General features: G+C 32.3%; 8 protein-coding genes, 1 long non-coding RNA gene, 1 other non-coding gene and 1 pseudogene across 10 annotated transcripts in view; 2 read left to right on the top strand and 9 right to left on the bottom strand.

Moving 5' to 3' along the window:
- Window positions 1-25330: 25330 nt before the first annotated feature.
- LOC18595569 (F-box protein At5g07610-like) lies at window positions 25331-26839 on the bottom strand. The gene is made up of 2 exons (XM_088807101.1): window positions 26697-26839; window positions 25331-26565 (listed from the first exon to the last, which is right to left on the bottom strand). The coding sequence occupies exon 2, from the start codon at window positions 26538-26540 to the stop codon at window positions 25395-25397; it is 1146 nt and encodes a 381-aa protein (XP_088663227.1). The 5' UTR covers window positions 26541-26565; window positions 26697-26839; the 3' UTR covers window positions 25331-25394.
- A 4477-nt stretch (window positions 26840-31316) lies between these two features.
- LOC18595568 (ribosomal protein-like protein) lies at window positions 31317-32092 on the bottom strand. Its single transcript, XM_007023579.3, has one exon. The coding sequence runs from the start codon at window positions 31884-31886 to the stop codon at window positions 31449-31451; it is 438 nt and encodes a 145-aa protein (XP_007023641.3). The 5' UTR covers window positions 31887-32092; the 3' UTR covers window positions 31317-31448.
- Window positions 32093-32793: 701 nt separating this feature from the next.
- Window positions 32794-44484, bottom strand: LOC18595567 (pyrophosphate-energized membrane proton pump 2). Its single transcript, XM_007023577.3, has 16 exons — window positions 44252-44484; window positions 42610-42645; window positions 42270-42500; window positions 41093-41296; window positions 39649-39800; window positions 39415-39562; window positions 39208-39340; window positions 37941-38113; window positions 37081-37201; window positions 36264-36451; window positions 35673-36110; window positions 35400-35564; window positions 34904-35059; window positions 34383-34494; window positions 33558-33777; window positions 32794-33082 (listed from the first exon to the last, which is right to left on the bottom strand). The coding sequence occupies exons 3-16, from the start codon at window positions 42366-42368 to the stop codon at window positions 32983-32985; spliced, it is 2409 nt and encodes an 802-aa protein (XP_007023639.1). The 5' UTR covers window positions 42369-42500; window positions 42610-42645; window positions 44252-44484; the 3' UTR covers window positions 32794-32982.
- Window positions 44485-56968: 12484 nt separating this feature from the next.
- Window positions 56969-58219, top strand: LOC148762033 (uncharacterized; annotated as a pseudogene).
- A 6742-nt stretch (window positions 58220-64961) lies between these two features.
- On the bottom strand, window positions 64962-65068 carry LOC148762032 (small nucleolar RNA R71). The gene has a single exon (XR_016027277.1). It is a non-coding gene; the product is annotated as a small nucleolar RNA R71 (small nucleolar RNA).
- A 1396-nt stretch (window positions 65069-66464) lies between these two features.
- On the top strand, window positions 66465-71475 carry LOC108662417 (uncharacterized). The gene is made up of 6 exons (XM_088807630.1): window positions 66465-66546; window positions 66823-67077; window positions 67230-67247; window positions 69462-69719; window positions 71090-71154; window positions 71245-71475. The coding sequence occupies exons 1-6, from the start codon at window positions 66465-66467 to the stop codon at window positions 71473-71475; spliced, it is 909 nt and encodes a 302-aa protein (XP_088663756.1).
- Window positions 71476-86895: 15420 nt separating this feature from the next.
- LOC18595566 (thionin-like protein 2) lies at window positions 86896-87507 on the bottom strand. The gene is made up of 2 exons (XM_007023576.3): window positions 87153-87507; window positions 86896-86957 (listed from the first exon to the last, which is right to left on the bottom strand). The coding sequence occupies exons 1-2, from the start codon at window positions 87415-87417 to the stop codon at window positions 86896-86898; spliced, it is 327 nt and encodes a 108-aa protein (XP_007023638.1). The 5' UTR covers window positions 87418-87507.
- A 2409-nt stretch (window positions 87508-89916) lies between these two features.
- Window positions 89917-92282, bottom strand: LOC18595565 (vacuolar-processing enzyme delta-isozyme-like). The gene is made up of 9 exons (XM_018123108.2): window positions 92067-92282; window positions 91770-91934; window positions 91517-91673; window positions 91270-91355; window positions 90980-91179; window positions 90781-90829; window positions 90490-90708; window positions 90187-90393; window positions 89917-90069 (listed from the first exon to the last, which is right to left on the bottom strand). Exons 1-9 carry the CDS (start codon window positions 92280-92282, stop codon window positions 89917-89919), a joined length of 1452 nt encoding a protein of 483 aa, XP_017978597.2.
- Window positions 92283-94433: 2151 nt separating this feature from the next.
- On the bottom strand, window positions 94434-96883 carry LOC18595564 (uncharacterized). Its single transcript, XM_007023574.3, has 3 exons — window positions 96786-96883; window positions 95131-95231; window positions 94434-94909 (listed from the first exon to the last, which is right to left on the bottom strand). The coding sequence occupies exons 1-3, from the start codon at window positions 96881-96883 to the stop codon at window positions 94434-94436; spliced, it is 675 nt and encodes a 224-aa protein (XP_007023636.3).
- A 14024-nt stretch (window positions 96884-110907) lies between these two features.
- Window positions 110908-112726, bottom strand: LOC148762031 (uncharacterized). The gene is made up of 3 exons (XR_016026931.1): window positions 112625-112726; window positions 111893-111972; window positions 110908-111022 (listed from the first exon to the last, which is right to left on the bottom strand). It is a non-coding gene; the product is annotated as an uncharacterized LOC148762031 (long non-coding RNA).
- A 30099-nt stretch (window positions 112727-142825) lies between these two features.
- Window positions 142826-144179, bottom strand: part of LOC18595562 (Mitochondrial transcription termination factor family protein) — a 5994-nt gene continuing 4640 nt past the window's right edge. The window contains exons 7-8 of the mRNA XM_007023572.3: window positions 143816-144033; window positions 142826-143242 (exon numbers count right to left, since the gene is read on the bottom strand). Of these exons, the coding sequence (XP_007023634.3) occupies window positions 142906-143242; window positions 143816-144033 (555 nt within the window). The 3' untranslated portion in view covers window positions 142826-142905. The remainder of the gene's footprint in view (window positions 143243-143815; window positions 144034-144179) is intronic.

Raw genomic sequence — 144179 nt, 5'->3', positions numbered from 1 at the left:
ATTCCCTTCAACTACGCACGCCCTTAATGAATCTCCTCACATTCCTAACCTTGCTTCTACTTTTGTAAAATCTAATTCTATAGTGGATATTGTATATATTCTCAACCTTCATCATTTTATTCATGTAAGGAAAACTATTCATCATCACCATGATTATCATTGTTTTTCTACTATTATAACTTTGCATGAGTTTTTATCATTATGAGGCTAGGATCGACTCTTATCAGCAATAAACTATCGGTGACGAGCTCCAAACTTATGAGAAAACTCATACTTGGGATTTAGCCGACTATTATGAGGTTGTTATGAGGTAAAAAAGGTCATGTAAAGCTCGTTATGAGGTTGGTTGCAAGGACAAGGCATGCAAGTTCAGTGTTCGTGCAATGAAGTTACCTGATAGAGGAGAATATTGGAAAGTTCGGACATTCCACAAAGTACACACCTGTACCGTTAATGGTTTGCAAGGGCGGTTTCCAACTACGAGTGCAAAGATGATTAGTGAACTTATGTCACACAAGATTCAGGTTAATGGAGTAGCATTGAGACCTAAGGACATAATTTGTGAGATGAGGGTTCAGTGGGGATTGAAATGCTTGTATGGTAAGGCTTGGCAAGCGAAGGAGTATGTGGACAAGCTTGTTTTCGGTCCACCAGATGAGTCATTTCAACTACTACCATTGTATTTTTATATGTTGGAACAAGAAAATCCTAGCACAATGACTGCAGTGGCTACTGATGAGGAAGAGAGATTTAAATATTGTTTCTCGTCATACGGGGCTTGTATTTGGGGGTTTATGGATGTAATGCGTCTTACGGTTGCAATTGATGCGACACATCTGAAAGACAGGTTCAAGGGTGTTCTGTTTGTCGCTGTATGCAAAGATGCGAACGAGTGCGTATATCCAGTTGCGTTTGGCATCAGCCATGTTGAGGACGAAGACTCGTGGATGTGGTTTCTTAACAAGCTGCGTGATGCGGTTGGTTATCCTGAAAACACTATGTTCATTTCTGATCAGCATCTCGGCATTAAGAAAGCAATCCAAAATGCATACCCAGAAGCGCACCATGGTTTATGCGGTTACCACTTGAAAAAAAACTTTAAAAATAAGTTCAAGCGCAACGATGTTTGTATGCTTTTCACCCTTGCTCGAGATTACTATAAGGTGGCCGATTTCAACAGACATATGAACCAGATACAGCAGATTCACCTGGGAGCCCACGCAGACCTTATGAGAATAGGGCCTGAGAAATGGGCACGTGCATGTTCACCGGCAAGGCGATACCAAATGATGACATCCAATATTGCGGAATGTGTTAACTCATGCTTGAAGCATGCAAGACAAATGTCGATCACTGTTTTGATCGAGTTCATCAAAGACATGTTCTAGCGTTGGTTCCATGAACGGTACGAGGAGGCCATCAAGGTGACCATGCCACTCAGCCCTTGGGTTGCCAGGTAGTTGAGTAAAAGGTTCAATGATGCACATTGCTTTTTAGTTAAGCTTATCAATCGAGTGGAGTTCGAAGTTAAAGACGGGAAGATGGATGGACTTGTAAACCTGTCCAGGAAGACGTGTTCATGTTGTGAGTTCCAAACAGATTTACTGCCATGCAGCCATGCCATTGCAGCAATAAGGTTAGAATATCTTTATTTCTTATTTGAACCGTAATTGACATAGCATTTACATTATGCTTGAAGATTGAGTTTTTAGTGTTTTTCAGTAAATGCAATCATGAAGCCATTGAATTCTGTGCTGACTACTACAAGACAACCGTTTTCGTGGAGGGTTATTCAGGATTCATTAGGTCGATAAGGCATCCTAGTGAGTGGGACATCCCCCCTCATGTGAAACAAATTGTCATCTTGCCCCCACCTTGGCGAGGCCAAGCAAGAAGACCTAGGAGGAGAAGGATTCCATCAACTGGTGAAGGTAGTCGAGCACAAACATGTTCGCAATACAAGAGGTACAGGCATAACAGACAGAACTGCCCATCCCCATTTACAGTTCCATCCACAAATCCGACACCATCTCCAAGTCAATCGGTGACTCCATGACTGCGCAGACCCAAAGCATGTTCAAGTTGCAGACAAACCGGTCACATATGCAACAACTGTCCAATACGAAGGACAATGTCTAAAAATGTAGGGTGTGTTGTGAATGAAGACAGCCTGACCGCCTAACTAAATGTGTCTGAAAATTGTAGTTGAATTCGTTTTGCTTTACGGATTTTTCTGCTCGGTCATTCGATGAGGCACTTTTAGTTATGGACTTTGTTGCCAAACATTTCAAGCATATAAGCATGTCAAGCCTCTGTTTGATCAAGATCGTGTTAAAGTACATTCTTACATTGTTTGTAAAAATGTTTTGATTACAATCTCCATCAGACAAGAGCCATGTATTTGCTTATTTGCCTGAAATGTTTGGCAACAAAGTTCGTAACTAAAAGGGCCTCATAGAATGACCGAGCAGACAAAATGTCAAGATCCTCATACTGTACACGTTGGATCTGCAAAACATGGCACAGTGCACCAGTGAGTTAAACCATAATGTGCAACAAGGTATACAGAAGAAATAAATAAGGAATAAATGTGAGACACGTCATGCATAACAAGTAAAATGTTGTGACACGCCGTGCATATCAAATAAAATATTATAACACGCCATTCATAACAAGAAAAATGAAATGACACGCCATGCATAACAAGTAAATTATGCTGACACGCCATGCATAACAAGTTAAATGTTGTGACACGTCATGTATAACAAGTAAAAGGTTGTGACACGCCATGCATAACAAGTTAAACGTTGTGACATGCCATGCATAACAATTAAATTGTTCTGACCCGCCATGCATAACAAGTTCTGGTGTGTAAATTTAGACGTATTATTTTATAATGGCAGATTGATGGCGTCACACGCTGAGTATTTGGAGATTTATGGCGTGACATGCCACGGCCCAATTGTTCTGACATGTTGAGTGGAAGCAGATTTATCGACTGACACGCCGAGTGCTAGTGGATTTACGGTGTCACACGCTGACTTATTGCAGATTTTTGGGGTGACACGCTGAGTGTAAGTAGATGTATGTTGGAACAAGCTGAATGGTATCATGTTTAAGGCGTCAGACGCTGACTTCTTCCGACTGTGTATCAAATTAAATATATTGTATATAGAAAAGAAAAAAAATTCTTGGTATCAAATTAATTGTGTATCAAATAATTGTACAAAGTATATTATGTATATAGAAAGAATTATATCTGTTTACAATGAATTGTGTACAATAAATTGTGTATACAAAAAATGTGTATAAAATGAATTGTATAAAAAAATTTATGTGTACCAAAAAAATTGTACAAACAAGGGCCTATATGTTCAGGGTTTGCTCTCACAACTGTTGGAAAAAATTACCAGAGCATATTGCCGACGCATTTTTGCAATCATATTCTGCTTAATTTCGATCTTTTTTTATTGCAAAATATGCTCGATGTACCCTATCATGAACATACTGCAGCTGACACTATCATTCTGTCGATGCACTTTAGCTTTTGGTAAATGAATATCCAATGGCATCGGTGTCAAATCCCATCTCTTCCGACGTATGTTGTTGAAATAATTGGCTTGGTGGCAGATGAATGGCATCATTGTCGTCAAGGGTGTCATTTGACCAGCACAAACTCCGTTATCCTTAGCATTCAAAGTTCTTGCTGAGTCCACCACCTTTATCGTCCACCTCACCAAATCAATCTTCGCAACCACCCAATGCCCACCAACGTTGCAAGGCGCGAGGATGAAATCAACATCTTCCCATTTTTTGGCGTATGTTGGCCTTTCACCCTCCACATAGCCTCGCAACTCATTTGAGATTTGCATTTTGGCTCGGGCATCTTCTGTTGGAAATTCGGTGTGTAGCATATGGATGGTGTCTTGTGAAACATGTAAACATTAGCTTACACTTCATGCAATCAAAAACTTAGTATTTATAAAATTGAACAATTTTCAAATAAACTTACGAAGAATATCGTGTCAACCACGCATGCACGAGTAGTGTACAGCTTCGACTTCGACCCTGTCATTCGCTTGCAAAGTAGGCTGAGGCATGCATCAATATGTTCACTTATCATTTCCTCATTGGGATCCTCTAAGGTTATGAAAAAGTCAACCCCTTGATCCCCTAAGATGCCGACGTTACGCCTGCATATGTAACATAATTAATTTCATAAGTCTTGGTGGATAATTGTTTCATTGAAAAACAATATTTGCAATTTTATTTAAGAGCTTACCTCGCAGACTCCTCTTTCTTGAAAGCTTCGTAGTCTTCTATGATTTTATCCCTCACATCTCGACGGGTCACTAAGGGGTCGATGAATGGGCTTGCCATGTATTTGCTTGCCATTTTCAACCGTGCTCGCTCAGTTGGGTCTGAAATTTTTGCTGCACCATGATGGATAGCAGATGACTCTAGTGATGATGACCGTATCTCAACTGCATCAGGAGTGCTTTCACGACAAAGAACAATAGCTCCTGCTGCTGCGTCGACGAATGCATCGACCGGAGGAAGATGCTCTCCTTCAACATCATCTGACTGAAGTGTGACATCCACTGCCACAGCTTCTTCGACGACGTCATCTACATGAGTTACGTGAGTATCCTAACAATTATTTACAAAAACACGTTATTTATAAGGGCTAAAAAAAAAATCCCCTAATAAAAAACTAAGAATAAGGAGAAATGGGAAATGAAATTTTGATAAAGAGGAAAACAATGTGTTCTCCAAAAGTGACATATCTAGAGATACGTAATCTATTTGAAATAAGATCCCAACAATGATAATCCTTGTGTCCAAGGAAACATCAAAGTTGGCCACAAGGTTCCAATTTGGTATAGATGTGTGGTTGTAGTAGAATAAAACAAACACACCCAAAAGGCTTAATAATAGAATAATCTAGAGGCTTACCAAACAAATGTTCAAAAGGAGAAAAATTAATATGGATCAGAGTCAGAGTATGAGTTATTGTATACACGATAGTTAAAGTGGCCACATCGCAAAATTTTTCAAGACATGAGGCAAAAAGGAGAAGAGCTTGAAACGAATAACAAATGTGACGATGTTTACGTCCTGCTCCATCATTTTTTTGAGATGTAAAAGGACAAGAATGTTGAATATTAGTGCCTTAATAACTAAGGAACTAAAAAAGTGAAGAATCTTGCTACTCCATTCTGTTCTTAGTTCGACGGATTTTAATGGTATGATAAAACCAAGTTTTGATCATGGTAGCATACTTAATATAAATTTGAGTAACTAAAATCTTATTTTCAAAAATAAATCTAATTAAAACAAGAATAATCATCAATAAAAATAACAAAATAGTGATAATCATTTACAAATGAAATAAGAGAAGGGCCCCAAAATGTCAAAGTGACAATCTCAAAAAGTGAATAAAAATGGAAGTACTATTACTAAACGTCAAAGCTAGTTGTTTGCAAGTTGTTAATTCAAATAGTGAAAAGACCTCAAGTTTTATAGATCTTATTAATCATGAGAAACTAATAGCATGCTTGGTTCACTAGAAGGAATAGAATAGGAATAGAATAGCCATTTCAAGAGAATAGAATAGGGGGAGAATAACTATTATGTAAATTGATTTATAGGAATGGAATATGGTAGAAATTGCTATTATTACTTATTCCATTGTTTGGTTGGTAGGAATAATTTTAAAAGTAGTTAAGGAATAATGCTAAATGATAAAAATGCCCTTTATTAAAATTTAAAGATTTTTTAATTAAAAAATGATAAGAAAAAAATAATCTTTATTAAAATTAAAGAATTTATTTTGTTAATAGATAAAAATATTCTAAGTAATAAAATCAAAATAACTTTTACTATAATTAAATAATATTTTCACCAAAATACAAACATATTTTTATTATAATTTAATAATATTTTGTATTAGAAGATAATTAAACATTTTATTATAATTAAATAATATTTAATATTAAAAGACAAAAATATATTCTTCATTAAATTTAAATAATACTAAATAATATTCTTTATTACATTTATTATATTAAAATAATAATATTAAATAATATTCTTTATAATATTTATTATAGTTAAATAATATTAATATATTAAATAATATTTAAATATTTTAATTTCTTTTTTGTTTAAATGCAGTAAAAAATTTTATGTGTTCTGTGCTTTAGAGAGAGAAGGTGTGAGGAAGAGAGAGAAAAAAAATAGGTTTAGTATTTTTTATAAGATAATTTTTTAAATTATAAAAAGATATATTTGTCTAATCCACTTTTTTTCTTATTCTCAACAATTGGGAAAAGCCATTACCAAATGGGGCTTTGGTAATGGCTATTTAAGCTTATCTTAGAATGGTTATTCCGAATAATAGTCATTCCATTAAACCAAATGCAACTTTATCTCTGAAATGAGAATAAGAGAGGAATGACTATTCCATTCCCTCCAACTAGCACGCCCTTGATGAATCTCCTCACATTCCTAACCTTGCTTCTACTCTTGTAAAATCTAATTCTATAGTGGATATTGTATCTATTCTCAACCTTTATCATTCTACTCATGTAAGGAAAACTATTTATCATCTCCATGATTATCATTGTTTTTCTACTGTTATAACTTTGCACGAGTCTTTATCATTATGAGGCTAGTATCGACTCTCATCGGTAATAAACTATCGATGACAAGCTCCAAACTTATGAGAAAACTCATACTTGGGATTTAGCCGACCTATCTCTTGATAAGACTCTTATTTGTTGCAAATGGATTTATAAAATTAAAACTTACTTAGATGGATCTATTTAACGTTATAAAACTCGCTTACTCGTTAAGGGTTACACTCAAGAGCATGGAATAGATTAAGAAGGCACATTTGCTCTTGTGACTTGTGAAACCTCTATTTCTAGCCTTTTAGCTATTGTTGTTGACAAATGTTAGAAACTTTTTCAAACAGATGTCAAAAATGCATATGTCAATAGTGTTGTATAGGAAAAAGTGAACATGTTACCTCCACCCAAACTATATCCATCCCCTTCATAAAATTTGCAAGCTTTAACAAGTCTTGTTTGATTTGAAACAAACACCAGCAGCTTGGTTTGAAAATTTTAATTCCATTATGTTCAGTTTGATTTTACTTCTAGGTCTCATGATTTTGCATTATTTATTCGACATATTAATCATGACATTGTTTTTTTTTTCTTTATGTGGATGATATGATTATAATTGGTGATATTAAGACTTGTATTGCAAAATTATACAACAGCATCTTAGTTTTTTTTTTTGAAAGGTAACAACAGCATCTTAGTTAGCAGTTTGAAATGAATAATCTTAACTCATTTAGTTATTTTTTGGGGCTTGAAGTCTCCTAAAAACTCTAATGGTTACTACCTCTCTCGAGCTAAGTATGGATCTCATTTGCTTTCTTAGGCTGGTATTAATAACAATAAAATTGTCTCCACTCCCTTTTAGCCTAATGCTAAACCTATTGCAATGGACAGTACTTCTCTTGTTGATCTTACTTCATCTAGCAAACTATTTCAAAGTCTAGTCTATCTCACAATGGCTTAGCCTAATATTGCTTATGTTGTAGCCAATTTATAGTTCCTCCCCATTCATTTCATTTTTCAACTATTCTGCATATTCTCTGCTATATCAAAAACGTACACTTTCATAGATTTTAATTATCTACACACTCTTCTTTAGTTTTGTTTGGGTATTCTAATGCTTACTAGGTAAGTAATCCTACTATTACATTTAGATGTGATGCATCCACATGGCATGCAATTATGTTAATTATTTGTGAATAATTAACAAATATTTACTTAATTAATGTTGGATTTTGTTTTGATATTTTTTAATTAAATAATTAGACAAAAACCATTTATCAGATACTTGGGATAGGATATAAATTTGAATTTAATTTGTTTAATTTTAAATAAGGATTATCTATGTAATAATCCATAAGGGATAAAGTTCCCAAGTCAGTTAAAATATAAAGATATTGTATCTTTCTATTCTAATAGAATAAAGATATTATCTCTATAATAAATTAACGTATTAAAATTTTCTCAACAAGAAAGAATGTCAATTTTTTAGTATGTCAGAAAAATAAAAACACACTCTTATTCTCTACATTCTTGAGGCACCATCAATAAGGTCAAGAGTTTTAGAATGTGAAATTAAACATGGATGACTCTAGTATCCTTTCCATAACGACGAGAACAAAAAGATCGTTGTGTAAATGTTGTATGCACACTTGGAACACGAATGAGGTTTTGTAAAACAAGCTTTTCAATCAGAAAGGGAGAAGAAAATTAATCCAAAAAGGTAAGTCCACCTCTCAACAATGGTATCAGAGCAAGTTTTGTCATACTTTCCTCCTTTTAATGTTAAGCTGATTATTGTAGGAAAATCTTAACTATATAATAACTCATTAATCTATGATTAGAACATGTTTAATTAGTAGTTTAAGTTGGATTAAGATGAAATATTTAAAACCAAGAAAACTATAGTTAAATAAATGAGGTCAAGCATGAAAATCTTGATTGTCTGCAAAAAAGATGATTACTCATAATACTTAAATTAAATCTTAAGAACTTAAATAAAATATATTGAAAATTAAGATCAAACAACTCTATAAAATAGAGTTATCACATATCCCTATGAAGACTCAGGGAGTGACTTGATGATAGCTAAGACCTGTTGCTCATATATGAGATCATAGCTAATTGCTTTCATGTCTCTTATCATGGTTGATATGGTTCATAAGTGCTCAGTCATGGTGTATTTGGAATCCATCACATATTGATTGAACTTAAGTGTCAAGGCACAAAGCCTCATAGTTGTGGTTCGACCATACTTGAATTTCAGTTGTTCTCACAACTACTTGGTAATTGAGAAGTTCTTAAACTTTCGAATGAGATCATCATGCATGTAGCTTAACATAGCAAAGTGGATATTATGATCTCCCTTGTACCAAGACCAAAAGCTTGCCTTTTATTAATTTTCTTGAAATGATTAATTTTTGGACCAAAAGGAAAAGAAGAAAGGATTCATGATTACTCTAGTTTAAGTAGTTTGGGGCAATTTTCCAATGATAAGGCCCTTTTGCTGTAATCTTAATTAACCCTGATTTAATCTTAATTTTATAATGTGATTAGAGCAGTTATCTTATCCACGAGGTTTTCTACTATAATATGGGGAAAGCAAAAGAAGAAAAGATTTATGATGACTCTGGTTTAAGTAGTTTACGACATTTTTTCAAAGATAAAGCCCTTTTGCTGCAAAGACATAAAATGGAAGACATATAGCTCAAAGATTAGGTGCCCAAATAGTTGTAGGTTCAATGTTTCCTCAATCATCAAATGATCTATTCAATGCATTGTAGTATAAAACCCAAAAAACTTTAAAAGGGTTTATGTGATTAGATTTAAAACTATGTCTAATCTCTATTGCACCAACTTAGCAATCACTTTTAATATCTTCATAAGTTAATTCATAATCTCAACTCTAAGAAATACAAAATTATTATTTAAGTTCATGTTTCAATTCAAATGTTAGCTCATTGTCAAATGGATTTCCGTGTATGTGTGCAATCTTTTTCCTTAAAACATTATACAATCCGAATAAGTTTGTACACATGAAAAATTCAAATTAGTATTGAAATTTCATAAGTTTGCTTTTCATCTTTCTCTCTCCACCAATGTAGACAAATACTAAGTCAAGGATCATTAGGTCTTTATCAAGCTTGTAATGTATGGCTAGGGTTAAGGTAGGATAAAGGATATTTTTTATAGCTCAAATCACCCTAAATACAAAATCATTCTAAGAATGATATCTTGATGAAGTTTTTATGTGTTTGATTGACTACATTCACTCATCATTACATACGCACACATTCTCTTAATTAAAAAAAATAGTGTATTGAGCAAATTTCTTCTTTTAAGAAATTTCTTAAACTTATTTTGAAGTCAAAACTCACAATCTTTTGAACCTTTGATTTTCTAGAATCAACACCCTTCTTTTTAAAAAACTATTCTTCGTGAGTTGTTTTTACCCTCTTGAAACTTGAGAACTAACATCTACTATTTAAAGAATAAACTCTTTTTTTTAATCAAAAAATCTTTGAACTTCAAATTTCAAAAGATAATTTTGAAATTTCAAAAGTCACTTCTGAAGGTCAAAACTCTTCATCTTCTAAAAGAGTATTCGTTGGAAAATGCAAATGCCAAAACTTTTCAACATCTCCTCTCTCTCTCTCTCTCTTCATAACTATATATATATTGAATCTTCATTCAAGGTGCACATATTTTCAAAGAAGAAATCCATTAAGTACACAAGAAAGTAACAAATCATTTCTTAACTCATATCAACCTCCATTTCAACGGCCTCACAAAGATTACTAGAAAGAAAGAAAAAGTTTATGCAAAGTTTTCAAAAAAGCAAAAGAGTGAGAAAAATAATTTTCTCTACATGCTTTTTTCATCTGAAGAGAAAAGGAATGAGTTTGATAAAAATTATGCCTTAAAAAGGGTACTTCATAATGGAATTATTGATTTAAATGGCTTGAAAAGGATATTAGATGGCCATATGGTGCAAATATAAGAGACATGGGATGGCACTACTATCTAAACTTGAAAATAGGAGTTTATGAATATCTTGTTAGATTTTCTACTCAAATGGAACCATTGTCTACATAGGAGAAAATGACAAAGGGCTAGTCGATCATGATGACTCTTTCTTTACATCTTTCTCCAAGAATAATTATATCATCACTCTTGCACTGCTCCAAAGAATCTTTAAGTTAAAACCTATGAGTGAAGATGCAATTTCATATATTGGAGAAGAAAATGCTATTTCTGAATATGAATTAGCTGCAGAGTTCCTAGTTGGACCAATTACTAATCTAGAGTTTCGAAACCATGTCTTAAGACTAAGTCTTCATGACAGAGTCTTGCACTTTATAGTTGCTCATAACATCAAACCTCTAGGAATCAAGCCTAAGACTGTAATGAATGAAGAAATGTGGTTCATGCACCACATAAAGAAGAAAACATCTATTGATCTTGCCCAATTCATTTTTAAAGATATGACAACTCTGGTTAAAAGAAGACAAAGCAATCTAGCATATGGAATGGTGATATCAAAACTCATTCACAAGTTGAAGATTGATACTTGGAATAAGGAACCCAAAAGATAAAAGGTTAAACAAATATGCTCTTGAAAATATGGGATACAAGTACAAAGTTGAATTCAATAGTTGGATGAAGAAGGATGGGTGGCAAAACACAAAAGAAGAAGACCCTGACTTTAAGTCTGACTTTAGCACTAATTTTAAATCTAAATCCTAGAAAGTTGCATTGCATAACATTTGCATACATTTTGTTTTGTACTAACATGATTGCATTGGAAATTATCTTTGTGTATATGATTTAACTTAATGAAATATCTCCTTTACTTATATCTCATTTGTTATTGTTCTCTACGACTATTGATGATTGATTGAACTTACTTACTATGAATGCCTCTGTGATCTTATTCTCAAATGTTGATTGATAATTATTTATAACCTATTCTACTAATGCTCTATCTTTTTATGAGTTTTTCCTCCTTTGTTTTTATACTCCATTTTCTTTTGCTTTTTGATATAACAAAAAAAGGGAGAAATATATTGAGTAAATTTACGCTTAAATTTTCATTCATGTTGGTTGGATTTTTCAAAATGGTTTTTCCAGAGTGCTTTCAAACTTAACTATAAATGTTTTTGGAAAGCACAAATTTAGGGGAAGCTTGTATTTTGAAAATTTGAGCATATTTTCAGGGAGAGTTTTTCTTCAATGAGCAAATTTAACTCTTAACTTTGTCATATAAAAAAAGGCTAGATTGTTAACTTTATTCTTGTTTTGACATGACAAAATTGATTAAACTTAATGGGCTTTGAAAGTAAAAGATATTTTTGACTATAAAGAAAAATCACAAAGGACTGTTAAAGCTGAACTTAATAGAAAAATATACTGAAATGTTTTAATTTTTTGAACATAGATGATCATGTTCTTAATTTTCTCAAAAGTCTCTTGTTTTCAAAATTAAATGTGCCAGCCCAAGGATTAAGCTTTCGAAAGAAATGACCTGATTCTTGAATGAAAGGAAGCAAAATATATTTCTTTAATTATAGGAAGAATTGATTCTAAAACAAAGAGAACTCATTTCTTAGAAGACAAAAGCTTCAAGAATTGTGAAGAACCGATATCTCTGGGACAAAGAATCAATTCTGGAGAGACAAAATGCAAAACAAGAAAAGTAAAGAAGAAAGAATCGATTCTACAAGGAAAAGAAGCCAATTCTTAAAACACCAAAAGTACAACTCAGAAACTTGGTGACTAAGAAAGGCATGGCACAACTGGTCAAAAATGGATTGGCAAAATTCAATCTTAAATTCAAATTTTGGCGCTAGTCCACAGTGAAAGGTCGACACCTTGAGGCAAAAGAATTGATTTTCCAAGATTGCAAAGGTGTCATTTTTACGCCCAATTTTATAAGAACTTAAACCTTGAAATGAAAGAATTGATTCTTCAGAGACAAAAAGCTAAAGACTTTGTGAAGAACGACAATTCAACTACAAAGAATGGATTCTATAGAAGCGACAAAATTGTGCAAGCTAGCTTGAATGTACAAGAAATGATTTAAAACTTACTCTAACAGGCAAAAAATCTCTAAGGCTATAGATATACATCTTGAGGACGTTAAAGAAAAAAAAAGAGAGGATTTTGAAAGACTTTGAATCATTTTTGAAGAAAAAAATGAGTAGAAAAACAAGAGCAACAGCTGTAAGTAGAAAAGTTCCTACCTTTAAGCAACCAAAGAGCCTAAAATTCATATTTTTACCCTTCAGTTGATCTTTCCTAAGGTTAGACCTTCATTGATCATTCTTATTTTTGTGAAAGCTCACACTTTTTTAAACCTAAACTTCGTTATCTACCTTTTTAGAGGTTTTCAGTTTGTGGCTAACTTGAATCCACTGTTGTATTGGTTATATCTCCAAGCAAAAGGTAGAGAGGTTTTGCTTAATCCTTAATCCTTTAAAAGGCTTATTTTTATGTAAACGTTATGCTTTAATTTGAAAATGTAGTGTCTTGATAGAGGTTATGCCTAATCCTACAAAAGGCATGCTATGAAGGTTACACCTAACTTTGTTGAACAGGCAAGCTGATAATGGATTCAAACTCCTTGTACTATCAAAGGAGAAGATGTAGGCATTAGAAGGCCGAACCTCTATAAAAATCCTGTTGAGTCCCTTTTACTTAGCCACTCTTTACTTATTCAATTCATACTCTATTTTAATGTTTTATTCTTTCATAGTTGAACTGATTTTTTATAAAAAAAGGAATTTTTACTTAACAACCAATTCAACCATTCTCTTGGTAGTTTTACTTTAATTGTCAAGCCCGACTCTACAATATGTTTATTATGCCATTCTTACATAAGAATGCATGTTTGCTTACTTAGGTACCTTGGAAATCGTTAAAGGACGGTATTGTACAAAATGGTACAATTAAGTTGAATTAAGCCTCAAACTAGTCCAAATAGAGATTTTAAGATGAAATTGAGAATTTTAAAACCCCATAATGACTTAAAAAGGTGATTCGGAGTTTGAAGACCGATTTAGGGTCAAATTGGAATTTTCATGATTGGGGGGCAAAATGGTCATTTTGCCATCCGAGGTTAAAATTGGAATGTTGGAAGAAGTTTTTGATTAAGATTGAGTATTTAGAATATAATTTGAGTTTGAGTAGTGAAAAATTTTAATTCCGACATTTTTCTGAGCATATGGGTAAAATAGTCATTTTGCCACCCTAGGGGCAAAATTGTAATTTTACACCACCCAACACTTGTCCAGCACATGAATTTTATCCAATATTATCATGGATAATTAAGAAATTTTAAGTGGTGGAGAGAGATTGCTTAATGGCTAAGTATGACACATGGACCAATAGAATGGTGACATGTGTCAAAATCTCATCCATTCATTATTTTAGCTTAAAAATCAGCATAAATCAGCCCATTTCTCATTCATATGGCCGGCCAAAGAAGAACAAAGGAGGAAAGGAAAGAACACAAACCCTAGGTGGGAAAATTGAAGAAAAAGTGTGGGATTTCAAGGGATTAAGCTAATAAAGGTAAAATTTTGTGATTTTATCTAGTGATTTACACTACCCATCTTTCTTTTTCATTTTCCATGCTTAGAACTCAAGTTTGCATGATGAACCCATGCTGGCCAAATTTGAGAGGAGAGGTTTTGAGCATTGATTTTGCTAGATTTTAAGCTAATTAAGTGTTTTTGGTTGTTTGGTAATGGAAAGTATGAAAATCTAGCAATGAATCACTTTGTTCTTCACAAACCCACAAGAGGCCGAATTTTCTAGGGAGGATATTGAGGCTGAAATTGATGATATTTCATGATATTTTGGTGGTATTTAATGATTGGTGAGGCTAGAAATTTAATGGGAAATTTTGGCATGAAAATATGAATTTTTACCTAATGTATAGACATGTGCGATTTATAGTTCGGACTGATAAATTGAATCATATTCACAATCAATGAGGTATTTTAAGTATAATTGGAGTGTAGAAAGTGAAAGAAATCGATTTGAAGTTAAATTGGAGGTTTTAGCTAATTACACCGGGAATAGTGCGAATTAGGTTGAATACTGTATTTAAACGGCTATTCGAACATTTTGCATCACATTTCGTGCATTCATATAGATTTATAGAGCCTGAAATAGTTTATGATAAATTGACACAATTTATTGAAATTCGTGTCACGTATGATGTATAGATGGTGAGCCCTTTAACAAGGGTACAGAGATTATGCCCGAAGACCGAGAATAGGAGTATACCGAACTTTAGTACTATGAGTAACCTTACTATCATCTTAATTATCTAAAGTGGTTTTTATCCGATTTTGTGAATTTCATGGAAAATGAATTAAATGATTAATTTTTCGATTTTATAAACCAAATGTGATTTAATGAAATGATTTCATAAAATTGTTTAAAAAATTGAATAATGGCTTTGAAAGTAGAGTAATTAGAGACCATTTGATGTATTGTGAATTTATGGTTCTAATTGATTAGCTTATGACAATATTGGCATAAATGGCTAAATTGATAGTTGTGTTGAAATGTATAAACTGTTGTTTGCCTTGATAGGCTGGATAATGATAAAATTGCCATGTCATGCTTGCAAATTTTTATTATATGGTGGGTTTAGCTTGCTGCAGTGGGTTGGTTCTGTGGACTAGCCTATTAGAGGGGCACGAAACCTGGTCATATTCTTACCTCGGTTGGAGAGGCGAGTAGGGTAACTCCCGAGGTATAACTTTAGAGTTCACTTCACGTCAAACCATCTCGTGATGATAAACTCCGCTAACGCCAAGGAACGATTGTGTTTTAAAAATAAAAACATGATTTATGCGTACATAGCTTTTTAACAACCTTAGCAGACTCGGTTGGGATAGCTCTCGATCAAGGCATCCCTAATAATTGGGTATAAAAATGATTTTTGGTACGAGCCAAAGCTTTTAAGAAATTCATAAGCCATGTTGATTACTCGATTTATATGAATTGATTTTATTTGATTGAAATGAGTTGAAAGGTGATGAATTAAGTATATTAAACTGTTTTATCTGTCTCAATTTACTCGGCTTTAGATATTTTAGATGGTATTTGTTTACTCACTGGGATTTTATAATCTCACCACCCTCCTTTCCACCCCTTTCAGGTTCAGAATAGTCTATAGATAGCACATTTCGTCGAGGACTAGCATTGGATTTGCATCTTCCAAATTGTAGGTTCACAGTTTTTCATACTTTTAGTTATTCGAGGGCCCACTTGTTACTGTAAATTAAATTAAATACTCTGACTTACTGTATTATGATATATATGAATTTATTTTGCTTTTACACTGTAAAAATTATTTATGCAGTGTTATAAAAATTTTATTTTATGAAAAAATTGAATATTTTATTTAATATTTTTATCTTATTCTAATAGTCATAATTTCATTTTAAATGAAGGTTTTAGATGTTTAAACTTATTTTTGATTATGAATTATGTGTTTTGTACTCGCATACTACATTTTTAACAAATTTCGAGATTTCTGAGGAAAAATGACCAAAATGCCCCTATGAGAAAAAAATTGTTTTTCTATTGTTTTGATTTGAAAAATGTTTATAATCTCTCAAAACATAATTTTAGTGACTAATACTCACAGGGGAAGCGAGAAAAATTGATATTAAGCCTTACGAGGTTTCGACTGACATTCCGGGTAATGAATGTCTATCGGGACGTCGCGGCGGTTGTCACGAGCTCGATGGGAGTTTTGGGTCGTGACATTAATGATATCTTCTTTAACAACCACCAATTAGATTGATTTGCAAAATTGAACCTTAACGAAAAAAGTTTAGAGTAGATAGTGAATGGAATAGCGTTTGTTCGAATGCACTTAGTTGATTAAGTGATTTGATTTGCATATAGAATACAAATATACCTATGTGTCATATGTAGCCAAGATTAGTGTGTGAACTTAATGAATCTTTCTTCAATTTAATTTACATAGAGATATACTAAGTTAATTGGAAGAGATATTTTTATGAGAAATTCGAGAGAGACTTGTAAATAATTTAAGACTCTAGGTTAGCAAGTTAATCCATTGATATAAGTTAAGAGAGAGAAAAAATATTCAGATGAAATATTGAGGGATATCATAATTCCAGGTTTGGTAGTTGATTAAATTCTTAGACAAATTTTTTGCTTAGTTGTTAGTTTTAGTTTGGATTTTTCTTTTTAATAACTAAATTCGATTGTTTGAATAAAGTTAAGATGTGTTAATTTTAGTAGTTAGCAAATAAGAATTAATTCAATTCTCTGTGGGATCGACACTCTACTTTTTACTATATTGCTTGTTTAACAATATGTGCACTGATGTGGATAACCCGACAACAAGTTTTTGGTGCCGTTGTCACGAAATTGATTTTTAATTCTTTCTTGTTAATATTAATACTAGGCATTCTTAATCTTACTTTAGACTTTTCTTTTCTTTTCTTTTTTTTTTGTATGTCTTTAGGTATTTTTGGTCGTAACAATGGATCAACAAGAAGAAAACAAGTTCTTGCAAGAATATGTTGTACCTCTCGTTCAAGGCCTTCATTCGAGAATTCGTAGACCTCCTATCAATACTAATACCTTTGAAATCAAACCAACAATCATTCAAATGATCCAGACTTTTGTTTAGTTTAGGGGAATACTGAATGATGATCCTAATGCCCATATTGTTAAGTTTCTTGAGATTTTACAATACTTTGAAATCCAATGGTGTTACTGATGATGCCATAAGATTGAGGCTTTTCCTGTTTTCGTTGAGAGATAAGGCAAAGAGTTGGTTGAATTCACTTCCAGTTAGTTCCATCACTACTTAGGATGATTTAGCTAAAAAATTCTTGGCGAAATTTTTTCCACCAGCTAAGATAGCAAAGATGAGCAATGACATCACCTCTTTTGTACGACATGACTTTGAATCACTATATAAGGCTTAGGAACGGTACAAAGATTTTCTTATGAGGTATCCTCACCATGGACTACTTAAATGGCTGTAAGTTTAGACTTTCTATAATGGTTTGCTGGGACCAATTAGAACCATCGTTGATGCTACAGCTGGAGAAGCACTTATGAGTAAATCCATTGATGAGGCCTATGATTTGCTTGAGGAGATGGCTTCAAATAACTATCAGTGGCCATCCAAAAGATTGGGTGCATGAAAAGTTGTTGGAATTCATAAGCTTGATGTAATAAATACCATTAATGCATAATTGGCTACTCTCACAAAGAAAACTGATAATTTGAGTGTTAATGTTGTTCAGAGCATTAACTTGAATGATGTCTATCTTTTATTTTGAGCTAGATATCTTTTATTTTGAATTGAGATAAAATTCATAAGCTTGCATTTGAATGAAACATGAACTTGAATGATATTTACCTTTTATTTTGAGTTTGATATTTATAAATATACTTTTGAGAAAATTATGGAGATCATTGATTTGGTGCTACTTCTCTCTAGTTAGTTTGTTTACTTATGTTGCTTTCATCATTTAATTTGCTTTCTCTTTTATTTAGTTTTCTTTTATGTTTTGCTCGAGAACTAGCAAAATCTTAAGTTTGAGGGTGTGATAACTCTATGATATAGAGTTATTTGGACTTAATTTTTATAGTAATTTAGCTCAGTTCCAATAATATTGCATAGAAATTAATTAGGTGTCATTTAATTTTGATTAAATTAGTTAATTAGGTGAGTCAATCTAATCTTAGTTAATGTTCCTAAGATAAGTTATTATTGATTAATTTGCTAAATTTGTAGGTGTGTGACATGAAGGGAGATAACTCATCAAGCTAGGCACTTATGAAGTGCAGACTTTCATTACACATATCTTGGTATTTCGATCATAACTCTCTCTACAGAACTCAGAATGAGGTAAATCTTGGACCATTGAAAACTAAGAGAAAAAGATACAATGTTTATGTTTACTATTTCACCCAGTTTAGCCTGGAAGATGGCCAAAAACCTTGTCGAAATTGAAGTACTGCAATAGTCTTGGAAATTAAAATAGAGCAAGCTTGGCTATGGCCTTGGGAGCATGTAGGCCATTGTGCCTCAATTGAAGACTCATTGTTTTCCAACACAGAATGGTTGAGACCATGACACCTATATAGCTATTAAGAAATCATTGTGCATTTAGACTTCTTTCTTAACTCAACCTTGGGCCCTATTTATACACCCTTTTAGAGAATTTTTAGAGGCTCGAAATATAAGATTTAAAGCTAAAATTCAGTCACAAATCATTGAAGAAAAAGTCCTATTGAATTTGAGAAGAAGTTGAAGAAATCAAGAAGATTTGAAAATCAAGAATTGACAACTCTTGAAAGTTCTTTATCTTTTGGCTGTTCTTTTATTTTCTTGGTTTGGCTTCAATGTCTAAACTTTTTTGGATGATAATTTCTGGAAACATGAGGAATTAAATTAGTTATCTAAGATTATAATTGAACTCAATATGTAGTTTGAATTATTTATCTCTCTTTTGCTTATGCTTGATGGATTTAAGTTGTTTATTCCCATTCTGTTCTTAATGATCCTCATTGATTGGCCACCAATTATATTGATCTGAAAACCTAAATTCAACCATGAAGAAGGAAGTTTAGAGTAGACCATAAATGGAATAGCGTATGTTCAAATGCACTTAGTTGGTTAGATGATTTAATTTACATGTAAGATAGAAATATATCTATGTGTCATATGTAGCCTAGATTAGAGCATGAACTTAATGACTTTTTCTTTAATTTAATTTACATAGAGATATAGTAAGTTAATTGGGAGAGATACTTTTATGAGAAACTTGAAAAAGACTTGTAAATAATTTAAGACTCTAAGTTAACAACTTAATCCATTAAAATAAGTCAAGAGAAAGAAACTATAAAGCCTGACCTTATAAAATACTTGTCATGACATACATGTGATGATAGCATGATTGCATGCTAAGAGAGTCCCAAAAAATTTACAAAAGTAGGTATTATACTCAGAGATATAACAAAGTTGATTTAAACCTCGAACTAGATCAAATAGAGATTTTAGGGTAAAATTGAAAATTTTATAGTTCAGGAATGATTTAAAATGGTGATTTGGAGTTCGAGGATCAATTTGGAGTCAAATTGAAAATTTCACTATCCAAGGATAAAATGGTAATTTTGCCACTCGAGGACAAAATGGAAATTTTTTTTGAAATATTTTGATCATATTTGACTTATTGGAGTATGATTTGAGGTTGAGAAGTGAAAAATTATAATCCCGATATTTTTCAAAGCATAGGGGTAAAATGGTAATTTTGCCATCCTATGGGCAAAATTGTAATTTTATACCACCCGACACTTATCCAACACATGAATTTTATCCAATATTATCATGGATAATTGAAGGAATTTAAGTGGTGGAGAGAGAAAGCTTAATAGTTAAGAAATTACAAATTGACCAATAATGTGGTGACATGTGTCAAGTTTATATCCATTATTTATTTAGCTTTAAAATAAGCATAAAATCAGCCTATTTTCCTTCATATGGCCGGCCAAACAAAGAACAAAGAAGAACAAAGGGAGAAAAGAAAAACAAAAACCCTAAATGAAGAATTTCAAGAGAAAAGTGTGGGAAATTCAAGGAAACAAATGACAAAAGGTAAAATTTCTTGATTTTGACTTGTGATCTACCTTTCCCATGCATTTTTCCTCATTTTTCATGGTTAAATTACATGTTTTCATGATGAATTCATGGCTGGTCGGAATGGGTATGGAGAGAGAATCATGTTGGATCAGTTTGATTCTAAGTTGTGTTAGTGTTTTTAGTTAGTTTACCATGTTTAGAAACAAAACAATAAGAAAAGAATTTATTTTCCCCACCACCCATCAATGGCCGAACCTACCTTGTGTTGAGTGAGGATGAATTTGATTTTTATTTTAAGAGAATTGGTTAGAAAATGATGAATTATGGTGTGGAAAAGTAGTAAGAAAAATCACGGTGTTAATGCACCATTATTGACCGAAAATTCTAAGAAGAAAAGTGAAGATAGTTTTGCCAAATTTTAGGTTATTTGACTTGAGTTTGGTGAATTAAGATATTGGAAAAGAAATGGAGCAATTTGGAGCTAAATTGGACGCGTTGGCCAATTAATCGGGTGATAAGTCGAATTAGGCCAATACTAGGGATTAAATGGTTACCAGTGCATTTTGCATTCCATATCATGCATTAGTAGTCTAAATTAATTTAAATTCAATTTAGTACCAATGAAGTAAGTTTCTCGATTTTGTACTGTGTTAAGGTGGTGAGTCCTTCTATAAAGGCAAGGGAATTGCACCCGAGGACCAGAAATCTGAGTACTTCAAAAATCCCCATTCTAGACATTCTGAGTAACCTTATCATCATTTTAATTATCTAAAGTATGTTTTAACTCGGTTTTGGTGAAATTTTATGAAAATGAGTTAAATGGTAAATTTTAGGTTTTATAAACAAAAATGTGTTTAAATGAAAAGATTTTATAAATTGTCTTGAAACGAAATAACGATTTTAAAAATAGAGTAATTGGATACCACCGGTATGTTGTAAATTTATGATTGAAAATTGATGGCTTATGTTATATTATTATTGTGTTAGCATGACTGGCTAGGGTATGTTTTATGAATTGTATGAATTGTTTTATTTTACCCTTGCAGGCTGGGCAGTAAAATATTAGCCCTGTCATGCTGTCAAAATTTTATTGTATGGTGGGTTTAGCTTACTGCAGTAGGCGGATTCTGTGGACCAGCCTATTAGAGGGGCACGGAATTCGAATTTATATATATGTACCTCGGTGGGAGAGGTGCATAGGGTATCTCCTAAGGTATGGTTAGAGTTCACATCACTCCGAACCACCTCGTGATGATGAACTCCGCTAACACCAAGGAACGACTGTGTTTTTCAAACTAATAATTTGTTTACGTGTATACGAAATTTTTAACAGCCTTGGCGGATTCGGTTAGATGCCTCGACCAAGGTATCCCCGAGAATGATTTTGGCAGGAGCCAAGCTTTTAAAATACTCATAAGCCATGTTGATTATTTAAATGAAATGAGTATTTATGTTATGAAAAACATATTTAGATGAAATGTTTTAATAGTCTCCTTTTACTCAACTTTAGATCTTTTGAATGGTGTTTGTTTATTCATTGGGATTATGAAATCTCACCACTCTCCTTTCCACCCATTTCAGGTTCAGAATAGACTGTAGATAGCTGATCTCATCGAGGACTACAGTTGGAATTGCATTTTTCAAACTGTAGGTTCATAGTCCTCTTTACTTTTGTTTATTCGGGAGGGGGCCCACTTGTTATTGTAAATTAAATTAAATACTCTGATTTACTGTATTACAGTATGTATGAATTTATTTAGCTTTTACGCCACAAAAATTATTTACGTATAACTCTATAAATATTGTTTTATAAGAACATAGAATATTTTGCTTAATATTTCTTTTATTTTCTTATTATATCCAAATAATCACAATTTTGTTTTAAATGAAGATTTTAGACTTTAAAACTCATTTTTGATTATGAAATATGTGTTTTGTACTCGCTTACTACATTTTTAGCAGATTTCGAGATTTTTGAAGAAAAATGACCAAAATGCCCCTGTGAGGAAAAAATTATTTTTCTATTGTTTTGAATTGAAAATAGTTTATAATCTCTCAAAATATGATTTTAGTAACTAATACTCATGGGGCAAGCGAGAAAAACTGATGTTAAGTCTTGCGAGGTTTCGATTGACATTTCGGGTAATGAATATCTATCGGGACGTCGCAACGGTTGTCACGAGCTCAATGGGAGTTCGAGTCATGACAGAAACAATATTTAGATAAAGTATTGAAGGATATCATAATCTTAGGTCTGGTAGTTGATTGAATTCTTAGACAAATTTTTTACTTAATTATTAGTTTTAGTTTGGATTTCACTTTTTAATAATTAAATTCAATTTTTTGAATAGCGTTAAGGTGTGTTAATTTTAGTAGTTAGTAGCAATGGGAATTAATTCAATTCTCTATGTGATCGACACTTTACTTTCCACTGTATTGCTTGTTTAACGATATGTGAACTTCCATAGATAATCCGACAACAGCAAGATGGTTTGAAAAAAGTTGATAGTGATGTTCAAAAAGTGAGAGAAAGTATTAAGTATGTGAAAGGTTTTCAAGTGAGAAAACAAAAGTTTATAATGTGTGAACCTAGTGAGTTTGAATGTAAGAATAAGATTAAAACAAGATGTTCCAACTAGGTGAAACTCCACATTTCTCATCCTTGGAAGTGCACTTTATTTTCGTATGGCTTTTTCTCATATTTAATTGGTGATTCAAATTTTAAGAATTGTCTATCTAGAGATGAGTGGGATAGAGTTGAGAAACTTAGCAAGTTCTTGAGTGTTTTTATGAGGTTACTTGTTTGTTTTCTATAACAAAGGATCCCACAGAGGACTCGCACTTTCCTTCGATATTCATGGCACGCATGACCTTGCAAGAACATATGAGTGGGGTTGATGTGTATATGAAAAATATGGCTACTCAAATGTTTGTTAAGTTTGATAAGTATTGGTTTGAATTTTGTGTGATTTTAGTTATAGTGGTGATATTTGATCCTCGGTTCAAATTCAATTTGTGGATTGGAGTTTCATAAAGCTTTATAGGAGTAATTTAGCTGAATTTAAAAAAGTTAAAGATCATTTATTTGTTCTTTATAATGAATATACTATCAAGGTTTTTGATACTCCATCATCCTCTTTAAATCACACACCTTTTGATGGGAGAAAGGTGCAAAATGGAAAAAAAGAGTTATTGAAAGTATTTTTTTTATTTTTGAAGTATTATTTGTTATTGGAATTTTTTTTATTTTAATATTTTTTAATTGTTTTATTTTTATTAATTAGGAGTTGGACAATTTTCAATGTGAGTTTGAGGCCGCCAAGAACAAATCTCAACTAGAGCAATATTTGGATGAATAAAGGATTGAAACGATAATAGAATTAGATATTTTACAATTGTGAAAAACAAATCAGTTTTGTTATCTTGAGCTTTCTACCATGGCTCAAGATATCTTGGTCATTCCTGTATCAACATCTGCTTCCAAATTTGCTTTTAGTGTTGGTGGTAAAGTTCTTGATCAATATCGAAGCTTACTTAAATCAGATGTTGTAGAGGCAATTTTCTGTTGTAAGGATTGGCTATTTGGGGAAATTGGTAATACATTCTATCATTTTTTTTGTTATGTTTCTTGTGTTTAAATACATGATTAGAGTAAGTTTGATTTCTTTATATGTTTTTAATAAACCTTTTTTTATATTGTAGCATATGTAGAAACAAAAGTGAACAATCTTACTGCAGATGTCATGAATTTAGAAATTAGTAAGGAAGAAATGGCATCAGTCGAATGCTTTAATACTATTGATGTCAATTAATTGTCAATGAAAGGTAATGCTTTAAACTAAATTTTAAATTTTATTTAACTTTTTTATTTTGATCCAATTTTATTAATATATTGTCTTCAATTTATTATTAAGTTTTGTGACATCAGAATGACGTGACATTGGCGAGCGAGTTTTTGATTTTTGTTTGTATGTTTGGAATTGTTCATGGTTGATAATGTGGATAATAATATGTATTTAATTATAGTTGAAAATTATGAGTGATTTTAGATGTTATTAGTATTTTAAGTTTAAATGTCAATGATGGATTTTATTAGCATGATAATGAATTTTATGTATGTTATTTATGTTAAATTTTATTATATTCAATGTTATTATTATTTTGTTATAATTATTAATTTTAAATTTGAATAACAAAATTATATTTAATTGTAAATATTTTAATTTAATCGTGTTAACAATGTTAAATGTGCTAATCGTATTAGGAAAAAATTATTTTTAATCGTGTTTATTAATCGTGTCATGTTGTACAAAAAATTGATATATTTAATAAACATGTTAGTCATGTCATATTGTGTTGTGTTACACGATTATTAAACATATCCATTTACATGTTTTAGATGTTGACACGAATAATTATTTGTGTCGTGTTTTTGTTTACCCATATAATCGTTAATGCCCTAAATTGACACAAACAGAATTAAAATATGAAAACACGAATTGCGAGGTCTACTTTTGACACTCTAGTCACTTATTTTTTAAGTTTCAACTTCCAAAGAAAAAAGAGTATCCAGCATATGTTTTTGGTATTCTTTTTCAAATGGAGGATTTTTTCCAGCTTTTCATAAAAAAGGCAAACGCATTGCAGGATTTTTGTTTTGTCTCCCATTCCTCATTTTGATTGACTCCTTTTTAGTTATGCTGCTTTCTGTACGACACATTTGGAAATAGAATTCACAATTTTTACTATTGATTCATGATTTTTACCATTCATTCACAAATTTCAACATCAACTACTTGTAAAATTTTATAAACCCAATACATTTCGCAAAAGTACCGCTTCCATATAAAAGTCTTTATAAAATTCTATAAACCCACTGCGTAGCGTAGCGCTTCCAATAGTTACCCATTATTATTTAATTACTTATTGGTCATTAATTTGGAACTAAATGTTTGTTGTTATGTTAAGTTTGTTTTAGCTGCGTCAAAATATCGAAGCATGTCTTAAGGAAAGCCACCGGCAAACGCAGATATGAATCCTTGTAATATGAAATGTAAAAAGGAGAGTTTTTATTTGAAAATGGAACATGAACTAGAAACAAAATTAGAGGCTCAAAGATAACAGTAAGTGTTCGAATAAGGATACACTCCTTCCCATGAATACCACAACCCCAGAGCCTTGTTCACTTGATTGCTTGTCTGGAGCTCCATCAAAGTGTTATCTTTAAGTTTAAAACTGACCAAGTCACCTGGAACATGTATCACCATGAATGACTCATCTTCATCCCCTACACGCTGGTGAGCAATATGTAATATAGCTAACGTGTAATTTATTCTTATTCCTGGACTATGGAATGCTACCGTATCAAGATTGAGATGGTACTTGACAAACCAACCAGAATAGTCGGATTTCATCTCCTTCACATCAATTCCAGCAGTAAGAGGACCATAGGTCTCAATTAGAAATAAAAGGCCTCCTGATTCACCAAAATACCTCACCCTCCGTTCTGTCCATCCCTCTTGAATAGGAGGCATCGGCATTGTCAGCATAACTTCTCTTTCCACGTCGAATCGAAGCGCCAGATTTCCCCTGCCGACCCAATGTAACATACCATTGAAGAAGATTCCTCTGTTAAACAACATTACTTCATCTAAAACAGAGAATGGATTCCCTGAGACTTTCCATGAGCCTGTGAATGGACTGAATATCTTTATCTGGCGATGATTTTCTGACAAATAGGAATCACAAATGCAGACAATCTTGTAATGAGGTGACTTGCTAGGATCATATGCAATGTTACTGCCGAATACAATTCTGCATACCGGATAAGGCAGGCGAAGATACTGCTTTGTAGTAGGTTTACAGATGTAGAATTGGCGATCTTTTTCTAGGCAACGGAAGCTGCTGCATAGGAGAAGCCCATTGCAGGAATGCTGTATACGAACACCTTTATCGTCCTCAATGAAAGAGAGAGATGGCTCCGGAGCAGCATCAATATGTCCTTCACATGGAAAGAATAACAATTTTGAGTGCAGCTCAAGAAACAAGAATTTCTGCAGGAAGAATCCTGAGACATAGTACTGGGGGTTTCTTCGTGAATAACTGGACTTGAAAGTAGGGTCTGAGATGAGGTTATTCCACCATTTGCAGACACACTTGCATCTCATCAAAGTCTTCAACGGTAGCCTTTGTAATATGTCAATCATGACATCATTATCGCTGATTAGATTCAATTCTGATGCATTCCTAGAACCCATGGCTGTAACTACTAATCAATTCCTTCTGTAGTAAGAAAATTCATATGGTAACCACAATCTGATGAGTGAAAAGAGAAACCAACTGCTTAAAAGGGAACAACTTAGCTATGATTGAACAAATTTCAACAAGAAAAACGATGATCAATGAGATAGTACCATAAATATCAGATACAGGAAAGTCATTTTGGAACCAATAGAAGGTTATCGAAAAATTTTGATACGGCTCTTGTTCTATCCAAAAGCAGATTAGAGACTGAATATGTAAGAAAGTTCAGCTTCATCCCTTAATATGTAAGTTTTGAAAGTAGTGTCTTTTATGTTATGGAGTAGTTGAGGGGTCATGACTTTTTCCCTGCAGCTTCCTAGTTGCTGCCTTTCTCATACAGGTAACGGTCCTAGTCCTCACCAAAGAAGTTTCAAAAGTGTGTTGAGCAAATATAAAAAAGACAAACAAGAAAAAATTGCCAATGAGCCCGTCTTAGTCTTCACCAAAGAAGTTTCAAAAGCGTGTTGAGCAAATATTCAAGACAAAAGAAGAAAAAATTGCTAATGGCCAAGTGACATGTTGATATGTTGCTAAAGACTGAAGTGTAAACACAAAGAAGGTTTAGCTCAAATAGGCTTGGTTTTGCTTGGTTTTCATTTCAAGATCATGATTTTCAAGAGTTTGGCCCTTTTCCATTATTCTTCTTGGAATGCTTCCAAATGGTCTTTTTCATAGTTGAAAAGTCTTAGGGCCATTTAAGGTGATTAAAGCAAGAATCTAGCCATTTTCCTTTTGAATTTTGTGTCTAATGATCATCTATAGTCGATAATAGAAGTTCTCTAGTTGATCCACTTCCATAAAGCTTGTATTTTTTACATCAACACTTAGAGGGTCCACTATAACTTTGTCAGGGTCGATTACGACTTCATTTCTTCACGATTTTTCATCAATCTTGCCATAGGGTTGACCACAGAATTTATTTGGTCGACTATGGTTGTGTATTTTTCAAGTTTCCTTGTCTATTCTTGCCCGTTTTGACATAAGATCGACTTGCCTTGCTCTAGGATCTATTGGAGCTTTATTTTTTAAAGATTCCTTAACATTTTGGCACTTAGCTTCAACTATTTCGTCTTTGCTTCTTTCTTGTGATCAAGTGTTGAGTTGAGAACAAACTTCTTGACTTCAGGCAACCCTAGTGTTGTTTAGATTGATGACCTTTGAGAGTTTTGAGATAATCTCCATCACTTGTGAACCTATATTGCAACTTCAACATCTCAAAGATAAATGTTAGAGGGATTACAAACTCATACAACTAAGTCATACAAGCTTATATATACATCATTTAATAACTTCAAAAATCAAGCTTGTAATTATGTAAAAACAAATGTATGAGAGCTAAATCATTTCAAGAACATGTCAAGAATCATTCAAATAATATTGAAGCAAATTAGGATCATTTTGTCATAATCAAAATTATAATCATTTTAAAGCTAACAAGTTAAGATATAAAGATATTGTATCTCTTTATCCCCAAAAAAATTTAGATATTGTCTATATAATAAATAGACATAATAAAATTTTACTAACTAGAAAGAACATCAGTTTTTCAGTAAGTCAGAAAAACAAAAACGCCCTCTCTCATTCTTTGCATTTTTAAGGCACCATCAACAAGGCCTATCCTCAACAAGGCCAAAGGGTTTTGGAATGTGAAATTAAATATGGACTTTGGTAACCAGTCCATAATGACAAAAATAAAGAGATCGATGTGCAACTGTTGTATTCATGTTTGGAACATGAAGGAGGATTCGTAAAGTAAGCTTTTCAGTTAGAAAAGGAAAAAAATATTCATCCAAAAAGGTAGTTCGAGCTCCCAGCAACTACAGATCGTTGCTTATCCACTAGTTATTATTTCCTTTTAGGTGATTCTCTCATATCTTGAAGAAGTAAGAAACAAATTTTAATTGTCTGTTCTAGTATTAAGTGTAAATATCATGTAGATGCTACTTCAGCGCTACTTTAGCTTCATCAAGTATTGGACAACACACTATAAAAAATTTCCTTTTTTTCAATGAAAAAATTTTCGTTGGAAATTTCCAATAAAATTCCAACGAAAATTTAAAAAATTTTTGATCAATTTTTTCCAACAGATTTCCAACAGAAAAATTCCGTTAGAAATATATTTGACGATAAAAAAAAAAACAGAAATTTTTCCAACAAATTTCCAACGAAATTTTCGTTGGAAAAATTTTTTACAAGGAAAAAAAAAGAAGAGAAGCATTTTTGACTGAATTTCCAATGGAATTTCCATTGGAAAAATTTTTGGGGAGCCAAAAAAAAAAAAGAAAGCACCATGTCCGACGGAGTTTCCAACTAAAAATTTTTCGTTGGAAATCCGTCAAAAAGTTCTAGGATTAAAAAAATTGAAAACCCAGTTGAAGTTTCCAACGGAAATTCCGTTGGAAAATTCAGTTGGTAATAATAATTTTTTATTTTCTTTAAAATATTTCTAAATTTTTATAACTTTTATTAATCTTTATTAAAAAATTGATATTATTAAACTCAAATATATTCATATGTGAAGTTTATAATATTTAAAAGTTTAATTATGTTTTATTTTGCTAATTTTTTTACTTGTTTTAAACTTTATTGAATCATAAATTATAAATTAATAATTTTAAATTAATTGATTCTGTAACATTAAAAAATTGATAAAAAGAAAATAATAAATATTTAAATTTTAAAAAAACACATGATAAGATCTAATAAGAAATTTTAAAAAAATACTAATACTCTATGTATGTTTTAGGATTAATTAGTTAATATATATAAATTAAGAAGATAGATATAAAATGAACTTATTAATTTAATATATTTAAAATATATTAATTTATTATATCTATGTATACAAATTAGAATGATAGCTATATTAGAGTATAGATATAAACCTGCATTATTAAAAGGAAAAAACTTATTGTATTAATATTAAATTACAAGTTATATTATTTAACTTATATAACTTTATAAGTTAATATATATATATATATATGTATGTATATGAGATATACTACATAAATATATATTAATATGTTTTATATGTAAGCTTATAGTAATTTTAGTTATATGAGTATAGTTATTATCATATTTTTCATAAAATTATATTGATTAGCAATTATACAATTTTTTTAATATATTTCAAATTATATTACAATATATATAATAAATGTAGTAATATACCATTATGTTTTATGTTGAGTAATTTTTAAACATTAATTTATTGATAAAATTCTAAATATTTAAAATTTAAATTTGTATTGATAGGGTGACTTGAACCTTTGCCCTAATGAAAAATAAATTAAACTTTAACCAAGTCTACCACCCATCCATTCTGATTTTAAAAGGCAGTGTTTGGTGCTTATGTACATAAGCATCACCCAATCTTGTGCCATTGTCATTCACTGTAATAATCATAGCTCTATCCAAATTGCACACAATGATGTGTTTCATGAGTGCACCTAGTATATTGAGATTGTCATTTTTTATGTCATCATGTGACTCAAGAGACTCTTCATCTAACTTATGTATCATCTTCAAATAAAATTGTTGAGAATCTCTGCCAAGAGTATCTTCCTAGTCGATTTCAAGAGTTTCCAAACTCAAGTTGACATCTAACGTATCACCTTGAATTTGAGAAAGGGTGTTAACATAATTATAACAATTATACAAATTATAAATTAAATTAGTATAATTCTGTTAGATTATGATTATTAGATTACAATCAGGACAGTACTGATTTGATTCTCTCCTAAATCATTGAGACTCCCTTTTATATATATACATACCTCGTTAGTCTCTTCATAAATTACATAATTTTGAATACAAGATTTCTTCTTTTGCTACCTAGTCCTATTTTGGCTGGTTTTTAATAATTTTAAGAATGATTTTTTTCTCAGAACTTAAGGTTGAAATGTCACTTCACATTTTGAGTGATATGATTTGCATTTTCCAGTATCAAGGCATGAGTAGTAAATATAGACTAAAATGGTAAATTAAAACTTCACTTGAATCGAAATTGGTTCAACTTTTTGGATTCAAGATTGTTTTAATGATTAGTACTGCCAATTTGTCTATCCTTAAGAAGCATTGTTGCCTTCGGATTCAAGGTTTGAAGAGTACATGTTGAGATTCCAAAGAATCCGCTTATAGACTAAAACATCTCTATATTGGCAGACCTCACCATACATCCACTTATAACATTCCTTGTCAATATAGATAAGCCTCCAACCTAAAAGCTTACAGCATTCCCGAATTACCCAAAAGCAATCTAATCCGATCTTCTATCAGCCATTCCACTCACCAAGGAATCGAATTCTTTCCTCCATAAACCATTTTCTTCACCAACAATCCCATCTCTTCCTCCCTACGCAGCTAAAAAAGGGAAAAAGTCTTGATGAAAACAATAAAGAAGGAACACATAGCCTTTCGAGGATTCTTGTATTTGACATTAGCTTTGAACTCCAATTCCTTTCTTCACATTCAAGTTCCCAAACACTACGAGAATCAGATAAATTCAACTTTTGTGCAATCCCAGAAACAGCCGACATAATCCAAAAAGAAAAAAGAAAACAAAACCAAAGACCCTAAAATAACCATTAAAACAGGATAATTTGGGTGGTGTCATACTTGGTCTCAATTGCCATGACTAGCATACTGTATACCCAAAATTCAGCAATTTACAAGTAATTGCTTCTTTGATGTTTCAAATACTTGCATTTCATTTCTACAAACGAGGATATGAAAATACCACAAAAGAAATTAACATTTGTTCAGTAACATTGAAGTCCCCAAGTTCGCAAACCAACATTAGCCAAAACAATTTTTTTTTTTAAAAAAAAAAGGCTAACCGGGAAATTGACACTATAGATTTAAGGAGAAGATGGCTTAGTAGCAGTCCTAACAGAGGACCAAATCTGAGCAAAACCCTCAAAAACATGAGGCAAAACACTGCCGATGCCATTTAAAGCAGCCCCAGAAGCAATTCCAATGGCAAGAGTCTCCAGGTATCCAGGCTTCGAGTCAAGCTTCATATCAACAACTGCAAGCCTGCTGTTGACACTGTCAATCTTTCTCGAAGTGTCAATCAAGAACTTATTATCTTTCTTGGATTTGGAGTTGGAAGAGACGACCCTCATCACCACATTCTGAAGATCTTCTATGACCTTGATGGAAGCTTGTTGGGAATCGAGGCCTTGGGTTTGGTAATGGGATATCAGCTCTTGGGGTGTTGGGATTTTTTTCTTTGCTTTGTTGTTGTTTTCTTTGTCCTTTCCAGGAACAACAGTTGGTGTTGCTGGTTGTTCCATTCTTGTGATGTCTTTCAACGAGAAAACAGAAGAGAAAAGCAGCCTGCCTGGGAAGAATTGGAGAAAAACCCTAGAAATTCTGGGGTTTTGGGTGCTTTTGGAAGATAAGATGAGTTAGAAACAGACCGAAAGCTAGAGGAGGGGACAAATTTGGTTGCTTTTGGGGTTTAGGCTTGCTGTTGTTTCACTTTAAAGCCCAAAAATCCTCTCTTGGCTCAATATGCCAAAGGCTTTGTTCCAACTCCCCCAAAAGCTCCAAAATTAACTTTTCTCTTCAAGAAAATAAATAAAAAGAAAAAGAAAGGAAAGAGAAGGTGGTTCCAATTATACAATTTCTCTTGGCAAACTGGCAATGGTTCCTATTATTTTTAACATACAATATTAGTATATTACAAAAAAGATAATTATCTTATATCTTAATATTATTTTTGATGAAATGGTGGACTATGATCTTGGTATGAGAGCCATGTATTTAAATTAGAGCTATGTCCCGGACATACACTCTGGGCCTTGTTCAAGTTAGCTTTTCTGGGAGCCAACCTTGTGTCCATGAGGTTGCTAGTTCCATCCCTCACAAAATCTTTAATCCTCGAAGGAAGTTGCCTTGGCCAACTTAGGGCAAAGTGCAGAGATTGGAGGCACACCTTGTGATCAGGACAATTCTGAACCTCATCCAATCCTTTAAAGTGGGTTTAATGTTTTCCCTCAAACCTTAATTAAAATGGATTCTGCTCTTACCATTTATGTATAATCCATCCAACATTCTTCACTCATTCATTTATTACGTATAAACATGTGCCATAAAACATTATAATACAAATACCAATACAAACAAATAAAAAAGAAGCACAGGCTGAGTCTTCCATCGCATTAAAGGTGAAAGTACACTGACTAACAATTCTAAACCTGCAGTGTATTAACATCTCTTATTTTATTAGATTAATAAAAGAAAAAGATTTAGTGAGGCTATCCATCAGGCACTCATGATATACATCAAAATACCTATCTGTATATGTGCAAAAATATCTAAGCACTCAAAAGGGCAACGGGTGCTGTATGCTAGTGAACACAGGCGATTAGATATAAACACAACTCTTCACAGAAACACTGGCGCCATAACAAGCGTTATCGTAGCAAGCATTTTTATGAGCACATGAAGCGAAGGTCCAGCTGTGTCTTTGAATGGGTCTCCCACTCTGCAATCCAAGTTCAAATATATCACATTTCAATTCTGATATATGCTTTTCTTTTTTTCTATTAATTGGTTCATGGTTTTAAGAATACATCAAAAAAGTAGGTCAAGAAGCTTTCTTTCTGTCGAGACAAGGATAGAAATCTGCAAACAAAGGATTAAAGCCCCCTTAACACAAATATCCCAAAGTTGGTGCTGAATGAGAAAACTTATATCAAGGCTCCTGGGATCTACACACCACAGCTTTGCCTAATATTCATACTAGTGTCTTTTTCATTATTTTTTTCTTGCTTAGGTGGACATCAAACCTAAGATTTGCCCCATCTTGACCGCTTCGGCCAAGGCCCAGGGGCAACAGTCTAGACTTATCGATCAAAACTAGGCTACTAGAATTACTGCTTCTCTCTCCTAGCAACCCCCACGGGTATGAAAAGGTAAAAGAATATAAGAAAGAAAAGGAAAAGGAAAAAATAACTTACGTATCTCCAGTAACTGCTGCTTTATGAGAATCACTACCTTTGCCACCAAGAGCTCCTGTCTCAATAAACTTCTTCGCATTATCCCACGCACCACCAGCTGTGTTAAGAAAGAGAGCCATTAAAATACCAGAAACTGTTGCAAACATCAGCAGAGCAGCTACGACTTTTGCTCCAAGTAGAGGATGTCCAGTATAGTGTCCCAAAACACGGAATAGAAAACCTGCAAATGGTTACATAGAAATTACACAAGTTGAGAGAGCAATATTGTTTTTAAAAAAGTATTAAAGGAGCACCATAATGAATGCATAGGTAACCTAAAAACAAAATTAAGTCAACCAAAAAGCAAGATCAGACAATTAGGGCTCAAGAAATCATCTAATCTCCTTGATATTTTTTTTTTTTGGTATAATAATCTCCTACATTCCTGACATGGTTCTAGAAACAACAGTGGCTAATAGAATGTTTGATTCCAGCAAGAATGCTTGCTCAATTGGATTACAGAATAGTAAAAAGAAATATGTCAATGCTTGATGGTTTTAAGATAAAAATTCAGCTTCCATTAGATCAAACAAGCAATACTACCACAAACAAATCAAGGAAATAGGATTTTAACGCACTGCTGCTACCCCTATCACTACTGCATACTGACCAGACTGCTAAATCTAAATAATGAAACAAACAGAACAAAGAAGAAACACTAGGAAAGGAAAAAGAAAACCTACTAAGAAAACCGCAGGGAAATGGAAGATGGACTAATAAGAGAAATAACAAACCAACCAATAATTGAAAATGTAATTGATAATTAGCACAGAGCAATTGACCCACCAACTACAATTGGTGATACTATAGCCAAAGCACCAGGTTTTATCATCTCCCTCAAAGATGCAGATGCCACAATAGCAACACAGCGACCATAATCTGGTTTCTCCTTGTAGTCCTGTGGCCAGCATGTCAGGAAAAATGAAAATAGCACAACCAACAGTTTATCTGGATTCATATAAGACAAAAAGATAGAAATGATAGAAGAGAAGCAAAATGACTTAAGGCAAAATTCAATTACTCTTATGTTTGTGTTGGAGCTTAATGATAAGAAAAATGATAATAGAAAATTGTATCTCACTCAATATCTTTTTCCTTTAGAAAAGACTTGACAAGGACAAAAATTTCAAAAGTGGATTATGGAAGAAAGAGATCGAGTGCATCTTTTCTCTCTTCCTTTCACTTCTCTCATGATTACTTTATCTAGACAAGAAATATTTTACAATTTCTCTCCACTGTTCTTACTTCAAATACCATATTTGACGGTTAAAGCACACCATTAAAGGCAGTCAGAAACTTAAACCCACCATGATACCAGGCCTCTCAATAAATTGTCTTCTTACTTCCTTAACAACCTCCTGAGCAGTTCGGCCAACTGCAGCACAGGCCCATGCACTAAATAAGAATATGAGCATGGAGCCCAACAATCCACCAATGAAAACCTCAGGAATGGCAATATCAACCTGAAAGTTGATTAAAATTATGAATGTCAGAAAAAGAATGAAAGCGTTTGCAGAATAACTAACCTTAGGCTACATTGGTCGCCACTTTTGCTACAAGTTTTTCACATTCTTTTGCCTTTCTCAGAAATACCAATTCAAACATAACTATTGCGCCTATAAGTAAAAGTATGCATTTTGTCATCCATGAAAGTCAAATTTTTAATGTTTAATTTTACAAAATATCTTTTAATAATTTATTCAAACATTGCTCCTCCCTTTTTGCTTTCAGAAGTTAAACACAAGTAGCAGAAGTGGTAACCAAACAGAGCCCTCACTAAAGCATTAGTACAGTAACACACACCTGTTTAAAAGATTCATGAGCAAAAGATGCAACCTCATCCATATATGCACTAAACAGAAGAAAAGAAGCAAGTGCTGCAGATCCAATGGCAAAACCTTTGGTGGTAGCCTTTGTGGTGTTCCCAACAGCATCAAGAACATCAGTGATCTCTCGCACACTCTCTGGCTGTACAAGACAACAATACCTAACTTAAATAATCCAAAACGAAGTAAAAAATAAAGTGCATTATACAGATTGATAACAAGGAAATTTAGAGAATCAACTACATAGTACCTGCTGACTCATCTCTACGATGCCACCAGCATTATCAGCTATTGGGCCAAACATATCCATGGTCAGAATATAGGCAGCAGTGCTGAGCATTCCCATTGTTGCTACAGCTGTGCCAAACAACCCACCAGTCGGACTTCCTGTTTCATCCACCAGTCCCGAGGTGTGACCCAGCCAAAAAGCAGAAATAATAGATATACTTATCACAAGAACAGGAAGAGCTGTTGATTCCAGGCCCAAACTGACTCCAGCAATAATGTTAGTACCATGTCCTGTTGAGCTAGAAAGAGCTAACGTGCGCACAGGCTCATGCTTGTAGTCAGTGTAATATTTGGTTATCCAGACAAAAACATACGCTGTGATGATACCAACCAACCCACACAATGCAAAGTTCAACCACGCAGAAGGTGCTTGATCAGTATAAAGCAGCCACCGTGTAGACTGCAATAATTTCAAAAAGAACAAGTCATAATGAGTTTTCAACCAAATCAAAAGGAGAAAAAATTGCTAGATTTCAATACTTGATCAGAGATAAAAGAACAGCAAAAACAGAAAAATTACAGTGTTATGTTGCAGTTATAGATGATATATTACCCCAGCAAACGTCAGAACAGCCAAAACTATTGTAACAGAGTATCCTTTCTGAAGAATTGTCATTGGATCCTCTATAGGAGTTTTCACACTGGAGTCACGTGTACCCCGAATTGAAAGTATTCCAATTGATGACACCACCAGGTCAAATGAGTGCACAACAAGGGGAAACAGGATAAAGCCAGATGGGTCTGCATAAATATCAAAGATGAGGCCATACTGTAAAAATTGAGAACCAATTCAACATAAAGAATATGCCACAGCCAAAGCCAAAGCAAATATAAACTGAAACAAAGAACCAAACTTCTAACTGAATAAGAAATGTTTGCCATGCTGTCTATAGTTTAGATTGCTGCAGGAATGAAACCCTTATATAACTAGCACCATAGCAATGCATACTTCTGCAGACCTGCTTTGTGATAAGGTTGGTTTGAAAACTGCAGCTGTCAAGAAACTGTTAGCAACAAAGACAGGAGATGCCTGATTGCTTCTAGTTACAGGCATATTTTAATTTATTTCTCTTATCCATTAAGTAACCGCCAAATAACACTGGCTATGCACCTTTACAGCCCTAACCTCACATCACCACGCTAACAAAACAAAAGATAGGATGCAACAAAATCTCTCTTTATCTCACCGAAGGGCAGATTCCAATTTCCTTGTACCGGTCTGATGAGGTCTAAACATTCATCTTGGTTAGGTTTAAACAGCCAAATTCTACCGTTTGCAGTTGTCATAGTTAAAAAATAGGAAATTTCACAACATAAGCAGTATAAAAATAATACAATGACATCAATAAGCAGTGGGAACTTGCACTTGCCTTCAATTTTACAGCGCTTAGCCATTGTTCCACCAAGTATCATGGCACTAATTATCTCCGCTGCAATGCTTTCGAAAAGATCTGCACCTCGAGCAGCACAATCACCAACATTATCTCCAACCTTCAATGCAAGAAGAAAGTACTCAAGTACCAAATATGATTGCCAAGATAAAGTGTAAGAAACTAGAATACTAAAAGTAAAGATAAAGCAGAAGCATTATTGTAGTAAATTTAACCACATTACTACCAATATTCTTTTGCAGTACATATTTTCAACCCACCTTCTTCATTGAACTTCAATTTACCAATAATTTTCTTAACACAATTTTCATATGAATTACTTCACTTTCTTTAAAACTAGGGGATTCAAGTTCTCTATGGTCAAGCATTATAAACTTCAAAACAAAATTAAAATAAAAAACTTTCCACTTTCTGTCAAATACATGTTTATTTTGTATCTTAGAAAGGCTTTAATACTCACAAGCAAGGTCCAGTATAAATGTACTCCTCTCTAACTTGCAAACAATTGTGCTATTATAATTAAATCTTTAGCAAAATCACAATTCCTTTCAAAATACAGCTTCAAAATATTCCATTCAATGCACACCACTAAAGTCAACTACTACAACAACCATAAACCTTCAATCCAGTGCATAACTGAAGAAAACTTTTTATCATATAAAACAGGAAATTTACATGAAATATGCACAAGCTTTACATACTCATTTTTTCAACTCAAAACTAAACCAATCAAATAATATGAGGGAGAAAAAAAAATCTAACTTTGGACTCCAAATGATTAGCTATTTCTAAAGCATTGGCTCAAAGAAAAAACTCAATGAAATTGAAAATTGAAGTACCAAATCTGCAATTACAGCCGGGTTTCTAGGATCATCTTCAGGTATGCCTTGTTCTACTTTTCCAACAAGATCTGCCCCAACATCAGCTGCTTTTGTATATATTCCACCACCCAACTGAGCAAACAGGGCAACAAATGAAGCTCCAAAACCATATCCCACGAGAAGAAGAGGCACTGAAAGAAAATAAACGAAATCAACCAAGGCATCACCAGTACCAATGATTCGGAAACACATGATAATACTAGCTAGCGGTGAACATAGAGGCAAACAGCCAATGTTCAAATCTCAGCCATGCATGCATACAACCCGAAGTACATACACGGATGCACACAAACACACAGATTACTTCAGCATTGCAAGCCAAGATGGCACTAGAATTGTCTAAATCAAAATAGTAGTTCACCATTTCAGACAACCTTAGCCAATATAAACCATCTTAAGAAACAAATACAGCAATCCAGAAGCAGAAAGCAAAGATCAAAATAAATGTTTGGAACAATATGTCAAGAATCAATAATACCATGTTACCAACACACAATAATATCATACATAAGATAAATAGAATTCAAAACAAACATCTGAGACGGATTTTTCCAAAATATACATATTTAGTATAATTAAATCAAGAGAAACATTGAATCACTAGGTTCCACAGACGCTCAATCCCAAAATCAACCACAAAAAAGCTATTCAAGTCATTAACTTTGGCAAGAATACAGTACTCTTCTGCATCACAGCAATGAATTAGTACTGTTATATCATCAAAAGCATTAACTACTTATAGAAAAAAAAATAAAAACTTATTCTAAGTCTAAGGAATGTCCTGCCACCATTCATCATAGATTTGTTAGTAAATCATACAATGTTCATCTTTACTATTCTCTTCATTCATTAGGAAAATGGAAGGAAGTAAACAACTACTAGAAAGAAGTCCATACACAAAGTCATCAACTAATACAACTAGAACAACTCTTAGCTGTCTAAACCCAACTCTTTATGAATTATAAGACAATGACTTCTCTTAGATGCCCCAGAGAACTAACCACTATCTACTTTCATCAATATGGAAAAAACAGAGCCAACAGAATCATGCTTATGCACTCTATCAACATTCCACCTCAAGAAGACAAACATTCAAGAAATCTCAAAATGTTTGCAATATACCAATGTATGTAGGACAAAGTAAGAACCATGTACTAGGAAGATCCATCGGCACAAAATGCATTGTAACAAATAAATTAAAGGAATGAGGAAATAAGTTACATACAATCTGTAACCTTCATTGAACCAGGTGAATCCACCCCCAACCACACATAAAATGTTGCATAAAGGATGGCTATACCAATCACAGCCATACCAACCACCACCAAGGCAGAAAAACCACCAGCACGGACAGCTATCTGCGTGTTATGTTCGCAACTTAATATTCAATCTAAAAGCATTCAGAATAAGATGAAATTTAAGAGGATACAACCTGCAATGCCTCTCTTGCAGACCGTCTTGCTGCACTGGAGACTCGGACATTTGCACGAACTGATACCCACATCCCAACATAACCAGCAACACCTGAACATAGAGCACCCAGAAGAAATGCAGCAACAGTGATATATGCAGATGTTGCCCTGTAGAAGCAAGTAAAAGAATAAACAAATTTATCACTAGGGTAAAGAAGTGGAATGTGGCTTTATGTAATGCTCATATATATCACCTTCCTAGGCCTGAAGATTCTTGTTGAGGAGTTGTACTACGAAACAAATAAATGCTAAGAATCACTAGCGCTAGCAACAATGCCATCTTGGAGATAGTACCATACTGAGTCCTGAAGAATCCTTCCGCTCCATCACGTATAGCATCTGATATCTAGGAAGCAAAAATGATAAGCTCAGTACAAGTTTATGAGGAGGTTGCTAACAAATAATAGTTCCAGTTCTTAGTTGCATTTTAAGGGTTAACAAGAAGATGATAAACAATAAGGGGAGCCTACTCTCCTTTGAACAAAATATGTAATATCTGACAAAGCAGTGTGAAAACATGGTATTCTTAGCCTATGAAATGTCCTTCTATTCCAAATTCAGACAGTGAATAAAGCCAAGATATTCTCATTCTATGGATGCTAAGTACAACAACATTGTAAAAAATTATTTGTATAATTCAGGTTATGCAGGCTATAGTTTAATGTTTCTGATCAAGCCTTATATCAAACTCTAGCATTCATTACATATTATTGATTTAAATAAAACCTGTAACAAATTTAACAGGCATTGACAATAAAAATTTCTAATTAAACAGTTGCAAATACATTCTTAGGCATAAAATTCATTCAAATTTGGAGAAACATTGAAAATTAATTCATTTATGATGGTATAAATATCAAAAAATAATATAACAAATAACAAAACATGCAGTTAAATTAAGCACTTGTTACTAAAATCTCCAATATAATATTTTTATAACTGATTTGAGCAGAAAGCTTTGGTTTTGCATAACCATCTTCCCTCTTCACATTCAGTTATTTAACTCCCAAACAGCTATGTTATGCAAAAATAGTGCACTTCAAATGCTAGCTAGATTTAAACCACATACCAAGCATAACACATCATATTCATAATTACTGGGCCAGTAAATGTAAGCCACATAACTATCATAAATAAATTAACTAAAATCTTAACATATGATACTTGCTCCATCCAGCACATCAGTCCTCTAACTTTATTCAAACTTAGATCCATCTTAAAAGCTACTCCAGCCAGGAAAACAAAGCCGTGCTTTATTTGATATCAACAAACCAAACATTTTGTACATTGGCAAATATCACGATGCCCAAATACACAAGCATGTTGTCCATTTCTTTCTTTCTGAAACCAAACTAAGTATGTTAATGATGCAGTACATTCAATGATATCATATGCTCACTGTCATCATATTTGGTTGAAAATTTGAAGAGTAATTTGAAAAGAGAGAGTCAATATTAAAATATGTCTCCATTAAAATATAAATTTAAATACCCACAAGTTGAAGACAGGGATAAAAAGGTGTAAATTAATAAAAAAAATTAGCAAATTTTACTAGAGAAGCATTTATTAGAATTATTCCAGGAGCATGAAAGAGAGTTTAATATTATGACAGAAAGTTTTTTTTCTAGAGAAATTTACCTGAGACATCTCTGGAGGCCCTTCATCCTTTGAAAGCACCCACTTTGTAAGATATATTGACAAAAGGAAGCTGACGATGCAAACTGAGAAGACAAAAACAATGATTGGAGAAGTACTTGCTCCAACGTAAAAGACAAATCCAAAGCCCAAAAGGAGAAGTATAACAAGAACACGAACATTTATTCCCATGAGAACTCGAAAAATCTGCATAGAGAAATAGTCAATTAAAGTAAGCACAATGAGGGGAAAAAGTGCATCCCAAAAGCCAGGGGAGAGAGAGAGAAACTAAAATTATGCATAGACAGCCAAAAAAATAGCAATGAAAAGATAAAACATGATTCGCCATAAAATCCCAGCTATTGGGCCTGCATCATTGGTTATTTTTCTGAATAAACTATTCAGCTACACATTTTTAGTAACTTGTCTGTTTAACTCTGCCAATGCTAGCCAAACTGCCATTCACATCAATTCAGCAGTCTCTGTGAAGCTCATGCTAAACTTCTTTTCCATTTTCAGATGCTAAGCCCAAAAAACTGTAAGCATGGATGTTTTCCTATCATGTCAAATTCCAGAACACCACAACTTGGTAATGACACCTTATATCAAATGCCATAACACCAGAAATAGCAAAAGGTTGATGCACAGATAAGCACAAAATAATGATCAAGGATCTTAGTTGCAATTGAAAGCAAGCAATATGACCATAAGAACCAGGATGTAATTTTACGGAGATCATAACATGTATTTGAAATACCAATTGAGCTTAAAAAGAAATACTAGAATGAGCGTTTTCACCAAGGAAGCCTTCAAACAAGTGCTGATAGGTGTATAGTTTTATAATCAAATCTCTCAGTTCACTGACAATATATAACGAAAACACACTTCATACATGGCAATATTCAATAATTCCAATGCCACTGCATGTTGGCAATGAGCAAAATGATGACTAACATTGGCTAATAAGACACTTGACATCATAAATTCATGCTAAGCTAATTCCCTATTTTCCTAAAATAGTTAAACCAAGTATAGGTCACAACAAATGCAGGATCAAAATGAATTACTACAACAAAAAGGGGAAATGAGAAGAAAAAAAAAACATCATAGCCAAAAGCTCGAAATGCATACTCCTCCACAAATAACAAACTACAAACTGAGAAAAACATAAGGTCCTTACCAAGGGAGTATAAGGTTTACTACGCATGTTAGGAAAAGTCCTTGGCCTATCTTGATAAAGCCCCAAATTACCATTCTCAACGTCATCTCCCATCATCATGGTGCCGGCAGAATTCACCCTCCGAGCAACAGGAAAAGAGTTGTACTCCCCAGTTTGGGGCAAATCACCCCCTGAACTTGGTCGCTGAATTTTGAGTGATTTAATTTGTCCAATGAAAATCTATAATTTCACCTGAGATGTTACAGAATAATCAAGTTTTTCAATAACAACTGCTCTATTCTACATTCAATAACTTTTAATCTTGCTTTTCCTTCAGAATTCTAGATCCAGTAAAACATACTCCAGTCCAAGGATTTTTCCACGTTAATTGATTTTCCTGCATAAAGGTCAAAGAAAACATTTATCAGTGAAATTTTAATAAAATAAGAAAGCAAACACAAATACCAACATTTGGAGATAGGTAAACTCAACACCAAAGACAAACTCCAACATTTTGATGAAGTAAATTCAACATCTCCCTAGTGAATAATCCACTTTTAGGCAAATAGATTAAAAAAAAAAAAAGGTCTTAATTCACAACATTGCCAACTACTTAACAGTCAAGTCCTTGCAGATGGTGATAGCAAATAAATACAAAAATTAACAAGAAAAAATCCTTATTAATTTTATATTTTTATTCCTAGAAAAGTCAAGATGTAAAACACGAGCAAAAACATTAGGTGCCTCATGCACGTGGGGGAGAGAGGGTATACCTTCTACTTCTTCTCTTTCTTTCTTTTTTTTTTTCTTTTTGGACATGCAGGGGGTGTAGCTCAATACAGTTCCTTGTTTTGGAAAGAAATATAAAGGAATGGGTCCCTAGACCTACACAATGTGACATTGCAAGTACTCTACACTGCTCAGAAGAAAATCAAACATTGTTGTTATGCTCTCTTTGCTCATACTCAATATTAAGCAGCAAAAGACCCTACTTATGACTATCTATAAATAAAAATAAAATTCCAAACCCAGAAATAAGGAAAGAAAATAATTACATAGTCTAAAAGACCTGGAAAGAAGAAAGAAAAGACTCACCTGTTCTACTGAAATTAATATTTAATTAGAAAATATTTCAAAAAAATCAAATTATTACATCAACAAATCACCTAAAATATGAATCAAGATTTTCTTGGTTGGAAGGATGGAAAGAAAAAAAAAGTATCAATCCAGTGGTTAAGCTACAAAGTTGGAAGGTGGTAATAAAACCGATCCATTAGATTAAAAATTTTTTAGCCCTTACCCCATTCCTTCATTCCTACAAGCAAAGCCTCATCCTAAAATATTGTAACATCTTCCTACAAGATTAGAATCACCAAAACGTTATTTGATCTCCAACTAACCACTGTCTCACTGTCCTTGATTGCATTAACTAAAGATCTCCAATAAAAGTGTAAGACGTTGCAGAAAGGCCATTTGAAGCTAATGGTTGGCCAAAAGTAAATTAGAATTTGCATTTTTTCAACCCAACCGTTTGCAAAAATAGAACAATATTTGTTTCATTTTAGCATACCACAAGACTAAAGAACAATAACAACAATAACAATACTAATTCAACTCAGGATACAATAATTTCAGTTCAGCATTCATGAATCATGATACTTTTCTCTCTTACTTTTTCAGTTTTCTTCCCATTTTCGCACCTCAGTGCATTACAATGACTATTACAATTTAAAATATGATAGCAAAAATGGCAATCAATAAAAGCAAAAAGATAAGCCGATTAAACTTAAACCCCAGATTTTCAAATTTCTCAGGTCTCCAAACAATTCTGATACCCGACATTTCATCACAAAACGACGGAAAACGAATGAACATCCGATAACAAAAAATAAGAACATAAGATCTAAAGCCAAAACCCTAGATTCAGAGTGTTGCATGATTTGATCCTCATTAAAATCAATTAGATCTAAAAAAAAAACAGTTAGAACGAAAATTACACATACCGTTTTCAATGGCCGCAGCGAAACTGAGTAACCGCCATTAACGGGAAAAAGAAAAGCTTTTACACTCTCTCTCTCTCTCTCTCTTCGTCTCTGCGAAATTTTGCAGACTTTTAGAGAGAGAGAAACGGATGGATTTTCACGGGGAGAGTAATTTGAGTATTTTGTTTCAATTTTGTCTTTTTTTTTTATTATTTTGTCTGTAAAGAAAAACTTTTTATTGGTATTTTAGATCTCTCGACTATCATAATACTTGTTTATAAATCCGTTGTCTCAGTCTGTCGTAATAGACTTGCGTTCTTTTGCGATGTCAGCGCTGCCAATAGCTTTCTTACATGTCAGCTGTTTTTGGCACCTTGGCAATGAGGACCTCCTTTCTCTGTATCTTCTTCGACTTTATTAGTTTTCTTATTTATATTCTTTATCTATATAAAAAATACGAATGTTGAAAATTATTTAATTAAAAAAATTTATTCATCATATTTCTAAATTATTATTATAAAGTATTTTTATTAAAAATAAAAGTATAGAAATGGAATATTATTCAATTTTTTACATTTTTAAAATATATTAATCTACATTTATAAATATTTTTTTAAGACATTAACATTTGTGATCACTTACATTGCATGCAAGTAAATTAAAAGAAAAACCAAATACTCTAACTTTCTGTTTTAGAAAATGAGAAGGCCCTAATTATAAGATTTCTTATTTTTGACATTTTTCAAGAATTTCTTTATCATTATTTTATGTGAACAAAGCCTACATATGCAGGCTAATAAGTTTTCATTAATGATTTTAATTTTCACATATTTCATCTATGTATACAATAGATAAATAGTTAATGTGTGTATGTTTCATTTTAATTTTTAATACATTTTTTTTCCAATGATTATAATATGACGTTGTCTCTTGTAAAATGGTATTGTAGGATTTATTTACCTTATATTAACTATGATATGATATGTTGCCTATGACGGTGGACTATAGTTTACTTTTTACCTTATCTAGGGTCTCACTTAAGAATGTCGTACTTATTATATTTTAAGTACATTAACTAAAACTCGATTATTTCATAGGATATCTAAATTTTATTAATACCTAATTAAAATTTTGAATTGTGAATCAAATCTGCATACCAATATCTTAGGCATCACACACTAATATCACATTATATTTTTAATAAAAAATTAAGTTAATAAATTAAATTTAGTCCATAAAAATATATTAAAGTTTAAAATAATTTTTATAATAATATTTGATAAATTTTAGTAAGTGTTACATTAATTATAAAAAAATTATAAATAAAATATATATGTATAACTAAAGTTTAATATTAAAAATAATTATTTATAATTAGGCTCAGGTATTGGATACTCTAAAACCATTACTCGAATCCTAACCAAACTTATGACAAGGAGTAATTTTACCAATTGAATTTATTATAATGTATCATAGTCTTTCTTAATCGGGTCCGTTAATACAGAATATCTAATTATAAAATTCCCATTGACATCCCTAATTGTGGATTTGTCATTCAGCAAATACTCAAATAATGTGATTAGGACATACTTGCTGCATTGTTGTAGGTGCAGTTGGGTGCCTAATTGCACCAACAACAACGGGTTCAGTGACTCCCATTTTTCCCCTTTTCTCCTACTTTTTCTAGTTTTTTTATATCATGTACAAAAGTTTTTTTTTTATTACCCTTATTTCACTTTTTATATAAGTGTCCGCTCTCATTTTATTATATTTGATATTTATTATTTAATATAATAAATAAATACATAAATAATAAATAATTATAATATTATAAATTAGATCTGATAATTGAAAACACGATCCCATTAACAAAATATAAAATTAAATCGATTTGAGTTTCGTAGTAAAAATATAAAATTTTCATATCTAAATAAATTAATGGTGTCATGTCAATTAGATTAATCATATTTAAATAAGTTAATTATATTGTGTAGTATTACAAGACTTATTAATTAGACATATCAATTATGTCATATTGTGTAACCTATATAATAAACGTGTCATATTCATGTCAAAGATCTTGAAATGATTAATTAATCATGTCATTTACTATATCCATTAAAAATGTAAAACAAATTTTATTATAATTGTTTTTGTAAAAAAGGAACAAAAATGCAAAAGTCTACCTTTTATTTATATTTTTTTATGTTTCTATCTCTAAATTTTATTATAACAAAAAAAATTATCTTATTCCATTTGTTGTTGTTTAAAGCATTAACCAAGTTCAAGATATTGCTTATGGTAAGATGAATGAATAAAATGACCCAATAAGATATCACCAAATAAATATTACTTCTTCTGTTTCAAATTGAATATTCATTTTTTATTTAAATAGAGATTAAAAAATACTTTAATTTTAGTGTTTTTAATATTTTTTAAAATATTTAAAGTATACAATTTTTAATATCACAAAGTAAAAAAAATTTACAATATAATATGAAATGGAAGACAAAGAAAAGAGAGTTATTCTATGTTAGCTCTACAAAAAATTTATTCTCAATCTTCTATGTTAGATCCGAATGCTCAGTATTGAGAGGGATTAAAGAGCTTCTTCAACAGAGTTGGGATGTTACAATTTCTCACGTATATCGTGAAGTCAATCAGTGTGCCGATTAGATGGCAACACATACTGAAAATCTAGAATTGGGTTTACATATTTTCGAATATCCACCACATAGTATTGTTTCTTATTTATTTGCAGACAGTCTAAGCATATCATGACCTAGGATGATGTAATATTTTTTATCTTTTCTCTTATATATATAAAAAAAAGAAAAATAGATATAATTTAGATATGGATTAAAATGAAATGATAAGTATTCAATTTAGAACAAAAGAAATATAGTATATCTGTTTTTTTTAACATGCCACATCTTCTTATCAAGTAGGAATAGTATAATACTATTGATATCGATAAAATTCTAAAAGAAAAAAAAGTAAAATATGAACTAAATTACAAGTTCAAACTAGTGTTAGTCCATTGACTTTTTTAATGTGTAGCCAATAAAAATGATACACATGTTCACGAGATCAATGGTTCAAGTTGACTTTTGTCCTAACAACCCAACAAGACTGCGCCGCATACGCCGGTTCCAGAGCTCCACTAACATTTATTTAAATATTATTTTTGTATGAGAATATCGTCATGAAGCATTAAAATATTATTTTAATAGCCGAAAGTCTAGCAACTCTAACATCTTAGGTTTAACAACTTCTCCACAGTAAGAAGTCTTTGACATCGAATATAACAGTCGTTTTGCATTGTCACGGAATTCTCTATTTGATCCAAAGGTAACATTAAATATATAGGAATAATACTTAAAAAATATATAAATTATTTAAAAGATTTTAAATAAACTTTTATTTTTTATTATATTTAATTAAATTTTTATATTTTTATTTTGAATCAAATAAATCTTTATAATTAATAGTTGACTAATTATTATTAATCAAAATACTATTTGTCATTTTATGTCATGTGATGCTAACATGATATACTAATATATTATAATAAATGACGACGTGACATGTTGATATGCTATGATGACATGATTATATGATATTTTTTATATTTCATGTCAGCATTACGTCACCACCATATGAGCACAAAAATTATAAGTGATATTTTGATTAATAATAATTAGTCAACTATTAATTATAAGAGTTTATTTGATTTAAAATAAAAATATAAGGGCTGGATTGAATGTAATAAAAAATAAAAACTTATTTAAAATTTTTTAAAAAATTTAAAATTTTTTTAAGTATAATATTTTAAATAAAATACAAAATTTTGAATAAAAAATTCAATTGCTATAAATTTGTTTTCAATCACAAAAATAAATAATGTGATTACAATTACTTTCAATCATAATTTTTTAAACCAATAATGATGCTAAACGAAACTTAATATAAAACTTGTTTTGCATGGGAAATTTTTTTTCTTGCTATAGGGAGGATTGGATAGGAGGATTACAAATTGTATGGGAGAAAGTATCTATTTTGAAGTATTATATGGTGATTTAAGAGAGGCTCATCCTTATTCAAGCTAGAAGGAGTTTTCGCAACCTTTATTTGTATAATAATTGCAAATGCTTATGCACCATTTTTGGGTGGTTGACAATGGAAACTTGAGAAGCATGTGAAGCAAAAGTGGTGATTAGCAGGAGACTTCAACACAACCAATAATTCAGAAGAAAGAAAAGGTTGTAATTTAGAGTGTGAGGTAATTGATTTTGGCATAATGTGATTTTGACTTCTAAGTTTGGTTGGATCTTGGACTTGGATACATATGTATACACAAATTTTGCATTCTAAATTTAGACTTGAAAATTTGTAGACAAATTACAAAGATTTGGTGTGAGTCTACAATCTCTGGAGTTTCTATAATTAATTTCTGCATGCTTCATCTTCAAGGGTCTAAATTTGGACTTGATCTTGAACATGATTTGGACTTGAGATTTTTTTTGTAAGGGTCTAGGCTTAGACTTGATCTTGAACATGATCTGGACTTGAGCTTTTAAGTCTTCAAAAATCTTCTTCTTCTCAATTTCTAAATCCCCAAATAGCTTTGAGTAGCACTGTACTTATAATGTTAGATAAGAGACTATCATGAGGATTTAGTCTTTTTGAATTATCTATAAATTATTTAAATTTAATTAGAGATAAATCATGATAACTCACAATTGGATTTTGATTGACCAAACTTTGAGCCTTTGCATTTTGATTGGTTGAATTTAAGTTTTATCTCTAGATTATCTTAATTTATTTAGAGATAAATTAAATGACTAAATTTTTTATTTTATCTTCAAATTATCATAATTTTTATAGATAAATTAGTTGACCAATTGTTAAATTTTAATCTACTAAAAATTTAATATTATCTCTAAATTATCTTGATTTATTTAAAGATATAAAGGATGACCAATAATTAAATTTTATATTCCAATTTAAATATTATCTTTAAATTATCTTCGGAGATATGTATGTGATAAATGAGTGAATTTTAATCTTTCCAACTGTGTCTTTAAGATAATTCAGCTAATAAATTAATTATTTTATAATTAATTATATGTTATATTAATGATGTCCTTAGTACATATGGCAGCACGTGATTCATATTTGAAAATTTTCTTGCATTTACTAATTTTAGACACGTGACACCTTGTAATAGGATAATATTTTTTTTCTCTTTTTACAAATGTCCCCTCAAGACTTGTTCACACAAGATTTTGAATGTGACAAGTGGACAAGTCTTGAAATTTGAATTATTTTAATGCCAATATTTGCTTACACTCTATCTGGTAAAATAATAATAATAAAATATTTTTTTCTTAAGATATCTTAAAATACTAATATGCCTTGTTGGGTTTGTAATTCAAGTTCAATAGGACATCTTACAATTCTAGTATACCTTGGCGGATTTGCAATTCAAGTTCAATAAGACATCTTATAATCCTAGTATGCCTTGACGGATTTGCAATTCAAGTTCAATTTGAATTATGCTTATTCAACCAATTAGGAAAAGATTTATAATCTCAGAAGAAGTATCTTGCAATGGAATTATAATCTTGGACTTTTTTTTTTTTTTTTTTTTGCAATTGGTAGGGTACTTCTTAATCAACCAAGATTGGGATTTTTACTCTATAAAAATAGAGCTCCCTTGCAAACATCAAGATATTAGAATTGCTACAATCAATAATTTTTTTTGTGGTTGCCATTGTTTCTATTCATTCATCGGTTTATACCTGCAGATTCAAGATCTCTCAAATCATCGTCAAGTAAAAGTCCTTGCTTCTTGGTGGTAAAAGCTTCTTAACTTCTTCAAAATCCTTTCTTTCTTCTTGTTTTATTAGTGTGGTTAACCGATTGCAATCTTTTGACTCTTTAAATCTACAGACTTGTCATGTTAAAAATTATGTAAGCTACCATCATCTTGCCACGTTATAAGTTCATGATCCTTTTGTTGCAATTGCCTTTTGTTGCTTTTATGTTATGCCATTTTGCCGACAACTGATTTTGCGTTCCACTTGTCTCACCATGATCCAATTCTTGCCATATTATGGATTCAAGAATTAAATTAAGACATCATGTTACAGATCATTCATGTTGACCCATGTTTGATAGCATATGCACAACTACTTGCATCAAGCTTCAACAAGTAAGATGCCACGTCTTGGATTTAATTTAGCTTATGTCACAGCCCAAATTCCAGGGCCATGACCGACGCATGGGCCCAATGGGCATAACCCACCAAGCCCAAGTAAGCTTATTATGTAATCTTGCTTAACATCCCATCAATTATTCTCAAGTCACCTTTCATAATTCCAACTTATAATCACTTTAATATTGGGCTATACCAATCAAGAATTTCATTAATATAAATCCAAAATGATGTTAACATTTCAACTTATGGTGGCATTAACAGTTAAAATATACATATTTCGTCTAAGACACGTATTTTAGTATTTTACATCACATGAACGTACTCATAAAACAAAATGACTCTTGACTTCCAGCGGAGTAACCACAGTGAAGATGCGGCTACTGAGATGCCATAGTACTTACTAAGAAAGCGAGTATATGTGTGCGACTCAATCTAGGTCCCAATTGCCTCCAAATCTGAAAACATGAATTTAAAAAAAAACGTGAGTATAAAACTCAGTGAGTGAACATAAGAAGGAAACAAACAATCAATAGGAAGAATTTGGAAATCATTATGCACTTGTTTGAAAAACAACACAATTGATTTAATTTCTTACTAAAAACCCCTCTTTCAAACTTTTATTGATAACCTCATAGTGTTGCAACAACCCATGATCAATCCATGAAGTTAAATGGGTGAAAAATATGTCAAAAACTAAATAGGGTAGCATGTAGGACAAAATGTTTCTCATTGCAGCGAAGTTCATTCTCGCTACAGTGAGAAATAGTACCAGTTTGCATATGTTTCAGTTTTTATGTCATATCTCTCGTTAAAGAAGTCTAATTGACCTGATTTTTGAACCATTGGAAAGATAGGAGGTAGGGCTACAACTTTGATGTTTATCACTTTTCCCAGTTCAGACGGAAAGGTGGTCAAAATCTTCATCAAAGTGAAGGCACTGCATTAGAACCTGAGAGTTTCTCGTTGCAGCAAGATTTATTTTCGCTGCAGCGAGTTTTCTGCTACCAAAACAGAATGTTTCTCGCTGCAGCGAGAAGTAGGGCACTTAAGTGTAAAAAAGACCTCATTTACACTAAAAACCCAATTGGTGTTGCAATGAACTCAATTTGCAAGAAAATGGGACATTCTCAAGATTCATCATGCCAATTTCAACATGAAATGCTCAAAAATTTCCAAAGTTCAACATGCCAAAATTTCACATGCATTACAACCATATACCATATATGTATATATATCAATCATCATGCACACCCTTCCATCATCATCAGCTCATATGCAACGGCTTATGCGCACTCTTACTCGCATATAGCCGAGTCAGCAACAGCTTATGCGCACTCCCACTCGCACATAACTGGGTCAATATCATTACACAATATTATTCGTATATATATATAAACATAATGTAGTAGTACAACAATCCATAATAGCCACATATCACATATAGAAACAATTTATCAAAGGCTTGTTCCCAAGGCACCAATTTTGAAGATAAAAGGGATTCAATCAAACATACTTGTATACACATCCCAAAACCTTTTTAATGCAAGTTCACTCACCGGGATTGTTGAACCTCTAATCGACTCTAACTTCGATTATTACTTCAAACGGACATGTGAGGCCTTGTTGGAACCTATCACCCACAATATAACTATAAAAAATATAACAGTCCATAAATCAAATTTCTAGCCATCTCTAACACCTTAAAATCAAATTCTAACTCATTTCTCACCTTGGTGGTTTTTTTTTTTGGTAGTTGAATTCCTTTTCAAAAGCTTCCAAGCTACTATGGCAAGTCTCTCTTTCTCTCTCTAAAACTTTCAACTAGTGAGAGAAAGTGCTGAATAAAGACTTTTTGAGGGTTTTAAGGTGTAAAAGTGGAAGAGCATGAAAAATCGTATGAAAGAGTGGGCAAAAGCATGAAATTTGGAGCTAGAGAAAGAAAGTTATAAAGTTTTCATACCATGCTTCCATGGAGGGGAAAACAAATGTGAGATGGAATGAGGAAGAAGAAGAAGCTACTGGAAGGAGAAGATATTTATAGCTCAAGCTTATCCATTCCACTTGAAATTACGAAAATACCTTTAGCACATTAACTTGTTCTCCTTCAATCCTTGGTGTAATTTTTTTACTCTTTTGATAGTAAAACAAGTCCATAATGGTCTAGATATACTCGGGTTTACGAAACTTAAAAATTTTGACCCGAGGTAAAAAATGACCATTTTGCCCCTGTGGTCAAAATTATTGAAACTTCTAGTTTTCTTTGTGTTTTCATCATTACACATTATTTATTCGGTCTTATGCCTATTTAGACCTTAAAATATCATAAAACCTTTTTTTGGGAGCTTTTTAGAGGAAATGACGAAATTACCCCTAGCTCGTGTTATTGCGTCTATGTGTAGTTATGAGCCTATAAGGGTTGAGGTCTCACTACTTCTTTGCTACCATTGCTTCCATCTCGGATTATTTTCTGTAATTTTTTTGTTAATATTGTCCCAAATTTCTAGGCTTTTTATTGCTACAATTTTACTGATTTCTTTTCTTAATGCCTTTGTTGTTTTCTTTTTTATAGATTTCTTATCTTAATAAATTGCTTGCTTCACTTAGACTAATGATTTAATTTCCTTTTGATTGTTAAATCTCAAATCTATTCGTCTATAATCAAGACAAGCCAAAATTGGAGTGGAAGAAATTGGTAGATTCTTGATCATAGAAATAGCCTTGGTGAGTGCATACTTGTTGATCTTTGGAAGGTGCTCTTGTCATAGTACAATTGTTGATCATTGAAGGGTGCTTTTTCTCATAGTATAATTGTTGATCCTTGGAAGGTGCTCTTTATCATAGCACAATTCAAAATGACCATGATACACTTTAAGGATTGTAAAGATCACTTTGTCATTTTTTTCAAGAAGGATAAAGATATGAAGAAGTTGTTATTTCTTCTCACAAAGAGACCTATATTTGGTCAATTTGCTATCTCAACAATTAACATTTATTACTCCTACAAATTTGCAGGAATTGACTTTTAAGCTAATCAAAATTTCATAATCTTCTTCGAAAGTGCAATGCTTCAATTTTGTCTTCATGATAAAACTTCAAGTCAAGAGGAATTTGTCACCTTGGGAAGTCACGTAGTTTTTGGTGAGGCTTATTGGGGAAGTTCTTTCAAGATTAATGGAGAATTTAATTATATTCCTACGTAGTATGAGTGGAATAAAGATGTGTTATTTCGGTATGAGAAGCTTTATATGCTTTATGTACTTATGATCGCGACAAGGATTTCATTCGAGCATTTTGTGAGGGTTAGTGCCCTACCACGAACACTCTTCACACTACCTTAAGAGAAGCTTTCCTATTATTATGGGATTTGCACAAATTGAGTGGTCTTACTATTCATGATTGGTTTTATGATGAAGTCATTTCATCTGCCAAATAATTGACTAGTGTTGGTGCTAAAGTGAGATTGCATCTCAAAAATTATGAATACTTATTTGTTGCCTTTTATCATTTACATGAAAGAAAATATGGTCAAGACAAAGTCTATATTGACAATTGGATCAACTTTTGGTTTTGAGGTAAATTACATTATTAAAACCCCTAACTCGTAAAGCAAAGAAGTCAACTTGCCCAAAGGCCACGCACAACTGCACCACAATTATCAAGAAGTATGAAACTTGGACATTGACTAGAGCCAAGGTATATGATGAACTTGGCATTATAGAAAATTACAAGAATGACACTTATTTGGCTGCTTTCCTTTCTTGTTGGCTTTGTTTACTTGTTTTTTCTAAGTGCAAACTCTAGCATTTGACTAGAGACATTTAGGATCACTAGCTTTATGGCTACTAGCGCTATAGGTGTTAACCTTACCATTCTAGTGCTTGCTAAAATCCATTAAGGGCTTAACAAAATTGCTCTTTTTATTCAAATTGATTTTTTGGACGCATGTTTTCCTGTTCACTATGTTTATGGATGGTTGGGTCATTATTTTGAAACTCATTTCTTAACTTCGTAAAAGTTAATTAGACCCATGATGATGAAGTTCTTTAGAGAAAGTGGGGTCAAATATTTTAGTGAATAAGACGCGCATAAATTGATTCACAGAAAATTGGTGTAGGATGCTAATATATTTTCCAAAAAACAAGATGAGATTATCATCGATAGTAGACCACTGATCCTTCGCATCATGACTACTTAGTGTTCGTTCTAGCTACTTGCATGTTCAATGTTTCAACACCATCATTGTAGAGCCTTACAATCCTCATCGATTTGGAAAAGAATTTGGCTTTTACCAAAGTGTCCTTAGGATTCTTGAGATTGATATTTGGCAAATTTGCATGTTTTCCAATACTCAATCAAAGTTAATTTCTCCGATTTGTTGAATAAATATTAATGATCATGCCACTGCAAGCTATATGGATTAGTGGTTCCAAGTTCATGATTCTTACCTTGAACATTGAATTGAAGCTTTGATTTCTAGTACCTATCAAACACCATCTAAATGATTAAGACAATAACAGGAAAGGCCTTCCAAAATTGAACAAGACAAGAATAAAATGCTTGCTGCAACAAATTTCTATAGTAGAGAAGAACATAAGGAACCTTAAAAAACACACAATCTTCGATTGTTTTATCTTGCTAGTGCGAAATAAGGAACTCTTGAAAAAATTTTTGTGCACAAGGGTGTAATAGCTATTGAAGGCTATAGTAGTGAAACTGATTGTGAGAGACATTGGAAGCGAGCCACCAAAGAAACAAAAAGTATGGTACCCTTCTTGTCTTACATTTCTTGAGGACATTCACATACTTAATTGTTCTCTACTTCTAGAAACTTTTGATGATCTGGTAACTATATCATGAATTTTTTATAATTTTTTTATTTTCTATTTTATGGAAATAATTTTCATTTTTTTAGCTTCAAAGTCAAAACCTAGCCAAAGAGGTTATTAATGAGGGAGTTCTTACTACTAATAAAGCTTCAGTTTCTAATCCCCATGGATTTAACAAGTTTGCATCTAAGATAGGAAACCGTGTTACTTGAAAGATTTTGGACACAACCTCAAATCAAGAAAATACTTTTCATCATGTAATTGCTATAAAAATTGGTGATGCTTTTAAAAGTGCAACCAATAGGGGCGAACGTACATTTAATATAGTGGTGTCACATGACACCACTTATTCATTGAAAATGTCAAAAATTTGTACTTGTTATACTACTTATGCTAGACTTTTATGTAGTTAATGACGCTAATGAACTTATTAATTTTTTTTTTTTGCAATTTTGTAAGGAGTGGGGTCAAAAACTCCAAGTCAAAGTAGATTTATCAAAAAATAATTTATATACTAATATTTAAATACTACATGGGAAGACAAAAAAACTTCCTTCTATATTTTAAGATTTTATTAAAAACATCTAAACCTAAACTATTCTCCCTTTCAAAAAATTCAAGTTCTACTCTTGAGACTCGTAGTGATGCTTCCTCTTCTAGGTCATTGGTTATATTTTTCACTATTTCAAAACAACTCATTTAGGTTTTAATTGTAAGTAATTTTCAAAATTAAGTTTTTAAATACTTCATGTCAAAATATTTTTGATTAATTTGATAGTTTGTGTTTATAATTATAATCTAGCTAATAGAAAATAGTATTGCATATCAAATAATATCTTGAAATTATCAGTCTTATTTTATTTATTTTGTAGATATATTGTTTGATTTTTTATTTTTGTATTTAACTTTATCTGGTTTGTAGATGCTTGTATTTAGTTTTGATCAATGAATAGAAAATTGTTATATTGTTAGTTGTTGAACTTGATAATTTGTTATGTAAGGTCATATTTTATTTAATAATAATATTTTAGTTTGTGCTAATGAGTAGTAATTTTTAATAATTTTTTTATAATTTTGGTAAATAAGCCATGAAAAGATACTTTAAAAGAAAAGAAATTGTCTCACAAGACTCATATCTCCGACAACAACGACAAAATTCTACTAATGATGGTACTCAACAATATTCTAAGCAAAATAGTGTTGAATTTGATTTAAATACTCTCCCGACAGATCTTAGAATGAGGAAAAATAATTTTTTAGTATCATCTTAATGATCAAGATGAAATTAGAAGAACAAATTTGCAGAAAGGGCCATGTAAACCTCGTGACTGTAAAGTTTCCTCTAAGAATTATTTTGTGGGATTCCTTGTCGATTTAATTCTTCTTGGTTGAATGACTATGGTAGTTGGTCAGAGTATAGTATACAAAAAGATGCTGCATTTTCCTTGTGTTGTTATTTATTTAAAAATGAAATCAAAAAGAAAGGGGAAGGTGATTCTTTTGTAACTGAACGTTTCATAGGTTGGAATAAGAAAGAAAAATTGGATACTCATGTTAGCAATTGCAATAGTGCATATAATAAAGCTTTATAGAAATGCCAAGACTTGATGAAGTAGGAACATTGATGTAGCACTTTGTAGGCAAATGAAACAAGTTAAAAGAGATTATAGAACTCACTTGATTACATTTATGGATTGCATTAGGTTTCTCTTATACCAAGGGCTAGCTTTTCAAAGACATGATGAATATGAAAACTCAAAGAATAGAAGGAATTTTCTTGAGCTTTTGCAATTTTTAGCTAATCATAATGATAAAGTAAGCAAGGTTGTCTTGGAACGTTCTCAAAAAAATCTCAAATTGGTGTCCCTTAAAATTAAGAAAGATATTTTGAATGTAGCTTCAAGTGAGATCAAATTATCAATCATTAAAGATCTTGGAAATGAATTGTTTAGGGTATTAGTTGATGAGGCTTGAGATGTATCGAGTAAAGAACAAATGGCTGTTGTCTTAAATTATGTTGATAAAAAAGGCTTGGTAATGGAATGATTTCTTAGTATTGCTCATGTTACGGATACAAGTGCTACATCATTTAAAGCAACAATTGAAGCAATGTATTCTAAGTGTTGGCTTAGCTTGTCAAGACTTTGTGGACAAGGCTTTGATGGAGTTAGTAATATGCAAGGTGAATTCAATGGCTTGAAAACTTTAATTATGAGAGAAAATGAATCAGTTTAGTATATTCATTGCTTTGTTCATGAACTTCAATTAGCATTTGTAGCTGATGTAGAAAAAAAAATGTTGGCATTGCTTCAAGCAGAGAGATATTTTTAATATGGTTGGTAATTTGACCAATGTTGTTGGAACTTCTTGCAAGCGGAGAGATATTTTGAGAGAGCAACAAGCGTCACAGATTAAAGAGGCATTAGATAAAGATGAGCTTCAAAATGGGCAAGGTCTAAATCAAGAAACAAGTCTTAAAAGGAAAGTGATACACGTTGGGCTTCCCACTATGGGACACTATTAAACTTGATTGTTATGTTTTCTTTTGCAGTTGAAGTACTTGAGTTCATTGAATAAGATGGAAAAAAGACAAAGCAAAAAATCGAGGCACATGTTCTTCTTGTTTTTCTACAGTTATTTGAATTTGCCTTTACACTGCACTTGATGAAAAATGTTTTGGAGATCATTAATGAGCTATCTTTGACTTTGTAAAGAAAAGATCAAGACATTATAAATGCTATGACACTTGTTAAAGTGTTTAAGCAATGCTTACAAATGATGAAAAGTGAACGATGGGAATCTCTATTAAGTGAAGCTTTTTCATTTTGTAATAAACAAGACATAGTGATTCTAAAAATGAATACCACATTTGTGCTTCGAGGAAGGTCAAGACGCGAAGCTCCAAAAGTATCAAATTTTCATCATTATCATTTTGGGTAAAATACTCTCATCCCCTTAAGTTTTGATCGAAATTACACGGAGGTCCATTAGTTTTCAAAAAAATAACTCCAACCTAAAAAATTATTTTCCACTGATACGTAGGTCCAGTCGTTAGTAAATTGTTAGTGTTTCCATTAATTTGATGATGTGGCAATGGTAAAAAGATAATTTTACCCTTGATTAATTTTTAAATTACTATTATATAATTTTATCAATTTTTTATTAATTTTTTTATAAATGAAAAAGAAACTCCTAGATTAGGAGCTTCATCGAGACTCCTTTTGGGGAACTCGATATGGGGCTCCCCTCCTTTGGGAGCATCGGCTAGTACTCCCTTTTCTTATGGAGTTGGTGAGCACCAAACGGTGCTCCTTATTTGTTTAATTTTCTTAAAAAATATAATAATAATTTTTTAAATTAATAAAGAAAAAAAAGAACATTTTAGTCTTTTCATAATCTTAGTTAATGGTATCTGCATTTTTGAGGCAGAGTGTCCATTTTGAAAACTAATGGATCTACTTGAAATTTTGACTAAACCTTAAGAGGTGGGGGTATTTTACCCTATCAATTTTGATGTAATGAATGAAGTTTTAGATTTGCAACTTAATCGTTTCATTGAATTAAACATAGAGCTACTTCAGTGTATTGCATGCTTAAATCCTAGCAATTAATTTTCTGCCTTCACAAAGAAAGATTGATTCATATGACTCAATTGTATACTTTTGATTTTTTAGCAGTGGATTTAGTGACACTTGTAAATCGACTTGAAAATTATATTGTAGACTTTTGTTTAGATGAGGAATTTGTTGAACTCAATGAAATTGGTGATCTTACAAGGAAGATGGTTAAGACAGTTAGAAACACTGTGAATCCTTTGGTTTATTTGCTAGTACAACTTACATTGGTCTTACCAATTGGAACAATGTCAGTTGAAAAAGCTTTTTTAATATTGAAATTTATAAAGCATACGCTACGCAATCGAAGAAGTGACGAGTGGATGAATGATTGCTTGGTGACATATATTGAAAAAAATGTATTTGATAATGTTTCTACTAATGTTATCATGCACCGTTTTCAAAATATGAAAAATCATCGTGGACAATTATAGTTATATTAGATATTTTTACTTCAAAGTATTAAATGAATGTACTGAATTTACATTTTCTTTAATTTAATGTTAAAACTTCTAGTTTATGGATTTTAATATATTTATATATTTTTTAATTATTATTATTTTAGTTATGACACCACTAAAAAAAGATTCCTAAATCCACCCCAAATGACCAAGTTATGCATCGAGGTTTGTTATCTTGCACCTTTAGAAATTTCTAAATTCAGTGTGGATAGGGTGATCTATGATTGTCATTCGAAGCTTGTCATGACCTTATGGGAAGGTATTCAATCAAGTTATTTTCTCTTATTGTGGAGGTTCAAAAGATTCTTGATGTAATAGGAGGCGTCAAGACTATTGACTCATATTCATTGAGAAACATAGTCCAAGAATACTTTGGACAAGTTCACAAATTCATTGACCTTGAATCCTTTTTTTCTTCTAGTAAGTTTGCAAAAAATCAAACTGAGAAGCTTCAAGAACTTGTAATTTGTCTTAAAGATTAGGAGTTACTTAAGCACAAAGTTGTTAGGCATGCTAATGATTTGCAATCTGAGTTGATAGATCTTGAAGAGGAATTGAATGCTTTATGTTGCAAAAAGAATAGGGTTGAATATTCTCTTAAAAAAAAAGAAGAAATAAAGGAAAGCTAATGTTTCCAAGATTAGTGAAAAGATAGCTTCCGTAAAGTCTTCTTTTATTTTAAGTGAAAGCGAAGCTAATTCCTTAAAATTGTTGCAAAGTATGTTGGAATCTTCTTGAGAAAAGCTAAAGAATTTCAAGTGGAAGCCTTGATATGATTGTTTTCTTAGTCATGTAGCTTTTGCTTTTTTTTTTTTTTTTGGTTTTAGAATCTCGACTTTTAACATTTTCTTTCACATTGTATTGCATTTCGAATTAGCAATAAAAATCAATCTTTCCTATTGCTTTTTTGTACTTGTGAAGAAATTTAAAAAGATAACCTTATGAAACCTTCAAGATACTTTGTGTTTTGAAAATTTTTTTGTCATTAACCGAACTTAAAAACAATTCAACTCGCAATTGTAATTTGTTTCATTTTCGATTTAATTGATTGAATCACATAACCCAAAAAGAAATACAAACTTGATTTATTCTTCAATTGTCCATCTTGGTAGCTTCATCATTGTAATGTAAGAGATTTTTTTTTTTGTGTTGATTGAACTTGGTAATGAGCTTAATCTAATCACATACCTCTTAATATGAATGATCAAGTCATAACATAGTTCAATTTTTTTTTGCTTAAGTCATCATTTTAAGGATTTTAACTTAGCAAACTTTTTTGTTTGTTTGCCTTTTTTTAGGATAGTTTAGGCTTTTACCGAGGAGTATCTGACTTTTAAGCATAGTAGCTCTTTAAGAATTTTGCCATTGACTAGGCCAACCCTTTCTCCATCTTGATCAACAATCTTGTGTGCGAAATTAGCGTAAACTTCTTAAACAACATATGGTCCATCCCATTTAGAAAGGAAATTGCTACCCATATGATGTGCAATGTTATGGGTTTTCTCACTACAAGAACTAGGTTTCTCACTTGGAATGATTATGGCTTAACTTTCTTGTTAAAAGCTTTGGACAATCGACCTTGATAACATTCCAAGAGTTGTTGTGCTTCCAACCTTTTTTCATCTAAAGCTTCAAGTTCTTTAAGGCGTAAAAGAACATTATCTTCATTTGAAAGACCTTCTTGAGTGGCAATTCTTAATGATGGAATTTGACACTCTAGTAGGAGAACAACTTCTACACCATAAACAAATCAGTATAGAGTGGCTTAAGTAGGTGTGCAAAATGTTGGTCTATAAGCCCATGAAGTTTCCTTTATTCTTTCTGGCCAATCTTTCTTTTTGTGATAATAACTTTCTTTGTGTGATTATGTTGCTTGAAATTAAATTGTCCACATAACTCATCTATCGTGAACCATTTTCCATTATCTGTTATGATGTAATGTGGCACACCATAACGATAAATGATGTTTGTTCTACTGAAGGTAAAAACGGTCTTTTTCTTCACTTCTCGATAAAATGTTACCTCTACCTACTTTGAAAAGTAATATGTGGTTGCAAGTATGTAGAGATGCCCTATTGAACTTTTGTTAGCTTTACCTTGATTTTGAATGATAAAATTGATTGATCTAAATATACTTTCTAAATGTTGGAAAATATTTTTATTTTTGAAAAAAATCCTCAAGAGTTTTGGAGTTGATTTTATAAACAAAAGTGTTTTACTCCAAACTCAAACTTAAACTATTAGCCTAAGGAATCAACCTTTCAAGAATGAAGAATTGATTCAAATCAAATAGAAAGCAAAATTTCTTATTTTGTACAAGAAGAATTAACACTTGAGAAAAGTAGAATCAATTCCAAAAGTTACAAAAAACTGACAAAGAAAAAGTTCATACACGATGAAGAAATCTCTCTTAAAGCCAAAGTCAACTCCAAGGTAAGAAGTCAACATGCTAATTCTAAAGATCAAAGAATTGACTTTTAAAAAAAAATCAATTCTTGAAGCAATAAAGACAAAATTCAGAAACTTGGAAAACCAAGGAGTAAAGACATATGGATAAGGCCAAGAAATCAACATGCTGATTTCAAAGATCAAAGATTCAACTTTTGGAAAAGGAGAATCGATTTTTGGAGCACTAAGAACAAAATTCAAGAAACTTGGAGATCAAGAAAAAGGAATCACATATGAATAAGATTAGAGCAACAAAGTTCAAATTTGAAATTCAAATTGGCACCAAACTATAGGAAAAATTGACACCTTGGGAAGGAACAATCGATTTTTCGAAATAGAAGGTGTAACTTTCGAGGATGAATTGAAGAATCGACACTTCAATGATAAAGCATCGATTCTGTCTAGCTCTAGATTGAAGAAAGAATCGACACAAGAAATGGAAAAATCGCTTCTTTAAATATGATAGAAAAGATTCAATTGGCCTACAACGTTTATAATTTGATCCAAATTCACCTCAACAAGTAAATTCCTTTAAAGCTTGTAAATACCCCAAAAAAGGACACTTGAAGGTGAGAGAAGAAGAGTAGAAAAGAAGAGAAAAATCCATCTTTTAAAAAAAGATGCTGAAATAAGAGAAAAACTCTAATATCATTTGTTTAGACAAAGAGTGCATAGAAAACTTAGAAAGATCATTCCTTTCCTCACCTTTGAAATTTTATAAGAAGAGATATTCTTTCATTAGTTCATATATCTAAAAAAGTTCTTATTTTTTTTTTTCTAAATAGCTTGTAAGCCTTGTTAAAGGTCAAAAGCTAAAATCTTTGTAATCCACTGTTGTTATTGGTTATACCTTTCAGTAAATGGTAGTGTAAAGGTTACAACTCCTTGAAAAGGTTGTGCTGAAGGTTATACCTCATTGAAAAGGTAGTGCTAAAGGTTATACTTCCTTGAAAAAGTAGTAAAGGTTATAGCTCTGTTGGAAAAAGTAGAATAGGTTATACCTCTTCTGAAAAATGTAGTATTGGTTATACCTTTAGGCAAAAGGTAATGAGTGATAATTTTATTTTATAGAATTATTTTATTCTAATTTTGTTATTAAATATTAGCTAAGTTCTCAATTTTCAATTATAATTTATTTATTTTTAGTTGCTTTATAATTAGTTTATTTTTAAGTGATTTATTATAATTTTATGTTATTCTTTTTAATTTGGTTATTGTTTATTAGTTTTTATATTTTTTGTAGGAACTAAAAGAAATTGGGCTTAATTTTGGAAAGTGAAATGTTGAAAGACTCGAAAGTTTGCTTGTATATGTTTCGGTGTTTTGGCTATAACTTGAGCTACAAAACTTCAAATGATGCAATTCTTCAACCATTGGAAAGCTAAGAGATATAGATACAACTTTCATGGGGAATACTTTACCCAGTTCTGCTTTGAAGATAGAGAAAATTGCCTTGGAAAATGACTAGATGTATTATGCCGGGAATGGAAATTTGTAAGGATTGATAATTGATTTTTTGGATTTCTGATTACACTTTTAAGCCCAATTAAACCCTAGGTCAACTTAAGAAACTTTAGGTTAAGTTTATTAGTATAAATAGGATAGTTTGAGGAACATTAAGGAAAAAAACTTTTGGGAGATTCAAGAAGCTAGGAGTTGAGGCTGAAACTTGGAGATCAAGGCGGCAAATATTGTTTTGTTTTCTTCCTTATCTTTTATTTTTCTTGTTACTCTCAATGGTTGAATTTATTATAATGTTATTTGTTTTTACAATCATGAGTAGCTAATTTTCTTTTTCTAGGATTACAATTGAACTCACATGTAATCTAAGTTTTTAATCTATTTCTTACTTATTTTCAATGGGATTTGAATTGTTTATTCCAATTTGTTCTTAATGATTTTAATTGCTTGATCACCAATTAAGTTGATTTAGGAACCGAAACAAACTTGGGAAAGAGAGTTCACTGTAGACTAAAATTGGGATAGCATATGATCATATTAATTAATTTGCGTATAGGATAGGGATATACCTATAAGCCATATGTAGCCAGATTAGAGCCTGAACTTAACTAATCTGTTTTGACTTCAATTCACATAGGATATAGTGTTTTGGTTAACATAGATATTTTTATAAGATGAGTTAGGAGACCCTTATAAATAATTTAAGACTATAGGTTGACAATTCAACCCATTGAAATAAGTTAAGGAAGATAGGTAAGATTTAGATGAAGTGTGAGGGATATTGTAATCTTAGGCTTGTTTGATTTTATATTTTCTTAAGTTATTATTATTTTGATTTTTCTTGTTGGTTAAAATTTTAGTTAATTAGTTTTAGTTAATCAATTAGTTTGGAGTGTTTGGATAAGATTAATTTGTTCTAATTTTAGTACTTAGTAAAATTGTAGATCAATTCCTTGTGGGATCGATACTCAGCTTGCTTATATACTATCCATTCAATACGTATACTTGCGTAGTAGAATTTTAACTGACAAGTTTTTAGCGCCGTTGCCAAGGAATTGTTTCTAGAATTTTTATTAATACTAATACCAAGCAATTTAGTCTTACTTCAAATTTTATTTTTTCCTGTTTTAATATTAGATTTTGTTTGTTTCTAGATATCTTTGGTCATTTTATGCAAAGAAGAAACAATTTGAATCTCGTTCCTTTTGATCTGGAGATAGAAAGAACTTTCAGAAGACGTGAAAGGGAAAATTTACAAGTTGCAGCTTTAAATAAGACTATGGCTGAGGATAACAATAACAATGGTAACAATGCCATTAATTTAGGTCCCGAAGCAAATAGAGCACTGCGGGATTATGCTATTCCTCTTTTCCAAGGTTTGCACCAAAGCATTAGGAGACCTTTCATTAATGCAAATAATTTTGTAATAAAACCAGCTTACATTAAGATGATTCAGTCCAGTTTAGTGGGTTACCCAGTGATGATCCTTATTCTCATTTGATAAATTTCTTAGAGATTTACGATACCTTTAAATACAATGGAGTAACTGATGATGCTATTAGATTGAGATTGTTTCCGTTTTCCATGAGCGATAAAGCAAAAAGCTGGCTTAATTCATTGCCTAATGGGTCGATCACTACATGGGAGAATTTGGCTCAAAAATTTCTTGCAAAGTTCTTCTTGCCTGCAAAGACTGCAAAGATGAGGAATGATATCACTTCATTCACACAATTTGATGGTGAGTCCTTATATGAAGCTTGGGAGAGGTTTAAAGAACTACTGCGAAGATGTCCACATCATGGGATTCCTGATTGGTTGCAAGTTCAGACATTGTACAATGGGTTGGTTGGGTCAATAAAAACTACAATTGATATTGTTGCTAGTGGGGCATTAATGAGTAAGAATGCTGCAGATGCTTATAATTTGTTGGAAAAGATGGCTTCAAATAATTATCAATGGCCTTAAAAAAGGTCGGGTCCGAGAAAAGCTGTTAGAGCATATGAAATTGAAGTACTTGGCAACTTAATTGCTCAAGTAGCCGCACAAGTAGCTGCACTGTCCAAGAAGTTTGACACACTGAGAGTTTATGCAGTTCAAAATTCACTTGTAGTTTGTGAGATGTGTGGAGATGGCCATTCAAATGATCAATGTCCATACAATTCTGAATTAATCCAGTTTGTGGGGAACTTCAATAGACAGTAAAATAACCCATACTCTAATACTTATAATCTTGGTTGGAGAAACCACCCCAACTTTTCATGGAACAACAATGTTAGGCCTTCCAATCCAAAACCCATCATACCTCTTAGTTTTCAACAACAAGCTAGACCACAAATTCTTGAAAAGAAGTCCTAATTAGAAGAACTTCTCTTGCAATATATATCCAAGACTGATGCTTTAATTCAAAGTCAAGGAGCCTCCTTGAGAAATCTTGAGACCCAAGTGGGACAGCTTACAAATGCCATCAACAATAGACCTCAAGGTTCCTTACCCAATGACACGCAAATCAATCCTAAAGGTAAGGAACAATGCCAAGCAATCACTTTAAGGAGTGGAAAAGAGATTGAAAGGGTGAATGAAAAAGCAATTAAACTTGAGAATTTAGACGTTGATAAGGAAGGAATGTGTGAGAAAGAGAGTGAAGTCAAACAGAAAGAAGATGTCAAGGCTGAAAATCAAGGAACTTCTCAAGTCATCCATCCTCCACCACCATTTCCCCAAAGGCTCCAAAAGCAAAAGCTTGAAAAGCAATTTCAGAAGTTCCTCAATGTCTTCAAGAAATTACACATAAATATTCCTTTTGCTGAAGCTTTGGAACAAATGCCCAGTTATGTCAAGTTCTTAAATGACATCCTCTCCAAAAAGAAAAAGCTAGGTGGGTTTGAAATTGTCTCCTTTACGAAAGAGTGTAGTGCAATTTTTGAAAATAAACTGCCACCAAAACTCAAAGATCTAGGTAGTTTCATAATCCCTTTCACTATTGGTAATTTATTTTTTGCAAAATCTTTGAGTGATTTAGGTGCAAGTATCAATTTAATGCCTTGGTCAATTTTTGAGAAACTTGGTTTGGGAAAATGCAAACCCACTTCTGTTACTTTACAACTAGCTGATCATTCTTATTTGTATCCAAGGGGAATTATTGAAGATGTTCTTGTCAAGGTAGATAAATTTATTTTTCTAGTTGATTTTATAATTCTTGACATGGAAGAAGATAAGCAAATTCCAATCATCCTTGGGAGGCTATTCTTAGCAACTACTAGAGCTTTGATTGATGTTGAAAAAGGTAAGCTCACTTTGAGAGTTCAAGACCAACAAGTAACATTTAATATTTTCAAAGCTTTAAAACTGCCTGTAACATCTGAAGACTGATTTTCTGTGAGTGTGGTAAATAACTTTACACATGATGTTTTCTTAGAAGAAAATCCCAATGATCCTCTTGAAGCATGTTTAGTTGCTAATTTTGACAAGGGTGATGATGAATTTATCGAATATTTAAATTTGTTAAATGCTCACTCCAGATTTAGAACTAATCATCAATTTGAGTCTTTAAATATTTCAGCTTCTTTGATGCCAGCTTCTAAGCCTTCCATTGAGGAACCACCTATTTTGGAACTCAAACCTTTGCCTGCACACTTGAGGTATGCTTTTCTTGGAAAATGTTCTACTCTTCCAGTTATTATTTCTACTACTCTTACTAACATGCAAGAGGAAAAGTTATTGAGAACACTTAGAGAATTCAAGAAAGTAATAGGGTGGACCATAGTTGATATTAAGGGAATTAGCCCTTCTGTTTGCATGCACAAAATTCTCTTTGAATAAAATCACAAAACCACAATTGAACAGCAAAGAAGATTGAATCCCATCACGAAAGAAGTGGCCAAGAAAGAAATCATCAAGTAGTTGAACGTTGGAATAATTTATCTTATCTCTAATAGCTCATGGGTAAGTCCAGTTCAATGTGTTCCTAAGAAAAGAGGAATGACTGTGGTGGCCAATGACAATAATGAGCTCATTCCAACAAAAACTGTGACTTGATGGAGAGTGTGCATGGACTACCGCAAGCTCAACAAAGCTATAAGGAAAGATCACTTCCCTCTTCCATTCATTGATCAAATGTTGGATCACTTGGCTGGTAAGGAATATTATAGTTTTCTATATGGTTATTTTGGTTATAACCAAATTGCTATTGCCCTTGAAGATCAAGAAAAAACTACATTTACATGTCCTTATGGCACTTTTGCTTTTAGAAGAATGCCATTTGGATTATGTAATGCACCTGCCACCTTTCAGAGATGTATGATGGCCATATTCATAGATATGGTGGAAAAATGTTTGGTGGTATTTATGGATGATTTTTCTTTCTTGGGAAATAATTTTGATGATTGTCTTTTAAATCTTGCTAGGGTACTCAAGAGATGTGAAGAAACAAATTTGGTGCTCAATTGGGAGAAATGTCACTTCATGGTGCGAGAAGGTATTGTTCTTGGGCACAAGATCTCTAGTAGAAGCATTAAGGTAGATAAAGCAAAAATTGAAGCAATTGAGAAATTACCACCTTCAATAAATGTCAAAGGTATTAGAAGTTTTCTTGGCCATGCTGGTTTTTATAGAACATTTATTAAAGACTTTTCAAAAATTTCTAAACCACTTTGTAATTTTTTGGAAAAAGATGTGCCATTTAAGTTTGATAATAAATGTCTTGTTGCTTTGATGAATTAAAGAAAATATTAATATTTGCACCTATCATAATTAGTCCCGATTGGACTCTTCTTTCTGAACTAATGTGTGATACGAGTGATTATGCAGTGGGAGCTGTTTTGGGACAACAGAAGGATAAAATCTTCCATTCCATCTATCATGCTAGGAAGACTTTGACTGAGGCCTAGAAAAATTATACAACCACAGAAAATAAGCTCTTGGCTGTAGTGTTTGCTTTTTACAAATTTCACTTCTATCTCGTGAGGGCAAAAGTGATAGTGTACATTGACCATTCAGCTATCAAATATTTGATTACCAAAAAGGATGCTAAACCAAGATTTATAAGGTGGATTCTCTTGCTACAAAAGTTTGATCTAGAGATTCATGACAGAAAAGGAATAGAAGATCAAGTGACAGACCACCTCTCAAGATTGGAGATTGAAGATTAAGGTAAAGATTCAACTTTAATCAAGGAGACTTTTCCTGATGAAAAAATCCTTCAAATTGGTAAGAAATCACTTCCTTGGTATGTTGATTTTGTGAATTATCTGGTAAGCAATATTATTCCCCCTGATTTAAATGTTCATCAGAAAAATGAAATTTTTGCATGATGTTAAATTTTATTTTTGGGATGATCCTTACTTGTTCAAGCAGTGTAAAGACCAGATCTTTAGAAAATGTATCCTAGAGGAAGAAATTCAAAGTGTGCTTCATCATTGCCATTCTTCGGATTATGGAGGACACTTTTGAGGCACAAGGACTGTAGCTAAAGTCCTCCAATCAGGTTTGTATTGGCCTACATTATTTAAAGATGTTCACAATTTTTTTTTGCATTGTGACAAGTGCCAAACAGTGGGTAATATCTCAAGGCGACATGAGATGCCTCTCAACAACATCCTAGAGATAAAATTTTTTTATGTACGGGGTATTGACTTCATGGGTCCATTCATATCTTTATACAACAACAAATACATTTTGCTTGCTGTTGATTATATCTCCAAGTGGGTTGAAGCGACAGCCTTTCCTCATAATGATTCGAAGGAGGTGATGAATTTCATTAAGAAGAATATTTTCACTCGATTTGGCACTCTAAGGTCAATTATTAGTGATGAGGGGAGTCACTTTTGCAACAAGTTTTTTGATGCACTTTTGGCAAAATATAGAGTTAAACATAAGGTTGCAACTGCGTAGCATCTTTAAACTAGTGGCCAAGCGGAAGTATCAAATAGAGAAATCAAGAGGATTTTGGAGAAAACAGTGTGTCCCACAAGAAAATATTGGGCAAAAAGATTGGATGATGCAGTATGGGCATATCGGACTGCTTACAAGACCCCAATTTGTATGTCTCCATATAAGTTGATCTTTGGTAAAGCTTGTCACTTATCGGTGGAACTTGAACGTAATGCTTATTGGGCCGTGAAGAAGTTAAATTTTGATTTACAAGCAGGAAGTGAGCAAGGTTGTTACAATTAAAAGAACTTGATGAATTTTGCCTTTAAGCTTATGAGAATGCCAAACTTTACAAAGAGAAAACAAAGCAATGGCATGATAAGAATATAGTGGAAAGAAGCTTTGAGCTAGGACAATTAGTGTTGCTTTATAATTCTTGCTTGAAATTATTTTCAAGAAAGCTCAAATCAAGGTGGTCTGGTCCTTTCATTTTCAATGAAGTATTTCCACATGGAGCAATCGAAGTTAGAGGGACAGATGGTCAAAAATTTAAAGTCAATGGACAAAGATTGAAGCATTATTGGGAAGGCAAAATTTATCATCAAAATTCCTCAATTCACTTGCTTGACATGACCGAGAATCCAAGTTAGTCCAACCGAAGACTATAAATGAAGCATTTCTTGAGAGGCAACCCAAGTTCCTCAACTTTATTTATTTTCATCGTTATTTTATTTCATACATTTTTGTGTATTTCTTTTCGTCTAATTTTTTTATATTTTTTTTAGGTAATTCTTTAAAAAAATTCAAAAAAATAACAACTAAAAAAAAGAAAAAAAAGAAAAAAATTTCAAAAAAGAAAGTTAGAGCCGTGACCTTCAAATTGAAAGCTGCAGCCATGAAATATGCAAGCAATATGGTTGAAATAGAATGTTTCAATGTTGTGGCCCTCAAGGTGAGAGCCGCGACACTGAACAATGGAGTAAAAAAAACTGAATGGTTGAGTGCCACGACACTCAACCCTCATAGCCACGATGCTTAAACCTGAAGCGTAATGCTTCGAACGTTACAGTTGAGCGCAGCGACCCTCATTAAAAACCCTCTTATTTTTTTTCTTCTTATTCTTTCACTTTCTTCTTCTCCTGCCACCAAACACCTTCCCCCATTCCTCATTCCTTTTCAACTCTACTACCTTCTTCTTTCCTTTGCACTTAAAGTTTATGCATTTTATTTATGCTTGGATTTGTTTTCTATTTTCACTTAAAATCTTGCACTTATTGCACTCTCAAGGTAAGCACTCCTCCTTCCCTCCTTCAAATATTTAGTTTTCAATTATTTTGTACAGAGAGAGGATGAGGATGGTGTTAATAGTAAATTTTATAATTTTTTTCACATTGAATGAGTCCATTGTGCATGTTTGTTAATGGGTTTTCCTACTTCCTCATGATTTATGCTTAGAGTGTAGACAATTTTTATGATTAATGCTTACTTCTTGTTCCCCATCTAATGGATTCATGGATTTTTTTTTTAGTTGCTGTCAATATAATTGATAAATGCTTCGTTGATATGGGTAAATGATGGGTTTGTTTAATTTTTGATGTTTGGTTTAGCAAGTAGAAATAAATTCTGGAATTGTTGGTGCAACACATGCTATATTTGATAATTTTGGATGAGTACATTGTCATAGAATTCTTTTTATTTTTTATTTTATAATTAGATTGTGGCATTGTGACAATTATGATTATGAGAAGGCTGTCTTAATGTTGTGAGGCATAGAGAATATACGTTGCATCTTAAGAAGTGAGATTGTTAATTGAAATCTTGAATTTATATTGTTGAATTGGACAAGTACTAATTAAATTCGTGCTTGTAGATCTTTCATATTTTCATGCTTGTTCATGCAATACTACTTGCATATTTTTCCTCTGGATTTGTTTTGATAATTAAATTTTTTTGTATAGGAATGGCACCAAAACGATCCAAACCAAGCTCCAGTGGTGTTTTTGATAGATCGAAGTTCATCTATGTAAAAGCCTCTACGCGATATCATACGTCCTTGATCAATAAAGTGCCAATTCCCGAATGAGGGACAGATATCCCCATTCTGTCTTACAAGGACATTCATGACATGTTTAGCGACAGATATTGGCAGCGATTTAGTGACCAACTTGAAGCGGCAATGGTTCTTGTAGTTCGAGAGTTTTATGCGAATGTGGTTGAGCATGTTGATGGTGTGGCGTTTGTTCATGGAAAACAAGTCCCACTTCACAGCCAAGCTATCAATGCATTTTTTGGCACCCCCAATATTGAAAACGATGAATATGGGCAGTACTTAGGCAATCATTAGGATTGCAATGAGATTATATCAACACTGTGTGTTGAGGGAGCTCAATGGAAAACATCGTATGGTGAGCCAGTGTCATTCAAATGAAGTGTCATGAAAAAGGAGCTGAAAGTTTGGTTACACCTTGTAGCAGCACAGTTACTCCCTTCCACTCGTATCAGTGATGTCACGAGGGATCGTGCAGTGCTTATTTATGCCATTGTCACGCAAAAATCCATTGATGTTGGTAAGGTTATCTCTTATGCCATCTTACATACGGGCCACACTAAATGAAATGGTATCGATTTTCCCTTCTTGATCACTACATTATGTGCGAGAGCTGGTATGCATTGGAGCGATAAAGAGGAGTTGCAGTAACCAAAACTTCCCATCACCATGGGCATTCTTAAGAGATTAAAGGAATCTGCATCAAGTGCTGGTAGTTCTTCCCAAGTTGCTCCTCTACTTTCATAGGTAGCTCCCACACCTAGTGTTGCTCAATGGATAGAAGGCATTGATTGTCAATTAGACCGTCAGGAAAGGTAGAGTCGGGCGATTGAGTAGATGATGGAGCCTGTGCCGAGCACATTGGGATGGACATGTATACTTTTCCTTCGTTACCTACGGATTTTGACTCTGATGACGATTTTGGTGGTGACGATGCGGAGGACATGTAGACTACAGATTTAGAGTTAAGGGAGTATTCTTGTTCTTTTACTTTTATTTTCTTGTATCACATTGAGGACAATGTTTATTCCAAGTTTGGGGGAATGGTTTAAAATTGTGTTAGTTAATTTTTTTTTAGTTAGCTTTATTTTAAGATATGTCTCACATATTTATTTATGTGTTGCATGTTTTAATATGTTTAAAAAAAAATAGTTGCACCTCATTCATGATTGTCCCAATCCTAGGATGATATTTTAATTAATCTTTTGATTCTTAGCTTTTGGAAAACATATAGTTATGATTTAATTTTATGTGATATTCTTGTGATAGCTTTATTTTAGAATGTGACTTCCAATAATTTGAGCATTATACTCTTTTACTTAGAATTTTTGTGTGATTTAGAGAGATTTTATGGTGAAGAAAAAGTATAGTGAAGTCAAGAATTCTAGAATTTGTTTGATTCTCTCTCGAGGCGAAACTTAGATAACACTTAGGATAGGAAGTGATTTAGGCCATCTTTGGACCGTTTGAGCCTTTTTGAACCTACCTTGTTATATTTATCCTTAGTCACCCTTTTTTAGCCTAGTTTACCTTTTCTTTGTAATTACACAGTTATGTTAGCCTTGACCTATCTATTTAAATCTAGCAATTTGAACCTTTCACTCTTTAAGTATTTTAGTCTTTCTAAGGAATGGTTAGAGCTTAAAGATAAATTGAGGGAAAAAGGTGAAAAGAAAAGTGCTGGTTGTTAGCAAAATTACCCCTAGTTTATAATTGTCAAAAATAAGTTTGGGGGTTGAAAAAAAGAAAAAAAAAGAAAAGAAAAGAAATAAAGTGTGTTGTACAAAGGAAAGGTTACTTCAAGTTTGAGGGTGCTATTTAAAAAAAATTGAGCTCTTTATATGTTCTAGATTGATTAAGTGCTTACGGTGAATTTGAGCTTAAATATATCTTTTATCATACCTTGATCCTAGCCTTACATTACAAGCTTGATAAAGACCTATTGATCCTTGAATAAGTGTTAATCTATATTAGTGGCGAGAGAGATGAAAAGCAAACTTATGGGATCCTAGTACTAATCTATGCTTAGATTTGGCATAAAACTAATCCGAATTGCATGATATTCTTTGTAAAAGAGCATTCACACACACACGAAAGTCCATTCGAAAAGTAAGGTCTCATTTGAATTGATGCATGAATTTAAGGATTAGCTGCATGAATTTAAGGATTAGCTGCATGTTACCTTAAGTTGGAATTTGAGTTAATTTCTGAGGAAAAATTGAAAAATCATGATTTGGTACTTATATATCTTGTTCAAGGATTTTTTTTATGTTCAGTTTTCTTTTTGTGATTTTTTTTTGCTCGAAGACTAGCAAAGTCTTCTGTTTTGGGGTGTGGTAATTTTATTTTATAGAATTATTTTATTCTAATTTTGTTATTAAATATTAGTTAAGTTCTTAATTTTCAATTATAATTTATTTATTTTTAGTTATTTTTATAATTAGTTTATTTTTAAGTGAGTTATTTTAATTTTATGTTATTCTTTTTAATTTGGTTATCATTTATTAGTTTTTATATTTTTTGTAAGAACTAAAAGAAATTGGGTTTAATTTTGAAAAGTGAGATGTTGAAAGACCCGAAAGTCTGCTTGCATATGCTTTGGTGTTTTGGCTATAACTTGAGTCACATAACTCTAAATGATGTGATTCTTGGACCATTGGAAAGCTAAGAGACAGAGCTATAACTTTAATGAAGATCACTTTACCAATTCTGCGTCGAAGATAGAGAAAATTGGCTTGGAAAATGACTAGACATACTATATCGAGAATAGAAATTTGTAAAGATTGACAATTGATTTTTGGGCCTCTGATTACACTTTTAAGCCCAATTAAACCCTAGGTCAACTTATGGAACTTTAGGTTAAGTTTATTAGTATAAATAGGATAGTTTGAAGAACATTAGGGGAAAAAACTTTTGGGAGATTCAATAAGCTAGGAGTTGAGGCTGAAACTTGGAGATTAAGGCTGCAAATATTGTTTTGTTTTCTTCCTTGGCTTTTATTTTCCTTGTTACTCTCAATGGTTGAATTTATTATAATGTTATTTGTTTTTACAATCATGAGTATCTAATTTTCTTTTCTAGGATTACAATTGAAGTAACATGTAATCTAAGTTTTTAATCTATTTCTTACTTATTTTTAATGGGATTTGAATTATTTATTCTAATTTATTCTTAATGCTTTTAATTTCTTGATCACCAATTAAATTGATTTAGGAACCGAAACAAACTTGAGAAATGAAGTTTAGTGTAGACTAAAATTGAGATAGCATATGATCATATTAATTGATTTGCGTATAGGATAAAGATATACCTATAAGCCATATGTAGCTAGATTAGAGTTTGAACTTAACAAATCTGTTTTAACTTCAATTTACATAGCGATATAGTGTTTTGGTTAAAATAGATATTTTTATAAGATGAGTCGGGAGACCCTTATAAATAATTTAGGACTCTAGGTTAGTAATTTAACCCATTGAAATAAGTTAAGGAAGAGAGGTAAGATTTAGATGAAGTGTGGGATCGATACTCTGCTTGCTTATATACTATCTATTCGATATGTATACTTGCATAGTAAAATTTAAACTGACAATGAGGTTATGCTTGCTCGTCTCGACAAGGCAGTGCTTGTGTAAAGGTTATGCTTGCTCGTCTCGACAAGGCAGTGTTTGTGTAAAGGTTATGCTTGCTTCTTGAAAGGTAGTTCATAATGGATTCAAACTCTTTGTGTTATCAAAGGATAAGACATAGGCACTATAGGCCAAACCTCTAGAAATCATGACTGAGTCTCTTTATTTTTTGCACTTTATTTGCTTATTTCATGCTTTATTTTTATTACCTTGCTTTTGAATCTTTCACATCAAATTTGAAAAAAAATGGGGAATTTTCATTTGGTAACCAATTCACCCCATTCTTGGTTCATTACTTTTATGTAATGGTACAACCAAGTCGAATCCCTAAACATTAGATGGCCATAATGTAACTATTGGGTGGAGTGGCTCATGGGACTAATGAATGAAATTAATGATAACACTATTTTATAGAGTTATCTTACATTATTTTAAGCCTAAAACTGACTAATGTCCTTTTATTTTTAATTAATTTAGACATTGTTTTTACATTTTTCTTAGTATTTATTTTATGCATGCCTTAGTAGTTTAAGTAAGCAATTTGAGTTTATTTCCATGTTATTAAGTCATGTTTATACCTTTTATTGATTGTGCTATAAGTTGGTGAAGGTGTAAAAGAGCTTGGAAGTCAAATTAGCAAAGTATTATGCACTTTTGCTTAAGTTGACCTTAAATCATATTGTAGTAATTAAAGCATATCATAAGGTACAAAACTTTGATTGACACGATTCTTGACCCTATGGAAGATAAGAGAAAGAGCTACAACTTTGATGTTCAAAACTTCATCCAATTCAAAAGGGATCAAGGTCAAAAATAAGGAGGAAGTTGACTGATTGCAGTAGACTGCAGGCTATGTGGATACCAGCTTGGGTGCCTAGGCACCCAGCTCTCAGCGCCTAGGTACTAATTGCACTGCCCAACACCTTAAAAAATAGCCAAAGACAGAACCTTGGGGGCCCAGGCTCCAACACGTAACTTTGCACATTTTTGGCCATCCGATTTTACATCAAATAGCTAACAAAAAAGGTATAAATACAATCTTTTTAGTGCTAAAAAGGCGAGGAGGATTTAAACACAAAATTTGGGTAAAAGGAGGCTAGAACCAAGAGAGAAAAAGAAGATGAAATCAAGAGATTAAATGATGAAAAAGCTGCTCCAAAGAATTTCTCACACTAGATTTGATTTTCTCTCTCTAACTCTTTTTGTAGAAATGTTTCATTTTGCTGAGATTTGTATTTGTATTTTGAATATGTTGAGCTAGAACTCTTAATCTAGGGCTATGGTGCATTTTAATATGTAGCTTGGATATTGTATTGGTTTATTACTTATTTTTTATGGAAACATTGATGTTTACTCAAATTTTATTTTATTGCCCATTTATTCACTTGATCACCACTTAAATGTGTTTAGGTATTTAGATAATAGTTGAGAAAGTTAGTCTAAATTAGACCTTGATTTGGATAATGTGTGTTCACTACACTTAGAAATGAATTGAAGTGTTTTGATGTGCAATTAGGGTAGACATACATCTAGTTGTCACATATAGTCAATTTTAGAACCTTGGCTTTAAGAACTTAATTTAGTTGTTTCCTATAGACATATAACGATTCAATAAAGTTAGGAAATTGTGTAATATCTCATCGGAGTATTACACATGCTTTAGGATTCTAGACTAGCATCAATTCGCCCTATGCTTGGGTCAATGTATGGGATGTCTTCTCTTATGTTGTTTCTACTGCACTACTTTATCTTGTGACGCGATGTTCTCTTTCTTTTGAGCTAAATTGGGCAAAGTGGTAAACATAAAAGTTGTACCCCTATCTCTTAGCTTCCTAATGGTTGAAACAATACATCAATTGAGTTTCTATAGCGGAAGTTATACTCGAAATACTGCAGCATGTACAAACAAAGCTATCACCATACTTCATAGATTATCACCAAGTAAGACCCTTTCATAAAATTTCCTACAAAAAGCAATAAAAGTGATAAGCAATGACTAAATTTAAAGTAAATTAAAACAAATTAACATAAAATTAAACTAAAATAACTTAAACTAAAATACTCAACATGCATTGACTTTAATTAAGAAAAACAAGTAAAATACTCAATTTCGAACTTTAAATCTCAACGACTTAGTTACTTAAGCCCCTAAAATGTGACAAAATAACTTTATCTAATAGAGTTATCAGAATGCCAAAAATCAAGCTCAAATTCAAATTTTGATGCTAGACCATAATGAAGAACCAACACCTTAAGGTAGAAGAATCGATTCTCTAAGATTGCAAAGGTGCTACTTTTGAACCTAATTATAACAGAACCAACATCTCAAAATAGAAGAATTGATTACTTAAAGAATCGATTCTTTAAAGCTAGAAAGTTTTAGACTTTATGAAGAACTAACATCTCATAATAGAATAATCAATTCCCTAGAGACAGAAAGTTCCAGACTTTGGGAAAAATTGACAACTCAATAGCAAAATCAATTCTACATATGCGACAAAATTGTGCAAGCTGGATAAAACATATGGGAAGTGATTCAAATTTCACTCCAATAGGTAAAAAATTACAGAGGCTATAAATACCTACCTTGAAAACATTAAAGCAAGGAATTTAAATGAATTTGAATCATCTTTGAAGAAGAAAAGAGTGAAAAAACAAGAGAAAGAGCTGTGAGTAGAAAAATCCTATCTTTAACCAAAAGCAAAACCTAAAGATCATATTTTTATTCTTCATCTGATATTTCCTGAGCTTAAACCTTCCTTGATCATTCATATCCTTTGAGAAAGCCCTTATCTTTTTGGTCCAAAACTTCCTTATCAACCTTCTCAGAGTTTTTGAGATAGAGATTCTTTAGAATCCATTGTTGTATTGGTTATACCTCCGAGCAAAAGGTTAAGTGGTTTGGCTTGATTTTTTTAAAAGTTGCATTTTAAGTAAAGGTTGTGCTTGAAGCTGAAAATGGTAGTGTCTTAATGGAGGTACGCTTGATCCTGGTGAAAGGCATGTTGTGAAGGTTACACCTGATCTTGTTAAAAGGCATGTTGTAAAGATTACATTTGATCCTATTGAAAAGGCAAGCTGATAGTGGATTCAAACTCCTTGTACTATCAAGGTGTAGACATTGGAAGGCCGAACCTCTATAAAAATCCCACTAAGTACTCTTTATTTTTTTACTATTTACTCATTCATTTTATACTTTGTTTTACTGTTTTATTTTCTCATATGTATTGCTTCATCTTCGAAGCTTTTTGATAAAGGGAGAACTTTTATTTCACAACAAATTCACCCTCTCTTTTTAGTTTTACTTTAAGCTTATATTTCTAACAAATTGATTAATACGAAGTTTTTTTGCATTTTGATTTAATGCGTTTCTTAGTAAAACTGATTTCTTCATAATCTATTTTTCAATTCCATTTCTTATTAGGTCAAGCAATGTTTTTATTCCTTTTAATCTTGTTTTAATTCATTTAAATCATTTTTAAGACTTACCTAATATGTGCTTTAATTTTTGCAAAGGAAGCACAAGAAAAGAGCATGAAAAGGGGTTGACTTTTGAAGCTATCTTGCAAAGACAACATATGTGGTTTTTGGTGCAGATTTTTCACTTTTATTATGCTTATTTTCCAACAAAGAAAATGTAAAATTGTTTCACATTAATTGTTGGAAAGTGGACAGCAAATAATCAAGAAAATTTCATGATTCAAGGGGCTGAAGTTGAGCAAGAAAGAAGTAAAAAATGAAAGCTATCCTGTTATAGTTTTAGCACGCATATGCGCGGTTTAAATGGAACGTTTGATTCTGTTTTATGCTTAATTTTCAGAAAATAAAATGCGTAATTGTTGCACACTAATTGTTAGATATGTGGACAAAAAAAAAATCATGAATTGTTCATAATTTAAGAAGTTGAATTTAAGTATAAAATAAAACTGAAGCGAATCTACTTGTTGAAAAATTTCAACATGTGTTTTGACTCTTTTAGTGCAAAATTGTTTTGCATTAATTCTGAAAAATTCCAGAATTGATTTCACCATGAAATTGTTCATATGTAAGGTTAGAATTAGGCCAAAAATCAATTTCAAAGGCTGCTGAAAAATGCTGAAATTTTAGAAGCTTTTTCACTGAGTGTCGTGACTACCAAAGAGCAACAGTCGATTTCCCTAACCCTTGGTTTGGTGGCGAGTTGTCACACAAGGCAGCAAGCAATGGTTAGCAAGGATTCTTTCCTTGGCTGATCAATGAATCCCTAAATGTTAGGGATGTGCACAAAAAATCATGGATAGGATCCTTGATTGATTTCAATCAATAATTTTATTGAGATCAAATCTTCAAATCAATTAAGTCTTGCTCATTTGGATGAGGACTCACTAAATCAATGGATTATGATTTAAATTGGTCAACATCTAATTAAATTAGATAAGCTTAATTAAAATGGCAAGTCAACTTGTGAAGATGACATCCTAATTTGATTAGGAAAGATTTTTAATCAAGGAAAATTTACTAATGAACTAAGACTTCTAATAATGATTAGAACTTTAAATTAGTAAATGGATAATTCAAGATTATAAAGTGGATAAGGACCTTCCTAAAATACTTAGGATGAGTTTCTAGATTTAGAAAGTTTCCTAAAGTGTTAAGGCTAAATATGGAAAGTTTTCTAAAATGTTTAGGATATATTTAGAAGTTTCCTACAATGTTTAGGATGCATGATTATGATCATTAAACCTTCCTAAATGGTTTAGGATAGATACTCAAATTAGGAAGTTTCCTAAAATGGTTTAGGTTTCTAATTAAAGAAATTTAATTAGAAAGAACTTACTAATTAAGTTATCTCAAATATGATTTGGGCTAGCTAAAGGCCTTAATATGATCAATTCCTTTACCAAGTAATTTTGAAAAATTATTTTTCTATAATTACTAAATCTTTTCAAACTTATGCGCCAAATGATTTGAACTATGATCAATTCCTTTACTAAGTAATTTGGAAACTTCTTCTTGCTTGTAGTTAGCCTTTATTAAAGTTTATAAGCATTAGGGTTGAAACTATTAACTTTTTGAGAAGGAAAATCATCGTGTTCAATCAATGGCCTTTCTGTTGGCCTTATGAATCCCTTTAATAGAGGCTTAGCAATTTTTGATTCTTCCAAGCTAGTGAGTGGTAAAGTCATAATTTTGAAACCTTTAATAATGTTATCATTTTCCTTTGTAGACGAAGACGATTTCTTTCCTTCCTCTTTTGACATGATTGTCCTTCATCATTTCCTTGATCGTGTTTGAGTTGTACATCTTCTATGAAGGTACTTTCCAAAAAGAACTTAGCATTAACCAAATGTGCCTTTACTGTTATAAATGGTTTAATGTTTGTAATGACTGTCTTCACTTGACCATGTCTACAATAATCAAAGCATTGATGAAGTGTTGATAAGACTACACCATTTTGATGCATCCAAGGTCTCCCTAACAACATGTTGTATGTTATGTTAGCATCAATCACATGAAATAATGGATAGGATTCCATGTTATCAATGAAAAGTTGAAGTCTAACTTTTCTTATAGCTCTTTCCTTTTTAGATTGAAATCTTGGATTATCAAGCGACTTTACAATAATCCATCAAGAAGCATTCGAAGCTTTGTCATTGTCTTTAGTAGAAGTAAGTTGATAATAGATCCATCATCTATTTGAATTCTATTGATCTTCTGTTCACAACTATATCCCATAACAAAAAGAGGTTGATCATAAGGGGTAAACCTTAACAATAAGTCTTTATCAGAAAAAGTAATTTCTACACTATAAGAGGCGCTTGAATCAAACTTAATTTTTTCTTCATTCTAAACATCTTTGTCAATTTGGAAACAAGATATGGGAATCGGACTTTCATTTTTGAATTAAAAACTAGCATGAACTCATTCAAGGTGATTAGCCGTCCAAACCTTTGCACAATTGACTTCTAATGCTTGCTTGAACTTACTTTCCTTGGCATTGTCTTTGGCATCAATTCCTTGGATGGTTGTTTCATCGTTTTGGATCTTTCTTAATGCTTACTTGTCCATGGGTGGATTCTTCTTTCTTCCTTTTTGATGAGTAACTAGGATCCATCTTTCATTGTCTAGATCCTTAATTGTGGAATCACATGCCTTGCCCCCATTTTCTTGAAGCTTGAATGCTTCCTCTACATTTGAGGCTCACATTATGTAGTTGAAATATCAAAATTTTATATTCATTCTCAACACATTAAGTTGAGAAAGCATGCTAGTTATTGATGCCACATTTGTTGCCACCATTTCTTCTTCAAACTCGATTTTCCCATCCTTGTATAGCCCTATGATTTTGTCTTTCAAGACAACACATTTTTCTATAGGTTGACCAACCAAGGGATGGTACTTGCAGTAGTTAGGGTCATTTATTCGATCAACTTGTTTAGGTTGCTTCATCTGTGGCAACTGAATAAGCTTTGTCACGACCTAAACCCAAGGGCCATGACCGACGCATTAGCCTAGCAGACAAGCCCACTAAACTTGAGCAAGACTCAAAGTTCCTATTCAAACATACATAGGCCAAGGGATTCAATCATCAAATATTCATAATAAATTTGAATAAAATACAATATATTTGGCTTGATTTCCATACGAACAATAATAAGACCATATGTTAGCCATCTAAATTGGTTCATGCATATTAGCCCTTAATACACAATATAACATGGCACTTAATGCCTACACACATTATCCACAGTGGAAGGCTTTAATTGACTTTGCAAAGTGACCAAAATAGAGAACCTATCAGATGCCAAAATCGGTCTATCGTTGAATGACCTTTACCACACAACTCTATGGCCTATTTATCTACACATGGTATACAAATGGGTAAGTACCATAATACTCAATGAGTGGTATAGATAAATAAAATCATATATATATATATATATACATTAAACACATATAAAATATATACACCATATATGCATCTAGATGTTCTAGCAAACATCTCTGAATACAAGGCATATCATTATCCCTAAATCTCCAATATGAGGGCATATCATCAACCTCAATGACCTTAAAGATCATCACAAATATCGTTAGGCTTACTTTTGAAGTCGATTAAAGTTATACAAATCATTGTGCACGGCACACTCTAATCGTTGGAGTATCACATCAAAGTCATATCACATTTATCTAAGCCTCTCTACGACTATCTCATGTCATATGCAAATCAAATTCAACAAGTGGATCTCCTCTGGGCATAGTCAGATCACTCTCGGTGGCCAACTGGTGGAGCAACGAACGGAGAAACAGATCACGCTCAGCATTGAAGTAGCTGATGGAGAAACAACTATTGCTTAACACCAAAACAGCTAGCGGAGAATAAATCATTTACTGGAGTAATCTCAATGGATGACATCAAAGCACTATAGGCAGGAATCACAGGCGGGATTAATGCCACTATCCCTTCTTACCATCATCCCTATAGGCACTAAAATGGTCACAAGGGGGACAAAAATCCACTTAACCATAAATCAAATCAATGCTCAAAATTCATTCCTCGGATGGAACACACGTTTACAAACAAGGATATCATGCCTTTATCATTCACATTTTTCCTCATCAAACCACAAATCACATTTGTCGAGCTTCAATCGTCTTAAGCTTGGTTAGAGTTTTAAGTGCCTTTAAGTCTCCAAGGCATCATACAATCAAATCATCTCAACATATCATTCACTTAGGGTAATCTACTCCTAGGGGTTTAACATAGCCTTTAGATGTCCTAGTCTAGGCACACATATAGCATAGGCCACCTATGTAGCTCACATCATAGCACACAATCACACACAATTCACATATATACATATACACAATTCATAATTCACATATATTGTTCTCTAACCTAGATTCATCCATTTAGGCATACATATTTTTATCCTAGTACCATGGCAACGCACTTATAGTCCGTTATGCATTACGTGCATTTAACTTAAATCCCATTGATAGTGGCAAGAAAAGGCACGCCCTGCAAAGCTTCGATCATTTGCCTTCAATCATCGTTTATCTTGCTAATGAGTTGATTTAGCTCCGTTTCTCCTTTAGAAGTTGGATTGCACGAGTCTTAGCTTCAAATTCTCCAATCCAAGCTAAAGAGGGAAAAATACTAAATCTGGAAAAAAGTTAGACTTGAAGTTATTAACCGATTAAATTGAAAAATAATCAATAAAAATGTTAAATCTTACCTTCAAGATGGTTTCCCAAGCTCCAAATAGCTTCAAATCACTTCAAAAATCTATTTGGGGCCTTAAGGTTTTGGGTTTCTAGAAAGAGAAAGGATAAGAAAGAGTTGAGAGAAAGAGTTGGGCAAAAATGGCTTGAACCCCTTTTATTTTTGCCTTTCCTTTCTAATGTATCGATATATTGACAAAATGTATCAATACATCTAACCTAATTTTGAATGAATGTATCGACACATTTAGGGTAATGTATCGATACATTTAAGGCAGAATGTTCCCTACCCAACATGTATCGATACACGTGAGAAATGTATTGATACTTTTCCCCTTAGGTGCTCTTTGCTTCAAATGTATCAATACATTGGGATAATGTATCGATACATATTCATCAATTCCCAAATCTATCGATACATCCTTAAATGTATCAATAGAATTTCTTCAGAACACCCCATATTGTTCTTTTTGCTAAAAATGTATCGATACATCTTCCCCTACAGGTCGTTTGAAGCTTTTAAAACTTCCAAAAATCCAAGTTTAATACCCCAAAATAATTATTTGTTAATATTACACCTCAAATCATTCATTTAACTTAATCTCATACACATAAATCCACAAACATAACATCCAACTTAGACCAAAACCTCAAACAGTGAGATTTATCACATATATCCCCAAAATTTTTCCTAAGTGTCAACATGTACACTTTTAAACACTAGACATACATATCATATCATCAAAGTCCTCAAGACTCCCCATATTTCATAAATCATTCTTAGTTTACATCAACAAAAATTAAGAGTGTTACAAGCTTAGACTTTAGAAGTTCTTCCAACATTTCTGTGATATCTGAGTCAAGGAAAAGATATTGCTTCTCCTACCTTTCTTTCAAAGATGCTTTCTTTTTTATCTTGTGAAAGGCCAAGCTTTGTTTCTTGGGTTTTCTTTAAGTTAATAGTCACCTTGATGGGGTTGGTGTTCATAGTCATAGACTGTTTTCCTTCACCATTATTTGTCAAAGTTTTACCCCCGTTATGGACATTTTGCTTGCCTTTCTTTGGTTCTTGCACTAGAAGTCCTTGATTTCTAATTGTTGATATGCTTAATTCCATGTCATGCACATGGATAACTAATTCGTAAAAAATTTTAGGCTTAATGCCTTGAAAAATGTAATGTAAACCCCAATTTATCCTGTGGATGCAAATGTCAAAGGCTGAGGACTCGAACAATCGTTCTTTGCAGTTGAGATTGATATTTATCCATTTGTGGATGTAATCAATAATAGGAATATCCTTCCATGGTTGTGAGGTTATGAGTTCAATCATGCTCACCACAAGTTAAGTGTTGTAGAATCAATTAAGGAACTCACATTCTTATTGCTCTTAATTGTCAATTGTCCCAGGCTCCAAATCCATGCACCAATCTAAGGCATTGTCCTTTAGAGATCGAATGAATTGCTTCACCATAAAATCACCATTTATGCTATCATTGTTGCAAGTTTCCATGAAGTGTGCAACATGTTGACAAGGATTTCCTTTACCATAAAATTGTTGGAACTTTGGTGGCTGATAGTTATGTGACATCCTCATGCAATCAATCTTCCAAGAGTATGGCTTGGCATAAGTGTACAAAGGTTGGGTGACACTTTCCACCTATTCCTTGATGGCTTCCTTGATGAATTCATTTAATTAGTTGGTGGCGTCACACTTCATTGGATTTTTGTTAGAGATTATTTTCCACTTTTGTAGTGAAATTCTCATCAATTTCTTAAAGATTTTGGCAAAGATCAACTGATGCCTTTCTAGTAAGGTTGCTAATTCTTGCTATTATTGAGCCAATTTGCTTATTCTTTTCTCTGATGATTGTCATTAGAGAATCCATAGTCTTTGCAAAAAGTGCAACTTATTCTTTAGGGTTGTCATTCTAGTTGTCATGACAACCATCACTCTAGAATTCACTTTTGACGAAGAACTTTGGCGAGGGAATAATGGAACAAAGCTACGACTTGAATAGCCATCTTGTTCCTTGAATGGGAGTTGATTTGTACTTGATCTATTGAAGGAAAAAAGTTGCATGGTAGAGACTTCTTCAAAACTTGGGGAAAAGGTATCATACAGAGATTTTGGTTGAAGACTTGGAAAGTCTGCTCATACAATTTAGTAAGAGCTTTTGTCCTTCACTGAGTGCTATATGGAAATGTTGGAACAATCGTGCTTGATGATGAAGTTGGAAAGATTACAGGATTTGCTTGAGTAACCTTGACAACAAGTTTGCTAGTGAGGTTCTTTTTAGAAGCCATTTTGCAATTTGAAGATTTGTTTGAAGAAAAAGATAAGAGGCAGAGATTGTCAAACCGGGAGTGCTAGAAATTTGTACACACAAATTTCGCGTTGTAAATTTAGACTTGAAAATTTGAAGACAAATTACAAAGATTTGGTGTGAGTCTACAATCTTTAGAATTTCTTTGATTAATTTCTTTGTGCTTCATTTTCAAGGGTATGAACTTGATTTGGTGTGGGTCTATAATTTCTAGAATTTCTTTGATTAATTTCTTTGTGCTTCATCTTTAAGGGTATGAACTTGGACTTGATCTTGAGAACTTTGTCTTCAAAGGTCTGGACTTGGACTTGATCTTGAACACGATTTGAACTTGAGAACTTCAGTAAAGCTTTGAGTCTTCAAAAATGTTCTTCTTCTCAATTTTTGAATCCCCAAATGGCTTACAGGAGCATTGTATTTATAGTGCTAGATGAGAGACTTTCATGAGGATTTAGTCGCTTTGAATTATCTCTAAATTATTTAAATTTAATTAGAGATAAGTCATGATGACTCACAAATGGCCTTTTGATTGACCAAACTCTAAGCCTTTACATTTTGATTGGTCGAATTTAAGTCTTATTTGTAGATTATTTTAATTTATTTAGAGATAAATTAAATGACCAAAATATGATTTTATCTCCAAATTATCATGATTTTTATAGATAAATTAGATGACAAATTGGTAAATTTTAATTGGTCAAAAATTAAATATTATCTTTAAGTTATCTTGATTTATTTAGAGATAAATTGCATAACTAATACTTAAATTTTAATTGATCCAATTTAAATATTATCTTTAAATTATTTTAGGAGAAAAATATGTGACAAATGAATGAATTTTAATTGGTTCAACTATGTGTCATTGAGATAATTTAGTCAATAAATTAATTATTTTATAATTAATTATATGGTTATATTAATGATGTCTTTAGTCCATGTGGCGATATGTGATTCATTTTTGAAAATTTTCTGCTATATACCAATTTTGGACGTATGGCATCTTGTAATTGGAAAATATATTTTTTTTCTTCTACAACATATTAAGGGACTTTTTTTTTTAGACTTGATTTTGTGGTTTTGGTATTCTTGGGAAGGATTGTTATCACTTTGGTCTCTAATATGTAGCTGAAATTGTGAAGGGGGGAATGCAAGGGCCTGCTTGGGCATGGAAGGGTGGCTTTATTTTCAAGGGGTTTGAGGTCATCTGGACTTTGTTTGGTTTCCAAAGGATTATTCAACTCAAGTTTCTTTATTTGATTAGGTTCATATAGAGCAAAATTAATATGATATTTATTTAAAAGTCAAAATAAAAAAATAATAATAATAACTAGCACGCGCACACATATATATATCTAAAAATTGTAAAAATATTTATCATTTTAATTTTCAAGCTTATCAACATAATATAAAATATAAAATAAAATATTTATTAAATTAGGGGAGCCAAGTTTCAAATATATGTCTTTCATTTTCGGAGGACCCTTGGTTCCATCCATCACTTATTTATTTGGCCAATTAACACAGTCATAAACTGAATACTATCTCTCGTATATATTGGTTAATTAGTTCTTCACAGCGCATGTGTCTGAGCAAGAATCCACGCAGCTTCCAACATTGGCTTCAGCTAAGGTATTAAAGACAAAAGAGAACAAAACACAGATGAGTTTATGCTTGTGTCTGTTTCGAAAAGAGATAAAGAAGTATGCGAGTATTTGACTCATTAATTAGTATATAATCCTATGCTTAAAGAGTAGGGTTCAAATTTTTTTTTTTCAAATCCAAAAAGAGAGAGAGATGAGAAGAAGACTAGTAAGTTTACCAGGATTTTCTTTGGAGCTGAGACTCGTGCACTTGGAGGTAGAACAACCAAGCTTGCAGAAGTATTGGGTGTCTTCGACAAGATAGTTCCTAAAGATACATTCCTGCAGGCAGTTGATGGCGCAAGAGAAAGCATTATTTCCTGGTGTAATAACACACGAAACGAAGCAACCACAGTAGCAGATTTGGAAAGAAGTGTCGGAGTGGGAGTGTCCCATCAGAAGCCCCAACACCAAACATACCATCAACACTCCTCTTCCCCCCATTGTTTTCTTTGCAGAAAGCAAGATTGATATAGATTTTAATGGACAGAAATCTTATTGGCGGCTCTTCCTGTTGTTCAAGAGAGCTTTATTTATAGACTTCATTGGTTGCAACCCATCCATGGGGGGTGGCTACTGTCCCTTTCCCCAAGGCCAAGGGCAGGGGAAGGTATACTGCACCTCCTCCGCCATGCATCTCCAACTTTCCACCACTTTTAACGCCCTTTTTGGTTACAAGCCCACCCTACGGATCGAGCTCGGCTTTATTTTGTTTTTAGATTTTTTTTCTTAGAGACAAAAATATGCACAAATTGTTGAATTAAATACTTATTACTATATTAAGTGTTTTTTTTAAATAAAAAATTCTCAATGGGGAGAAAATCAAAATGTTCTTATAAAAAAAAAATTATATTGTATTATTTTTTGTCTTTATAATATATATCAATCTCTAAATATTATTTTTAACTAACTGGGAATTGAAATTCAATAACCTTTACTCATTACTTTTTGTAACTCATCTTTTTCCCAAATTGTTTTTGTACACATTTTAAAACCTTAAATAGTAAATATAGGATCTAATCTATCATGCTGCATTCAATGTAGTACTATCGCATGGATGAACATAATAGATTATCAAGGTAAATCTTTTGATTAGTGCTTTTTTTTTTCTTTTTTGAAAGATTATAGATAAAAATATGTAATTCTTTAAAGATAATAAAATATATGATTCTATCTTTATATGGGTTAATCATGTGATAAATACTTACATTTCAATTATTTGTTCATTTAAATTCAATTATAATTTTTTTTCTTTTGTTTCATTTCTTCTTAAACTTAATAATTTTTTTAAAAAATAATAATTTAATTAATCTTAATCAATATTTATAAATAACGTACTTATTTCAAGGCTGCAGCCAAGATTTGTGTACGCACAGCCAACGCCGTGGTGCGGACGTCACGTGGACATTAAACCTTAAGAACGTTGATATAAAGCACTTCTCTTAGAATTGCCGCCACAGGTAACTATTACCATTTAAGGCTTATGCCGCCATTTGTAGGATAAATATATTTATGGTAGCTTTAATGTGAGCTCTTAATAGATAATGACTTTTTTTTTTTTTGAAAACATAAAGTATAGTATCTAAAAAAGTCTTTAAATTATTTTAAAAATTTTAAATAAATTATTATTATTTTATTATGTTTAATCAAGTTTCAGTATTTTTATTTTGGATCAAATAAACTCTTATAACTAATTATTAAATAATTTTCATTAATCAAAATATCAGTTATCATTTTATATCCACATGTCATTGACATGGTATTGATGTGGAGAGTGAAAAATACAATATGATCATATTATTATGTCAAATTAGTATGTCACATTATCATCAATTATGTTAAATCAGCATGTCATATCATCATTAATTTTGACTATGTTACATGTCATATGTTAGCATGTCCTGTTAGCGTCATGTGACATAGAATAATAAATAGTATTTTGACTAAATTAATAATTAATCGTAAGGGTTTATTTGGTTCAAAATAAAAAAATAAAAATTTATTTAAATTTTTTTAATAGTTTAAGGATTTTTTTAGATATTATATCAAAATACAAAAAGAAGTAAGGATTCGAATTTTGAATTTCAATTCTTTTTGAGAATAACAGCAATTGGAGTAACTTGAATTATTATTCATCATAATATTTTTTATCTTAATTGTGATATTTTGGTAAGGTGAAAATAAAATTGTAAAAAAAAAAACATATTGATGATTTCCATATTTATATAGATTTGATAATTTGATTGCCTTTGCATTATTTAAAATCATTTAACTCATAGGATTGTTAGGGTTTGTCATGGTTCCATTTGGTAATTTCCTTTTTAAATTATTAATAATAAGAAGTTATCAAACCATTTGGTAATTGTAGTGGGTTCATACATGCTTCATATGACAAGTTTGTTTTACATGTTTTATACGTTTATTTGTTGGATATATAGTTAAATTGTAAAAAAGTTTATTTAATAATTTTTCATAATTTTATATTATCCATATCATAATCCGTGTTACTCATTTTTTCTTTATATATATAACTGCTTTTTTTTATAAGAAAATAAAATTATTATTTACATGATTCTGCTTTTCACATCCTTTGTGAAATCTTTGGATCCTCAAAAGTGGGAGATTATATGGAGACAGCGATGCCATCAAAGTGGGTGGCCCCAATGTGGTGGACGGTAGGAGATTGGAGACATATCTCGAGGCCAAATGGTGTAAAAGGTAATTCTGGATCATTTTTCATTTATTTTTTAAAGATACTAATAAAGTTTATATAACTATCACTTAATTATTTATCACAAGTAATTATAAATATAGAGCAAGCACAACATATAAGACAACAACTTATTTCATGCATTTATCATGTAAAAGCTTTAATTTGAAGTACATCACAGATATTGTGAATGCCATTCAGATTATTAAATTTATTTTCAAGATATATAGCTTTCATGAACTAGGAGAATGCATGGAGCAAGCTTGAGTTATAGTTGCAGTAGCCTGCTTCATATTCACCCCAGCATTGCACATATTAGCAAAAGCTCCACTATACTTCATGTCGTACCTAGATGTGGATCCACAGTAATTTTTGAAAGCATTAACCTGCAAAAGCAAAGAGTAAAACAAGCAGAGGGTAAGCCTCAAAACATGTGAATTATGGTAATTACTATAGCTAGTGCTTGGTTGGGATTTTTGATAGTATATCTTTGAACTACTTACAAGCATTTTGAAGCAATTCCAATCATGAACGAGAGGTTGTCCAGCAGATTGAACAGACTTGAGCATCTCTGAGACATTCTGATGCCCAAAAAGAATTGCTATAATCTGATTTATACTTCGATCAATGTGCTTCCTGTGGGAAAGTTCATCAAGCAACCTTTTGTGGGCTTCAGCCTTTTCTGCAGATTCTTCAGGAGCCCTATGAAACTACAATATCAATTCAAACAAAATTAAAAATTAATGAACATATGTATGTATATTGTCTAATCTTGGAATTTGCTCAAAAGGGTTAAGACCCCAAACCTTATGCCAGAGATGAAGGAGGCTGGCATCACGTTGGCTAACAACTTTTGAAGACATTGGTGAATTCATGGGGTGAGCAGTAGCAGTAGGCTTATAATTATCATTTGCTGGATTTGTACCCATATAAGAGAAGAGAACATCCTTTTCAAGTGTCATATTTCCATATTGCATGACATGAGAACTAACAACCAGATTATCCACTGCTGTCCTCCTCCTAACCTGAAAATGCAATGACAAAATTCATGTTAATTAATTATTTGATGATGTGTTAATATAGCATTGAACACCTACCACTTGATATTGCTGCTCCAGAGTTTCATTGCGTAAATCATGAATGTCACTGTTTATGTTAAACCAAAAGGAAAGAGGAAAATTGAAAATTCAATCAGTATGACTATATTAATTGGAAAATATCATTTATAATGCCTGTCTTTATATCATATAGAAAAAAAAATTAAGAGTTTTTAATTAAATTAAAACAATAGTGAACCTGTCCTCCATCCAAGAAATACTGAATAAGTCTCCCAAACATGTATCAAATTCTGAAGGGGAACTGGGATAACCTTCAGGGCAATATGTTCCCCAACTATTCTCCACTGCATTTGCTGCTGTGATTGCATATATGTTTAAATTGTTTGGAAGAATCCCTTCAAACATACTTCCAGACTCGCATGCTTCAACATACAAAACCTGAAATATGTTCATCATAAAATAAATAAATAAATAAATAAAATATCTAAAAAGGGCTATTAATATATTGCCAAAAAATAATAAATTTACCATGCTTTTGTAACTCTTAGCTTCATGCTTCTTCTTCAGCACATTTATGAGATCTTTGGCAGAAAGGTCATCACCAGATGGCATTCCTGTTAATGTATAAAGTCATAAACAGAGAATTATTAAGAGTTTTCATTAAGCTAAATATAATTAAAAGCTCAGTGAGAACCATGTTTACCCTTCAAAAAGGAAGATCAGCCAAAAGGTTAACTGTACTTAATTAGTTGATAATGTTATTGGGGGTACTAACCAAGTAATCCGGGGCTGCCATGATCGGTATAATATATGAAAATACGATCATTTGGACCGCTCTCTACGACTTTTCCACTTCCACCGGTAAGACCAGTTTTGTTCCCAAGAATAACAGCGAAGAAGTTGTTCATGTTGACATCTTGCCCTGTGTAATCCTATCAAAAAAAGACCAAGTATATCTATATATATATATATATATATAAAACTTATAATTCCATGCAAAAAAGAGAAAGCACATTCGACTAAATTACCTTCGGAACTCCTTTATAAACATCTTCTCCATTGGGTTTATTGATGATGACACCGGGTCTCGGATTGTATACACTGAATGCTATATCATCGTACATGAAAACAACAATGTTGTCATCTTCCAATCCACCGTTCCTTAAAATTTGGTATGCATGACACACATCAGCCTGCCAAGTATAGTTTTCCATTACTAATTAATATGAACTCCTTAGTATAGGAATGAATGGAATAGAGCTTATGATACGCCTTTCAAAAAAAAGAATAGAGCTTATGATATGTGAAATAATGTTAAGCTTTACCTGATGCCTGTAGTTCCCATAACCACGGGAACCAGCAATCAGAATGGCCCATCTTTTGCCCTCCATGCCATTCACGTTGGGATGCACATTGTCCTCATGATTAAACTCTGAAAACCTTGATACTACGTTGTATGAATTTGCATTGAGTCGTCCACTTTCAACAGCAAAAATCGATAGGAAAAGAAAAAGAAACAAGCGCAAGCAGCAAGGAATCATTTTGCTCTCGACCTGTAAAACTAATTCATTGCTATTTAAAATTAGTCAATGTAAGCCACCAAGGCATAAGCAAGAGGAACAAAATAAAATTACATCTTAAGTGTTATCGTAAGTATATTAGCTATCACAGTATATCCATACCTTGTTTAAATTTTTGGACTATATATTGCCTTTCTTTAAATTTTTTGAAAACAGGTTCACCCCTCTCCTAATAGGGTAAGGAAAACTTTACCCTCAAATTGTCATAATCTTATATATTAAAAAACTAAAAGTTTTAATTTAATAAAGAAATAAATTTAGGTTAATTAAAAATTAAATTAAATTCAACTAAAAAAACTTAAAAATTGAATAACTTAATTTAATTAAAATAATTTCAAAAATTAAAAATTAAAAATATACAAAATTTAGCTTCAAGGGTATTTTAAAAAATTTATCATATTATCAAGATTATTTCTTAGAATATTTCCACTGAACCAAACACTATAATCAAATATACTTAATAATATATTGACTTCACCAAACAATGAAATAACATAATACATCTAGATGTTTGTACATATTTAATTCCCTAGGTGAATACTCAGAAATCCTATTATCATGATAATATTTCAAAACCCCGAACCAAACGATGTCTTTTTGTTTTCATCGACTATTATGAGATGATATGTATAATATTACATATTGGTTAGGGTGTCTATAAAAGAAACTATATATAAAAAACCCAAATTGTAGTAAATAAATTTAAGGAAACAAGGAAAAGAGATGGTGGATTTCTTTTTGTTGCCCAAACTGTAGTAGGAAGATTTAAAGAAACAGTGTAAAGAGGAGATTTATTTTTGTTTAGAAACCAAATTCTTGTACATACATGTTAAGCCTATTCATGTGTGCACATACATTATCTTCTCTCTTTTCATTTTAGCAACTTTTTCCTTTCTTCATGAGACCTGTTTATCACCTTCAAATTGTATGTACAAGAGTTGAACAATGGTCTATTTCTTTCTTTTTTTATTCAATTGTTATGCTAATTTATAACATGGAGAATCAATCAAAATGAAAATCATATACAAAAAAGAAGGATAACATGAACTTAAAATTAAGCAAATAAACAGAAACATTGAGTAAAGGGAAAATTTGGAATCTCACCTCTTGATGAATTGGTGGATGCTGAAACAGGGTTACTTGTTGGCAATGGTGTGGTCCTTTCTTTGGAACCTAATTTTATAGTACAAAGTTGAGGCCGTGATTAGAAACGGATGGTTTAGTTGAAAACCTTTGGGTATGGGCCTGACTCGTGGATGAATGAAATGGTAACGTTCAATACCATTGCTTTGTTTGGGGAATCAACTCCTTTTTAGTCAACTTTGAAACTTCCGTCATTTCGATTCTTTCTGTGCCTCTTTTGACCAGTCAGTTAAGCTTACAAGTTTGTACCTCTTCTCCCTCCTTCGCTTCTTTGATAAACACTTGTGAAAATTATCATGCTAAAAACATTTTGCTTTGACCAATTAATCTTCCTTTTTTGTTGTTTGACTAATGATAAATTAATGAAATTACAATAAGTATAATTAACGATTAATGACTTTAACAGTTAGAACTTTAAATTTTAATTTGGACATTTTAAGAGTTCGAATATTAAAATGAAAGAGGGTGAGTTTTTATAGAATAAGAGAGAGTCTAAGCTCAATGGATTTTTTTTTTATTTTGGTATAATGATTGAAAAAGTTCTCAAATTATGTAAGAAAATTTAAATAAGTTTTCATTCTTTTATTATATTTAATTAAGTTTTAATATTTTTATTTTGAGTTTGATAAGGTTTTATGATTAATGATTCATCAATTGTCATTATAATAAAAATATCGTTTGTCATTTTATACTCATATGACGTTGACGTAGAGAGTCAAAATCGCACATGATCATTTCATCATATTAATATATCATGTCATAATAAAAAAGGTGAGAGGTATTAGTATTCACTTATAATTGACTAACAAAAATGGATTTGATTGTAATATCATATGATAGCTTTCAACATCTAAACATTTGCATGCAAGACCATGTAAATACTGAAAAGGTAACATGCTAGCCCATCGACACCATAGACAAGCACCAATAAAAGATCCACATATAGCATCATCTTCTCTGCTGCTCTTATCACCCCATCCTCCTCCTCTTATATATGTTGACCTCTTTTTGAGGTTTTCTGCCTTTAATTAATTGAGGGCGTCGAGAACTTCTTAGCCTTCTGGAACTGGCCCTTAGATGAACTGAAACTTCACTAGTCTTCAACTTTACATGATGGTGATGAGGGTGATTGCTGTGCAGTCTATGCCTATTTCTTTCCGTGTTCTTCCTTTTGGAGAAACTTAGGTGGTGGTGGTGATGATGATAATTATCTGAATAATCATTATCACTGCTTGAACTAATCCCTACTTCAATGTCTTGAAAACGACGACGACGGTGGTAGCGATTTACACGTTTTGTGTTCTTAAGCTTGTGCCACAAGAAACAGGTAGCATCTTCTAATGCAAACCAGTATGTTTCACAACCTGCCCAGCATATCTTGCAAAGGCTTCTTATGATGCATTGGCATATCCCCAACTTGAGTAATAGGTACAGGAACATCAAAACTGTGACAAAACAGAAAATATGAAGAAGAAAAAGAAATTGTTAGCTTATCGTGAATCCAATGAAGGTTTAAAGAGTAAGAGGAAAAGATCTTAGCAGTTTAGAAGATGTTGTTTGGTCCTATTTCGAATACACAAAATCCATGCGCAAGAATTCCAAGAAAGTTTATTTGGAAATTTTTTTGTAGATTTATAAGTAAAACATTGTGTTCAGAACAGATTACTTATGAAACAAAGGCCCAAAATCATCAATAGCTTCACCAGATTGGAGACACATAGATGCTCAATAAAGCAAATTGCATCCCATGGCCCTGAACAAATGCCCCTGCAAAGCAAGGAATTGGATATCAACACCAAACAAACTACAAGAAATAACCATATTTTCGATATCCATATGTGGTCACCATCCATGGCTATTGTGCCTGATGGCCAAACACAAATCGAAAGGTTTCCTTCCACATGAAGTAAGCAAAAGTCATCAATTCTCATTCGGAAAATGCTATTGGTAATTGAAGAAATGCTTATACATTTCGATTGAATCAGTTATGCAGCATAAATGAAAAGTGAGGGCCTTCATGTTGAGCTGAGAGTCAGGCCATAACCGGGGCCCAGTTTGTAAAAGCAAGATGGTTATGAAGTATAAGTCTAAAGCAAATTAAATTGTGAACTTGAGATAGAAAAGATGGAAAGATGGTTTTAACAAAATCATTTACTTGTTGCTCACCTAAACTATATCAGGGAATCTTTGTCAGAGCACATGGTTGTGAATACAGAAATGTTTTTTCACCTTAAAACAAGCACTTAGTCGAAATGGATGAATCTCTAAGGTGGTTGGAGCCCAATAAGATCATGTTCTATATATCCTTGTGGAAAAGTGGCTAAAGTCCTCTCTGCGTTGTGTTTATACCTGAGTGATTAATTAAGTCATAGCTTAAAGGAGTAAAAAAAAAAAATGGTAGAATCTGAAGGCTGCATAAAGGAGAAAATAGTTTCACCGAACGACAGCAATTTTGGCACCTTGTCATTTAAGCAGTTGATGGAAGGCAGACATGAATTATGTATGAAGAGCTGTTCTCTTAAGCTATAATCCCATGCCTACTAGTTCAAGTGGTTAACATTGGTTTTGCAAGTAACACGGCCTATGAGTTTTTTCCTCCTCTGGGATAGATTTAATTGACCCTTACACATCTTGAATCATTGTAGATACTGGAAGACACAAAAGGAACAATCTAAGGCAATCAACAAATATAACAAAATCCTAGGAAAAGGTCAGACCAACATTGGACAGAAAAGAGAAAATTGAAAAGAAAAGCACTTTTCAGATCAGTGGGTCTACTATTATGGAAAATCAATCTCGAATGCAGCTACATACTAACATGAGTAAATCTTTGCAATAGGAAAGAGGACTCCTGCAAACACATACCAGACAAATTGCTGGATACAGAGAAAAACAACTATATTCCTATATCTAAACTTTTACCACTCAGACATGATTGGCAGGATAATAGTTATTACATGCAAATCTTTTTTGAGAATGTACATTTAGCTTATCCAGGCATACAGAAGTTTCTTAACCTATCTGGAGTTCAACTTCATGGCAAGGCTATATCATGACTGCGAAAGGGTTATCCTACCATTAACTAAGTTACATAAAGATGACATATACTACCATGTTTTTCTTAATGCTTTCATCACTGTACAATAATCTCAAGTGTAGATTTATTGGAAAAGTGCAATGCAGATGAATGATAGAATAAAGATAATATATGTCCATAGTTCCCACTCATTTGGTTCCCTAATTAAAATATTGAACAGAAACTAGCAAGTGATCATAAGACTTTTAATTGAAAAGAAAGCACAATAATTATAAATTGCTTACTCGCATGATCCACCAAAAACGCTCTTAAATGGAGCTGCTAACACGTTTCCAAGTACGCCTCCAATCCCATTTGCAGCTTTACTCACAACTGTCCCCATTACTATCTGTTCCACAATCACATTCCATTCAAAAAGCCCACTTCAGTTTTCCTGTTACAAGCACCATCCCCACACTCACAAAAGAAATTGAAAAAAAAAAAGAAAAGAAGGAAAATTGAAGATATTTAAAAAGAAAAACGAAATTGCCCAAAGAGATATTAAATTAGAAAGAAAAACAATGGCAACAGTGTATCTACACTTTGTGCATATGTAAGAGAGGATTGCCCAGCCAGGGTGGAAATATAAGCATTTATAAGCGCACGTGTATCTATAATATATGACATGCAAGCGAAACATCTGGGAATTCAGTCCCCTAGTCGTCCTTTGATGTTTGAAGCATGCATTCAGCCTTTACATATGTTTATTCTTTTCTGTATACGAGTATAGTGATGGAAAAAGAAGAAAAGAAATACTGCAACTCAAACGCAAAATGGAAAAGGGATTAAAGAAGAGAATGAATATACATATATATATATATATAAAGGAAACGGTGTCCTTACTTGAGATCATGGGATTAAGTGAAAGCAAAAGAAAGTAGGAGAAAGAGAGATGGGGAGGGAAGGAGAGACGGTTTACAGTAATCAGTCAGTTAAAACGGGAAGTTTATTTCAATAACCCATTTAGCTGTGCAAACATATCTATACTATCTTTTTATATATTAAAATTGACTTCAAATTGGGACTGTTCGAATTCATGTTTGAGTGTCATTTTACTCTAATTTTATTATTAATACTGTTAATTTTTTATAATATTTGGTTTAATCCTTTGCTAATACTTTTGTTTTTTCTATTATGGTTTTGTACAAAATTAATTGTCTCAAGGTCAGTTTTAGATTTTTTACGAAATTAAATTTATTCTTGAATCATTTGATTTTCAATATTTTAAATTGTTATTTTATTTGCTTAACTATTGTTATTTTTTCTCTGTGGTAAGTAGCAAAACAAAGAAACAAGGGTTGCTACTATTGTCAAAATTGTTTTCTTTAACTTATGTTTTCAAATATACTATTGTTCACTATTTACAAATAATTGTAAGCAATATACAATACTAATTGTAACTCACCCATGAGACTGCCTTTAATTTTTTCGTAGAAAATCTGTTCTAAACTGACACTAAAAATACACAAAATTTCATATATATATATATATATATATATATATTGCAACACTCAAAGTTCATATATTTCAACAATATATTTGCATGTAGCCTCCAAACTTCCACATATGTTATGCAAATTTCCTGCACTGTTCTTATAAATAAGCTTCCCTTTAATACTTCGAACAATGCTCACAGAATAATTTTGAAAAATACTTACAAAATAGCAGTCTCCTAACCCAACGCATAGGAAGTATATTAGTGTGTATATATATATTGGAGTTCAATAAAACTAGAAATTCACACACTTAACGTCAAGCTGAATTCTACTCTAAGGTTATAAAAATTGACCATAGTGTAAGGTCATTAAATAAGAATCGTTAGATATATTAAGATAAATATCAGTTGTTGATATGTAAAACTTATTAATTTAAAGTATTGGTTATTTAATTTAATATTTAAAAAAAAATAACTTTAAAAATGAAATGCTAAAGTGAGTCATTGGAGGAGTTTCCCCACTGGAAACTTCCCTCTTGTTGTGATTCGGTTTCTCTCTTCAATTGAATCGATTACGTTGCTCTTCTCTCTCGGCTGGCTTTTCCTTGGAGAATGCTTGCTTTATGCATTATTGACTTCAAGTTTTCTCCATGTTCTTGTGCTTTTGGAACTGCACTTTTAAGTTACCGTGTTTTATGCAAAATTGATTTCAAGTTTTCGATGAGGGTTGGCTGAGGCAAAGAACACTGGCTTTATCTGTTAATTATGTATATTAAATGCATATTTTCTTCAGTTACTGATATGGGTTGGTTTTTTGTTGTTAGTCGTAATGTTTGAGTCCAAAAACCTAAACGGCGAAAAAGACGAAGTCACTAATTATTTTTATTTAAATGTGATTAGTCACTTAATTAAATCTTTTTTTAATAATATTTTAGTTTTAATTAAAAATAATAGATTATGATCTATGAAATAAATTTAGATTTAGCTGTACGGTTATGTATACATAAGGTATTAACATTTCATAATGCCCATTCAAAAAAAAATAATATCGATTAATCATTTGTTATCCTATTTTTAATCTTAATAAATAAGTATTAATTTCATATTTAATTTTGTTTAGCTTAATTATTTTTATTTTTATTATTATTATTTTATATTGGAAACATTTCTCGAATTTTCTCAGCACTTTTGAAAAAAACTAAGAGAGTTCTCCCACCTTAAGAACATTCAAGAAAATCACCTGAAGAAATTTCATTGCTGGAATTGAATGATTTATTAAAAATGTTTGGGTTAAATCTTTTTCTATTTCTTATTTATCTATTTTTATTATTATATATATTTTATTTTAGTTTTTATATTATTTTATGTATTTTGTTTGATAATTACTTTACTATTATGTTTTATAAATAAAAATCTTTCCCCTAAAACTTTTGGTCCCACAATTATTTTATTTTGAAAATTTTAAGAAAATTATCAATTGTAACTTCCCTAAAAAAATTCCTTTTATAAAATATTTTTTCTAAATAATTATAATTTTTTAATTTAATTAGTTAATTTTTTTTACAATTTTTATTATTCTTAATTAACATTTTCTTGAAATAATTTCATAGTCTTAAATATGTACATAATAAATAAATAAATAATGAAATAAAGGAATGATTAAAATTTTATCTTTCATATTTTTATTATTCATAGCATTTTCTGAAACAATTTTCCAAGTTTAAATATGTGCATGAAAGAAAGAAAAATAAATAAATAAAAATTGAAAATAGAAATATAAAAAATGAATAAAAATTCAAATTAAATAGCTAAAAAAAATCTCATGTGAGAGTTGCATAAGTGATCATTTGCTTAACTTATGTGTGGAATCTTATGCTTTGTGTTAGAATCGTTAAGCTCCAAGGTAAACCTCAAGAGAGGGTGAATTGAGTATTTTGAAATCTCTTTGAAACTCATTTTTCACAAGTCAAGAGCTATGCTAAGCTAAGAGCCTTTAAAACCAAGCAGCAAGATATTTGAAAGTCCTTAGTTGAAAAACTTTGAGATGATATGCAAGTAAGAACATAAGTGACAAATTAAAACAAACACAAAGGACACAAGAGATTTATACAAATTTGACCTTGATGCTTACTTCCTCTCCCTTGGCTCACCAAGGAATTTGTAATCCACTAATTCAAGTGCTTTTTAAGGTTGAAGTATAACCTATATTTAATACCCTCAAAAATATCCTACTTAATTAATTATATAAAAAGTTATAATCTATATTAAATAAATAAATAAATATAATATAAGTTCAACTTTTTATAATTGCAGTTATGACTTTGGGTTTGTTAATAAAATAGAGAATAAAATAAGGGTCTTTAAGTAAATAAAGAAGTTTAATTAATATCAGTTTTATTTATCACGTTTAAGTTAGTGGGGTTAAGGTCAGTTTATTTTATCTGACAACAACTCACTAAATCACATTAAAAAAAAAATAATGGAGGTCAGTTTACTTCATCAAACTCAAACGATAGGTAGAAGAGCTTAACACTAGGGAAGAAGAAAGACAAAGAAAATGGAAAAAGCCTTCAAGGGATTGTTGATTAAGGTATGTTTAGGGTTGTATTTTCATAATTTGGACACAAAAGCTCTAAATTATTCGTATTTTCTTAACTTTTATTTAAACCCGGTACTCTTTCAATAACTTTCCGGTGGCATGATGGGTACCAATGGAAAGGTCTTGAAAAGATCTTTCCAATGGTTTTTGTAGCATCTCATTTGGTTTTGTGGTTTGGAAGATGCGAATTTTTAAATTTAATCGGGAACCTAGTTTTCAACAATTTTAACAATCCAACTTTGGGTCACCGGAACTCCATATTCCGATAACATTTTTGGTCATTTCTTTGAGGGCTTTTGTAATATGAAATGTGATGTTTAAGTTGGCATCAATGGTTCAATTAGGGCTTCCTGTGTTAAAAGAATGAAAACTTCAAAATAGGCTCGTTGATAGTGGAACCTAGAAATCTGGATATTTCTGTGATGATTTCTAGAATTTTAGCTTTTGAAACTTGGGAATTTTATGTTCTTTTTAATTGAAAAAAATTTTGGTGTTGTACTATAATATGAATACTTCAAATTGATGTTGATTTTATCACTGAAAATAATTTGGGTTAAGAGTTATAAGTGATCGAAATAAGCCAAATGGTCATAAAAATCTGAAATTTCAGAATTTATAAAAATTCATTTTTGATTATTTTAAAAATTATTCTTGACTTATATTCAACCTATTTTGCTATAAACTTCAGACAATTAAGCAATTTAAATTTTAGTGAATTTTTGTATAATAAATATTTATCTGATAAATTATTTTCAAATTAACATATCTTGAGAAATTTTATTAAAAATATTCAAATTAAATTTTGATTTGTATTTAAAGCAGATTCACCCAACCTCATATTGTTACTGATTTTGTACTATAATCTATGAGTTTCTAAATTCTGAATGTTTTATGTATGTATAAATTATTAAAAGAATTAATTTGATTTTTGGTCAGCGAAAGAGGTGCTACACCTTAAATGTCCTAGAATGACCAACAAAAAGTTATGATTCCTTTTGATAAGATTGCACTGTTGGTTTCTAATTTCGAGTACTTTGAATCAAGAGGCTTCAAGAGGTTTCTGATTCTTTATCCTTTGAATTTAGCTTAGCGAATCAGGTAAGTGACTAATATCCCTTCGGTATTTTCACGCCTTAAAAATTAGTCTCAATCTGAATTTGTACATGAGATATAATATTTTATCTTATGATTTATTAAAATCGGGTTGAGCATGGAAAATGTATATATATATGAGTTTATATGTTGGATTTAGAATGTGGTTTATGCAAAAAGTGATTTCTGATTTTCAAATTTGTTCATGACTTTAAATAATGTATGCATATATGTTTTCGCAAATATAAACATAAATACTTAGTCTGAAACGAATATGCTTTTGAGGTGTATGAGATATGCTTGAAAATTTTGATATACTATTTTATGAACTTTGAGTAATCTAAAAATATGTATATTTTTATTTTGTCTCATAGTATGGCTATGCTCTGACCTTGCCAATAGGGGTTAAATGTTGGCCATGTCAACATGTATTCTGTGATTAGAGATTGATCTCCCAACCGCACCACCGGTTACAGAATAGTGGTATCTGTGATATCTGTTCAATGCAGCCAATGGTTGCTTTTGATATGCTTCTGACCCGTGCCATCGGGGTTAATTATGGTTCTATTTCTAACCTATGCCACAGGGGTTAAATATGGTCGTAGCATGTTACAGGAGACCATTAAAATTTAAATATTTGTGAAACATGTTTGTTCAATTATCTGAAAGTAGATTTTTTTTTTAATATACGATTCTGAATGAGATTACCCAAAATTCTGTTTTGATACTTATATATGTATTAATAATTTTGGCCTAAATATTTTTGAGCATGCTTAATCCGGCTGAAGGGATGTCAGTTACTTGCTGAGTGGTTGTACTCAATCCTATAATCCTTATCATTTTTACAGATTTCAGCACGTATTCATGTGTGGGGATTAAACTTGTTCGATGAGAGCTTTGGTTAGCAAGATTTGTACATGCCTTTTGATATTTTTAAGTTTTGATGTACGTATTCGATTTTTAGTTTGTAAAGAGATGATAGCTAGATGAGAAATTTGTACATTTTGGAGGATTATATATATTGTACTATTTGGAAATTTGAGGTTTAGTAAAGTCTAAAATTTAAAGAGATTTTGGAGTTATTACATTTAGTTTAGTAAAATGTGGTTGCCTTATATGCTTATGGGATTCATCTCATGAGTATGTGGCATTTGTTAGGTCCAAAACCTTGGGTTTGGGGCGTGACACTATACAATGGTGCATTTTCACAAGCTGAAGCGCAACCCTTACGCTTGCTTTTTCAAGGCTTAAGAAAACCCTATACACTTGCTTTTTTAAGGATCAAGTAGAACCTTTCTACTTTTTCACAAGCTTAAGTATAACCTCTCAACATTACCTTTTCAAGGGTTAAGGTATAACCACTTCAAAACACTCCACCTTTTCAAGGGTAAGGTATAACCTTTACAAGGATTACAAGAATGAAAATTTAGCTAAAGTTTGCCTTTAAATAGGCAAAATACAACAATGAATATTAAGAGACAAATGAAGGTTTGATGAAGGATTAGGAGTTTAGCTCACTAATTAACAAAGGATGGGAACACTAAGTTTGAAGAGTGAGAATGAGGGATTTTTTCTTGAACGATTTACTCTTGCCTAGGATTTTTTTTCAATTTGCTTTCTTAACTCACAAATGAGTTATAGCCTTTTATTTATATCAAGAGACCTCAATCTAGCCATTTTGGCTTTCGAAATTCAAAATTCTAGCCATTATCTTTGTCTTCTTTTAGTTTGTCTAATGTGATGTCTCGATACTTGCGATCTGAGTCTCGATACTTTAAGTTCCTTTCTCTACTGGTGTCTCGATACTTTAGATGCCTTTCTCAATACTTTAATCTTCCTTAAGCAATTCTGAGAAAGCCTTATCTTGATACTTAATTGGTTTGGTCTCGATACGTGTAAAACTCAACTCTATAAATACATGTCATGACATACATGCACTGAGTAGCATGTTATTATGCTAGGAAAGCACATAAGAAAAGACGAAACCCGATATCGTACCTAACGGTACACTGGAGTTGATTTAACCTCGAACTAGTTCAAATAGGAATTGTAGGATGAAATTTAATATTTTATAGTCCAGGAATGAAAAAAATGATTGTTCGGAGTTCGAGGGTTCATTTGGGGTAAAATTGGAAATTTTGATGTTCAAAGGCAAAATCGTCATTTTGCCACCTAAGATAATAATTTGATCATGGAGTGAAATTTTTCACCAATATTAACTATTTGGAGTATAATTTAATGATAGGAAGTGAAAAAGTTTAATTCTGGTGATTTTTGGAGTGTAAAGGCAAAATCGTAATTTTGCCACCCACAGATAAAATTTGAGATTTTGAGAGAATTTAGATCAAATTTGACAAATTGGAGAATGGTATGAGTATAAGGGATGAAAAATATGTCTATGGGCAATTTTTCAATTTTTGGGGTAAAAATGTAATTTTTGACTTTTACGGGGGCAAAAGTGTAAATTTCAAAAAATTACTCCACCGAGACTTTGGAAAAATCTCAGAATTTTATCTAAGCTATGGATATGTGGGACAAGTGTATGGTGAAAATTTGGAAACAAATGGATGAAATTTTAAAAATGGGCCAATGGGAAAGTGACACATGGCATTTTTTAATGAAATAATATTATTTTAATGAAAAGTCAGCCATTTAAACCCAAATTTTGAGTGCTGGCCGGCCATAAGGAAGAACAAGAGAGGAAATAGAGAGGAAAGGAAGAAAAAAAGAAAAACCAAAGAGAAACAAGAAAATTCAAAGGGAAATTCGCGATTTTCGACCGTTTACGCGTTTAACGGTAAAATTTTTCAATTTTAGCTTGATTTCTACCTTTCCTATGCCTTTATTTCCATTTAGCATGCTTGAGGAGAGAGATCAAAAAGTGATATCAAGGGCTGGACGAAATTCTAGGAGAGAGAAATGGAAATTTTTAGGTTTTGATTTTTAGTTAAATTGATAGTTTTAGTTAGTTAAATGTGTTTAGAAATTAAATTGGGCAAGAAATCAGTAAATTTTCACAATACCCACTCTTGGCTGGATGCTCAATGCTGTACAATGATGATGAATTGATTTTATTCTAAGGAAAATGAAGAGAAATGATGAAAAACGATTAAACATGATAGAAAAACAAAGTAGAAAATTTACCGAGTTAATGTCCCATTTTTGGCCGAATTTTTCAAGGAAGGGAGTGAGCTGATTTTGTTGTTTTTAGAAGGTTATTGGCTGATATTTAATGGTTAGAAATGTTGGAGAGAGAATGGGATGATTTAGAGCTAAAATGGAGCGCATTAGCAATTTATCGGGCAAAGTGCCAAAAATAGGTTAATACCGCATTTAAGCCGTTTTAGGCTATTGCATTTCATACCATGCATTAGTATAGGATTTAAGTTAATTATATAGTGATTTAGAATCAATGTGATGAATTGTGTAAATTTTTGTAATGTGTCTAGGAGGAGAGCCTTCCGGAAAAGGCAAAGAAGTCGTACCCGAAAAGTAGTGATCGGGGCGCTTAGAAAGCTTTTAGTTTGGACAAACGGTGAGTAAACTTATTATTATTGTAAATTATCTAGAGTTTATTTTAAATGCCCTTTATGTATTTTATGAAATGAGAACGAGATTAAAACGGGATTTTTGATGTTTTAGGAATAAATGTGACAAATAAAAATATATTGTATTGATTATGAAATTGAGTAATTGGAGGCTACAAATTGACTTGAAAAATATATATTTTCCTAGGAATGGCTTATGCGAAATGAGTATATGTGGCTATATTTTGTGAATGCATTGGAAAATTTATGTAAGTTGTTTTACTATGCAGGCTGAATAAATAAATAAAAACCACGTTATACTGTCAAAATTTTATTAAAATTGGTGGGTTAGTCACTGCAGTGACGGGTTTCCGTGGACTGCCTATTAGAGGGGCACGGTAAACCCAGTTATATAGTTACTCCGGTTGTAGAGGCGAGGAGGGTAACTCCTGGGGTAGTATTAGAGCTCACTTCACGTCGAACCCCCACGTGAATGTGTAACTCGGCCAACGCCAAGGAACGACTGGTTTTAAAAATAAAAATGTGTTTCACGTGTGAATATTTTAACACCCTTGGCGGACTCGGTTAGATGTCTCGGCCAAGGTATCCCCGAGGATTAGTTTTGGCTTGAGCCTTGTTTTAATAAAAGACATAAGCCTTAACAATTGTTTTGGTAAATTACAAATATTTTATGGTTTAAGAAATAAATTGAAAACATTATGAAATGGGTTGAAATTTATTGTTTAAACTTGCCTCCATTTTACTCGCCTTTAGATATTTATGATAATGTCTGTTTACTCATTGGGATTGCAAAATCTCACCCAACTCCTTTCCACCCATTTCAGGTTCAGTATAGACTGTAGATAGCTGATCTCATCGAGGACTACCATTGGATCTACATTTTCAAAATCGTAGGTTCACAGTCCTCTTTACTTTTGTTTATTCGGGGGCCCTCTTGTTATTGTAAATTAAATTAAATATTTTGGCTTACTGTATTTCAGTATGTATAAATTTATTTAGCTTTTACGCTATAAAAAATTATTCACGTATAACTCTATAAATATTGTTTTATAAGAAAATAGAATATTTCCCTTAATATTTCTTTTATTTTCTTATTTATTCAAATAACCGTAATTTCGTTTTAAATGAAGATTTTTGACTTTTAAACTCATTTTGAATATGAATTATGTATTTTGTACTTGTATATTACGTTTTAGCCAGTTTTGAAATTTTTGAGAAAAAAATGACCAAAATACCCCTGTGTGGCGAAAATTTTATTTTGATTGTTTTTGATCTAAAATAGTAAATATTCTCTAAAAACTCGATATTTAACATTGATTGCTCACAGGAAAGGAAAGAAACTGATATGTAAGCCTTGCGGGGTTCCGGTTGGCATTCCGGATAATGAGTGTCAATCGGGACGTCGCGGCGATTGTCATGGACTTGAGGGAGGTTCCGGGTCGTGACAATACATTGTAGCTTGCTCTCTAGAATTCACCTCTCAAAATAATGTCTCGATACGCTTTCAAGTTGATCTTGGTACATAAGCACTTGACCTCTAGAATTTTGAATGTTGAAGTTTTTAGTCTTGATACCAATTCATTATGTCTTAATACTTGGACACATCTTTTTTGTTCCTTGAAGGTGTTGTCTCAATACTAGAGATCTACCATCTCGGTACATTCAGTCTTTTTCTTTGGAAGCAAAGTCTCAATACTCAAAGTGTGTGTCTCGATACATTGATGCTTGTTTTCTAGAGTTCTGTTTTTTTTAGCAGTTGTCTTGATACGTGAAGCTTCGATCTTGATACTTCAATACTCGTTCTCTAGAATTTTGTCTTTCTCTTCGTGGAATCTCGATATCGCCTAGAGTTATCTCAATACACCTCCATACTTTGGCTATTTCTTAAGGCATACAAAGTAAAAAGTCTCGATACCTTCACTCAAGGTCTTGGTACTTCAAGTTAGTTTAAGCCTTTTAAAAAGTATTAAGCCTAAGTACTTAGCCTATTTGACAATTAAATTCAAAGAGGTTTTTCATTAAAGTCCTAATGCCTTAGGCATTTAATATTTTGATCATTAGCTTTTGTCATATTAAAACAAGGATCAATCATAAAGATAACACTTTGATACAATCTAAATTGGTCCTATGCTAAAAAGGGATGGATATTAAGTATAACATGAAATACAAGAAAGAAAGCCAATGATCAATAATGGATTTATCACCTTAAGTGAATATAAAGGGAATATCCCATTCTTAACAAGTAATAACTCATTGAAGTCCTAAGATTAGGTAGGGGTGAGCAAATGGGTGGATTAGGTAGTTTGGTCCGTCATATTTAAAAACCAAATGGGCCAAAAAAATTTTAAAATCGACAAAAACCAACTAAATATAAAAGAAGACTAAACGGACCAAACATTGAATTGGTTTAGTCAGTTTGGTTTTGGAACAATAGACCAAAATTTTATCAATTTTTTTCTTTTGCAAATTACAATATTAAAAATTATAAATTTCATCCATAATTATAAAATATACAAAAAATTTAAACATAAAAAGAAAAAACATACATTTGTTCCTTCACTCACACTTGGCAAAGGCTTGGTTTACTTTCCATCCATACACAAGTTCGAGTCCCTATATCAACAAAAGTTTAAATATTTTATATTTTATTAATAAATGAATAATTTTTTTGAAACGCAATAAATGAATAATTATTATCAATAATAAACTTTAATATATTTATATTAAACTTTAGTATATAATGAATAATTACTAATAATAATATATTTAGATATTCATAATATATTACACATTAATGTATAATATAATATATTTAATATTATTAAATTGTAAACGAAACCAATATTATTTTGTTCTTTATTTATAATATATGGTTCATTAATTATTAACTAAATTTATTGTTTTCTAAAATATTAATTACTTATTTATAATAAATAAAAATAATAAGTTAATTTTATATAGTACATTTTTATATGTATTACTTTATTATATATATATATATATATATATATATATATATATATGAAATTAATGATGCAACTTATATTATAATGTTTTATATTAAAGTTCATATAAATAATAACTAACTATAAACAATATGTTATAAAAACTAAGATGATAACTAATAAAGTTATTAAGTGTAATCGTATAAATAAAGTTTATTATAAATTATAGTAATGCTTATGTATAAATTAAACATGTATGTGTGTGTATAATATAAAATTAATGATACAACTTATATGTTATAATGTTTTATATCAAAATTTGTATAAATAATAACTAATTATAAACAATATGTAATTAAAACTAAGGTGATAACTAATAAAGTTATTAAGTGTAATCATATGAATAAAGTTTATTATAAGTTATAGTAATGATTATATATAAATTAAATATATGTACATAAGTAATATGTTCATACAATTTTATATATAGATATATATATATATATATATATATATATATATATATTCATAACATTTTATATTATGAAACATTACTAAAGTGTAATAATTATAACATATTAATATGTAGGATATTTACTATCATATATCATAATGTTAACATATAAGTTATATAATTTAAAATATATAACTTACAATTTCATATTAATACAAATTCACAAATAAATAAATAAATAAATATAGCTAATATTAAATTGCTATGATTATAATTTGTATATGTACATATAATCATATAATAAACTAATATGTTATAAGTATATTATTAATTAAATTTACTATCAATTCTTCTAATTAATATATATATATATAATATTATATATATATATATATAATTAGCTTGGTGTTTTGGGTGGATTTGTCCAAACATTTTAAAACCAAAGATCAACCCAAAAACCAATTGGATCAAACATTTTGAACTGATTGACCCAATTGACCAATTAGACCGAATCATTTTATCCAAATCTCATTTGGTTTGGGTGGATAATTAATCTAGTTTGGTTTTACTCACCCCTAGGCCTAGGCAATTAGAATTGTCCACAAAGGGTTTGTCCACACCCTTATCATATGTTTGATTACTAGATTCAAGTACCAATATGGTAAATATATACAAAATTAGAGTAGACATTACATCATACTTTATGTCTTGTTTGGGATATCAGATGAGGGATAATTAGATTACAGGACTAGTATTGAAAGGTTAAGGCAAACCATTATGACTTTTCTTAATATTTGGATAGTCATGATACATTACTAGATGTCAATCTTGACTTATAAATATGAACTAATTAAAGAATGTCAATTGAGAATGTGAAAAAGGACTAATTAAGTTGGACTTAAGTAAAAAAAGTTGACAACTTTGATTACTTAATTGAATTGTTCACTTAGTCTTATGCAATTTAGCAATTAGTACAAAAGTTATGCAAAGTCCTACTTAGAATTAGGATTAATTCAATTTGCCTATAAATTTGAGACTTATGCTACAAATTGTGAAGAAGCACCAACAATACAAAACTACTAAAAATCATCCACAAAATCTTAAGAGGCTTGTGGAGAAAATTTTGAAAAATGTTTAAAATCTTGAGAATCCGTTTTCGGTTTCCCAAACCATGTAGCAGTCGGTTCTTCTTTTAAACTATTCGGCCATTGTTTCCCTTTTTTTTTTTTTTTATTCAGTGCAACTCTTGATAAATCATTCACGGATTGAGGTATAAACAATAGTTGTTTGATATCCTATGGATTGACCAAGAAGAACAAACCTCGTGGATCACACCTAGTCTGGAGACTTTGTGCCCAAGTCATTGATTGGTGTTCTTGATTGTGTTTTGGTTTCTTTTGGTGTAAAGAAAGTTCTAATTGTCTCTCTCCTAGCTAGCACTAGGCTTTGCAAGCATGAGAAGCACAAATCTCTTTTGGTGTTGGTCATCATTATCGTTCATGTGGATTACCATTCAAAGGCTTCACACTTGGACAACATGTGCTTTCTTACAACCCAGCTAGGTGAGGAGGATTGAAATTGTGCTGATCAATCTTTGTGATTTTGATTATAAAGACATTAGGTATAATGATCTTTATCCTCTAAATGAAGGTTTATGCTGCATATTTTAATATTAACATCATACAAATCAAATTATTCATTTAATCAAAATTTGTGAAAAGATGCTAAATGAAACTTAAAATGACTTAAAACTGCTTGAGTTCACTTGAATTCGAAATGACTTGAATTTAAAAAAATTTGAGCATGAAGTGACCTAAACTAGAGACAACTTGAGCTCAAAACGATCCAAACTCAAAATGATATTGAAATTCTAAGACGACCCAATCTTCAAATATTTGAATTCTAAGTGAACTTGAACTTGAAATGGTGCTAATACAAAATGATACATCCACATAGACACTTCTGTCACGACCCAAAACTCCTATCAAGCCCGTGACAACCGTCGCGACGTTCCGATAGGCACTCATTACCCCGAATACCGATCGAAACCCTGCAAGGCTTAGCATCAGCTTCCGCATCTCCCTAGTGAGCGACAGTTATTAAATCTCACATTTCAAAAAAATCATAAGTCATTTCCAAATCAAAACAATAAAATATTACTTTCTGGCTCACAGGGGCATTTTCGTCATTTTTTTTCAAAAATATCGAAACTCGTCATAAACATGGTGTAAAAGCTAAATATGTTCATACATACTTTAAATCAAATAACTAAAGTATAAAATTACTTTTACAATGACACGTGGGCCCCCAACTAACTAAGAAGATGTAGGGCTATGAACCCTTACTTTCTAGGATGCAACTCCGAGATTAATTCTCGTCTTAATCAACTATCACCAAATTATCCTGAGCCTGAAAAATGGATAGGAAGAGGGGTGAGATTATGATTACATAATCCCAGTGAGTAAACAATTACCATTAAAAGCATCTAAAGCCGAGTAGATGGAGACAATATAAAAACGTTATATCTCAATAATGTTCATAACACAAAATTCGTTTCAATCTATACCAAACAATTTCTTTTCATCAAAATTTCCCGGTTTATGAATTTCTTAAACTTGGCCCATGCCAGAATCATTCTTGCGGGTACCTTCGTCAAGGTATCCCAGTGAGACCGCCAAGGCTGTTCAATGACCCATACCCATAAACATGTTTTCACATCTGACACACAGCCGTTCCTTGGCATTGGTTGAGTCTCACTTTCACGTGGTGGTCCAAACGTGAGGTGCACTCAAATCTTACCTTAGAAGATACTTCATCCAACATCTCCTCCTGAAGGTAATTATATAATTGGGTTACCGTACCCCTCTCATAGGCAGTCCACGAAAACCCCCACCACTGCAGTGACCGTTTAATATACCACCAGACCCATAAAAATTTCAGTAGCATAATATGACGAATAAAATGTAATCCAGTCTACCGAGACTAATCCAAAACTATTCATATATTTCATGCCAACCCCAAAAATTTAGCCATCATGCTACCATAGTGTCATAAGCCACAATTTCAATAACATATAAAATCATAAATTTCAACACAGTCTCCATAAACTCAATTTTCCCAAAACAATATTTGATTTCAAAACCAATATAAATCTCATTTTTATTAAAAAACATTTTAATTAGAAAACATAATATTTTATAATTTAAACTTACCATTCAATAAAAGTATCAAACAAGTATAATAACTCTAGATATTTAAGGCGATAAGTTGTCCACTCACAGTTCTAGGAGTCGATATACTTCTAACCCCAGTCTTCAAACACAATCTTTGTACTTTTATCAATGTAATTTGCTCACCACCTATCCACAATGTACAATACATAATTCACCACATTAATGCTCGACCATTATCAAGTCAATTCAGGCTCGGTGTATATGCATGATATGACATGCAACTTATTCCGACTACCGCTTAAATGCAGTACTGACCTAATTTGGCCTATTACCCGATTAAATTACTAACGCGTCCAATTTAATCCCAAATTAATTCTTTTTAGTTTTTATACCTCAATTGCACCCAAATTGACTTAATGTTCCTCAGTGTGGTGCAAATTATCAGTCTCGATAGCAAATTATGAAAATACTCCTAGTGGGTAAAAATTCATATTTTTGCTCCGAAAATTCTCATTATTTTTCTAGGCTCATAATTCATCATTATTCATCATAATTCCTCAAATAAACATCAAGATCAGCAGCCAATATTCCCCTAGAAAATTCAGCCAATAATGGTAATGGAGGAAAATGAATTCTTTTCTTGTTGTTTTGTTTCTAAATATGCTAAACTAACTTAAAACACTAACATAACTTAAAATCAAATTAATCTAACTTCATTCTCTCTCCATACCCATTTGGGCAGCCATGAATTCACCATGAAAACATGAAATCTAACCATGAAAAATAAGGAGAAAAGCATGGGAAAGGTAGATCACAAGTCAAAATCAAGAAATTTTACCTTTTGTCACTTGTTTCTTTGAATTTTCACCAATTTTCCCTTGAATTTCTCCACCTAGGTTTTTGTTTTTCTTTTCCCCTTTGTTTTCTTGCTATGGCCGGCCAAAATGAAGAGAAAATGGTGGTGTGGGCTGATTTTTATAGTTAAATAATATAATAATCTAAACTTGCCACATGTCACTATATTATTAGTCTATTTTTTTAAATTCTTATCTTTTAAGCTTTAAACCTCCACCACACATTATTCCTGCAAATATCCATAACTTAGATAAAATTCTCAGACTTATCCAAAGTCTTGGTGAAGTAATTTTTGAAATTTACACTTTTGCTCCCGTAAAAGTCAAAAATTACATTTTTACCCTAAAAACTGAAAAATTGCCCATAGACATATTTTTCATCCCTTATACTCATACCATTCTCCAATTTGTCAAATGTGATCTAAATTCTCTCAAAATCTCAAATTTTGTCCGCGATTAGAAAAATTACGATTTTACCCCTACACTCCAAAAATCCCCAGAATTAAACTTTTTCACTTCTAAACCTCAAAATCATACTCCAATAAGTCAAATGGACCAAAAAAATCTTTTCTAAAAATTTCCATTTTGTCTCCAAGTGGCAAATGACCATTTTGCCCCTAGATAGTGAAAATTCCAATTTGACTCCAAATTGATCCTCGAACTCCGAATTACCATTTTGAGTCATCCTTGAATTGTGAAACTCTTAATTTCACCTTAAAATTCCTATTTGAACTAGTTGAGGCTTAATCGACTTAATGATACGATTAGGGGCAATATCGTCTTTTAACGATTTCTCAAACTTCCTAAATATGTAACCATTCTATTGAGCATGTAAATGACGTCGTAATTATTTTATAAAATAGGGTTTGACAACTTCAGTCAGTCCGAATCTATCCAAAGCCACCCGTTTGACACCTTGTCTTATATAGTCTAACCCAAATTAGTAATATTTTTTAATTAACAAATTGACTTTTAATTTCTAATTGTTTTGTGTAGAACAATTTTCTGTTGAAAAAGTTTCAGCAATACATTCATCATTTATCATTCGTTTCATTAAATTTTTAGATAAAATTAATATTTGAATTTTTCTTTTTATATTTTGAGAAAAGGGAGATTCAAAATTTATTTATTTTTTTTGAATACAGAAATCATATATCGACCATTGAGTCAAAGATATATTAAATTTCATGATAAAATTAACAACTAGCTATGTTTTCCCCACAGCAAGTCATATGTGTTGTGCTAATTAAAACACAAGACAATGCCCATGTTAAGTTGTTGGTCATCATTAAAGATTGGTAATTCCATGGTAAATGGCAATAAGGGTGTGAGGCACCGGCCATCCTCAAAATCTTCCAATTCCGTTTGTCAATAGCAATATAGACTTTCACCCAAATTATATACAGGCGACAACGACTGAGTCTTGTAGCCATTTCCTCTTCACCAGCCTCAAGTTCTATTCTTTTCCCATAGGTGAAACCCTTAAATTAAAACTTTCAAGGATGATTTGATTAGGCAGGCCAAACTCAGTGATGATCTCTTCCCTTTGTTGGCCATTGTTTTTCTCTTTTTATTTTAGTAAAATAGATTATCTTTTGCTTCAATACCTTCATAATTTTATTTTGGAATTGGAGGAAGAGGGATTAGAACTTCCTCTTTAATCAAGGAGATCATGTATCAATCAATGAACCAAATGCTTGAATAGAAAAACCCTTACAATTTTTACTGTGTAACCAAAGATTAAATGCATAAGAAAAAAAAAAGCTTAGTATAAATACACATATCTTTGCTCCAATACCTCCATGAACTCGAAAGCAATTGCAGCATGAGGTCCATCTCTGATATCCATTACTACCTTTTATGCTTCCTCCTATGGCTTTCGTCTGCTTTCCTTATTCGGTTGTTCATCTCCAACAAACCAAGAAAATCAAGCAGCACCCTACACCGTCTTCCAAGCCCACCATCCCTCCCAATAATAGGCCATCTCCGCCATCTCAGGTCATTAATATTACATAAAGCCTTCCACAACCTCTTCAGCAAATACGGCCCACTACTCTATCTCGGCTTTGGCTCTTATAGCTGCCTTCTCGTTTCACCACCCTCTACGGCAGAATAAATCTTCAAGACCCAGGATGTTAACTTTGCAGCTCGCCCGCTATCTCCTTTGGATGACAACTTAATCTTTGGAAACACTGGCTTCATCTCCGCTCCCTAGGGAGACTATTGGAGGTTCATGAAGAAACTTAGCGTCACTGAGTTGCTTGGAACACGACAGATTGAAAGATCTCGCACTGTTCGGCACCAAGAAATTGCAATGTTTTTGCGTAAAATGATTCAAAGTGCTAGGAAAACTGAGGTTGTTGACGTAGGCGCTGAGCTCATGAAGCTTACAAATAATGTTATTTGCAGGTTAGTGATTTATTTTATAAGACATTAAAATTTAACGTGATGCATAACGACCTATGCCCTCCTGATAGATTTTTCTGAAAATTTGACACCTGCAGGGTGGTGGCCAGTACGAGCTGTTCCGAGGAAGATAATGAGGCAAAGAGGATTAAAGAGCTTTTGGAAAGGTCTGCTGAGCTAATCGGGAAAATGAGTTTTGCTAATTCGTTGGGACCATTGAAGAAATTTGGGTTTTGGTTATATAGAAAAGAAGCAAAGGACTTGAATGCAAGGCATGATGAGTTGATGGAGAAGCTATTGAGGAAGCATGAAGAGAAAGCAGAGAACAATGGAGGTGATATTGATAGAGATGCTAATAAGGATTTTGTAAAAAATTATTTTTTTTCAAAAAATAAAAAAATAAATTATTTGGGCAGGATCAATTAAGGCCTCGTAAAAAAGAGAATATGTATTTGGATCCTCTTCTATAAATTTTGAATACAAACCCTAAAAACTCAATACTAATAATGATCCTAACAAAAATGAAATCAATATAATTCTAAAATGAACAGATCAATCAAAAGTCTCTTAACAAAAGTAACAATAGAAGCAATCAATGTATTTATATATTCAAGTTCAATATTCAAAGAAATGACATTTTTATAAAATGGATTAAATGAACAAAAAATGAAAGAGGAAAATTTGAAAACAAAAACAAAGATTGAATCTTTTGAACTTGTTTTTTGTTTAGATTTAGAAGAGTGAAGAATTGGGGGAGGAATCTCTATCACTTCAAGCTGATGAAGGAACTGGAATTTAAAGAAGAAAACACTTTCTTTCTTGTTTAGATAGTGAGAAAGAGAGAGAGGAAGTGAAAGAAAAGTTGAAAAGAAACCCAAATGTTGAAATATTTTTTTAATTAAACAAATAAAATACAAAAGACTTTAAATAAAGGTTGTTATTGTTTGTTTACAAGAAACTAACTGAAACTTTAACACCGTTAGTCCTTTTAGGAATAGAACTAAAATACAAGGGTTTGTTTGGGGAAAAAATAAGGGTTCTTTTTTCAAATGGGTCTCATGCATAAGGCGTTTCTGATAATAAATCTCTTTATAATTTTAACTGTTTTTAACCAAGAGAATTAAAATTTGGACAAAATTACTCTTAATGAAACTGACCCATTTATTTGGCTCTACATCTCAACCCAAAACCTATTAACGAGTCATGTTTAGGTCTGCATCTTAAATCAACTCATATTCTTTGAGCTTTCCTCGCCAGACTATTCATCTATGGAGTATTCCTTACCAGAAAGAAAAACATTTAAGTATTTTGAGCATTTATGAGTAGTTTTTGATACACAAAGAAAATCTTTGAGCGTTTTAAGTATTTTTAAGCATTTTGGAGTGATTTTTGATATATAAAGAAAAAGTTTTAAACATTTTGAGCATTCTTTGTCAAATAGGCATATTCGTTAATTATGTTGTTAAATGGAATATGGTGTATCGTTTGAAGTTATTGATCTTGTTAAATGAAATTCAGTAGTTTTTGTGGTTTTTTGGCATTGCATGACTAGTTTTTAGGCATTGTGTGACTGACTTTGGACATTGCGTGACTAGTTTTTAAGTATTGTGTGACTGGTTGATATGGCATTACGTGACTTGTTAGTAAGGCATTGCATGACTTGTTAGTAAGGCATTGCATGACTAGTTAGTAAAGTATTGTGTGACTTAGGTATTGCTTAAAAATTAGTCACGCAATGTCTAAAAACCAGTCATGCAATGCCTAAAACCAATCACGTAATGTCTAAAAACTAGTCACACAGTGATTAAGTCACGCAATACCTAAAAATCAGTCTCACAATACTTAAAAACTAGTCTAATCAATTTTAACTCCTCAACTTTGAAGTTCTATGAATAAACCAATCAATTCAAAAACCTAAAACATATACTTTTTTTTTTTTTTTGCTAAGCCATGAAATTGTGCATTTCATAAAAGATAGGTTACAAAACTCCATAACCCTCCAAAGCAAGATATGTTATTTCAACTCAAAGATAGGTTACAAAAACAAAATATATCCCTTTATATTTTGTAAGGGCCTTGCTCACTCTCCTTACACAAAAACAAAATATATCCCCTTTACAAAATATTCCTTGAACAATTTCAACTCAAAATCACATAAAAAAAATCAAAATCCCTAGCAAACATGCTTAACAATCACCCCAATCTCAAACACAACAAAACTATGAACCACCATAAAACCCATCAAATATGTTTTAACTGTTCCTTCTCCCTAAGCAAAATCGGTGCTTGCAAAGAGTAAAATCACTATTCATCGACCTTGAGAACCCAAAGATCCACTATCTAAAAAAATAAAACTAAATAAGAAAGAGCTTGATGTCATCTCTATGCTTTGGATGGTGAGATAAACAGTATTTGATCAGAGAAAGAAATCAAGATTTAATTTTAAAATTTTTGTCTGGATAGTGGGATAGAGAAAACTGAAGCCATTTTAATTTGTCTAAAATTGTTTAAAAGGTATTGTTTTCCAGTCATGCCAAAAATTGACCAAAAATAATTAAAATTATAAAAAAATGATATTTTTTAAAGGGCTTATGAGTGATTTTTGTGATTTTTTTACGGCTATATTGTACTTGATTGTTTGTTCATTGGGAAGTGAAGCCTTACATGTGTGGCTTCGAATCAATTGTCTAATATTTTTTGGCGCTCGATACCTTATTTTTTTTTATATGTCTTTCATCTGTTTATTTCCTCGGTGTTGTCGACTCGGGTGGAATGTATATTTTCTCTAGAAGTTTCTCACATTGTATATTGCTTGTAGTTTTTTCATTTTCGCTCCTTCGTTTCTTTCTTCTTGTTTGGTTTGATTTTTGAGTGGGTTGGATTTTGTTTTGATCATTTTGGATTTAGGGTTTTTTCATTTTTTTACTGATTTCAGATTATCTATTAGTTTTATATGTGGTTTTCATTGTTTTGTTTTTCTTATTTGGTTTTGGTTTTGAGTGGGTTATATTTTTTTATTTATTTTGTTTTAGGGTTTTTGATTTTCTAGCTAGTTTAGATTTAAATTGGTTGTTTTGGCTTTTCTCGCAGTTTAATTTATTTGCACTAGGTGTTCTAATATAGACTTAGATTTGATTTTTTTACACTTTATTGCAATGCAAATTCCCTTTGTTTTGTGGGTTTATTTTTCTTCGTTTTATTGTGGCTGTTAATTTGATTTTGGATTTTTCTTACTTTTTGTAATACAGCTAAATTGTTGGATATTACTTACTCCTTCATTTTCATTTTGGATTTGATTTAGGCTTTCAAAATGAGCTATTAGGAAATTTGTATAATCAGAACATTTAAAGGTTTATTTATTAGGTTTAGATGGAGGAAGTTTTTAGGGTTTTGATGAGATTTTATTATCTGTTGGGATTTAGGTATTTGTTATTTAAGATTTATTGATTGGTTATTGCATTTTTTGAAATGATTTTTTTTTAATTTTACCAATTTTGTTTCATTGTTGTTTAATATTATTATATATTATTTTGGATCAGCTTTTCCTTTGAGGATTGTCCTTTGTTCTGTCTTGAAGGTGTTTTTTTATTTTGTTTTTTTCTTACTTTCTGTTATCTCCTAGCTTGGAGCAATGTTGCTAGAGATTTATGGAAAGACATTTGCAAAATGTACGTATATTTTCAATTAATTTTATTATATTTTGGCAATTTACTTTCATTTGATTGTTGTATAATGTAATTTTACATGCAGTTATATCATTTCTTTTACATGTTAGCTCAATCTATTTGAATATTATATATAGTCAATCTATCTTTTTTCTTTTTCATTAAACATTTATATGTGTGTGTTTGTGTGTGTGTGTGTATGTATTACTTTTTTTTTTTTAATGTTTTAGGATGTTCATTACTTTATTTTCATGTGCTAATTTTTCTTGGGCAACTTTCTGTATTATTACCCATGTTTGTTATTTAGTGTCTGTCTCTGGATTATTTTCATGTGTTCTTTACTTGATGTTTACCATATGTATTTTTTTCAAATTGTTTTGGAATAAGATCTGTTGTCTATAAATCAACAAAAAAGGAGAGAGTCATTTGTCACAATAAAGTTTATAACTTGGTTTTGTTATTGATTCTTATATGTTTATCAATTTTAGTTTTGTGCACTTTATCTACAAATGTTGGTATTTATGATTTGTTTTTGCAAATCAGGCATTCATTTGTAATTGTAATGTATAATAACTTGCTCAACTTTAGTTTTATGTTTTTCCTTACCTTTTTTTTATTATGTTTAAAAGTTATATATGTTCTTATGAAATGAAAGTGTTCATTCATCTATCACATTTGATTATTCTGTTGGCTCAAAGTAACAATGTTTTGTATTGTTGTTGATAGTCCAAGTTTGGCAAGAACAAAATCCTTCTCACTGTTAAGGAAAGGATTGGTCGTCAAACAAGATCAACAAGCTGCAGTATGACCTTTTGTTCTTTTAGCAATGAGGAGGATGTTTCCTCCAGTCGGAATTTGGACCATTTAATAACAATGCAATCATTGTTAACTCTACACACCCAAATGAATGTCTACAGTTATTTTGCTACTATTTCTACTATTGTTATTTCATCTTTAATGTATACTTACTATTTTTTCTAAATCTTGGCAATTTTTTTTTTGTCATAGTGTTTTGTAAAGCACTAGGTTTTTAGTATGTATATTAATTTTTTTCTTTGTAATTTCTGATAATTTTATGCTATGGTATGTACTGATTTTTTGTCATAAAGTTTTGTAAGCCATATGTTTGTTTATTATTTTTAAATAATGTTTTCTTTTATTATTTTACCCTTAGATTTTTCTTACTGCTTAATATTTATGATGAATTCAAGTTAGCATTTCTTTTTCTATTGGCTTAAAGTAGTAATGTTTTGTATTGTTATTGATGGTTGAATTTTGTTTAGAAATCTTATTGCTTGATACTTGTGATGAATTCATGTTAGCATTTCTTTTTCTATTGGTTTAAACAGCATTGTTTTGTATTATTATTGATGGTTATATTTGGTTTAGAAAAAAAAATCTTTCTCATTGTTAAAGGAAGAATTTGGTTGTTGAACAATATTAATGACCTCAAGTACAACCTTATCTTTTTCCAGCTATGAGAAGGATGTTTACTTTTTACAAAATTTGACTATCCTATGACAATGCAAACATTGCTAACTCAATACAATCAGGTAAATGAATGTATTTATAAATACATTTATAAGTGTAAACTATTAGAATTCTTAAAAAGCTTTGTGCCAAATTTATTAATCTATTGTTTTTTTTACTATTATTTAACCTTTACTGTTGTTGTCTAATTTGTACAACATGTCATATATGTGTTTGAAATTATACTTCCAAAAATTAATTTTGATTTTTGATTTTTTATTAAAAATATTATTGGCTGACAATGCTTTTGGCTAATAGTTCCATGAAATCTTCTTTGCAGATTATTTTAGATTTTAGTCTGTAGAGCTTGAATCAACAACAGTCGCTTACTATAACGTGTGACTTTAATTTTATGTTTTTCTTTACTTTTTTTCTATTTTGTTTAAAAGCTATATATGTTCTTATGCAATGAAAAGTGTTCCTGCATCTATCACATTTGATTATTTTGTTTGCTTAGAGCAGTAATGTTTTGATTTGGACCATCAAATGGTAGTGCAATCATTGTTAACTCAATACAATCAGATGAATGTCTTCCCAGTTATTTTGTTACTCTTTATGATGTTGTTATTTCATCCTTCATCTATGCTTATTGTTTTTTTTTAAAAAAAAAGAGAAAATTGTGAGAAATGGACATTTTGATAAGGTGATTTCATAAATTACCACCCATATAAAGTTATCTATTTTTAGCCAAAAAGAAGCATGAGTAGACCAAAATACCCTTAAAAACATCATTTCAAATTAAGATCTCGATATCTCCCTTCCGCTAGAGAGAGAATAGAAATAAATGCTCAACTGTTTGAGCTCGCTCATCTTTTTCTCTCAGCTCTCTGAGCTGTCTCAACTCTGTCAACTCTCTGTTGAGCACCATAGTCATCGAGCTGTGGTCTATCTCTTGGCATCTGGCCATATTGTCGTAGATTAACAAACACTATAGCAAAGATGACATCAAGGTATGTTATTGGGTTTATTGCTGCAACACTTAAATTTCTGAAACATTTGGTGTAAATTAGAACATGAATTAGAAACATTGCCCAGAGTTGTTGCACGCCATGCATCTATAACATGTGTTAGCATTATTTTAGTGTGTCATGACATTGGTTATTTTAGGATAGTTCATGTAACAAGTCAGTAATTACACTGATTGGCATGTCACACGCCATGGGTATTTTAGGCCAGTTCGTGTAAGGACACAGTAATTATAGTGATTGGCATGTCAACGTTGGCGTATTATCACATTTTACGTTATATGCATGGTATGTTATGACCTTTTATGTTATATGCATGACGTGTTACAACATTTTACGTTATATATATGGTGTGTTACAACATTTTAAGTTACATGCATGGCGTGTTACAACATGACTAACAAATTCTAGAACACGGAATGTCATGTAATGTGTTAAATGATTGACAAATTGTTGTTGTTCTCAAAATTTCAGTGGGGTTCCAATTGTGCGACTTGTGATAAGACACGGTGGTCAGTGGGTGGATGACATTTACAAGGGTGGTGAGTCACGAATGCGGGGGGTTAGGAGTGATTTGTCGTTTGTGAGATTGATGAAGCTGGTTGAAGATGTTATTGGGGTAAACTCATAAATTGACTTAATTGAGTTACATGCATTGATCAATACACCCGGAGAGCTATCACGGCCAATTATCAAGGACGATGAGGACATTGCATTAATTCTACTAGAATAAAGGAATGTTTCGGCTGTCTATGTCAGCATTAAGGGATGCCAAACAAATGTTATGTCACATGAAAAAGCTAAACAACATGGTAATCAACTCAATCAAAATGAGATATACGATGCTTCACATATACCACAGCAGTCAGTCCATAACCCACAACAATGGCAATTGACGTATTCACAAAAGTTTGTGTAGCTCGGTAGATACACGACATTCACAGAATAGTTGGCTACACAATTTTGATCAAGATGTGCATCGAACCAATTAGTTACTTATGTCCAACAAATGCAACGATTGGGTGAAACTGTACAGGATGTAATGGCATTTTCAAATGAGAATGCGACACTTGAGGACAACACTGTGACTTTGGAGGGTGACACTACGACGCTCAAGGATAATACTACATCTGATGAGGGAAATGAGTATTTGTTCCCTGCCGGTGAAGATAGATTTGATGACAATTTAGATGATGGGCCTAATGAATGGCATGATGAGAGTTTAAACGATGTCTGGCTTTATGATAGTGACATTCCAATTTCCAATAATGTTGAAGGTGAAACGAAACCTATTGGAGGTGTTGATGTAGGAGATGTTCAATGTGATGACCCCATATACAATAACCCCATCGCTTATGAGAACGAGATTCGTTCCCTTGGTACATTGCTCCATGACAGTTATCAAGAAAGGAGAAATGCAGGGATATCTCGTACGTGGGTAATTCTAGGTGCAGAAAGGTTCTCCTTCCAAATAATTACAACTAAGAAGTATACATGTGCCGATGATCGCTTATACAAAGGAAGAATATTTTGGGATAAGAGTAAAAAGTCATGTAAAGCTCGTTATAAGGTTGGCTGTAAGGACAAAGCCTGCAAGTTCAGTGTGCGTGCAACGAAGTTACTTGAAGAAGGAGAATATTGGCAAGTTTGGATGTTCCACAAAGTACACACGTGTATTGTCGATGGTTTGCAAGGGCGATTTGCAACCGCGACTGTGAAAGATAATTGGTGAACTTATGTCACACAAACTTCAGGCTAATAGAGTAGCATTGAGACCTAAGAACATAATTGGTGAGATGAGGGTTCAATGGGGATTGGAATGCCTGTATGGTAAGGTCTGGCAAGCGAAGGAATATGTAGAGAGGCTTGTTTTTGGTCCCCCAAATGAGTCATTTCAACTACTACCCTCGTATTTTTATATGTTGGAACAAGAAAATCCCCGTACAATCACTACAGTGGCTACTAATGAGGCAGAAAGATTCAAATATTGTTTTTGGGCATTCAGGACTTTTATTCGGGGGTTTAGGGATGTAATGCATCATATGGTTGCAATTGATGAGAGACATCTGAAAGGCAGGTTCAAGGGTATTCTGTTTGTCGTTGTAATCAAAGATGCGAACGAGTGCGTATATCCAGTTGCGTTTGGCATCGGCCATGTTGAGGACAAAAACTCGTGGACATGGTTTCTTAGCAAGCTACGTGATGTGGTTAGTTGTCTTGAAAACATTATGTTCATTTCTGATCAGCATCTCAGCATTAAGAAAGCAATCTAAAATGCATACTCAGAAGCGCACCACGATTTATGCGTTTACCACTTGAAGAAAAACTTTAAAAACAAGTTCAAACGCGACAACGTTTCTATGATTTTCACCTTTGCTCGAGATTGCTATAAGGTTTTCGATTTCAATAGACATATGAACCAGCTCTAGCAGATTCACGCAAGAGCCCATGTTAACCTTATGAGAATAGGCCTTGAGAGATGGGCATGTGCCTGTTCATCGACAAGGCGATACCAAATGATGACATCTAACATTGCGGAATGTGTTAACTCATGCTTGAAGCATGCAAGACAAATGCCAATCACTGTTTTAATCGAGTTCATCAGAGACATGTTCCGGCGTTGGTTCCATGACCGGTACGAGGAGACTGTCAAGGTGACCATGCCCCTCAACCCTTGGGTTGCCAGGCAGTTGAGCAAACGGTTCAATGATGCACATCGCTTTGTGGTTAAACCTATCAATTGAGTGGAGTTCGAAGTTAAAGACGGGAATATGGACGGACTTGTAAACTTGTCCACGAAGTCGTGTTCATGTTGTGAGTTCTAAACAGATTTACTGCCATGCAGCCATGCCATTGCAGCAATAAGGTCAGAATATCTTTATTTCTTATTTGAACCTTAATTGACATTGTGCTTGAACATTGAGTTCATTATATTTTTCAGTAAATGCAAATGTGAAGCCATTGAATTCTGCGTTGACTACAACAAGACAACCATTTTGGTGGAGGGTTATACGGGGTCCATTTGCCTGGTAAGGCATCCTAGTGAGTGGGACATACCCCCTCATATGAAACAAATTGTTGTCTTGCCACCACCTTGGCAAGGCCAAGCAGGAAGACTTAGGAGGAGAAGGATTCCATCAGCCGGTGAAGGTAGTCGAGCATGGAGATGTTTGCAATGCAAGAGGTACGGGTATAACAGAGAGAATTGCCTATCCCCCTTTGCAGTTCCATCCACAAATCTGGAACCATCTCCAAGTCAATCGGCTCCTCCACGAGTGCGTCGACCAAAAGCATGTTCAAGTTGCAAACAAACCGGTCACACACGCAACAACTGTCCAATACAAAGGACAATGTCTGAAAACGTAAGGTGTTTTGTGGATGAAGATAGCTTGTCGGCCTAACTAAATGTGTAACCCATGTGCAATACCTTTGTCACAATTTGCTCTTGCAGTATCTTACATTCATTCATATTTGGATTTTGTGTTTGTTAGTTTCCTTTTATAGATGAGTCTTTATTTATTTTTATTAATTTTGTAGATATATTATTTGATTATTCATTTCATTTTGTCCGTAGTTTTGAACACTAAATAGACTTGCGAAGTCCCTATACTGTTACCCCCTTTCTTGCATTTTATTACGACTTGTATTAAATAATTAATGATTTAATTTAATTCATTTCTATTTCATTTGATTTAACCTTTTATGTTCTTACGATCAAATCTCTTAAGAGATATAAAATTAATTCATCTAACTGTAGTAGCTTTTTAAATCCTAATATTCAATTTCTTTTTATAATTTTTTAATTACGATGTTTATTTTATCTTATTAATACCTCCAAAAAAACCTTTAAGTGAATCACTTAACAAAATAATAATAATAATATTGTACCAAGGAGTTTACTTCAAAGGATGCAAGTATGGAAAGAGAAAATTTTCGACTAATTAAAAACATATCATATGAAATTTAAGATTAAAACACATGACTTGACCAAACAAATTTTAAAAATTTATGGATCATGCAATTAAATTTCATTTATGAATCATCATAATTAGTTTTTATTAAATTAAAACATTTTAAAAATAAAACTGAAATATAAGGACGAAAATTCCTCAAAAATATATTATGCTCAGCTAATAAAAGAAATGCCACGTGGCATTTTTTATCATCTGGTGTGGGGGTTGAGATTAGGCTGTAATTGGTAGATGTTAATGACATCTTGTGGTGACACGCTGAGTGGAGCAGATACTTGGCCTGACACGCTGAGTGCATGTAGATTTCTGTGGTGATACCCTGACTTCTTGCAGTATTGTGGTGTAACACGACATGCCCCAATTGTGGTGACAAGCTGAGTGGAAGCAGATACTTAGCGTGATACGCGGAGTGCATGTAGATTTCTGTGGTGACACGCTGACTTCTTGTAGTATTGTGGGGTTACACGGCATGCCCCATCTTGTGGTGACACGTTGAGTGGAAGTAGATACTTTGTGTGACACGCTGAGTGCATCTAGATTTCTATGGTGACACACTGACTTCTTGCAATATTGTGAGGTGACATGGCACGCCCCAATTGTGGTGACATGCTGAGTGCATGCAGATTTCTGTGGTGACACACTGACTTCTTGCAGTATTGTGGGGTGACACGGCATGCCCCATCTTGTAATGACACGCTGAGTGGAAGTAGATACTTGGCCTGACACACTGAGTGCATGCAGATTTCTGTGGTGACACGTTGACTTCTTGCAATATTGTGGGGTGACACAGCACGCCCCAATTGTGGTGACACGTTGATTGGAAGTAGATACTTTGTGTGACACGCTAAGTGCATGCAGATTTCTGTGGTGACACACTGACTTCTTGCAGTATTGTGAGGTGACACGGCACGCCCCAATTGTGGTGACACGTTGAGTGCATGCAGATTTTTGTGGTGACACACTGACTTCTTGCAGTATTGTGGGGTGACACGGCATGCCCCATCTTGTGATGACACGTTGAGTGGAAGCAGATACTTGGCGTGACACGCTGAGTGCATGTAGATTTCTGTGATGACAAGTTGACTTCTTGCAGTATTGTGAGGTGACACGGCACGCCCCAATTGTGGTGACATGTTGAGTGGAAGCAGATACTTGGCATGACACGTTGAGTGGAATTAGATACTTGGCGCGACACGCTAACTTGTTCCAGTATTCAAGGGTGACACGCCATGCCCCAATGGGATGACACGCCACGTGGTTGCAATATTAATTTAAAGGCACTGGTTTGAATTGAGAAAGAAAAAGTAATGTATAAAATGTATGAATAATAAAATTAATAAAATTAATTGTATATAAAAAAAATGTACAAACAAGAGCCTATATGTTTAGGGTTCGCTTTCACAACTATTGAAAAAAATTTCTACAGCGTATTGGCGACGCATATTTGCAATCATATTTTACTTAACTCTGATAGATTTTGATTGCAAAATATCGTCAATGTACCTTATCATGAACATATCGCAGCTGACACTATCATTCTGTCGATGCACTTTAGCTTTTAGCAAATGAATTTAAAATGGCATCGACGTCAAATCCCATGTCTTTCGGCATGTTTTGTTGAAATAACTAACTTGGTGGCAGATTATTGGCATAATTGTCATAAGGGGTGTCATTTGAGCCACATGCACTCCGTTATCCTTAGCATCTGAAGTTCTTGTGGTGTCCACCACCTTGATCGTCCACCTCATCAAGTCGATCTTCGTTACCACCCAATGCCCACCCACATAGAAAAGCTCGAGGATGAAATCAACATCTTCCCATTTTTGCTGTATGTTAGCTTCTCAACCTCCAAGTACCCCCGTAACTCATCTGGAATTTCCATAGTCGACCGGGCATCTTTAGTTGGAAATGTGGTGTGCAGCATATGGATGGTGTCTTGTGAATCATGTATACATTAGCTTACACTTAATGCAATAAAAAACTTAGTATGTTCATAATTGAAAATTTTTCAAATAAACTTATGAAGAATATCTTGTCAACCACACATGCACAGGTTGTGTACAACTTCGACTTCGGCCCTATCATCCGCTTACAAAATATGTTAAGGCATGTGTCTATTTGTTCACTAGTCATTTCTTCTTTAGGATCCTCCAATATTGTGAAAAAGTCAGCCCCTTGATCCCCTAAGATCCCGACGTTACGCCTATATATGTAACAAAATGAGTTTGAAAAGCCTTGGTGGATTAATTTTTGATTAAAAAACAATATTTGCAATGTTATTTATGAGCTTACCTTGCACACTTGTCTTCTTGAAAGCTTCGTATGCTTCAACCGTTGTGCTCTTTACATCCTGACTGCTCAATGAGGGGTCAACATACGAGCTCGCCCTGTATTTACTTGCCATTTTCAGCCATGCCGGCTCAACTCGGTCTGAAATTTGTGTTGCACGATGATGGACATTAGATGACTTTGGTGACAACAACCGTGACCTGCTGGCTTCAAGAGTGCTCTGAGGAAGATGGTCCCCTCCTGCTACTACCTCAACTAATGCATCGACTTGAAGAAGATGCTCTCCTTCTACCACTATTGAGTGAAGGTCCCCCTCCCCTCTCGTAGATGCATCAATAACCGTATTAGCCTTAAGAACAAGGTCTCCTTCATCATCATCTAATTGAAAGGTCACATCCTCTGCCACAGCATCATTCGGATCGACCTCAAGAATAGGGTCTCGGTCAGCACCAACAACGTCATCGTGAATGTGAACACCAGGCTCATCATGCTGCCCATCATCAGCATCATCGTGGTCTTCACTAGCATCGTGAGATGAAGGACCGCTCTACAGAACGACACAAATGGGAAAATCCGTTAGTTCATAAAATACCAAAAACCATAAATCGAGAACAAAAAATAGAACTACACCTACTAAACGTAAATGACCAATATATGAGTAAAGATAGAATAACGTACCTGTGATTTCAAGCCGTCTAGAATTTGAGCAACGACACGGTTTTCAAACTTCTGCATCGCCAGAGTCAACGACTAAATTGAAGCCTTTAGCTCCGACGTGTCTTTTTTATACTAGTGCATGATCTGTTGCAGCGGAAGCTTCGTGACTACTCCGTCATTGACTCTTGTCAAATGGGTCAACTGCAATAGCATATATTACTATGTTATTTAATAATCATATATGGGATTGTTAAACATTACCCGTTAGAACTTTAATATCCTTACCGACTGCTCGTTACCATTGTGAGGTTGAACAAGACCGATCGGTGGTTGAGCTATCGTCACCTCTCTCAACTGTAATAACAGAAATTACTATGTTACTTGATAAAAATATGTGAAAATGTTGAACACAAATGGTTAAAATCGATCTTACCGATGGGTCGTTAGCATTGTGCATCTGAAGAGAACCTCTCAGTGGTTGAGGAGTTGTCATCGCATGGTCCAACTGCAAACACAGATATGTTATTCGATAATCACATATGGAATTATTGAGCACAAACCGTTATAACCATCCTTACTGGCTCGTTGTTAGCACTGTGAGTTTGAGGAGGACCTTTCGGTGGTTGTGGAGCTGTCATCGCATGGTCCAACTACAAACACAGATATGTTATTCGATAATCACATATAGAATTGTTGAACACAAACCGTTAGAACCGTCCTTATCGACTCTTCACTGCCATTACCATGGTCGTCACCTTCCTCTATCAACTCGAGGATCAACAGCTCATTGACTCTAACAGTGGTGGTGCTCCTTCGCTTCATGGCACCAGTGGCTCTTTTCTGCTTCAAGTTTCTCCTCTTTTCCCTCGCACCTAAGCCCAAGTCTACCTGATCCTCCATGTGCCTTATTGGCACGTATTGGTGGCCCTCAGATAACGAGACATCGATGTCCACAAAATAATCTCGACTGGCCTCATCTAGGGTGGGCTCCAAGGTCTCAACTGCTTACAACTGCAAAATAGGGATTATGATTAAATTTTAGGAAAAATTATTATACAAATTCACAGTAGAAATTAGTAGTTGTTCACTCACCTGCTGAGATGACTCCAACATCTCAACTACCTTATATAAGTCTTTTAGCTTCTGGTTGCATTGCCATCTACACATACGTGGATAGACGTTGTCCTTTAAAGCAAAGGGGGCAACTATCTTTCACAAGGCCAGAATACCCTCCATTGCCCAGAATTGCAAGTCAAATGTAACCATTATCAGACCATAAATGATAAACAAGTGCAACCATAAATTATTATGTCAAAAGGAAAAGGAAAATGTTACGTGACAGTACTTGTATCACCCACGTGAATCCGTAAATGTTGTACCGTAAACGATCCTTCTGTACGTTTGAGGTAGGCACTTTGAACCCCTTCAAAAGATATTCCAAGGTTAGCCTCCAAACATAGTGACCCCATGGGAAGACATTCCAAGCGTTGATGTCCTCCACTAATGACAAGAGCCAAGGCGTCACCTGTCTATGGTAGTCTTGACCAAAGAAAATGTTATTCACGATCAAAATGAGTGCCATCTTAGTCGCGTCTCCCTAGTCGCTGAAAGTTGCCTCCACAGAACATATCAAGCAACACTTGCAACTTAACGCTCTGCAGCCCATTCTAGTATCGTGCATGAATTTCGTCCGCAACAACCTCGTACGGTTGTGTGAACACAACAGGCATTCGACCAAACTTCAGTCCGGTGATAAGGCAGAACTCATGCTTTGATATGCGAGCCTTGCTTTTGCCATTGGCAAACCGTAGCTCATGTTCCGTTGAATCTATCACAGTAATTCAATGAATCATGATGTTATGCAAGAAACCAACGGAGAAGTAGCCTTGTATATATACGTCCAACAGCATTCCAAAGCACGTACGCTTCATTGCATCATACTCCTCTTTCTCTTGGAGAGTCTTGTTGATGTAATGCAGTTGCGACCACTTATAGTGAGTGTTAATAATGACATTGAACACCCACTTCTCCCTCAGCACAATAAGCAAACTGTCAAGATCCTCATAATATCTGGACTGCATTTACAAAATATGGCACACATGCACGAGTGAGTTAACCCATAATGTTGTAACACGCCATGCATATAACGTAAAATGTTGTAACACGCCATGCATATAACGTAAAATGTTGTAACACGCCATGCATATAACATAAAATGTTGTAACACGCCATGCATATAACGTAAAATGTTGTAATACACCATGCATATAATATAAAATGTTATAACACGACATGCATAAAACGTAAAATGTTGTAACACGCCATGCATATCAAGTCAAATGTTGTAACACGCCAACGTTGACACGCCAATCACTATAATTATTGTGTTCTTACATGAATTGGCCTAAAATACCCATGGCATGTGACACGCTAATTAGTGTAATTACTAACTCATTACACGAACTGCCTTAAATAACCGATGTCATGACACGCTAAAAACCCTAAAAAGTAGTTAACCACTACATGCCATATCTGTTATAGTTCAAAACTTTGGTACGACCATAAAACTGGGAAGAAAACAGTTTAAACATAACAATTGAAAAAGATTGAAAAAACACGAACATATCAAACAAACCCAGCAAAAATTAACGAACAAAAGAAAGTTTTAAAAGTTTTATTTTCAGACTAACTGACCTCTTCACTGATAATCGACATTATTGTTGTGGCATCATCAAGCTTGCAAAGAACAAAGTCAAACACTTTGGTACCTTTGGGAATGAGGAATGAATCAAATCAAACTCTTTGAGTTCCTTCACACACACGTTTGCAATTTTTGGAAAATAATTAATTAAAATGAAATGGCCTCACAATTTCCTCTATAAATATTCATTTATTCATTGAATTCATTCAATGTAAGTCCAATCAGTTTCCTCATTATTTGCCTACTTTTTTTTTCCTTTTTCAAACTATTTCATGTCACTCATAAATTGCCATGCCGTGTCACACACTCTAAACCCTGCCATGTCACAGATCTCCATGGAGTCTGACAAACTCTGAACCTTGTCGTGTCACAGATTTCCTCTATGGCGTGTCACAAACTCTGAATGCTATCCTATCACAGATTCCCTCCATGGCATGTCACAAACTCTAAAGGCTGACGTGTCACAGATTCCCTCCATGCCGTGTCACAAACTCTGAACGCTGATGTGTCACAGATTCCCTCCATGGCGTGTCACAAACTCTGAAAGCTGACGTGTCACAAATTCCCTCCATGTCGGGCCACAAACTCTGAATGCTGCCATATCACAGATTCCCTCCATGGCGTGTCATAAACTCTGAACCCTGTCGTGTCACAAATTCCTTTCATGGCGTGTCACAAACTCTAAACCCTGCCATGTTATAGCCGTGTCACAGATTCCCTCCATGGCGTGTTATAAACTCTAAACCCTACCATGTCATAGCCGTGTCACACATTCCCACCATGTCGTGTCACACATTCCCAACATGCCGTTTCACAAACTCTAAACCCTGCCTTGCCACAACCGTGTCACATATGGCCTGCTATAGCACGACCATTTCATGCTTTGGATTCACATCCTTCTCCTTTTGATTCACCACCGTATCAGGGATTTCTAGTTTCACATCATTCTTCAACCTTTCGATTCATCACGACCGATTCCTCGTTCGGTTTAATATCACTCTTCTCCTATTATCTGAATGGCATGTCTGAAATCTCTGAAAAATCATCTCATGCAACATTATTTTGTTTTGCACAAGCTTTGTGAAAAAAATGAATGTTTTGCACAAAATTAGATGTTCGCAAATTCTTTGCATATTTATTTTCTCATTTTTCGCCTGTTTGAGAGTACGCATCAACGAAGATGGCTCATTAAGGGCATTTTTGTCCCAAAATCTATTCTTGTGGCTAAAAATAGTTAAAATTATCTAGAGGTTTATTTCTAAAAACACGTTATTTTTATGGGGTAGAAAAAAATTCCCAAAAAAAAAATCTTGGCATTTTTTTGTCATAATGGTTTGTAAAGCATTAGGTTTTTAGTATGCATATTGTTTTTGTTCTTTCTAATTTCTGACAATTTTATGCTATTATATGTGTTGATATTTTTTAAAAAAATATCACATTTTTTGTCATAAAGTTTTATAAGTCATATGCTTGTTTACTATTTTTAAATAGTATTTTGTTATGTTATTTTTCCTTTAGATCTTTCTTGCTGCTTGATATTTATAATGAATTCATTTTAGCATTTTTTTTTTTTGGCTTAGAGCAACAATGTTTTTTATTGTTATTGATGGCTGAATTTTATTTAGAAAAAAATCCTTCTCGCTATGAAAGGAAGAATTTGGTTGTTCAACAATATTAATGAACTCAAGTATAACCTTATTTTCCTTTAGTTATGAGAAGGATATTTACTCTTAACAAAATTTGACCATTCCATGATAATGCAAAAATTGTTAACTCAATACAATAAGGTATTTTTTTTACTGTTATTTAACCTTTACTGTTATTGTCTAATTTGTTCAACATGTCATAAATATGTTTGAAATTATACTTCAAAAATAAATTTTTATTTTTTTTATTTTTTATTAAAAATAGTATTGGTTGACATTGCTTTTGGTTTATTGTTCCATAAAATCTTCTTTGCAAATCGTTTTGGATTTCAATCTATAGAGCTTCAATCAAGAAGAAACCAAACTGCAATCGCTTATTGTAAAGTGTTTCAACTTATTTTGTTTATGAATTGCAGTATATTTATTTATTTTATTCTTGCATTGGTTGGTGCTTTTATTTAAATTAGCTTTTATTTTCTTCTTAGAATTTTTAGTTTGGATATTATAATGGATTAACTTAATTAATGGAAACAAAATAGGCTTAATAGAATGTAAAAATTGAATGATAAAAGATCTAAACTTCTAAAAAACCTTATAGCTCCCATTTATTAGTAAATAAAAGTACCAAACAAATTCTCATAGGTAGACATAAGAACAGATCAAACAGCAAAAACATAATTAATGTTATTGATATGCCAATTGGAGGTCAAGTCATTGTACATTCCACTATTAATATTCAAGGAGAAATACAAACAACTTTCATAGAACACATAACAAATTCTACCATGTTTGGTTTAAAAAACAATACCTATTAAAAAAAGAAATTTTTATTTTATATATTGTTCTCAGTCAGTTGCAATGAACGCTCAGGAAGTAATGTTCCAAACGTGGACAATGATTTGAGTTCACACTGCCAACAGCCAGATATTCCTAATATTGGTTTATCACAAAGATATGGAACTACTCGAACAATTAACATCATGCAATTACTTAAGTCAAATTATTAATACTAATATAAAAACCTCAAACCATTTTAATCTATTCTATCAATAGTATTATTGTAACATCCTGCTCCTTAGGATGTTAATTAAATTAAGATATTAAGTGCCAATAAAGATGAATTGTGGCTTTTATCAATGAAAAAGGTTTTGTGGAAATGAAGAAGTTGACATAGAATTAAAATAATATTAATTTATTTATGACAAGTGAATAAGATAGTGTAATACTGAAAGTAGATTTCAGGGAGTTGGATCTGGCCAAAGTGGGAGAAAGTAAGAAAAGTGATGAAGAAAAGGAGCATTAGTGGGACCCACGTGTCTTCATTAAATAAAGTATAAAAGTGTATGTATATATTTAAATATTATGGTGACACTTTGGTGGAATGTGAATTTGATATTTTATTAGTACATTTGTAAAGTAGGAAAAATCAAAGATAACTAGAGTTAAAAGAAAAACGTCAAGGGATAAAATTGTAAATAATAAAAAGTAGAAGGATCAAATTGCAATTAGTGAAATATTGGAAGAATTCAAGAATTAAGGTTTGGCCAATAAAATGATGGGCAATCTGTCATGTGTTAAATAGGTGGGATACAAGCTTTTAAAAATGATAAAAGCATGCATAATTCATCATAAGGGTCGGCCATCATATGTCGGGTTATTGGAAAAATGCAAAGGAAATAAAATGTAAACGAAGATGAAATGAGATGTACATGAAATTTAAAGCAAAAGTGTAAATGAGATGCAAATGAAATTCAGCTAAGAGAGAATAAAAATTAATAAAAGGGCTTGGAAATTGGAGAGTTCCACCCATTTCTTGTAAACTGGAAGCTCTCGGCTCCTTGGCTTTTCTTGCAACTTGAGAGCTCTTCCTTGGTATTTGACTAAGCTTTAATCATTCTTTATCCATTTGGAACTCCATTAACCCATTTTCTTCCAAGTGTGATAAAAAGGCTTTGCTTTTATTTTTCAAAAAGATGTTTGACAAGTGTCAATGGGAAGTAAGTGAAGAAAGAAGCAAAAGAATTCGAGTAATATGGAGCTGTGGAATTTATTAAAAAAAGTCTTTATTGCAAAATTACCAAGATGCTATGACCATTTGTAGATATTATGGTTGTCCAAACCTATTCATTACATTCACATGCAATGCATGATAGAATGAAATTGAAAGTGCACTAAGTTTGATCCCACATCAAAGACTAGAAGATAGACTATATATAATTTCAAGAGTTTAAAATAAAACTTTGGTATTTGATAGATGATTTGATGAAAAACAATAATTTCGATCCTAACACAATTGGTAAACCGATAAAATAAATCAAATATTTAAGATTTTATAGACAATAGAATACTTTTTTAGAATAAAAAAATTAATGTTATGTAAATACTAACACACTTTTTTTAAACTCTTTGATATTCAGTGACTTACACTATTGAATTTCAAAAACAAGAGTTGCCCCATGTCCATATACTTCTATGGTTACACCATGACCGTAAATGTTTATCTCCTGAAGATATAGATAGGATCATATCAATTGAATTGCCAGCCAAACATGTCGATCCAATATCATACAAAACTGTAATAGAGTTTAAGCTCTATAGACCATGTGCTCTATCACGGCCAAACTCTCCATGCATGAGTAAAGGATTCTGTTCCAAATATTTTTCAAAAGATTTTCAAAATACAACCACAATTAGTAAAGATGGATTCCCAATATATCGAAGAAGAAATATCCTAGAAAATAAAGTAGTCAAGAATGGTATTGAATTAGATAACAGATATGTAGTGCCACATCATGTAAACTTGATTATCAAATATCAAGCTCGCATTAATGTTGAAATTTGTGGACAATCTAGAGCCATCAAATATTTATTCAAATATATCAATAAATGACTAGATCAAGCTAATGTAATTTTAGAGAACATGAATTCAAATACTAATAAAATTGAAGCAAAAACATCCATTGAAATAGATGAAATTAAGACATATTTAGATTGTAAATATTTATCAGCTTATGAAACCTGTTAGAGACTTTTTAGTTATCTAATACGCCATAGAAAACCAGTAATTCAAAGATTAGTAATTCAGTTACCAAATAAACAAAATATTTACTTTCATGACAATGAAAACTTAGCTAGAGTTATGCATAGGTCAAATATCAAGAAAACAACCTTTATTGAATGGATGATTAATAACCAAACAGATGAAACTGGTAGACATTTACGTTATGCAAACTTTCCTACAAAATATGATCGGCATCAACAAGAAACAGGATGGAAAAAAAGAAAATAAGGAAGATGTATAGGTAGAATCAATTATGTACATCTTGCAACAACTGAATTATACTTTCTATGCATGCCATTAAATACTGTAACAGGAGCAACTAGCTATAAAAAAAATAAGAATAGTGAATTGAATAACTTATCTAACTTTCCAGGAGGTATGTAAAGCCCATGGATTATTAGAAACTGATCAAGAATGTGATGACGCATTGGTTCAAGCTTCACATTGTGCTTCAGGTGAGCAATTAGGACAATTATTTGTAACAATAGTAATGTTTTGTCAACTAGCAAATCTAGTAGATCTTTTTGAAAATAATTGGAAACTATTTACAAAAGACATTGAATATAGATGAAAACATGCATATGAAAATTTACAGTATAATATACCAAAAAATGATATTAGAAATTATATTTTAGTTGCTTTAAAAGATATATTGAACAACAATTGTAGTTCTTCATCTAAATTCAACCTACCTATGCCAAACCAACAAAATGTTCATATTAGACAAAATAGATTAATACATGAGGAAATGAATTACAATTTATTGGATCTACAACAAATACATATGAATTTACTATTAAACCTGAACCTCGAACAAATGCAAATTTATCAATGTATTAAACAATCTATTGATAATAATGAAGGACAAATGATTTTTGTATATAGACATGGTGGCACAAGCAAAACTTACTTATGGAATACAATTATTTCAGGGATACGACCAATAGGAAAAATAGTTCTAACTGTAGCTTCTTCTGGTATTGCATCTTTTATTATTACCAACAGGTAGAACTGCTCACTTAAGATTTAAAATACCACTTAACATCAATAAGCACTCAACATGTCAAATAAAAAAAAAAACACAGCTTGCTAGATTAGTTTAAGTATGTAGTTTGATAGTGTGGGATAAAGCACCTATGGTGCATAGGTATTTTTTAAAGCTTTAGATAGAATTTTAAGAGATATTGTTAGTCATGATGATCCACAAACAATTGATAAACCTTTTGGTGGAAAACTGTTTTATTAGGAGGAGATTTTAAACAAATTCTACCTATAGTTGAATCTGGATATAAAATAGATATCATTAATGCAACAATAAATCAATCCTCATTATGGTCTCAATGTAAGGTTTTTCATCTTAAAACTAATATGTGATTATTAAGGAATGATCTTGATGAAAAAACAAAAATCGAGATCGAAACATTTACGCATTGGTTATTAAATATAGGTGATAGAAATTTAGAATCTTGTATGATAGAAAATGAAGATGACTCACATTGCATACAAATACCATATGACTTATTAGTACCATTGACAAATAATCTAATAGAAAATATAGTTATTGCAATTTATGATAACTTTCAAATTTACTATGCAAATTTAGAATATCATAGACAAAGGGCAATAATAACACCTTATAATGAGACTGTAGACTTGATAAATACATATGCACTAGATTTAATACTAGGAACTACAAAAATATATTATAGTACTGACTTAATTTTACACACATCAGATTGTATACCAGATCATCAACTAATTTATCCAATTGAATTCTTGAACTCTTTAAAATTTCCTGGTTTACCAAATTATGCTCTAGAATTGAAAGTAGGTACTGTCATTATGTTATTAAGAAATTTAAATAAAAATTCAAGTCTATACAATGGAACTAAGCTTATAGTGACACAATTTGCTCATATTATAATAAAAGGCAAAATCATTTGTAGCATTGAAACAAATAATCGATTTTATATACCTTGAATTATATTAATGACCAAAAACCATAGATGGCCATTTGTATTTAACAGAAAACAGTTTCCAATGAAGTTATGCTATGGTATGACTATCAACAAAAGTCAAGGTCGAACCCTTGACAAATTGGTTTATATTTATCTAAGCTCGTTTTTACTCATGGTCAATTACATGCAGCTTTATCGAGAATGGCATCTTGAAGAGGTTTGAAAATTTTGATTATAAATGATGATGGATCTCCTACTACACAAACAAAAAATATAGTCTACAAATAAATATTTGAGAATTTAGATTCAAGTTAGATGTAATATTTTTATACACATACACAACAATACTTATTTAACTTTATTTATATTATGTTACAAATTACAATTGATCAATTATACGTTATTATATACTGACCTTTTGATGTAAGTTTGTTGTTGATAAGATTTCCAAGTTCATTGCTCTATTTTAATAAGCTTATTTTATTTTCTTCAATACAGATTTTATTGACAATAATAACAACTACATTATTCTTGATTATCACATTCCTTCTAGACAGTAAATTTATTTATAGTTAATTGCACAATAATACAAAATTTTATTATAAATTAGACGAATTTTGTAGTTAATAAAAAATTCATTTTCATCGATCTATTTTAGCAAGATTATTACATTTTTTTCTTACAGTTGATGCTACTAACTATAACACTGCATCCTAGATTGCATGCTGCTCTATTTTTTGCTTTCAATTTCCCAAAGGTTTTTTTTTATGCTGGAAGTTCTCGCAGGGCCTAGCTACCTTGTAAAAGTTTTATTAATAATTAAAAATAAAAGGATACAATAGGGAAGGGGACCTAAACCATACTTCAAGAATTACATGAGTAAGAAGAGAAAGAATTCCTAGTACAAGAATTACTATCTTTGCAATTATTTCCCAAAGGTTTTACTTGTTATTTTTTTCTTATTAATTTGCATGCGATCTTTTTTGCAAATATACTTTTAACATTCAACTTTACTCTCAGTTTGTTAACTATGCTTCATTCATTATTTTTCTTATCCTTATATAATCTTTTAATGTGTAATTCTTTTGTCTATATTATTCTTAAAAATTCCCACTAAAGCTTAATTATATCTTCATACAGATGTAGGTTATCATTAAATCACTTGATGAATACGATAAGATTATGTATATGATTTAAATTCTATATACCATATGAGGTGATGAAGTATGCATGACGAATGCCATGAGATTATGTATATAATGTATATTCCAAATACTACATGAGATGATTGAGAAAGCATGATGAATGCCATGAGATTATGTATATGATGTATTTTCCATATACCTTATGAGATGAGTAAGCATGTATATGATGGACTTTTCACATACTTAATGCTATGAGTATGAGAACTCAATAGGTGTGATTGATTCCACTCTCATGAGGTATAAGTGACGACTTCACTCCTATGATGCATCATAGCGTCCAAGATGTAATGAGACTATACGTTGTCGGCCCAAGGTTGATGGGAGACATACCATCATATTTTATGATTTATGATAATTGAATAAGGCATTTTAATGTTAATGGGATGATCGTGGTTGTTATGTGTTTATGAAATGTTGCATGCCGAGCTTATATGATTTTTCCTTTTTATGATTTATACATTGTATTGGCATAGGAATAAGTTGATAGAATAAAGGTAGTTCCAAGAGATGAGGGGACTTAAGGCCTGATAAAAATGTTGAATTTTGCCCAAAAACTTGGGTTCTGTGTTCAAAGTATCGATATATTCTAAACAAAATGCCTCATAAGGCTTTTTGTGTGAGATGTATTGATACATTTCACTAATGTATCGATAAATTCTTGAAAGTATCGATATATCTGAGAATGTATTGATAGATTCATTGTAGAAAATGTTGTTGATGGAATTTGATGAGAATTCCAAAGGTAAAGAGGCTTCTAAAAGTTATGCAAACTCATTTTCTTACAAAAGCTATTTCAAATGCTCTTAGATACCATGTTTCATGAACTTTATGATTAAATTGTTTATGAATGGTATGAGATTACAAGTGCATGTTTACGAAATACTCTTATCCCCTGGATTGTCCCCTTCTTGTATCCATTTACGGAGTCTTTGTGACTCACACGTTATTTTTTCCATTTATTTTTATTACAAATCAGTGATAGCACTTTTTATAACTGCTAGTGTCATGGAGACGTAATCCGTTCCTCTTTTGGTAGGTGATCTAGCAAACACTTGCAGTGTCAAGTCCTGTTTTGTGGACAGGTCAATCTTTTATTTCGTTTCTAAATAATTGTTTGCACTGGAATGTTAAGCCATTGTGTGGCAAATTACTTTTATGTTAATATGTAAGTATTAAGAATGTTGAGCCATGGAATGGAAATTTATTTTCATGATATTATATGAATACTATGAATGATGTCCTGCGAGCCTACATTAGCATTAGGGATGCTTTTATAGATTTTATGTTAATTGTACTGGGTACATATTTATGTATGAGAAGCATGTACACCTTTTATGCTGAGAAGTCCATAATTATGTACTTACGCCTATGCATGGATGCTTATGTTTGCATATATTTATGCTTATATATGATTGATGATTAATTGAGGTTAAGAGGCTTGCTTGGGCCTAGCGGGCCATACTCCGTATGGGTCCATGCGCCGATCATGATCCCATTAGGAAATGGGATGTGACATGTTGATATTTGATTTATATATGTATTTTGTGTCCTATATTTGTTATAACTTTCAAATTTCATAAGTTAAGAGCTCTGTTTTTTATAGTGCTTTGAACCATTTGGTAAGAGTTGTTTAGAACCACTAAAATACCATTCTAGAGTCCTTGGAAATGTCTCGTTTTGGTCTCTTTTCTTTCACTTAAGTTATTTGGGTGCCATTTCCTTAACTATGGTTAGCCTACTTGCTGAGCTTTATGGCTCACTATATTCTGTTTCTTTTTTTTTTTTTTTTTGATAAAGCTTAACATTGGTTTGGATACAAGTTTGAGTATTCGACAAGGGTCTACAAGAAAGCGATATTAGATTTAAAAAGGGTTTTCCTTAGTATTTTGGAATAGTTCTTATAATATTGAAGTTTAAGCTTTTCTAGGTGTATGAAAAGGATGTATAACCCTTGTGAATGCATGAACAAATCCTTTTATCATAATTTGCTAATTTTTAGTAAGTTGTGACTTGGGTATATGTTATGATGTTCGCACCTCGAACTACAGAAGCAACTATGGGTTGGGGTGTGACACATTTAGAGGTTCCACCATTAGGTCTTGATGGACACATAAAACAATTATCAATAATATGCTCAACCTTATGACAATACCTACACTCAATTCTGGGCAATCAGAAAAATTGTAACCTCTTTAGCGATAATTCTAACAGAACTTAGCTCTAAATTTTTGGTTTGATTGCCTAAAATCACTAATAGAAAAAGCAATATCAATATGTGAATATTTATACAGATGCATCTCCTCAAAATTAATTTTTCGAATAGTAGTATCTAATTCACTGAATTGTTGGATTCTTATTTTAGATTATGAAGAGTAGTCCACGATTGATAATAATGAGCAAGTCAAGAAGTTTTATACCTAATTCTAAGAAAAACACAAATATCCTTTGTTGTCTCAAAATCAACAAACTGAACATGAATATTAGGATCAAAGGTGTTATTAAAACCAAGGAATAACTAGATGATTTTTACTATCACAATCTTCAAGGCGTTCTGCGTAATTGGTAGCATTCTCATCAGCTCCACGTATAAGTTGAACAATGCTCTCGATGATAATGGGCCAAAGTTTGTCCTAAATCAGAAAACTTCTAGTGCCTTGGACTCACAATATTGTAATTATTTCTCGTCAAAACGTTGCAATCGACCTAGGAACTTCAAGTTTCTCCATCTTATAGTCAAAATTAGCATAAACATAGGCTAAAATCGAAACCAAGAGGTCAAAAGTAGTAGAAACATTGAGTCACAAAAGTGATATATGATACAACACGTGGCAGAACATCGGCAACTGACGTTACAATGCATGTGGCAAATTAGATATAGCAATGGCTATGGGTTTGGCCGGTGGTGATTTTTTTTGAAGGGCCAAGTACAGCTTAAACAGAATGGAGACAAGGTTTTGGAAAAGAATAGAAAATAGGAGACCTTGCTTTCATATCATATTAAATTTTTTAAAGAAAAACATTCAACCTAAAACCAATTGATAATAAGTGGAGGGAGATTTATTATATTTATATACTTAAGATATCTCAACTTAATATATGTGAGATTTTTTTTATCACCATTATAATACTCACATGTGGACAGAACGAACCTATCATGTGGTAACCTATCACAAAGAGGACAATAACAAGAGGAACAACGTCTGCTCTAATACCATGTTGTGAAAATAGAAATCTTAAATTTTGTATTTTGTATTTTACAAAAAGACTAGTGACATGTAGATATATGCAAGAGATTTCAATGAAGTAGAAAAGATCATTGTTTTTTATACAAGATGAAACAAGGTTATTATGATTTCATATAAAAAAAAGTACAATCAAATATTACAGGCAAATTTAATAGGTCTAATATTCTTTGAAATTGTGATTTAGAATCTTCATTAACAATGACTGTTAATGCCAGTTTATGGTATTGAAATCATTGGAGTTTCCAAGGGGAACTTGTGTTGCATTTTGCAAGGTATACATAGGAATTGTATGCCAGTGTTGGCCTTAGCAGAATATCGTTCAAAGGTTTCTTTGTCTTCTAAAACTGTCTAAACCAAATTATTTGATCTAGGAGTGGAAAGGAATTTATGAATGTACTTATGACAGGATGTCAAAAGAATATATCTCAACCCCTAAAATAAGTGTCTATGCACATTATGATAATGGTCAGAGTCTTCAAATGATCCTAGCACATAATTACACAACTTGAACATTTAAACCTTTTTCTTTTCGGGTTTTTTTTTTTTTTTTAGATTAGTTTTACTGTTCAAAGGAGTAGGAAGAAACCTGCTAGTATATTGCATGAATCTATTCTTGCACATGGATCATCATCACCTTATACACTTAAAATACAAATCCAGTGATGTGCATGCATGGAATCCAATTACTTGATCGAGTAACTTTCTCCCCCTGGAATGACACTTTACGCTGGCATGTAATCAAACAATTTATATGAACTCTCAGTCCCTTGATCTGATTCCGGTTCATAATTCAAATTCTAAAGAGCCCTCAACTCTTACCATCAAATTTGTAACACTTGACAACGAAGAGTACTACCAGGACAACTGCTCCATGGAAAAAACGAGATGATATGTACTTAAGAGATCGCCTATCTAGCATTTACAAACAAGAAGTTATCATCACAGACAATTTAATCTTACAACAAATCATTGATGAGAGGACGGTGAAATAAGCATCCTTCCAACACCCATAAACTCAGCAGCAAACTCCTCATCATTTTTACCTAACATATCTTTTAAGCTACATTCCATATTTCTTCCCTTAAGTACCCAGAATCTGGGTTTTATTTTCTTTTCTAATGAATAACTGAAGAACCTTGGATAGTCCACCACATCCTTCACTGGCTTTTCCATGGTGTCTAGAAGGAATTTGAGTTTCGGTCTCAATACCTCCTCAATGCTGTACCCTAGTAATGGAGAAAACCTACGTACCATTAAAGCAATCTCCCTCTTTGACAGCCCTATCTCCATCAAGTACTGGATCCTGTTCACAAAACCGCAAGATAGAGTTAGAACGATATAACTCTCTCATGACTGCATAATCTGTAACTTGTGCATATTAAGTTATGATCATAACATTGAAAAAATCCGAATTTGCGACTCAACATGTTAATGTTTCAAACTAAAATTGTGTTATCGAACTTCATTGGCTGGGAGGGATGAGGGGTAAAAGTAGCAAACAAGGAAGACTTTCTGTTGTTATTCCACCATTAAGTGCATATATCTCTCTTTAAATCCATTCCTAATTCCAACACATAGTATTCTGAATAGTTGGTTCAACATAATGCACCTCAAGATTATAAGGGCAGGGTCATCAAGTTCATTTCCTGTGTGATCTTTTAAAAATTTTGATAGAAAAAAAAAAGAGCTTTAGTACCATTTATCAGGCACATAGCATTTCATAGAACCAAAACTTTCATTTTATTTTTCCTTTTTTTGACAATAACTCTCATTTCTTTTAAAATGTGATGCCTAGTTTGTCTTGAATATGTTTCCACCCACACAACATCTCAACAAATATAGAGCACAGTGTAATTGTAATGAATAGAAGCAATACCGAGGACGTAAAGCTTTGTCCACATCAGACACAAGAAGCTCTGGATATTTTTTAATGACCCAAGGAAGGTGGTGATTGGAAATACCCAACTCTACAAGGAATTCAATCTTTTTCTTCAGAGTTTTATCGATGTTGGCAGCAAAAATTTCAGGACAGCGACAGCCTAGCTTCCCCACGGTTTCCCGATCAAAACCGAGGCCTTCCAAAAATAGAACAAACTGTACAAAGCAGAAATAACAATATAATTATGAAAGAAAAAGAAGAAAAATAATGAAATGAATTAAAACGCAGAGCAATGCAATCAAATTCACTGTTTGGAACTAAAAGTAAATATATTCTTCATTACAAGCTAGGCGGATTTAAT

The sequence above is a fragment of the Theobroma cacao genome, chromosome 6 (assembly GCF_053813885.1).
Source record: "Theobroma cacao isolate CCN51 chromosome 6, ASM5381388v1, whole genome shotgun sequence".
In the NCBI taxonomy this organism is placed as follows: Eukaryota; Viridiplantae; Streptophyta; class Magnoliopsida; order Malvales; family Malvaceae; genus Theobroma; species Theobroma cacao.
The sequence above is the reverse complement of the archived record's forward strand: the minus strand, read 5'-3'. Positions and strand labels throughout refer to the sequence as shown.

Bases quoted from the DNA above. Each gene is read 5' to 3' on its own strand.
- LOC18595569 (XM_088807101.1), bottom strand. From the start codon at position 26,540: ATGGGTTCTAGGAATGCATCAGAATTGAATCTAATCAGCGATAATGAT.
- LOC18595568 (XM_007023579.3), bottom strand. From the start codon at position 31,886: ATGGAACAACCAGCAACACCAACTGTTGTTCCTGGAAAGGACAAAGAA.
- LOC18595567 (XM_007023577.3), bottom strand. From the start codon at position 42,368: ATGATGATGGGAGATGACGTTGAGAATGGTAATTTGGGGCTTTATCAA. The intron at 39,801-41,092 runs GTAAATTTCTCT...TTTGCTTCCTAG, and splicing joins GGCCTCCAGAGATGTCTCAG to ATATCAGATGCTATACGTGA. The intron at 33,083-33,557 runs GTAAGTTATTTT...CTTGGATTGCAG, and splicing joins GCAGCAGTTACTGGAGATAC to AGTGGGAGACCCATTCAAAG.
- LOC108662417 (XM_088807630.1), top strand. From the start codon at position 66,465: ATGGAAGAAGATAAGCAAATTCCAATCATCCTTGGGAGGCTATTCTTA. The intron at 66,547-66,822 runs GTAAGCTCACTT...TAAATATTTCAG, and splicing joins TTTGATTGATGTTGAAAAAG to CTTCTTTGATGCCAGCTTCT. The intron at 69,720-71,089 runs GCAAAATTTATC...TTTTTTGTATAG, and splicing joins ATTGAAGCATTATTGGGAAG to GAATGGCACCAAAACGATCC.
- LOC18595566 (XM_007023576.3), bottom strand. From the start codon at position 87,417: ATGGGGGGAAGAGGAGTGTTGATGGTATGTTTGGTGTTGGGGCTTCTG. The intron at 86,958-87,152 runs GTAAACTTACTA...TTAATACCTTAG, and splicing joins CAGCTCCAAAGAAAATCCTG to CTGAAGCCAATGTTGGAAGC.
- LOC18595565 (XM_018123108.2), bottom strand. From the start codon at position 92,282: ATGATTCCTTGCTGCTTGCGCTTGTTTCTTTTTCTTTTCCTATCGATT. The intron at 91,674-91,769 runs GTAATTTAGTCG...TTTTTTTGATAG, and splicing joins TTTATAAAGGAGTTCCGAAG to GATTACACAGGGCAAGATGT. The intron at 90,070-90,186 runs GTAAGTAGTTCA...TTGCTTTTGCAG, and splicing joins GGAATTGCTTCAAAATGCTT to GTTAATGCTTTCAAAAATTA.
- LOC18595564 (XM_007023574.3), bottom strand. From the start codon at position 96,883: ATGGGGACAGTTGTGAGTAAAGCTGCAAATGGGATTGGAGGCGTACTT. The intron at 95,232-96,785 runs GTAAGCAATTTA...CTTGCTTTGCAG, and splicing joins GTTTTTGGTGGATCATGCGA to GGGCATTTGTTCAGGGCCAT. The intron at 94,910-95,130 runs GTAATCTGTTCT...GTTTTGTCACAG, and splicing joins TTTGGGCCTTTGTTTCATAA to TTTTGATGTTCCTGTACCTA.